The sequence below is a fragment of the Ovis canadensis genome, chromosome 4, assembly GCF_042477335.2.
Source record: "Ovis canadensis isolate MfBH-ARS-UI-01 breed Bighorn chromosome 4, ARS-UI_OviCan_v2, whole genome shotgun sequence".
Classification (NCBI taxonomy): domain Eukaryota; kingdom Metazoa; phylum Chordata; class Mammalia; order Artiodactyla; family Bovidae; genus Ovis; species Ovis canadensis.
In genome coordinates, this window is record NC_091248.1 from 64,809,496 (window position 1) to 64,953,674 (window position 144,179).

The 144,179-nt window shown below is 40.0% G+C and overlaps 1 protein-coding gene, 2 long non-coding RNA genes and 2 gene segments (V, D, J or C); 1 reads left to right on the forward strand and 4 right to left on the reverse strand.

Annotated features, from left to right (window-relative positions):
- Positions 1 to 6,424: 6,424 nt before the first annotated feature.
- Positions 6,425 to 29,338, reverse strand: LOC138439312 (uncharacterized). Its single transcript, XR_011256675.1, has 3 exons — positions 29,200 to 29,338; positions 25,671 to 25,802; positions 6,425 to 8,226 (listed from the first exon to the last, which is right to left on the reverse strand). It is a non-coding gene; the product is annotated as an uncharacterized lncRNA (long non-coding RNA).
- On the forward strand, positions 29,311 to 104,799 carry STARD3NL (STARD3 N-terminal like). 3 transcript variants are annotated; one of them, XM_069587934.1, is made up of 10 exons: positions 29,400 to 29,618; positions 34,710 to 34,771; positions 63,706 to 63,988; positions 70,815 to 70,892; positions 73,477 to 73,554; positions 75,468 to 75,521; positions 75,627 to 75,744; positions 78,304 to 78,399; positions 84,151 to 84,224; positions 85,403 to 85,891. In XM_069587934.1, exons 3-9 carry the CDS (start codon positions 63,764 to 63,766, stop codon positions 84,207 to 84,209), a joined length of 708 nt encoding a protein of 235 aa, XP_069444035.1. In that variant the 5' UTR covers positions 29,400 to 29,618; positions 34,710 to 34,771; positions 63,706 to 63,763; the 3' UTR covers positions 84,210 to 84,224; positions 85,403 to 85,891. The 3 variants fall into 3 exon arrangements, with proteins under 3 accessions (XP_069444034.1, XP_069444033.1, XP_069444035.1); XM_069587933.1 differs by lacking the exon at positions 34,710 to 34,771 and having other exon boundaries at positions 29,311 to 29,618; XM_069587932.1 differs by lacking the exons at positions 34,710 to 34,771; positions 85,403 to 85,891 and adding an exon at positions 102,245 to 104,799 and having other exon boundaries at positions 29,355 to 29,618.
- Positions 84,311 to 87,814, reverse strand: LOC138439313 (uncharacterized). The gene is made up of 2 exons (XR_011256676.1): positions 87,576 to 87,814; positions 84,311 to 84,796 (listed from the first exon to the last, which is right to left on the reverse strand). It is a non-coding gene; the product is annotated as an uncharacterized lncRNA (long non-coding RNA).
- Positions 93,614 to 119,577, reverse strand: LOC138439308 (T cell receptor gamma constant 2-like). The segment is given in 8 exon segments: positions 93,614 to 94,214; positions 97,214 to 97,255; positions 97,540 to 97,587; positions 98,113 to 98,172; positions 103,752 to 104,081; positions 108,699 to 108,747; positions 118,147 to 118,454; positions 118,541 to 119,577. Coding segments are annotated over 8 exon segments (1,056 nt in total).
- Positions 119,578 to 126,509: 6,932 nt separating this feature from the next.
- Positions 126,510 to 144,179, reverse strand: part of LOC138439309 (T cell receptor gamma constant 1-like) — a 22,260-nt gene continuing 4,590 nt past the window's right edge. Inside the window, 4 exon segments of the C gene segment in view lie at positions 126,510 to 126,962; positions 131,480 to 131,554; positions 135,566 to 135,895; positions 138,974 to 139,027. Coding sequence covers positions 126,820 to 126,962; positions 131,480 to 131,554; positions 135,566 to 135,895; positions 138,974 to 139,027 — 602 coding nt within the window.

The following is a 144,179-nucleotide window of genomic DNA, read 5'->3' on the forward strand; positions in this document are numbered from 1 at the left end:
CCTCAAGAATGTGTTTAGGCCTCAGAAACATAGATTCCAATATTCCAGACCCTCACCACCACCTCCTGACCTTCCACTTTTCCAAAGATCTCCTTGTCTTTACCCCCACAGACCTCCCTCCTTAGTTCCTCATCTCCCCTCTCTCAAGGGTATGTGCTCTCATACCAGCAACTTGACTACCTACTTCAAACTTCAGGCTTGGTCTGCTTTCTACCTTCTCATCAGCAACTCAGTTTACTTACACTCTATCCTGCTATACCCAGTATGCATGTTCCCTGACCTCTGGATAAAAGACAAGGAATAATCCACCTTTTCTCCTACTTGTTGCAGGGGCTGAGGCACACAAGTCTGCAAATTGTGGAAATCACACTTTGAGGCATGGTTTCGTAAGACCTGGGCACCTCCTATCTGCACTCATGTTAGCTAATGGAAGTTGGTGATGGACAGGGAGGCCTGGTGTGCTGCATGCAGTCCATGGGGTCAGAAAGAGTTTGACACAACTGAGTGACTGAACTCAACTCAACTGCAGTTCCTGGTTCACAGTAACCCAAACCCTTCGAATTTGCTTCCCAGGTGACTCAGTGGGTAAAGAATCTGCCTGCAGTACAGGAAATGCAAGAAACATGGGTTCGATCCTTGGGTCACAAAGATCCCTTGGAGGAGAAAGTGGCATCCCACTCCAGTATTTGTGCCTGGAGAATCCCATGGACAGAGGAGCCTGGCAGGCTACAGTTCATGGGGTCACAAAGAATTACTTACTTACTTTAGCTCCCTACTCCATCACTGTTTTATATCATACCTTTAACTTAATCATTAGTTATATCTCAAATGTTCTGGTTTCTGGAACCTTCTGCTTCATCTGCACTAAAACTTCCAGGCATCAGGGTGTCATCATAGCACTCTTGGAGATACAGAAAATGATTACATACATTCTCTGATGTGATTTTTGTCCATCTGAATTCATTCTCCACAAAGCTTGCAATCACTTTTGTTAGATTTAACACTGGTTACATCATGTTCATGTTTAATACCCACCAATTGTTATCTATAGAATAACGTCTGGGCAACTTATTATGTTACTCCTTCATGATCTAACGCTCACTACCCCTTCAGTTATAAATGTCATGATCCCCTGCCTTAAACTTGATATCACTACAGCAACATCAAACAGATGGTATTTCCCAGATTCTTGAAACTGTTTCTTCCCTTGTTGCTTTTGTTCATGTGATATCTTTTTCCTTTTTTGTTTTTGAAATGAAAGGTTTATAGGGGGAGTATCTGGTAGAAATTGTGATTGCGGAAGCTTTTAATAAATAGTAGGAATTAGAAGTTTATCTCCTCTGATAACTTTCTTCAATTTTGTCCTCTAGGATTCAATTATATACAATCTCTCTTTTACTCTGTTATTCTTTTTCTAGAAAATGAAGTTATTCAGCTGTTCTGAGATGTCTGGTAAAGTCCAGATCCTTTAGCATTTGTGGAAAGATGATAAAAATTACAAGGAGTAAAGAACTAAAGGAAACTATGGCAGATTTCCACGGACAAACATCCCTGCTGTAGTAGCATGTGCTACTAGTGACCCTCACATCACCCTCTGATGGTCTACTTTCCCACTGCCATGTTGTGAATTATTACAGTGTTGGGTGCATTGTGAACTTAGGAGCCAATGTAAAAAAGTGGCAATGGGAAGAGGGTTTGGGGTGATGTTTATACATCTTGATCTAAACATATTCTTTCAACCAAGTCTGAAGTGTTGTGAGGAGCTGGTGTCACCTGGGGCTCATTTTCAATCCTAAATATTCATCGGATGGACTGATGCTGAAGCTCCAATACTTTGGCCACCTGATGTGAAGAACTGACTCATTAGAAAAGACCCTGATGCTGGGAAAGAATGAAGGTGGGAAGAGAAGGGGACTACAGGGGATAAGATGGTTAAATGGCATCACTAACTTGATGGACATGAGTTTGAGCAAGCTCTGGGAGTTGTTGATGGACAGGGAAGCCTGGTGTGCTGCAGTCCATGGGGTTGTGAAGAGTCAGGCACGACTGAGTGACTAAGTGAACTGAACTGGGGTTCATTTGAATATGTCATTGTCCTTGTAGAACCAGATAACAGATAACTGCAAGTTGGATCTGTCTTTCCTTTTATGAAGTTTCTCTTATGTCTCATAGGGATCATGACTCTGGAAGGAGTCTGTCTAACATCTTTTGTCTGAAACTTCCTACCTCCTTTTCTGTATCACATACCGTTGGTACCTGTCTCAGGGAGGGATTGGGAGCAAGAAGAGAAGGGACAACAGAGGATGAGATGGCTGGATGGCATCACTGACTCGATGGACATGAGTTTGAGTGAACTCTGGGAGTTGGTGATGGACAGGGAGGCCTGCTGCTGTTAAGCTGCTTCAGTCGTGTCCAACTCTGTGCGACCCCATAGTCGGCAGCACACCAGGCTCCCCCATCCCTGGGATTCTTTAGGCAAGAATACTAGAGTGGGTTACCATTTCCTTTTCCAATGCATGAAAGTGAAAAGTCAAAATGAAGTCGCTCAGTCACGTCTGACTCTTAGTGACCCCATGGACTACAGCCTACCAGGCTTCTCTGTCCATGGGATTTTCCAGGCAAGAGTACTGGAGTGGAGTGCCAGCCTGGCATGCTGCAATTCACAGGGTCGCAAAGAGACATGACTGAGCGACTGAACTGAACTGAACAGACCGTCTCAGTCTTACTCTTGCTTCTGTGGCTGTGGCAAAAGTCTCTAAAGACTTTGTCTTGTGTCTTACTAACATAACTAACACTTCAGGTGCCTACATCTTCTGTCCAAGGCTTCTTGTTGCTATAGCACAGGACACAAATGACTCTGCATGCCTGCATTTGCAGCTTAGAAGCTCTGGCGCTTTAGTAAACAGTTGGGGAACTCTAAACTAATGAGGGTCAGGAATTGATGGATGATCACTTCTACTACTGCTCGTTGGAAAGATAATTCTGAGAGGCACCTATCTGCACTTCCTTAGGGGTCCAGCCCCAGTAACTCATGGAGATGGATCTACACCATTTGAGCAGGCAGCAGTAGTATCTGTGCCTAGCAAGAATGAGTGGTAAGAAACAATTAAAAAAAAGAATAAGTGGTGAGGATTTCTGCTAAGAATTAGGTTGGTGCCACACCCTGTTTAATGTTCTCCCCTTGAGTGTGGGCTGGGCCTAATGATTTGGATCTAATGAGTAAAATACTTCCATTGATTAGGTTATAAAATTGTGACTTCTGTATTGTTGCTAGACTCTATTGTGAGCCTAAACAACATGTCTGAGAGACCCACATGACAAGGAACTGAGTGTAACCTTTGGCCAACCACCAGAGGCTGGTGAGGAAGTGAGTTCTACTGGCAAGCACCAAACAAGCTTGGAGCAAATAAACCACTAAAGAATATTTAAGTCCATTTATACTATATTTTGACATAAAAAATTGAGAGTTTGTTTCCTACAGATTTTCCTACAGATTTTCCTACAGATTTGCTTTTTGTATTATTTTGTGGGAATGGTGTTGATTCATTATTTTTTTGCTATAGTTAAAACTTACTCATCACCCTTGTGGATGATGGAATTCAATCCACTGTCTGTTATTTCACCAATGTTCTATAAACAATACAACTGCCAATGCAAAAGCAATGTGCATTTTCTTGGAGTTAAAATAAGCACTTGTAAGCTTTTCCTTTCTTCTATGGGTTATGGCAGATTTATTTTTGAAATACAACATGAATTCTCAAACTTTTCATCTCTGCTTAGTTACTGATCTAGCTTTCCTAAAAAATTATCTGGATTGTTATACTGGCCCACCATATACTCTGTGGTCATGGGAAAGCCTCTCCACTTTTTTAAATCTACTTCTTCATAAGTAAAATAGAGACTGTGCTCAGATTTGAAAAGTTGTATGGCACAGTGGCATAAAATTCTTGATAAGTGCTCAAAATAATACCATTTCCTCCCTTCTATAAGAGGCAGATTAATTTTTCTTTTATTTCTATAGAACTGTTTTTTTAAAAACAAATAACATAATGTTTCGTAAGCAATTACTTAGAATTCTGATTTAGTTAAAAGATGCTGATTGGGGAATTCATTGTGATGATGTTATTATTATAGAAGATGAGGCAGAGGTGAAATCTCAGGGTTGTGAATCTGAAAAATCATCCTCCTCAAACTCTGAAAAGACTTGTGCTCTCACTTGGATATTCCTTGCTTAAAAACTGTGTTTAGTCAATGGGGTAGTTATTTCCAAATATATGTTATGATAGTTATCAGTACTCTATTATTTTCCTTCTCAGAAATATTTCCCCATATTTGCTAAATGGTTCCAAACTTGCCTGATCAAGAGGATTTTCTTAAGAATAGATGTTCAGAGCCCCTCCCCTGGAGAGGCTGATGCATAGGGGCTGGGGCAGAAATCTGGACATTCAACTATTGCCTCAGGTGGTTCTTATGATAAGACAAATATAGACAATGGTGCATCAGCTGATCTACCCACTTTGCTGATAGGGAAAAAGTATATACATGCAGGTCAACCACTAAAATTATATTTTTCCCTAAATCATAACCTGCTTAAATTCAATCATTTTTCTCTCAGAGTTAGCAGCTGGTTAGTAACCTGAAGGACTAAAAAGTTAATTACAGTCAAGGGTGAGAAGGTGATTTTGCTGAACAGCCTTTTTGAGCCAGGATTATATTTCAGTGGGCTTCCCTGGTGGCTCAGACAGTAAAGAATCTGCCTTCAATGCGGGAGACCCAGGTTCAGTCCCTGGGTTGGGAAGATCCCCTGGAGAAGGGAACAGCTACCCACTCCAATGTTCTGGCCTGGAGAATTCCATGGACAGAGGAGCCTGGCAGGCTACAGTCCATGGGGCCACAAAGAGTCAGATACGACTGAGTGACTTTCACTTTCACTTTATATTTCAGCATTAATCTGTGTGTTTTCCAAATAATTTCCTCCCCACCCCATTTTCTCTCTGGTACACTAAGGATCTCTGTTCTTCCTTGCCACCTTCCTTCTTTCTTTCCTTCTATCAAACACCAAAGCAGAAATGAAGACTGAAAGAAGCTGTCTTAGTCCACATGGACTGCTAAAACAAAAAACCATAGACTAGATGACTTATAAATGACAGAAATTTCTGTCTCTCAGTTCTGGACACTGGATGTCCAAGATCAAGGCACCAGCAGATTTGATATACGGTGACAGCCCCTTCCTCATAGATAGTCATCTTCTTACTATAACCTCACATAGCAGAAGGTACCAGGGAGGCTGATGGGATGTCATTTATAAGGACACTAATCACACTCAATGAGGGCTCCACTCTCATGATGAAAGCATCTCCCAAAGGTCTTACCTCCTAATACCATCATATTGGTCATTAGGTTTCAACATGAATTTTGGGGAGGACACAGGTATTTGGTCTACAGTAATGTCAGTAAGGTTGGAAGATGTGCTTGCAAAGATCAGATCAACATAAAAGGAAGTGAGGAAGGCAGAAACCAAAAGCAGATGGGGGAAAGGAGTGGTGGACTGAGGGACAGAAACATATATCCTCTTTGTCAAAATCAATTCATGTCTTCCCTCCATTTAATAACCCACTTTATGCATCAATTTCAACCTGATTGCCTCATATCAGTAACATATGTGTATACAGTTGACCTTTGAATAACATGGGCTTGAACTGTGCAGGTCCACTTATATATGGATTTTTTCCAATAAATACACACTACAATACTACATAATCCACTGTTTGTTGAATCCACAGATACGGAACCTCAGATATGGAGAGCAGACTGAATTTATACATGAATTTTTTACTGCACTGGGGTCAGTGCCACTGATCCCTACATTATTCAAGGGTTAACTGTAAATGCCATATGTGTATCTAGGCAAAATACTAGATAGCCCTAAAGGAGACACAGTATCTACCATCACTGTACCTGTCTAGCTACTTGGCAGAGGACCTGGTACATAAAAGATAATTTGAAAAACTTTAAAGGGCTATTCAAATTAATTCACAGGACAAAATGTGAAATACCAATGTTAATGATTATCTGTACTTATCTGACTTCCAATTTCCATAATCCCCCTCTCTATACCTGGCCCCAATATTATAGTTCAAGAAGAAATCTTAACCTTAGTCATAATTCCTTATCTCTTTTTGCTAATAGACTGCTTTGGCAGTAAGTTAGTTTCTTAGTTTCATTGATCTTAGTTACTTTCTGACCTTTGTTCTGATTCTCATAACTGAACTTCTGTCTTATTCTTTGATCTTTATAACATTTCTAGGTAATCTGACCACTACTATTCTAGTACCTCTACAACTGGGTTTAGTCAATGTTATTGACTGAATTGTGTTCCTTGCAGAAATACACTGAAGCCATAACCCCCCATACCTCAAATGTATCACTTCCAAATGTGATTTTATTTGGGAACAGAGTTGTTGCAGAGGTAATTAGATGAGTAGGATAGGCACTTAATCTGACTAGTGCCCTTATAACAAAAGGAAGACAACGAAGGACAGACACACACAGAGAACACCATGCGATGACAGAGGCCAAGGACGGAGTGATGCAGCTACAAGCCAAGAACTGGCAGGGATTGTGGCCACCATCAGAATCTATACAAAGGCAAAGAAAAACATCCACTAAAGCTTTCAGAGACAACATGGTCCTGCTGACACTCCTAACCTCAAGAAGTGAGAGACCATACGTTTCTGTTGTTTAAGTCACTTAGTTTGTGGTACATAGTTAAAGAAGCCCTAAAACTCCCTAAAACTAATGCAGTCTTGTTGTCACTTTCTTTCCAGAAATGTTATAGACAAATTGTTACAGACAATTTCTTAGTATTAGTAATGACTATGCTTACTTCCCATTACACACACTCAGAACACCCATTAACAAATGGAATTTGGGTTAAAAGCTCACATTTGTATATATACTAGACATATACTTGTTAAAATATTCTTTCTACAATTTCCACATGATTCTGTCCTCCAATTATCTGACAAATTCCACAGCAGAAAAATCAAATTCTAAGTTCTATAAAATATTACAACAGTAACTAACCATGTATCAACATATTTTTCTTTTACTTTGCTAATCAGACTAAATGCTCCAACCAAAATATACACTGACTGAATGGATACAGAAACAAGAGCTGCATATCTGCTGTCTAAAGAGTCATTTCAGATCTAGAGATATATACAGACTGAAAGTGATGAGATGGCAAAAGGTATTCCATGCAAATGGAAATCAAAAGGAAGCTGGAGTTGCAATACTTATATCAGACAAAATAAACTTTAAAATAAAGACTGCCAAAGAGACAAAGAAGGACACTACATAATGATCAAAGGATCAATCCAAGAGGAAGATATAAAATTGTAAATATATATTCACCCAACATAGGAGCACTCCAACATACAAGGCAAATGTTCAGTTCAGTTCAGTTCAGTTCAATCGCTCAGTTGTGTCCAGCTCTTTGTGAACCCATGAACCACAGCACACCAGGCCTCCCTGTCCATCACCAACTCCCAGAGTTTACTCAATCTCATGTCCATTGAGTCGGTGATGCCATTCAACCATCTCATCCTCTGTCGTCCCCTTCTCCTCCTGTCCTCAATCTTTCTCAGCATCAGGGTCTTTTCCAATGAGTCAGTTCTTCACATCAGGTGGCCAAAGTATTGGAGTTTCAGCTTCAACATCAGTCCTTCCAAGGAACACCCAGGACTGATCTCCTTTAGGATGGACTGGTTGGATCTCCTTGCAGTCCAAGGGACTCTCAAGAGTCTTCTCCAACACCACAGTTCAAAAGCATCATTCTTTGGCACTCAGCTTTCTTCACAGTCCAACTCTCACATCCATATATGACTACTGGAAAAACCATAGCCTTGGCTAGACGGACCTTTGTTGACAAAGTAATGTCTCTGCTTTTTAATGTCTAGGTTGGTCATAACTTTCCTTCCAAGGAGTAAGTGTCTTTTAATTTCATGGCTGCAGTCACCATCTGCAGTGATTCTGGAGCCCTCAAAAATAAAGTCAGCCACTGTTTCCACTGTTTCCCCATCTATCTGCCATGAAGTGATGGGACTGGATGCCATGATTTTTTCTGAATGTTGAGCTTTAATCTAACTTTTTCACTCTCCTCTTTCACTTTCATCAAGAGGCTCTTTAGTTCTTCTTTGCTTTCTGCCATAAGGGTGGTGTTGTCTGCAACAAGCATAAAACAAGAAACTGACAATAAAACAACAATAGTAGGGGAGTTTAACACTCCACTTACATTAACAGACAGATCATTCAGACAGCAACTCAAAAAGGAAACACAGGCCTTAAATGACACATTAGACCAGAAGAACTTAATTGATATTTATAGAGGATTCCATCTGAAAGCAGAATACACATTCTTTTCAAATGTACATGAAACACTCTCCAGGACAGATCACATGCTGAGCCATAAAGCAGGCATTGATAAATTTCAGAAAACTGAAATCATATCAAGCATATTTTCTGACCACAAAGCTATGAAACTAGAAATCAACTACAAGGAAAAAAAAGCAAAAACAAAAACAAAAACGTGGAGATTAAACAATTTGCTACAAAATGACCAATCACTGAAGAAATCAGAGGAAATAAAAAAATACCTACAGATAAATGAAAATGAAAACACAACAATCCAAAACCTATGTAAATCACCAAAACAGTTCTAAGAGGGAAGATTACAGCAAATCAAGCTTACTTCAGGAAACAAGAAAAATCTCAAATAAGCAACCTAAAGCAACCAGAGAGGGGACAAACAAAACATAGTTAGTAGAAGGAAAGAAATCATAAAATTCAGAGCTGAAATAAATGAAATAGACTAAAAACAATAGAAAAGTTTATGAAATTAAAAGCTGGTTCTTTGGAAAGATGAACAAAATTGATAAACCTTTAACCAGATTCCTTAAGGAAAAAAAAAGAGAAAGGGCCCAAATCAACAAAATCAGAAATGAAAAAGAAGTTACAACCAACCTCACAGAAATACAAAGGGTCATAAGAGACTACCACAAGCAAATATAGGCCAATAAAATGGACAACCTAGAAGAACAGTCAAATTATAAGAAAGGTACAATCTCTCAAGACTGAACCAGGAAGGCAGAAAATATGAACAGACTAATTAGTAGTACTGAAATTGAATGAGCAATTTAAAAACTCCTAATAAGCAAAAGTCCAGGACCAGATGGCTTCTCAGGTGAAGGGACACTTTTGAACTCATTCTACAAGGCCACCATCACTGAGATACCAAAACCAGACAAAAATATCACAAAGAAAGAAAATTACAGGCCAATAGCACTGATGAACATAGATGCAAAACTCCTTAACAAAACATTAGCAAACTGACTCAAAGAATACAGTAAAATGATCATGCATCATGATCAAGTGGGATTTATTCCAGGGATGCAAGGATTTTTCAATATCTGTAAATCAATCACTGTGATATACCACATTAACAAATTATAAAATAAAAAAACATATGATTATCTCAATAGATGAAGAAAAAATTTTACATAATATTTAACATCCATTCATGATTAAAACTCTTGAGAAAGTGAGCATAGGGGGAACATTATAAAAGCCATATATGACAAATCTAGCTAACAAAGCAAGCCAAGATCATACTCAAAGGGAAAGCACTATGTCTAAGATCAGGAACAAGATAAGCATGCCACTCTCACCATTTTTATTAAACACAGCTTTAGAATCTTAGCCACAGCAATTAGAGAAAAAAAAATCATTAAAAAAAAAGGTAAACCTGTCACTGTTTACAGATGACATGATGCTATATAGAAAATCCTAAAGATGCTACCAGAAAACTACTAGAGCTTATCAATGAACTTGGTAAAGTTGCTAGATACAAAATTAATATACAGAAATCTGTTGCATTTCTATACACTAATAAAAAATACTGGAAAAATAAATTCAGGAAATAAGAGATTATCATATTGAGTTAAATAAGTCAGATAGAAAAAGACAAACATCCTATGCTATCACTTATATGTGGAATCTAAAAAAAATGATACAAATGAACTTCTTTACAAAACAGAAATAGACTCACAGAAATAGAAAACAAATTCACAGTTACCAAAGGGGATTATAGGGGCAGAGGAGAGACATGTTAGGAGTTTGAGATTAGCATATATATATACTACTTTGTTTGAAATAGGTAAACAACAAGTACCTACTATATAGCATGGGGAACTATACTCAATATCTTATAATAATCTATAATGGAAAATAATCTGTAAAAGAATAAATAAATAAAACTTACTCACTTTGCTGTACACTTAAAACTAACACAACATAAATTGTATTTTGACAGAAAAGATGCTAGATAGTAACATAAAAATATACAAAAATATAAAACTCTCTGGAAAAGGTAAATATAGAGACAATTATAAAATACTCAAGTATTTATAATGTTAGCACATGAATCACTGTTAGTCCTGGAATAGAATTTAAGTAGCAAAAGAATTTTAAATAGCTATAAATCTATGTGACTAGATACACAATATAAAACATATAATTTGTGACATCAATAAAATAAAGTTGGGGGGTAGATAAGGGTAAAGAAGTAGCATTTTAACATGCAGTTGAAGTTGTTATCAGTCTAAAACAGATTGCTATAACTTTAAAATATCTTACGCAGTTTCAGTGGTAACCACAAATAAGACATATAGAAGATGTATAAAAGGAAATGAGAAAGGAGTCAAAGTTGAGTTCAGTCACTCAGTCGTGTCTGACTCTTTGCGACCCCATGAACCACAGCATGCCAGGCCTCCCTGTCCATCACCAACTCCCGGAGTTTACCCAATCTCATGTCCATTGAGTCGGTGATGCCATTGAACCATCTCATCTTCTGTCATCCCTTTCTCCTCCTGCCCTCAGTCTTTCCTAGCATCAGGGTCTTTTCCAATGAGTCAGTTCTTCGCATGAGGTGGCCAAAGTATTGGGGTTTCAGCTTCAACACCATTCCTTCCAATGAACACCCAAGACTGATCTACTTTAGGATGGATTGGGTGGATCTCCTTGCAGTCCAAGGGACTCTCAAGAGTCTTCTCCAACACCACAGTTCAAAAGCACCAATTCTTCAGCACTCAGCTTTCTTCACAGTCCAACTCTCACATCCATGTATGACTACTGGAAAAACCATAGCATTGATCAGACAGACCTTTGTTCACAAAGTAATGTCTCTGCTTTTTAATATGCTATCTAGGTTGGTCATAACTTTCCCTCTAAGGAGTAAGCGTCTTTTAATTTCATGGCTGCAATCATCATCTGCTGTGATTTTGGAGCCCCAAAAAATAAAGTCAGCCACCGTTTCCACTGTTTTCCCATCTATTTGCCATGAAGTGACGGGACTGGATGCCATGATCTTCGTTTTCTGAATGTTGAGCTTTAAGCCAACTTTTTCACTCTCCTCTTTCACTTTCATTAAGAGGCTCTTTAGTTCTTCATTTTCTGCCATAAGCATCAAAGTATATTACTATAAAAAAAATCAATGAAACACAAGGAAGGTAGCAAGAGAGAAAAAGAGACAGAATAGCTGCAAGACATATGGAAAACTATTAATAAATGGCAATGGTAGGTCCTCCCCATCAATAATTACTTTAAAATATAAATAGATTAAAGTTCCCAAAGATTTGTTAAATAGATTAGAGAAAAACCCAAAGAGATCCATCCACATGCTACCTGTAAGAGACTAAATTAAGAGCATATGTATGCTGAAAGTGAAAGAATGAAAAAAGACACACCATGCAAGTAGTAACTGAAATACAGCAGGTGTGGCCATAATTATAATAGACAAAACAGACTTTAAGTCAAAATCTGTCACAAGAGACAAAGAAGGATATTTTATAATGATAAAAGTGTCAATTAACCACAGAGATATAACAATTATAAATATATAGGCACCTAACATCAGAAATCCCAAATATATGAAGTAAATATTGACAGAATTACAGAACTGAAGACCAAAATATACAGCAACCCAACAAAAGTAAGACATTTCAATACTCCAGTTTTAATAATGGATAGAACAACTAGACAGAAGCTCAGTAAGGAAATAGACGAGTTGAACACAACGAACCAATTAGACCTAACAGACATAGAGAACATTCCACCCAACAGCAGCAGAATACACATTCTTCTTAACTGTACATGGAACATTTTTCAAGATAGACCACATGATAGACCACAAAATTAAGTTTCAACAAATTTAAGAAGATTGAAATCATACCAAGTATCTTTTCTGGCCATAGTGGGATGAAACTGGAAATCAATAGCAAAAGGAAAACTGGAATATTCACAAATATGTAGAATTTAAACACCACATTCTTAAAGAATAAATGAGTCAAAGAAGAAACAAACAATATTTTGAGGAAAATAAAGATTAAAAAAACCAACATATGAAAACTTATGTGATACAGTGAAAGCAGTACTAAGAGGAAGTTTATGGCAGTAAACACTTAAAAAACAAGAAAGTGTTCACATTAATAACCTAGCTTTACATCTCACTCATCTCACAGCTAATAAAGTAATGCTCAAAATTCTCCAAGCCAGGCTTCAGCAATACGTGAACTGTGAACTTCCTGATGTTCAAGCTGGTTTTAGAAAAGGCAGAGGAACCAGAGATCAAATTGCCAACATCCGCTGGATCATGGAAAAAGCAAGAGAGTTCCAGAAAAACATCTATTTCTGCTTTCTTGACTATGCCAAAGCCTTTGACTGTGTGGATCACAATAAACTGTGGAAAATTCTGAGAGAGATGGGAATACCAGACCACCTGACCTGCTTCTTGATAAATCTGTATGCAGGTCAGGAAGCAACAGTTAGAACTGGACACTGAAACAACAGCCTGGTTCCAAATAGGAAAGGGAGTACGTCAAGGCTGTCACCCTGCTTATTTAACTTCTATGCAGAGTACATCATGAGAAACTCTGGGCTGGAAGAAACACAAGGTGGAATCAAGATTGCCAGGAGAAATATCAATAACCTCAGATATGCAGATGACACCACCCTTATGGCAGAAAGTGAAGAGGAACTAAAAAGCCTCTGGATGAAAGTGAAAGAGGAGAGAGAAAAAGTTGGCTTAAAGCTCAACATTCAGAAAATGAAGATCATGGCATCCGGTCCCATCACTTCATGGGAAATAGATGGGAAAACAGTGGAAACAGTGTCAGACTTTATTTTTGGGGGGCTCCAAAATCACTGCAGATAGTAACTGCAGCCATGAAATTAAAAGACACTTACTCCTTGGAAGGAAAGTTATGACCAACCTAGACAGCATATTCAAAAGCAGAGACATTACTTTGCCGACTAAGGTCTGTCTAGTCAAGGCTATGGTTTTTCCTGTGGTCATGTATAGATGTGAGAGTTGGACTGTGAAGAAGGCTGAGTGAGTGCCGAAGAATTGATGCTTTTGAACTGTGGTGTTGGAGAAGACTCTTGAGAGTCCCTTGGACTGCAAGGAGATCCAACCAGTCCATTCTGAAGGAGATCAGCCCTGGGATTTCTTTGGAAGGAATGATGCTAAAGCTGAAGCTCCAGTACTTTGGCCACCTCATGAGAAGAGTTGACTCGTTGGAAAAGACTCTGATGCTGGGAGGGATTGGGGGCAGGAGGAGAAGGGGACGACAGAGGATGAGATGGCTGGATGGCAAAACTGACTCGATGGACGTGAGTCTGAGTGAACTCCGGGAGTTGGTGATGGACAGGGAGGCCTGGCGTGCTGAGATTCATGGGGTGGCAAAGAGTCGGACACAACTGAGCGACTGAACTGAACTGAATTATAACAGTGTGGTACTGCATAAAGATAGACATATAGATTAACTGAACAGAACAGAAATAAACACTCACACATATGGTTATATGATCTTGGACAAAGGTATTAAGCTCACAAAATGGGAAAAGGAGAGTATCTTCAACAAATGGAGATGGCAAAACTGGGTATTGACGTGCAAAAGAATGAAGTTGGATCTTTATCTGACAGCATATACAAAAAAAATAACACAAAATGGTAACAGTTAAAGGCCTACACATAAGATCTAAGAAAACAGGCAAAGAGCTTCGTGAAAATGGATTTGGCATTGATTTCTTAGATATTACATCAAACACACAGACAGAAAAAGGAAAAAGAGACAAACTTGAAAACCTCTGCACATCAAAGAAGATAATCAACAAGTGAAAAAGCAACCTACAGAATAGGAGAAAATATCTGCAAAATCATATATATGATAAAGGGTTAATGTCCAAAATAGTGAACTAAACTCAGCAACAATAAAAAACCAATTTTAAAATGTGCAAAGGACTTGAGTAGAAAATATACAAACAGCCATGAAGCATATGAAAAGATGGTTTATCATTACTAATCATTAGAAAAGTGTAATGAGATATCACACACACACATAGACACACACACAAATAGACACAGATAGACTTAGAAAATGGCAAGTTGGTGAGGATGTGAAGAAACTTGAGATTTGTACACTGTTGGTGAGAATGCAAAATGATGTATCACTATGGAAAACTATATAGAGGTTTCTCAAAACCATAAAAATAGAATTATTATATGATCCAGCAATCCCACTTTTGGGTATTCAACCAAAACAATTGAAAGCAGGATGGAAGATATTTTGCATAATCATATTTATTTTAGTATTATGCCTAATACCCAAGAGGTGGAAGCAACCTAAATGTCCATGGAAAAATGAATAGATAAAAGAAAATGTGGTAAATATGTACAATGGAATATTATTCATCCTTAAAAGAGAAGGAAATCCTGTCATATGCTTTAACATAGAAGAAACTTAAGGACATCATGTTAAGTGAAACTGGAAATAAGTTATTCGCAAAAAGACAAATAGTATATGAGTCCACTTACATGAGGTATCTAAAGTAGTAAAATGCATAGAAACAAATTAGAATAGTAGATGCCATGATTTGGAGCAAGGGGGAGATAGGGAGCTATTGTTCCATGGATACAGAGTTACAGTTCTGCATGATAAAAAAGCTCTAGAGAGCTGTACAACAGTGTGAATATAGTTAACACTACTGAATATAATTAACATTCATAGTAATGTGCATATAGTTACAACTACAATTAAAAATGGTTAAGAAAGTAAATTTTATCTTACGTGTTTTTAAAAAAGTTAAAATCATACAAAACTTCCAGGCCCAGAGATCACAGCACCATCTTACAAAATTACAATTAATGTAATATAATGTAAGTTACATTTCCTACCTGCCTCCCATCCCATCTCTCTTTCTTCTCCATTTTCTACCCCTTTCCTACCTGTCTCCCATCCCATCTCTCCTTCTTCCCCATTCCCGACCCCTTTAGCTCCAACTTCAGCAGGGTCAAAATCACTATTATAAATTTTAAACAAACTAATTTTCTAAACAGAAAAAATAACTCACTAACTCTATCAGTTCCTGGTAATAGTGAATGAGTTCACCAAGACTAAACACAGCGTTATAGTTCTGCGTGTATTCTTTTATTTAAAAAAAATTTTATGGATAGCATAGTTTTATAGAGAAATCTTAAATCAAGCACATAGTGCTTCCAAAAGTTAAGGATTACTAACAGTGCTTTTTACTTGAATTCCTTTTTTAACATAGAAAGAACATCAGACTACAGAGGCTTACAAAAAGACTAACAAAACCCCCAAAAGTCAAAAAAGAGATGTGGAAAACTTTCTTTGAAAATAACTAATGATAATGACAAACATTGTTTTCCTGGATATTCTGCCATTATTTTGGCCCTTCCTCACATGTTACCACTAGAATCTTATAGGAGCTGCCTCCTGCCAACATAAGCATTGTGTGAAACTTTAAAAACATAGCTGGGAAGAATAGACCAATGACCTCTGTGTGACTTCTTAGCAACTTTGCAATATGGAGGCCTAATTTGATATGTGGATTTGGTGGTTTGACCAGCCTTGGCTAACATCAGGTCCACATGCAAGGGAGGGTGCAGTGGTTCCCTACTCCAGAGCACCAACTCAGTCTCATGCTCTGTGAGTCACAGTGGCAGAAGAAAACCTCCTTCCTGGCTGTCTTGACTCACTCTGGAGCAGAAGAGGATGCTCATTGGGATTGTGGTCCTGTATTACGTGAGAGACCATGGTGAGCTAAACAGATTCACCAAAATGCAACCAAATCCCTCAAATTAGGAGAGAACAGGATGAGAATGACCAAATTCACTGATGTTTTGGGTTGGCAAACTTCTACGAAGTTCTAACATTACCTCTGGTCCCATAAGTCAAGTTTTACTTAGTCTTTTAGACTTCTAATACTTAAACTGCTACAACTGAAGTTGTATCTTCAATAAATTCTATAGGAATTTATATTCTATTTAAGAGTAAATTAGTATTTAAAGTCTATCTTGGATCAGACCCAAATATCCCAACTTGTCTCATAACTTATGTCTTTTTAGATGGTATAGATACTGCTGTTCCTAATAGGTATCCACTATTTCATTCTTCTCCAGGATTGGTGTGTTTTTCTTTTTTTTAAGTCAGAATCACCTATCCTAGGTTTTTCACTTATTTATATATTTAGTAGTAATATTTAGTGGGAACTAAACTGCAATGTACATCAGTGATTTTGAAACCAAGCAGAATCTTGCTGAGCTTTCTAGAGGACAGATCCCTACCTGTCCCCCACCTTCTGTCCCTAGAAAAGCTTTAGCCCCATCAAGTTCTAAAGGGCAAATTTAATCAGAGAGGTGACAAAATGCTGAAACAAACGAACAAACAAAGATAGTCAAGCAAGACAAAATAATTATAATTTACCCATAAAACAAGATCAAAGACCTTTCGTTCCTCCTCAAAGGCCATAGATAACCAGTTTTGTTAGGTTCAGTCACTCAGTTCAGTCCAATTCAGTTGCTCAGTCGTGTCCGACTCTTTGAGAACCCATGAACCACAGCACGCCAGGCCTCCCTGTCCATCACCAACTCTCAGAGTTCACTCAGACTCACGTCCATCGAGTCAGTTTTGCCATCCAGCCATCTCATCCTCTGTCGTCCCCTTCTCCTCCTGCCCCCAATCCCTCCCAGCATCAGAGTCTTTTCCAATGAATCAACTCTTCTCATGAGGTGGCCAAAGTACTAGAGTTTCAGCTTTAGCATCATTCCTTCCAAAGAAATCCCAGGGCTGATCTCCTTCAGAATGGACTGGTTGGATCTCCTTGCAGTCCAAGGGACTCTCAAGAGTCTTCTCCAACACCACGGTTCAAAAGCATCAATTCTTTGGCGCTCAGCCTTCTTCACAGTCCAACTATCACATCCATACATGACCACTGGAAAAACCATAGCCTTGACTAGACGGACCTTTGTTGGCAAAGTAATGTCTCTGCTTTTGAATATGCTATCTAGGTTGATCATAGCTTTCCTTCCAAGGAGTAAGTGTCTTTTAATTTCATGGCTGCAGTCACCATCTGCAGTGATTTTGGAGCCCAAAAAAATAAAGTCTGACACTTTCCACTGTTTCCCATCTATTTCCCATGAAGTGATGGGACCGGATGCCATGATGTTCGTTTTCTGAATGTTGAGCTTTAAGCCAACTTTTTCACTCTCCTCTTTCACTTTCATCCAGAGGCTTTTGAGTTCCTCTTCACTTACTGCCATAAGGGTGGTGTCATCTGCATATCTGAGGTTATTGATATTTCTCCTGGCAATCTTGATTTCAGTTTGCGTTTCTTCCAGTTCAGCGTTTCTCATGATGTACTCTGCATAGAAGTTAAATAAGCAGGGTGACAATATACAGCCTTGACGTACTCCCTTTCCTATTTGGAACCAGGCTGTTGTTTCAATGTCCAGTTCTAACTGTTGCTTCCTGACCTGCATACAAATTTATCAAGAGGCAGGTCAGGTGGTCTGGTATTCCCATCTCTCTCAGAATTTTCCACAGTTTATTGTGATCCACACAGTCAAAGGCTTTGGCATAGTCAATAGAGCAGAAAGTCGTGTCCAACTCTTTGCAACCCCATGAACTGCAGCACACCAGGCCTCCCTGTCCATCACCAACTCCCAGAGTCCACCCAAACCCATGTCCATCAAGTCGGTGATGCCATCCAACCATCTCATCCTCTGTTGTCCCCTTTTCCTCCTGCCCTCAATCTTTCCCAACATCAGGGTCTTTTCCAATGAGTCAGCTCTTCACATCAGGTGGCAAAAGTATTGGAGTTTCAGCTTCAACACCATTCCTTCCAATGAACCCCTAGGACTGATCTCCTTTAGGATTGACTGGATGGATCTCCTTGCAGTCCAAGGGACTCTCAAGAATCTTCTCCAACACCACAGTTCAAAAGCATCAGTTCTTTGGTGCTCAGCTTTCTTTATAGTCCAACTCTCACATTCATACATGACCGCTGGAAAAACCATAGCCTTGACTAAATAGACCTTTGTTGGCAAAGTAATGTCTCTGCTTTTCAATATGCTGTCTAGGTTGATAATAGATAGATAATATCCTGAGCCATATCCTTGAGTTGTTTTACAGATAATAAAATCTGCACCAGCCAGGAGAAGTTAACTGTGTGCTGACCAGCAACATGTCAAAACTAGACCAGCTGGAATCAGAGGTAGAGGATTTCAGTGCCCAGAAGTGTATTTTGTTATCTTATCATCAACCAATCAGAGAATTGTGCTCAAGTTGATCACACACTGCAACCCTTTCCCTCAGGCTATCTTTAAAAACCCTTCTCTGAAAGTCACTGGGGAGTTCCAATTTTTTAGCACAAGCTGCACATTTTCCTTGCAATAAATATTGCATTTTCCTTCACCACAACCTAGTGTCAAAGCATCAGCTTTGCTGTGCATTAGACAAAGAGATTCAAGTTTGGTTTGGTAACAATATGTCTAATTATTAAATTACTGACAGGACTGTCCCTTTTAGACAAACTTCTAAGATTATTTTAGTTGCAAACTAGTGATAAAGGGAATATTAATATAAGAAAAATGTTAGGAAAAATGTGTTAACCTCTTCTTTCATCATATGACCAATCACAGGTCCTCTCAGAATCTAAAATGATTTATCAATTAAGATAATTCAGGGGCCTATAGTTTGATGTATTCACCATTCAATCTACCTTCAATAACCTCGGCTACCCCCGAGGTTATTAAAACATTATTACCATTTATTTTCCTATAATTCTTGTCCTTCATCTTCCACTTACTTTCTTACTGCTTTATATCACTTACATCCTTAAAATTCCAAAGTACAATTTATCTTTTTAAGTAAATATTCTCGTATTTTTAAGATGGTTGCAGTATCTTGGAGGGGGCTGGTCATGGGCAAGTCAAAACACCCAAAATACTTCTACCATTATAAAGTTGCCTTGTCTTGATTCAGCACGTGCTTGGTTGTTTGAAACTTTATCTGTTTTCCTGACTTCCAGCAAACTTTATTCTGACTGTTTCTGCTTCATTTTTCAATTTTTCTGTAGGGGAATAGACTACTGAAGGTGCCTAGTCTGCTGTTTTCACCACTGACATTCCAAAACATTTTTCTTGTGCTGGACAGCACTATACTAGGCTAAGGGACACTAAAATATTAATGACACTAATCAACATGCTCAATTCTTTTTGAGCTATAATTGATTATATGGTATCAGACCAACTTCTCACCATGAACAACTTGAGGTATGAAAAGGAAACAGTTGCATTTGAGAGTATGGAAAGCAGTTAGGAAACCTAGCTTAAGTATCTCATCTTAGATAGCCTGGTAGTAAAATTTTGTCATCAGGAGATACGTTCTAAAACTTAATAAAGAAAGAAATGATTTCAAATTTAATCTCAGAAAAGCAAAAAGTAATCAAAAGCAAGGGCTTCCCAGGTGGTGCTAATGGTAAAAAACCTGCCTGCCAATGCAGAGGACCTAAGAGATATGGGTTCAATCCCTGGGTCAGGAAGATCCTCTGGAGGAGGGCATGGCAATCCACATTAGTATTCTTGCCTAGAGAATCCAATAGACAGAAGAGCCAAGAGAGCAACAGTCCATAGGGTCACAAAGAGTCAGACACAATTGAAGTGACTTAGCACACACACACAATGAAAGCAAAATAAGATACTATAGATCTAAACTAATATTGTCCATTTAAAATAAATAATATTTTGTGGGTTTTAAAATGATTAAATACAATTAAACTAAGCAACAACTGTATAAAAATCAGAAATTGAGTAAATGAAATTAAAGTGTTCAAAGTCCTTGCATTGTCCAGAAGCTAAATAAAAGTATTAATTTGCAGAAGATTCTAATAAGTCAAAGATTCATTTTGTAATGAAAAAGTCAAAGAATAAGAAAAAAAAAACCAATTACCTGACAAAGAATCATATCTAGAATATAGCAAACTAACCAAAAATCAGCAAGAAAAACACAGATAATCTAATTTTAAAAAGGGCAAAATACTTGAACAGGAATTTCACAATATTCAAATGATATACAAACATATGAAAAGATGCTAAAATTTTTTGTCATTCACAAAATGCATATTAAATCCATAATGTGATACCCTACAGATGCATCAGACTGTATAACATTACCAAAAATCCACCATGCTGTTTTCCATAATGGCTGCACCATTTTACATTCTGACCAATAGTGTTTAAGGGTTCCAATTTTTCCATATCCTTGCTAACACTTGTTATTTTGTTAATATCCTTCTTAACTGATGTGAAGTGATATCTCATGGTGGTTTGATTTGCATTTCTCTGATAATCAGTGACATAAAGCACTTTTTCATTCATCTGTTGGTCATCTGTATATCTTCTTTAGAGAATGTCTAAATCCTTCACCCATTGTTTGTTTTCTGCTTTTTTGCTAAAGAGTTGTAGGAGTTCCTTATATTTTTTAGGAAGTTATGTCTTGTTAAATTTACAGTTTGCAAATGCTTTCTTCTATTTTTAGGTTTCCTGTTCACTCTGTTGATTTTTTTCATTTACTGTGCAGAACCTTATGGTTTGATGTAGTCCTGCTTGTCTATTTTTTGCTTTTGCTGCCTATATTTTTGGTGTCAGATCCATGAAATCATTGCCAAGACTACTCTCATGAAGCTTTTCCCATTTTCTTCTTAGGGGGTTGGGTTTTATAGTTTCAGGTCTTAGGTTTAAATCTTTAATCCATTTTGAGTTGATTTTTGTGTATGTTCTAAGATAGGGGTTTATTTTCAATCCTTTACATGTGAATATTCAGTGATCCAAACACCATTTGCTGAAGAGATGATCCTTTCCCCACTGTGTATTCTTGGTACCCTTGTTGAAGATCAGCTGCCTATTATGTGTCGGGGTTTATTTCTGGGCTCTTTATTCTGTCCCATTGGTCTGTATGTCTATCTTTATTCCATTATCACACTGCCTTAACTATGGCAGCTTTGTAATATATTTGAAATCAGGAAACGTGATGTTCTCAGATTTGTTCTTCTTTCTTAAGGTCACTTTGGGTATTCTGGGGCTTTTAGTGTTCTATATGAATTTTAGAATTATTTTATATTTGTTTTCAAAATGCCAGTGGAATTTTAATGGAAATAGCAGTGAATATATAGTTTGAACATTTTAATAATATTAAGTCTTCCAATCCATGAACACAAGATGTCTTTCCATTTATTTGTGTTTTAATATTTTTCATCAGTGCACCGCAGTTTCACATCCATTGTTATACTTATCCTTAAACATTCTATTGATTTTGATGCTATTGAAAATGAGACTGTCTTACCATTTCTTTCCTTTGGTGGTTCATTATTAGCGTATGAGAATACAACTGAATTTTATATATTGATTTTGTATCCTGAAACTTTCCCGGATTTGTTTATTAGTTCCAATAGGACTGTTCCATGTCCAGTTCTAACTGTTGTTTCTTGGCCTGCACACAGATTTCTCAGGATGTAGGTAAGGTGATCTGGTATTCCCAATTCTTTAAGAGTTTTTCAGAGTTTGTTGTGCTCCACACACTAAAAGGCTTTGGCATAGTCAATAAAGCAAAAGTAGAAATTTTTCTGGAACTCTCTTGCTTTTTCAATGATCTGGCAGATGTTAGCAATTTGACCACTGGTTCCTCTGCCTTTTCTAAATCCAGCTTGAACATCTGGAATTTCACTGTTCATGTACTATAGAAGCCTGGCTTGGAGAATTTTGAGCATTACTTTGCTACCATTGTGAGATGAGTGCAATTTTGTGGTAGTTTGAGCATTCTTTGGCATTACCCTTCTTTGGGATTGGAAAACTGACCTTTTCTAGTCCTATGGCCACTGCTGAGTTTTCCAGATTTGCTGGCATAGTTAGAACTGGACATGGAACAACAGACTAGTTCCAAATCGGGAAAGGAGTACGTCAAGGCTATATATTGTCACCCTGCTTATTTAACTAATATGCAGAGTACATCATGTGAAAAGCTGGGCTGGATGAAGCATAAGCTGGAATCAAGATTGCCAGAAGAAATATCAATAACCCCAGATACGCAGATGACACCACCCTTATGGCAGAAAGTGAAGAGGAACTAAAGAGCCTCTTGATGAAAGTGAAAGAGGAGGGTGAAAAAGTTGGCTTAAAGCTCAACATTCAGATAACTAAGATCATGGCATCCAGTTCCATCTCTTCATGACAAATAGATGGGGAAACAATGGAAACAGTGACAAATTTTATTTTGGGGGGCTCAAAAACCACTGCAGATGGTGATTGCAGCCATGAAATTAAAAGACGCTTGCTCCTTGGAAGAAAAGCTATGACCAACCTAGACAGCATATTAAAAAGCAGAGATATTACTTTGTCAACAAAGGTCCATCTAGTCAAAGCTATGGTTTTTCCTGTAGTCATATATAGATGTGAGAGTTGGACTATAAAGAAAGCCGAGAGCTGAAGAATTGATGCTTTTGAACTGTGGTGTTGGAGAAGACTCTTGAGAGTCCCTTGGACTGCAAGGAGATCCAACCAGTCAATCCTAAAGAAAACCAGTCCTATTATATTCCTTGGGAGGCCTGATGCTGAAGCTGAAACTCCAATACTTTGGCCACCTGATGCAAAGAGCTGACTCATTGGAAAAGACCCTGATGCTGGGAAAGATTGAAGGCAGGAGAAGGGGACGACAGAGGATGAAATGGTTGGATGGCATCACTGATGTGATGTACATAAGTTTGAGGAGGTTCTGGGAGTTGGTGATGGACAGTAAAGCCTGGGATGCTACAGTCCATGGGGTCACAAAGAGTCGGACATGACTGAGTGACTGAACTAACTGGATAGGATTGTGAGTGTGTATAATTTTTAGAGTTGTCTATATATGAGATCGTGTCATCTACAAATAGGGCCAATTTTCTTTCCTTTTCAATATGGATACCTTAAAATTTTTTAAAGATTATTTAATATTTTTCTTTTTTTGGCCATGCTACATAACTTGTGGGATCTTAGTTCCCCAGCCAGGGACTGAACCTAGGCCCCAAGCAGTGAAGGCTTGGACTAACCACTGGACTGCCAGGGAATTCCCTGGATGGCTTTTCTTTCTTTTTCTTGACTAGCTGCTCTGTCTAGAACTGCCTATAAGTTGCACATAAATGGTAAGAGTGGGTACCCTTGCTTTGTTCCTGATCTTAGAAGGAAAGCTTTAAATTTTTCACCATTGAATATGTCAACTGTGGGCTTCTCATATCTGATCTTTATTGTGTTGAGGTGCCTTCGGTCTACACTTAATTTGCTAAGAGTTTTTATCAGGAAGGGAGGTTTAATATTGTCAAATATTTTCTCTGCATCTGTTGAGATGATCATATGATTTTCATCCTTCATTTGCTAATGTGGTGAATCACACTGATTTATTTGATTATGTTGAACCATCATGGCATTCCATAAATAAATTCCATTTGATCATGGCATAGACGTGTGTTCTCAGTCACTCAGTCATGTCTGACTCTTTGTGATCCTGTGGACTGTAGCTTCTGAGTCCAGAGGACTATCATGGCAAGGATACTGGAGTGGGCTGCCATTTCCTCCTCCAAGGGATCTTCCCGACACAGGGAACAAACCTGCATCTCCTCAGGCTCCTACATTGGCAGGTGGATCTTTACTACCGAGTCATCTGAGAAGTCCATATACTTTTGAATTCTGTTTGCTAGAATTTTTGTTATAAATTTTGGGGTATACATTCACCAGGGATATGGAGCTGCAATTTTCTTTTCTTGAAATGCCTTTTTATGGTTTTGTTATCAAGGCAATAGAGGCCTCATAAAATAGATTTGGAAATGCTGCCTCCTCTTTGAATTTTTGGAGAAGTCTGAGAAAGACTGGTGCTGATTCTTCCTTAAATGTTTAGTAGAATTCACCAGTGAAGCCATCTAGTCCTGGTTTTTCTTGTTTGAAGATTTTTGACTACTAATTCAATTTCCTAATTTGTTATTAGTCTGTTTATATTTTCTATAACTTTTACCATCTGATCCAGTAATTCTACTCCTGGATATATATTCAAAAGAAGTGAAATCAGGATCTTAAACATATATCTTCATTACCATGTTTGTGTGCATTCTCAGTTGCTTCAGTAGTGCCTGACTTTTTGCAACCCCATGGACAATAGCCTGCCAGGCTCCTCTCTCGATGGGGTTCTCCAGGCAAGAATACTGGAGTGGGTTGCCATGCCCTCCTCCAGGGGATCTTCCTGACCCAGGGATCAAACCCGTGTCTCCTGCATTGCAGGCGGATTCTTTACTCTCTGACCCATGGGGGAAGCCCATTTACCATGTTTATTGCAGCATAATTTACAACAGTCAAGATGTGGAAACAATCCACACTTCCAACAACAGATGAATAGATAAAGAAAATGTGGAATATGCAAACAATGGAATGTTATTCAGCATTTTTAAAAAAGGAAATCCTACCATTTGGGATACCGTGGATGGGCCCAGAAGTAAATATTATGTATACTTTTGTGTGTGCTAAGTTGCTTTAGCCATGTCCAACTCTTTGCGACCCCATGGACTGTAGACTGTCAGGCTCCTCTATCCTTGGGATTCTCCAGGCAAGAACACTGGAGTGGGTTGCCATGCCCTCCTCCAGGGGATCTTCCTGACCGCAGGACTGAACCACATCTTCTGTGGTTCCTGTATTGCAGGTGGATTCTTTACCACTGAGCCACCAGGAAGTCCATCTATATCTCTACATTTTTATCAAAAAATTCATTTTTCATTTAAAATGCTCTTTTATCTAAGTAACAACTGTTTGTTTTTTTTGACTGAAGCAAAAGCTAAAGTGCTACTCCATGTTTTTCTTGCCTTTCAAATTCAATTGGGTGACAAATAATTGCATCATCTAGTTCTAATTGCTTAAAAGGCATGTTATATAAATCAGCTGCACAACCGGAGACACCTTCTTACTCCGACATTGCTTCATTTGGTTCAATCATCACTTTTTCTTTATAGCATCTGTTTTTTCTAGTCAATTCTCAGAGACTTCTGGAATACAAAGTTCAGACCTAAAACCTTTCATGGGCTATTTCAGCAGTTGTGTGGTCCCAGAACTCAAACTTGGAAGGGGCAGAGAAGTTTTGGGGCTCAGGTACCTGGTCTGGAGGAGTGTGAGGTGAGGGCTAATTTGGACTGTACTTGGGGGAGGGGAGAGGGCAATCTACAGTTGTAGCAGCATTTCCTACCTGCATACATGTGTTCCTCTTATGGCACTGACCATCTGAAAGGTAGACATCAAAGTCCAGCTTAGCTCGCAGCTCATACGAAGTTCAGAGGGAAGAGCTGGAGATGCAGCACTGCCATGGAAATTATTATGTCTGGAAATAAGTCAGTCATAGAATTACAAATATTGCACGATTCCACTTAAATGAAGTATTTAGTTAAACTCACAGATGCTGACAGCAGAATGGTGGTCGCCAGAAGATGGGGGAGGAGAAAACTGGGGATTTTTCACTGGTTATAAAGTTACAGTTATACATAAGATTAATAAACTCTAGAGATTAGCTGTACAACATAGGGCACATAGTTAACATAGGTTGTTCACTTAAAGAAAGTAGTTCTCTTGCTACATGTTCTTATCATTAAAAAAAAGTGCAAGGGGACACAAGAAATCTTTTAGTGGTGATAAGTATTTTTTAAAATTTTACTTTATTTAAGTATAGTTGATTTTCAATGTTGTGTTGGTTTCTGGTATACAGAAAGTGATTTAGTTATATATATAAATTGTTTAATATTCTTTTTTATTATGGTTTATTATAGCATATTGAATATAGTTCCCTGTGCTATACAGTAGGGCCTTGTTGTTTATCCATTCCATATATAATAGTCTGCATCTGCTAATCCCAGACTCCCAATCCATCCTTCCCCTCTCCCCTGTGCCTTGGCAACTACAAATCTGTTCTTTACATCTGAGTAATTTCTGTTTCATAGATAAGTTGATTTCTAGCATATTTTACATTCCACATATAAGTGGTATTATATGCTATTCTGTCTTTCTCTTTGATCTACTTCACTTAGTATGATAATCTTGAGGTCCATCTCTGTTGCTGCAAATGGCATTATTTCTTTGTTTTTTACGGCTAAGTAGTATTCCATTGTATATATGTGCCACATCTTTGTCCTTCATCTGTCAATGGACTTCTGGGTAATTTTTGTATCTTGGCTATTGTAAATAGAGCTGCTAAGAACATACGAGCATATGGACAAACCTCAAATCAGAGGTTTGTCAATGGATATGTTTATTGCCTTGTTTGTGGTGATGGTATCACAGGGTCCAAAATCATTAAAATGTATATATTAAATACTTGCAACTTTTGTATATTGTCTCAGTAAAATTAAAAAAAATAAAAAAAGAAGATGAATACAAAACTGAGAATTTTAAGCGGTGGCAAATACATGAAGAAACTGGAATTTTCATTCACTGCTGCTGCCGCTGCTATGTCGCTTCAGTCGTGTCCTACTCTGTGCGACCCCATAGATGGCAGCCCACTAGGCTTCTCTGTCCCTAGGATTCTCCAGGCAAGAATACTGGAGTGGGTTGCCATTTCCTTCTCCAATGCATGAAAGTGAAAAGTGAAAGTGAAGTCGCTCAGTTGTGCTGGACTCTTAACGACCCCATGGACTGCTGCCTATCAGGCTCCTCCGTCCATGGGATTTTCCAGGCAAGGGTACTGGAGTGGGTTGCCATTGCCTAAATCATTAAGACCAGAAATCTATTTGGCAGTATCTACTAATACTGAATATATGTACATCCTGTGGCTACTAGTACTGAATATACATACATTTTCTGGTAATATTATACTAGGTATATATCAAAATCAAATGTATAACTATGTGCATCAACAGGTACAAAAATATTCTTAGCAGCATCATTTTTACTCACTCCAAACTTTAAACAACTCATTGCTAAGCAATATTAGACTAGACAAATAAATTTTAGAATTACATGAAAATGAATAAACTACTACTATATTCTTTAATATGTATCAATCTTACAAATTTTTATTGAGTGAAAAGAGCCACACAAGAGAATATACTATGTGTGGTCATTTATAACCATTCAAAAGCAGGCAAGGCTAATTCTGCTTATAAAATTCAAAATAGTGGCAATTTTTGTGTGGGTTGTGATGACTCAGATGGGGTATAAGATTTTTTATATTTATGGTAAACATCTAAAAATCTTGATGTAGGAGGTAGTAACACAAGTTCATTCATTTTGTTACCAAGATACACACTAAGAATGTACTTTTGTACATATGCCATCTCTTAACAATTTTTCACACACATCCATTAAGAAAATTTTTGAAATTGTATTTCATTAATTTTTGGCGAAGGTGTAGTACAAGGGGTACTCATATACTTAATGTACAAATGTCAGTTGTAGCAGCTACTTAAAGGAGTAAAGGGAAGGAATCTACTACTGAGATTTAAAATGTGCTCCATCCAGCACTTCCACGTTAGTTTCTTTCCCTAGAGAACACTTAGATATACGTGTAAAAAGGCACAAACACACGTTGAAGGTCGCAACATTTCTAACTAAAAAACTAAAAAAGAAACAAACATGTCCGAGGGAAAGGGAATCATAAATCTATTGGTTCTGAGAACTACCATGTAGTCTTTTAAAACAAAGAGGTAAATTTATATATATATATATATATATATATATGGAAAGATCTCAAGGATATAATGTTGACTGAGGGAAAAAACCAACATCTACTGGTATGTAAATGCAGAAAACTAAAGACACCATATGTGAAAGTCACTTAGTCGTGTCCCACTCTGCGACACCACGGATTATACAGGCCATTAAATTCTTCAGGCCAGAATACTGGAGTGCATATCCGTCCCCTTCCCCAGGGGATCTTCCCAACCCAGTGATCGAACCCTGGTCTCCCGCATTGCAGGCGGATTCTGTACTACCTAAGCCACAAGGGAAGCCCAGAAGTCACCATATAGGGACTGGTTTTTAATTACTCCCTGAAAACGATTAGCTAATGTGTGACGTTTAAATTTATGGTTATATGTAATTTAACATGAATAATAGCACTCATAATGTCTTTGGAAGGATACGCAAAAAATCTGCAACACTCAAGTTACTGACTTCAATAGGCGAACCAAGTGCCTCAGGACCTGGAAGCAGAATTCCCTCTATGTAACTCTCTAGTCCTTCATATACTTGAACGGTCTAACTGTAGTAGTTTCATTAAAATATAACCTTTAGTCAAACAATAAAGGAGGTCAATTTAGAGCGAAAACCTATACAAATATTAAAAAAAAATGTTGACTGCTATTAAAACTGATTGGGAAGATCTCCTGGAAAAGGAAACGGTAACCCACTTCCATCATTCTTGCCTGGAAAATCCTACGACAGAGGGGCCTGGCGGGCTACAGTCCATGGGGTCGCAAGAGTCGGACACGACTTAGCAACTAAACCACCACCACTATTAAAACTGAAGTGTTATGCGCTAGGAGGGCTGAGAGAGTATCCTAAACGGGGAGGAGGTGGGGCTGGAGCCGAGAATTCAAAGATGGGGTAACTCTTGAATAGGGAAATTGAATATCCTACTTTTTCACTTCTGGAGCGCCCAAAGGCCCTGAAATCCAGTCCCATGATTATTTTCCAGAGTTGGACCCTAAATTGCCACCAAGAGAATGGGGGAAGCCAGAAGAATCTATCAGGAGAGAGAAGGGACGCATCAGAAAACCGTGCGGTACCGGACTCGCGAAAATTCAGTCAGCCGGAGTTTCGTATTCCCACTCTCGCCTCAGGGCCGGCCGGACCGCCCCTCACGCCTTCTCGCGACGCTCACTGGACAGTATATGATTGATAGAGTCACTCACCAATCGCCGCTCTGCTATAGGGGCTCTCTGGCCCTTACCGGTCTTTGGTCCCTGGGGCGAGATGCGACCTCTGTGCGTCGACGTCAGCGTGCTGACGTCATAGGCCGGGTACTCTAGGAGGTCCTGAGGCGACAGTACGCGGGCGGTGGGCTGCGCGACTTCTGCAGGACTAGATTCCTGGTCCCACCCTGCCGAGCCCCGCCCCTCCGCCGGCGGACACTGCCGCGGGCGCAGCCACAGAGCCGCGGTCTCCCGGCCAGCCTGGGGCGGCCGGCCCGGAACCACCCGATGAGGTAGGCTGGGTTTCTAGTCACCCTATTTGACAGATTGGAAAACTGAGTCATCGGGATCAGATGATTTGCCCGGGGCTCACTGGAGACCCGCAAACGGAGGCCAGAACCGAGCATCCCGGCTTGTTTGTACGGCCCTCGCCGTCCTCTGGAGAGGAGGAGGGGCTTGGCGGTCTTGTTTATAATGGGTACAGAAGTGAAGTTGCAGATTGCGGCGCCCCTTTTCATCCAAGGTTTGGGTGGGCATTCAGGGCATGGATGCTAGTAGAGAGGTCTCCATTCCTTCATCCTGCGGAGCCCTCGGTGAAATCAAGCCCTCTACTGGCCCCTTGGGCCCTCCATAGTGACCAAGAATGGTGACTAGGTTGATGCGTCGGTTACTGACCTCTTTTTTTTTTTTTCATCGAGGAAAGCTGTGTTCCAAACAAAATTTAAAAATTAAAGCACAAATCACGAATGTTCTAGCTCTGGTTTCAGTTCACTGCTTTGCTCACTCGTGGGTATCTGGTCATATTTTGAAATCTCAGTAGCATGCTTATTTTTTGGTTTAGGATTAGAGAGGGATATTTCTTTCTTTCTTTCTTTTAGTTCAAACATAAGTTAACATTGTGGAACTTTTCTTATTCTCTTAAAGTGCCAATTGATCTTCATGTCATTTTTCTTGTTTCACAGATGGAATTACTGAATTCCTCACTTGACTCAGTAATAGTCATAAGCTTAGCTAGGTAACAACAGGTCAAACCTTTCCACACTAATACTGAAATTAGTTCAGTTTATCTCAGAATTCTTTGTGGAGAAGAGTTCTGAAAGATAATTCACATATGTATATTCCATCTACCCATACATCCTCATGAAACAAAACATTGTAGGATACCTAAGATGCTTTATTTATGGGTTCTAATAAGGTGGGGCATAATTCATGCTCATAAAGTAAAAATGTGTACTGTACAAAACATCCATATATGTTTTGTATTGTTTTAAAGAATTCATTCTTTTTAAATCTTTCTGTCTCAGACATTGACCTTTAAGACTGCATTATTGCATAAAACTGCATTAAAGAAATGAAATTAAAACCACTTCAGGGGACTTTTCCTTACTAAGGTTCACAGAAGGATGGTTTTTATCATCTAACTTTAGTCTTTGGACAAATTTATCTGATGATCGCCTCATCTCATGCTTTGTTTTAGATGTTGAGGATTGAATGTGGAAACATTTAAATAATAGTCTTGCCCTCAATACCTTCCATTTTGATGTAGATACTATACATATATAAACAAAAATGACAATTTTAGATAATGATAAATGCTAGAAAAGACATTACCAGGGGCTGGAGCACAACTGGGATGGGAGAAATTTAGATATGGGTGATCAGGAAAGATTTCCTTGAGCAAGTTTGGAGGAGATCTGGATGTTTAGAATGAGTCAGCCATGGGAAGATCTGCTGGAAGTTTCCAAGCAGAAGTAACAGTGCAAAGGAGCTAAAGGAAAAAGAAGCTTGATATGTTCCAGAGATAGAAGAGAAGCTGTGTGGCTGGAGTGGGGTCTACCTGGGGGAGAGTGAGGTGGGAGGACAGTAGTGGGGGAAGTGGCACTCAGAGGTGGGCAGTACTGCGATCATCTCAATCCCGCGTGTGAATTGCAGGCAAAGAATTGTCAAAGCCCTCTTCATTTTTCTTAGTGACATTCATATAGTGCTCACCTGGCTTTCTGCTTTATATTGGTCATGAAATCATTATAGTAAATCACTGTATATGTTTTTTCACCAGTGGTCCTCATTCTTAATGGAAAAATGTCTTCTTCCCTCAAGCACTGTGTCCCTTGTTGTTTCTTTCCTGTTCATTGTTACTATGTGCAGTACTCTGAGCCTTTGCTTATCTTCTCCTTCCTGCTTTGATCCTTCTTACTCCCAACTGTGAGTCCTCCCCAGTATTTATGTGCCAGGCATTCAGTCCCTGCTCTTCTCCAGGCTGAGTTCTAGGACACTGCTTTGTCAAGTGTATTCCTCTTCTCCATCAGAACTTATCTTACTGGCCAGAGACTTAATGTCTGCCTTTATTTAGTGCCTGCAGTATACCAGATGCATTATATACTTTCTGATTCTTCTTTCCTGTTGCAAAGGTAAATGTTATCCTTTCTTGATAGAAGAGGAAACTTCTGCATAAGGCTACCACCTGGTACTGAGGGAGCCCATGTTTGAACACACCAGATAGTCTGCCACTGAACCTTGATCCGTGATACACTACCTCCCTGAGTGTATTACAACAACTCTCTACTAAGAAATTAATATTTTATGAAATAGCACTTTAGACATCATGATTCAATCCTCGTAGTTTAAAGGTGAGACTGGAGAAGCCTGTTTAGTGCTTTTCGAGACAGAACTGGCATCAGATTCTCATCCTACTAATTTGCAGCCTAATGTTTTTTCTGCTATACTTAAACTTCATGGACGGTCCATCACAAGGGGTTTTGGTATATAGAGAAATATAATATTTCAACATTGTGAATTTATTGTCCATAAACTCATATAAGGCAGTTTTAAATAAACTTATACAAGGCATCTTTTAAAAAGATGAGACAGTGCTGCTCAGTTCAGTTCAGTTCAGTCGCTCAGTCGTGTCTGACTCTTTGCGACCCCATGAATCGCAGCATGCTAGGCCTCCCTGTCCATCACCATCTCCCGGAGTTCACTCAGACTCACGTCCATCGAGTCAGTGATGCTGCTTGGGCTAAAATATGGTGGTTTAGTCGCTAAGTCGTGTCCGACTCTTGAGACCCCATGGACTGTAGCCCACCAGGCTCCTCTGTCCATGGGATTCTCCAGGCAAGAATACTAGAGTGGGTTGCCATTTCCTTCTCCAGGGACCCAGGAATTGAAGGTGGATTCTTTACTGACTGAGCTATGAGGGAAGCCCCAAAACAGCCCCTTACTGTATTTTAATTCTCTTTTTCAGGAGTGAGCAGATGTAAGCTTTCTTTGTGAACCTTGGTTTTCTTAGTAGAAAGTGGCTTCAAAATGACTTTAAAATTTACATTTCAATTTCACAAATCTTTGTAGGGAGTTTACAATGTGTTGTTTTCCCAGCTTTAACCATTTGCTTACAAGTACGGGAACATCGCTGAGCATTTGCTGGTTCATAGTTTCTGTTGGCAAGTATGGTTTCTTCCTATAATTGAGGAAGCTGTTGAGCCAGCTCAGGGAGACAACTTCTCTTTTTTCAGTTCAATTCAGTTCAGTTCAGTCGCTCAGTCGTGTCCGACTCTTTGCGACTCCATGATTCGCAGCACGCCAGGCCTCCCTGTCCATCACCAACTCCTGGAGTTCACTCAAATTTACGTCCTTTGAGTCAGTGATACCATCCAGCCATCTCATCCTCTGTCATCCCCTTCTCCTCCTGCCCCCAATCCCTCCCAACATCAAAGTCTTTTCCAATGAGCCAACTCTTTGCATGAGGTGGCCAAAGTACTGGAGTTTCAGCTTTAGCATCATTCCTTCCAAAGAAATCCCAGGGCTGATCTCCTTCAGAATGGACTGGTTGGATCTCCTTGCAGTCCAAGGGACTCTCAAGAGTCTTCTCCAACACCACAGTTCAAAAGCATCAATTCTTTGGCGCTCAGCCTTCTTCGCAGTCCAACTCTCACATCCATACGTGACCACAGGAAAAACCATAGCCTTGACTAGATGGACCTTAGTCGGCAAAGTAATGTCTCTGTTTTTGACTATACTATCTAGGTTGATTATAAGTTTTCTTCCAAGGAGTAAGTGTCTTTTAATTTCATGGCTGCAATCACCATCTGCAGTGATTTTGGAGCCCCCAAAAATAAAGTCTGACACTGTTTCCACTGTTTTCCCATCTATTTCCCATGAAGTGATGGGACCGGATGCCATGATCTTTGTTTTCTGAATGAACTTTTTCACTCTCCTCTTTCACTTTCATCCAGAGGCTTTTGAGTTCCTCTTCACTTTCTGCCATAAGGGTGGTGTCATCTGCATATCTGAGGTTATTGATATTTCTCCCGGCAATCTTGATTCCAGCTTGTGTTTAGTAATGCATTATCATTTTTAAAAATGAGTCAAAATCCATTTCTAAATTATATTATTGAAAAGGGTCACTTTCTTTCTACAATTTAAAAATACCCATTCTTTATTTGTAACGTTTGCTTATTTTATTAATTATGATTGGGATATAACTGATGAATTATACTAAGTTAACAAATAGCTGAATTTACTTTCTGATAGCTTTTTGACTCTCCTGTAAGTGACTCAGATGGTAAAGAATCTGCCTGCAATGATGAAGACCTGGGTTCGATCCCTGAGTTGGGAAGACCCCCTGGAGGAGGGCATGGCAACCCACTCCAGTATTCTTGCCTGGATAATCCTATGGACAGAAGAGCCTGGTGGGCTGTAGTCCATGGGGTCGCAAAGAGTTGGACACGACTGAGTGACTAAGCGCAGCACAGTAACTTAATGGTGATCAACTTTTCTATTAATCAAATTGGAATAATGTTACTGGAATTAGTTTGTGCAACTGACTTACACCTTCTGAAGGTCCAAGCTGTCATGATTTGGCCTCAGATTACAGTGCTGTCCTTCCACCATGAACCCAGTGCCCCAAACTGGACTCCTGGCCATTCCAGCTTTAGTGCCATTGCTTGTGCTCCGCCTGCATCCTGAAATGGGTTCTACTTAAACAATTGCAGCCAAAGTTCTGCCTGTGCCACTGTGTCCATCTGTGCCCCTTTCTCAATGAGCTGTTTCCTTTGTCTCTTTAGTGGAACCCTTCTCTTTAGTGGAAGCCTTCTCTTTGACAGCACTTCTGGTAATCTTGCTCTGTGATGCAGTTTACCAATCTGGATATCTTTGGTAGCATACTGTATTGTACGTGGGTGTTCAAATATATGTTAACTTGAGCTTAAAAGAGATTTAGCAATTCGTTTTAGACTTGAAAAGTGGTTGTTGTTTTTTTTTTAATAAATGATAGAGCCCTTTAGTTTAGCCTTTTTAGATTTGTAGAACATTTATTACCTCACCTTTGCTAGAAGCATCTTTAATGCTTTTCTTGGCTTTGATTCAGCAGAACTTCTTTCCTGTTGCAGTTAAGGGTCTGACTGCTACAGTTACCAAGGGGTCCCTTGAGAGGAACTCAGATGTTTGTGCTGTAAGTATTGAAGGCACATTGTTGCAAATAAGAATCAGTGTTCTCTGTGTTTATGGTTTTGGGAAAAAAATAACAGCAGTTCCACTTTTTAATAGTGACTGAGAAAACTGAAGCCCAGAGGACAAGTCAGAGACTCCTGTAGTGCTGGGCTACGGAGCTTGATCAGCACTCCTGGTTCACGGCAACAGGGGCTGGCACTCGTTCTGATGTCCTGCTGCAGAATTCCTGGTAGCCTCTTAAGTGTATTTCAGCACGGCTGAGGCCTTTCCGGACTGCTTGGCTACTGAGCTGCCCTACATCTGGAAGACACCTCTTCTTGTGACTCCAGGTCAAAGCAGGAACTCTCCCCAAGGATCCCCAACTGAGCTGTTTAAGCCCATGGGATCTTCTTGGGCAAGCGGTGGCTGGTATCCGGGTGGTAGGCTCTTTAATTTAAAGCCTATTTCTTGGGGCTTTCCTGGTGATCCAGTGGTCAAGACTTGGAGCTTCGCTGGTAGGAGACATGGGTTCAATCCCTGGTTGGGAAACTAAGATCCCACATACTGCTCAGGGCAGCCAAAACAGGTAAAATAAAAATTAATTAATAAAATGAAAGAGCAAAACCTTTCTCTTCTACTTCCCCTCTCATCACAGTTTTCTAAAAACTATCTTGGGATTAATGGACATCCTCTGTATTAAACTAGGAGCTGGAGGAAATTCAGTCTGGTGCCTTCTAAGTTGCAGTAATCACCAGTTTCTGTGTCCCGTGTTTTCCAGGACAGTTTACTTTTCTGACACTGTGCATTGTTGCTCACTAGAGGATGTTCTTGTTTGCTTTTTGTTTTAGGAAAATATATTCTCATGGTTCTTTAATTGATTAATGACCTGCTGAATGAATGACATAGAACCAAGGAATTTCAAGTACATTTCTCTATTTGTTAAATTCCTCCAAGGTAGCAAAAGGAGCTCTTGAGAAATTAAGAGTTTTCTCCAGCTGAGGTGGGAGCCCCAGCTAGGGCTTGCTTCTGTTATTACTGATAATAACTGAGAGGGCTTCCTCTGTGTTAAGCATTCCTTTTAAATGCTTTATGTCAGGATTTGGTATCCTGAGCACTGTTGATATTTTAGGTTGGATAATTGTTTGTGGTGGGGGCTGTCCTTGAGTTGTAAGGGGTTTAGCAGCATACCTAGGCTCTGCTGCTGCTAAGTCGCTTCAGTCGTGTCCGATTCTGTGCGACCCCATAGACGGCAGCCCACCAGGCTCCCCTGTCCCTGGGGTTTTCCAGGCAAGAACACTGGAGTGGGTTGCCATTTCCTTCTCCAATGCATGAAAGTGGAAAGTGAAAGTGAAGATGCTCAGTCGTGTCTGACTCTTGGCGACCCCATGGACTGCAGCCCACCAGGCTCCTCCATCCATGGGATTTTCCAGGCAAGAGTACTGGAGTGGGGTGCCATTGCCTTCTCCAACCTAGGCTCTACCCACCTTGTATACCAGTCCCCCCTCCCCCCAGTTGTGACAACCAAAAATGTCTCCAGTCTTTGCCACATGTCCTGGAGTGAGTGAGCAGAGTCCTTCCCTCCACAGACACGTAAAGAACCACTGCTTTACTAAACTAATTTATTCCTCTCAACAACCCTCTCAGATCAGTCATATTATTGTCTTCATTTTGTGCAAGGAGAACCTGAGACCTGGAGAGGGTTAAGTGACTTGTCCGGGATTACACAAGTAGTAAGCAGTCATACTGGATGTGAAACTCGCCAGTGTTCTTTGTGAACTCTGGCCCTGCACAGCCAGCAGACTGGCTACAGACTGTTAGGGACCCAAAGACTATGTGAGTTCAGTTCAGTCGCTTAGTCGTGTCCAACTCTTTGGAACCCCATGGACTGTAGCACACCAGGCCTCCCTGTCCATCACCAACTCCCGGAGTTTACTCAGACTCATATCCATTGAGTCAATGATGCCATCCAACCATCTCATCCTCTGTCATCCACTTGTTCTTCCACCTTCAATCTTTCCCGGCATCAGGGTCTTTTCAGATGAGTCAGCTCTTCACATCAGGTGGCCAAAGTATTGGAGGTAAATCAGGGGACAAAACAAAAGCCAGCAGGACCAAACAGGGCTATAAGTGAGGTGGTTGAGTGAACTGGGGAGCATTGCGAGAATTGCCTCTTTTTCAAGAGAAGCTAGAGATCTGGATTTTAGTTGTGTGAAAAATGCTTTTCTTTAATTAATCTAGTGACTAAAAATACCATGCAAGCCAGTAGACAGACAAGCAGTATCACTTACGTATGGACAAGGTTTAGTCCCAGGCCATCAGCTTGTGGTCTTTTTTGTGGAGACTTTGCAACATTGTGATATCTTAGAGAATTGTATATTCATTTGATTAAAAGCACAGGTATAGATTCTGTGTGGAGGGCAAAAGTTTTCACTTCTTGGAAGTCTCTGGAAATAGATTGGTGGGGTGGTGCTTCTAGACTAGAGGTAGTTGTCTTTTTTTTTTAAAGCCAAAAAAAAAGTGTGAGAATTAGGCTGACCATCCATCACACTTTGGAATTTTAATGCTCTGCTGCTCAGCACGGACTCAGTTTGAAAGTTCTGTACTTTGTCCTTCAGCAGCGTCACCAATAACTATTTTTTTTTTTTTTTTATGACCTCTGCTTGTACCGGTACTAAAGGCAATATCATATAGGACAACCAGGAAACATAAATTCTGTAATATCCTGGAAAAGTGAACCACAGCCATACCTCAGTCTTTTGACAGCCAGTAACCAATGGAGTCCAGTTTAACCCTGTAGGAAAAGACCAGGCTCTCTGTCTGTTTCGGTAACAGGTGGACTTCTCCAGGTTTTGTAGCCTTTTCCGTGAGCCTGTGTGCCTTCGTACCCCTGCTCTAGGCGTGAGAGCGGCTTCCCGCTCTCACACGGTCTGTGCGTGGCCTTGGGATCTGCCCTGTGCCTCCTCACGTGGGCCCTCTGAGGCTGTGGGCAGCCCAGTCTCCTGGACGTGCTCCTGCTTCTCCTCTGTTTTTAATTTAGTCTGCCTCTTCCTTGCTGGATGTTACCTTTTCGTTTCTTTCGAAGCCATACGTTTTCTTTTAGGCCAGCTTTTTTTTTAATCAAGCTTTTTTTCTGGCTATAAGAACCTAAAGTTCTGTCCTTTAGTGTTGCAATCATCTTAGACTTTGATTTCTAATTATTTGTATAACTACTTTACCTTCTCCATAAAGTTATATTTTACTTGAGGATGGGGAACAGTCTTTCCCATCTCACTTTTCCCCACAGCATCTAGCAGAGTGTTTTCTGTGGGGTAGATGCTTCATACATTTCAGTTTATTCAGGGGGTCCTGGTAGGTTCCCAGTCATATAGTGATTTCTTTCTTTTTTCCCAGTATGTTTGTATCAGTTTATCTAGTGTGTTGTTAGAGTGACTTCACTAAATAGAATTCAAAATAGGAAGGAAGAAGTGATAACCAAATTAATTTGGGAAGGTTGGACCATTTTTATTAATTTCATTGTCAATGCTAGTAATCAGAGATGAAATATTCTTCATTTATTGATGCTGGAACTCTAGACATCTGTGTAAACTTGGCTAAGTTTAGGCAGCAAGTACCTAGACTCCAAACTTTTATACAGCAATATTTATTATTTATTTATAATTATATAAATAAATTATAAATAATATATTATTAAATATAATAATATTTATTATTAAACAAATTTATAATAACAAACAAATGCCTAACAAACACATGGCCAGGTATTTCCCTAGGTGCTAAGGATACAGAAGTGTCTTCTGGGACCTTTGGTATAATACTGAGAATAAGACATGTAAACAATATGTAAAATTGTATGAAAGATTAGAAGTACTGGTAAAGACAGATAATCTCTCATGGGATCAGAGAAGATTTCATTGAGGAAGTGGTACTCAAGCTTCCTTGAACAATGAATAGGCTTTCATTGCTGTTAATTGTTTGGCAGTTGCAGGAAAAGTCACTCCAGGCTGGAGTATTAGGACAAAGACAGTGATAGTGCGAACCACCTCGTGTACAGGGAAACCAACCATAAATTAGTCCATCTAGAGCTCTGGGTGTGAGGAAATGGAGTTCTGAGCAGAGGGAGGAAGTGGTTCCTTCAGGCTTTCATTTTAGAAAAACTAGCATGATTCCAGTATGGAGAATGTTTTGGAGACAAGTAGACTGAATTACTGGAGTAACGTAGATAAACGCTGACTGGGAAAACCATGGAAAAAACTGATGAGAGCTATTGGGAGGAATGACATGGTCATCAGTTAAGAATGTAATATTTGAAAGATGGAGCCAGCAGAAGAATCAAGTTTAACACCTTCTCTTAATTATGAAAGCTTAAGTATGAGATCTTACTGATTATTACTGGCTAATTTTTCTTACCTTAAGCATTTTTTATGTATTTACAGGTGTGTGTGTATATATATATATATATACAAAGGTCAAGGATTCTTAGGGGCCAAGAATCCTGGCAAGAATATTGGAATGACTTTTTTCTGGGCCACTTGATAGCAGCTTCTGAAAAAAAATGAGAGAAAAATAAAATAATATTCTTGTCTGTCTCTCTCTCTTGACCTTTGAAAAGTGATGAGATATAGCTATAACATTCCAGCCATCTGACTCAGCCAGTGTTGGTGATGTGACTGACTACTGAGTTGTTGAGCCCTGCAGGCTGGTGAGCCGACAACATAGGCCACCCAACGTGATTTTGATTACTGTGTGGAATAGTGCAACTTTGTCAACCTGTGATCCTTAGTGGAACAGATATACATTGTCAAAGACCTTCCTCTGTCCAGCTGACTCATCCTCCCATGGACCAAGCAACATCCTAGTGACATGTTTATTATCAAGAGTATATACTTGATTTCTTTCCCTTCTCTTCGATCACCGCCTTGTAATATTTACATATCTGCCTCTTTGACTGGGGCTTCCCAGGTGGCTCAATGGGTAAAGACTCCGCCTGCAATGCAGGAGACATAAGAGATGCAGGTTCAATCCCTGACTCAGGAAGATCCCCTGGAGGAGGACATGGCAACCCACTCCATTATTCTTGCCTAGAGAATCCCACAGACAAGAGCCTGGTGGGCTTTAGTCCATAGGGGAGCAAAGAGTCAGACACGACTGAAGTGACAGCACACACACCTGCACTCTGTGACTATTTGGAAGTTTTTCTGAGAACAGAGAAAAATTGCATTACCTTTTGGGAGTTTTACATTTTGTAGGTGTTCGATGATTATAATTTAAGAAAATGAGAACTCTTAGAGGATTTAAATGAGGATTTAAATGAGGATTTAAATAGAGGATGAGATGGTTGGATGACTTCACCAACTTGATGGACATGAGTCTGAGCAAGCTCTGGGAGTTGGTGATGGACAGGGAGGCCTGGCGTGCTACAGTTCATGGGATTGCAAAGAGTCAGACATGACTGAGTGACTGAACTGAACTAGAGGATTTACATAGGGCCCACCTCATAATTCGGAGAAGGCAATGGCACCCCACTGCAGTATTCTTGCCTGGAAAGTCCCATGGGCGGAGGAGCCTGGTAGGCTATAGTCCATGGGGTCGCAAAGAGTCAGACACAACTGAGCGACTTCACTTTCATTTTCACTTTCATGCACTGAAAAAGGAAATGGAACCCACTCCAGTGTTCTTGCCTGGAGAATCCCAGGGATGAGGGAGCCTGATGGGCTGCCGTCTGTGGGGTCGCACAGAGTCAGACACGACTGAAATGACTTAGCAGCACCTCATAATTATTTTCTGTTCTACAAATAGATGCACTTTCTTTGTTTTTTATACCTCCCCCTCTTCTTTTATGGAGAGAAGGGAGACTATTCTAATTTCTGTTACATCTCATGGCTGTTAACCTCCATCTACGTGCTGTTGACTCCCAAATTTCTATTTCTAACTCAGACCTCTCCCCTGAACTCCTGACTCATACCCTACTGCTTGCTTTTATTTTCACTTAGATATGAATAAGTATCTTATACTCGTCATGTCCACGCTGCACTGATATTCTCCCTATGAGTCACCCTTCCGCCAGTTTCTCCCTTGCAGTAAATAGCGAGTCCCTCCCTCCATCTTCTTAGGCTGTAAGTCTGGCAGCTGACTTCTAGTCCTCTCTTTGTCCTGTATCCCATGCCCAATCCATCCTTTTACTAATTTGGCTCTGTATTTGGAATCAACCACCATCACCACACTTGTTTACTAAGGCACTACGTCTTCTGTCTCCTGAATTACAGCCACCATAGTCCCCTAAATAGGCTCCCTGCTTCTTTGCCTCTCTCAGCCAGAGAGTCTCCTAAAGCTTAAGTTGCATCAGGCTTCTCTTCTTCTGAAGAGCTTCTGGTGTTTTCCCACCTCATTCACCATCCTTACTGTGGCCTGTGAGGTCCTCCAAGGCTCCCCCAGGTTGTTAACTTCTCAGCACCTCCTGCTGTCTCCTGTCTGTCAGTTCTTGCAAAGCTGGGAGCTGATGGATGACCTGGCTGAACGCCTGCCTGGCCAGCTCTGCCCCTCCTCAGGGCCTCACCATCCTCTTCCCTCCAGTAGCTCTGCTCTGTTTCCTGATACCTATGTGGCATCTCTTCCTTATCTCCTACTAGTCTCTGCTCCACCTTTGTTCACCTGTAATGACTTCAGTGACATCATCCTGACCAAGCAAGCTGTTTACAGTTAGGGTTCCGGTTAGTGCTTCTTTATCCTCTGTCCCTGCCCTCTAGACAGTAAACTGTTAGAGGAGAGCATTCTTTCAGTTTTATTCATTGCCGCATCCGCAGTGCTCAGAGGAGGACTTGACATATTCTTGGTATTAAAAGTGTATTTGTGGAGTAAATGAAGTAGATGCGGTATATTGTTGGCAGACGCTGAATTTTCAAAAATTATCAGGTACAACTCTTAAATCTTGTAGTATATATCCAGATTCAGTTTCTTAATAAATGCTTTAGATTTGCCTCATAAATTATGAAAACAATATATGTTTGCCCAGCTATCTTTAAATCTTAATGTTTCTTTCTGTGTTATATGTCAAATAAAAGTGCACTGATATTTTTAATATTGGTATGGAAGTAGTTGCCATAAGAACAGGTTTATTCTTGGGAGAGATCAGTTGGTATCAGTGAGAGGAGTGACTTAAAAACTTCATAATATACTTGTTTTCTGCTTTACTTTTTCCAAGTCATTGGTGTTAAATTCTAAATAAATTCGAGAATCTTGAAACAGATTGTCAAAAAGTTAAATTCTCGTTATACATACACAATCTGTTGATATTAAGAGAAATTATTAAATGAGATGAGACTGCACGAAATGGCACAGAATTTAAATGGAGAGCCTTGAATGTGTGGAAGGGGGAAGAGAGCAGAACACATAGCAGCAAATGGTGAGCAGACATATCAGGATGGAATAAAAGCTTTTCTTACTTCTCAGTGTTAACAACTCTAGAAAATAAGACATCTGGAGCATAAGTACAGTATTCAGAATACAACCATGGAGTGAGTATATAGGGATATTACTATGGAGTTGGACTTCTAATTCTTGAAAAAAAGTAAGAAAAAGAAGGAAGTGCAGTTGAAATGTAGGTCCCAGTAGAATAAGTCAGCTGCATGAGTAAAACAACACGTGGTACATGATGCTGTGTGGTAGACCTGTCTCTCCCCACTGTCTGGGAAGAGTATGAGTACTAACGGATGGAACAAATGAAGGGTAAATTTGACTTTTTAAAAGCTTACGATAAAGTAATGGCTTGTGTACATTTTCACTAAAGATCAGATCAGACTTTAGACCCCAAACCACTGCGTGATGTGCACTTTATTGTTTCATTTAATAAAGCCTTGTTGATGACAATAATAAAAAACCAAACAAACAATTATTAGATATTCGGTATTGGCTCAAAAATCCAGACAGGATGACTCCTATCTTCAGTCACATGCATTTTAGAAGTCTTCAGCCATCTCCATTTGTGTCTTGGAAATTCAGTATTTTTATTAGGGGCAGAATGATTTGGATGCCCAGAAATCTTACGTAGGTTTTCCTTCGAGTCTGTTAATGTGTCTCCGTTGTCATATGTGTGTGTGCTCAGTAGCTTCAGTTCTGTCCAACTCTTAGCCACCCTGTGGTACAAAGATGTGTTTACAAAATCTCCATGTGTGTGTTCTCTTTTATAAAACAATTTAAGAAGTTTTCTAGGATCATTCCAGTTCCTTAATTCTGCTCTCAGAGGTAGCTCGTACTTAAAGTTAACTTAATGATTTTTCACAGTGAGAATTTACTTTTATTCACATATAAACACACACATATGCATATATATACAATATACATATTGTATTTAAATATATATATGTTTATATTACATATATATTTTTGTATATACTAGATGGATTGATAGAGCAACCCCATCCCAAAACATCCTTCTGTCCTTGTTTTTCTGAACTATTCAGAGGTTAAGAATTTCATAACCAGAATATGAAACTATAATCAGTTTTTCAGTTGTTTGTTGTAGCTTTATCGTTTGGGTTTTTAGTTTTTGTTTTATTCAGGATTCAGTCTAGGCTTGTGCGTTACTTTTGATGGTTGTGGCTCTTTTTACTTTTTAAGTTTGAAGAGTGTCCACACCGCTTTCTTAACCTTTTGTTTTTGTTTTGTTTTTCATCATGTTGACTTTGCTCAAGATTCAGGATAACTGTTCTGTAGAATATCCCACATACTGTGTTTGATTGTATCCTTATGGAATTTAGGTTAAACTTTTTTTGCACAGGAACGTTATAATTGATGTTACAGACTTCTGATTGTATCACTTTAAAAGGCACATAGTGTCAACTTGCTCTAGTATTGGTAATACTGTTTGATTAGTTGGTACAGGTGGAGACTGCCAGATCTCTCTACTATAAAGGTACATTATTCCTAATGAAATAATTATATAATCTAAGAGTTGATACTTTGAGACTTCGAATCTCTATTCAACAATGTTTTAATAATTTTAGGCATCTAGTAAGGATCCTTGTCTGAATTAGTTACTCCAGCTGGGGGTTACAAACGGTTGATATTTCTTATTTTATCGTTTCTTCTACATTTTAATCTAACATTTGTTTCTTGTAAAAGAGAACTACCCTCTCCCTCTTTTGCAGTATTACTGTAGACTCATGGAACTTCTTAATTTTTCCAACATAAATTCCAACATTACAGTCATTATTCATTTTTATAATCAAGTCACTGCATCTGGCCAATGGAAACACCTCATGAAAGCCTACACATTAAAAAAAAAAAGATTTTGGCTTTTTGCCTCTTCTCTTAAGAAAACTTGCCTATAAAGAGTTTTTAAAAATATTCTCTGCAAATTTTTATAACAGCTTTATCTTTTTAGTTTTTATGTTTAGACCTATGATCCATCTGGAATTATTTTTTGCATGGTGTTTGTTAGGGTTTGAAGTTCATTGTTTTTTCTTGTTTTTTTTTTTTAAGTTTTGATATCTGGTTGTCTCGGCATCATACATTCTTATTCCAGTTGGATTGCTTTGACATCTTTGTCAGAAGTAAAATGATCATATAAGTACAGATCTCTTTCTAGACTCTCCCTTATGTTCCATTGGTCTGTCTGTTGATCTTTATGCTAGTGCCACACTGTTTTCATTACTGAAGTGTTGCAGAAGGTCTTTAAGTAGTGTGTTTTCCAGTTTTGTTCTTTTTCAAGATTGCTTTGGATATTCTCATTTCTTTGCATTTCTACATACATTTTAAAGTTAGCTTGTCAGTTTCTACCAAAAAAGCATGATGAGATTATGGTTGAGATTGATTTGAATCTCTAGATCAATTTGGGAAGAACAGAAATATTAACCATGATTCCTTCCAATCCTTAAACCTGGTCACCTGCCTGTCTATTTTCATCTTCTTTGATTTTTTTTCGACAGTGTTTTACAGTTTTCACTGTTGGGACATTGCATATATTTTAAGCTTTTTGCTTAGTGTTTTATGTTTTTGATGCTATTTTAACTGCACTCTAGCCCTTACTTATTTATTCCTACTCCTAACTGCCCAGAATGGAGGGATTGATAAACAGGTGAATCACAACATCCTGAATAAGCTAATCTCTTTTATTTGTTTGTCTTGTCTAAAGTCAGTTTTCATTCCAATCCCAAAGAAAGGCATGCCAAAGGATGCTCAAACTACTGCACAATTGCACTCACCTCACATGCTAGTAAAGTAATGCTCAAAATTCTCCAAGCCAGCCTTCAGCAATAGGTGAACCGTGAACTTCCAGATGTTCAAGCTGGTTTTCGAAAAGGCAAAGGAACCAGAGATCAAATTGCCAACATTCGTTGGATCATTGAAAAAGCAAGAGAGTTCCAGAAAAATATCAATTTTCTGCTTTATTGACTATGCCAAAGCCTTTGACTGTGTGGATCACAATAAACTGTGGAAAATTCTGAAAGAGATGAGAATACCAGACCACCTGACCTGCCTCTTGAGAAATCTGTATGCAGGCCAGGAAGCAACACTTAGAACTGGACATGGTACAACAGACTGGTTCCAAATGGGAAAAGGAGTACGTCAAGGCTGTATATTGTCACCCTGCTTATTTAACTTATATGCAGAGTACATCATGAGAAACGCTGGACTGGAAGAAACACAAGCTGGAATCAAGATTGCCAGGAGAAATATCAATAACCTCAGATATGCAGATGACACCACCCTTATGGCAGTAAGTGAAGAGGAACTCAAAAGCCTCTGGATGAAAGTGAAAGAGGAGAGTGAAAAAGTTGGCTTAAAGCTCAACATTCAGAAAACGAAGATCATGGCATCCGGTCCCATCACTTCATGGCAAATAGATGGGGAAACAGTGGAAACAGTGTCAGACTTTATTTTTGGGGGGCTCCAAAATCACTGCAGATGGTGACTGCAGCCATGAAATTAAAAGATGCTTACTCCTTAGAAGAAAAGCTATGACCAACCTAGATAGTATATTCAAAAGCAGAGACATTACTTTGCCAACTAAGGTCCGTCTAGTCAAGGCTGTGGTTTTTCCTGTGGTCATGTATGGATGTGAGAGTTGGACTGTGAAGAAGGCTGAGCGCCGAAGAATTGATGCTTTTGAACTGTGGTGTTGGAGAAGACTCTTGAGAGTCTCTTGGACTGCAAGGAGATCCAACCAGTCCATTCTGAAGGAGATCAGTCCTGGGATTTCTTTGGAAGGAATGATGCCAAAGCTGAAACTCCAGTACTTTGGCCACCTCATGCGAAGAGTTGACTCATTGGAAAAGACTTTGATGCTGGGAGGGATTGGGGGCAGGAGGAGAAGGGGATGACAGAGGATGAGATGGCTGGATGGTATCACTGACTCGATGGAGGCGAGTCTTAGTGAATTCCGGGAGTTGGTGATGGACAGGGAGGCCTGGCGTGCTGCGATTCATGGGGTCGCAGAGTCAGACACAACTGAGCAACTGAACTGAACTAAAAGTAGATCAAAAATAATCTTAAGCAGGATGATAGATATCTATGTACATTATTCTCTGATAGGAGCAGACAGGTGTAGAAAAATGGGAGGAAGCAAAAGCTTCCCTGAGAAAGTGAGTTAAGGCTTATTAGAATGAGTAAGAGTCATACCTATTTGAATGCAGAGTTCCAGAGAATAGCAAGGAGAGATAAGAAAGCCTTCCTCAATGATCAGTGCAAAGAAATAGAAAAAAACAATAGAATGGGAAAGCCTACAGATCTCTTCAAGAAAATTAGAGATACCAAGGGAACGTTTCCTGCAAAGATGGGCTCAATAAAGGAAAGAAATGTTATGGACGTAACAGAATCAGAAGATATTAAGAAGAGGTTGCAGGAATACACAGAAGAACTATACAAAAAAGATCTTCACAACCAGGATAATCACGATGGTGTGATCACTCACCTAGAGCCAGACACCCTGGAATGTGAAGTCAAGAGGGCCTTAGGAAGCATCACTAAGAACAAAGCTAATGGAGATGATGGAATTCCAACGAAACTATTTCAAATCCTAAAAGACGATACTGTGAAAGTGCTACAGTCCATATGCCAGCAAATTTGGAAAACTCAGCAGTGGCCACAAGACTGGGAAAGGTCAGTTTTCATTCCAATCCCAAAGAAAGGTAATGCAAAAGAATGCTCAAACTACCGCACAATTGTACTCATTTCACACTCTAGTAAAGTAATGCTCAAAATTCTCCAAGTCAGGCTTCAACAGTACGGAAACAACTTCCAGATGTTCAAGCTGGTTTTAGAAAAAGCAGAGAAACCAGAGATCAAATTGTCAAGATCCATTGGCTCATCAAAAAAGCAAGAGAGTTCCAGAAAAACATCTACTTCTGCTTTATTGACAATGTCAAAGCCTTTGAGTGTGTGGATCACAACAAACTGTGAAAAACTCTTAAAGAGATGGGGATACCAGACTGCCTTACCAGCCTCCTGTGAAATCTGTGTGCAGGTCAAGAAGCAACAGTTAAATCTGGACATGGAACAACAGACTTGTTCCCAATTGGGAAAGGAGTATGTCAAGGCTGTATATTGTCACCCTGCTTGTTTAACTTATATGCAGAATACATCGTGAGAAATGCTGGGCTGGAAGAAGCACAAGCTGGAATCAAGATTGCCGGGAGAAATATCAATAACCTCAGATATGTAGATGACACCACCCTTATGGCAGAAATCAAAGAACTAAAGAGCCCCTTGATGAAAGTGAAGGAGGAGAGTGAAAAAGTTGGCTTCAAGCCCAACATTCAGAAAACTAAGATCATGGCATCTGGTCCCATCGCTTCATGGCAAAGAGATGGGCAAACAGTGGAAACAGTGACAGACTTTATTTTTTGGAGATCAAAAATCACTGCAGATGGTGACTACAACCTTGAAATTAAAAGACGCTCACTCCTTGGAAGAAAAGCTAGATAGCATATTAAAACCTAGATAGCATATTAAAATGCAGAGACATTACTTTGCCAACAAAGTTCCTTCTAGTCAAGGCTGTGGTTTTTCCAGTGGTCATGTATGGATGTGACAGTTGGATTGAAAAGAAAGCTGAGTGCCGAAGAGTTGATGCTTTTGAACTGTGGTGTTGGAGAAGACTCTTGAGAGTCCCTTGGACTGCAAGGAGATCCAACCAGTCCATCCTAAAGGAAATCAGTCCTGAATATTCATTGGAAGGACTGATGCTGAAGCTGAAACTCCAATACTTTAGCCACCTGATGGGAAGAGCTGATTCATTTGATAAGACCCTGATACTGGGAAAGATTGAAGGCAGGTGGAGACTGGGATGACAGAGGATGAGATGGTTGGATGGCATCACCGATTCAATGGACATGAGTTTGGATAAACTCCAGGAGTTGGTGATGGACAGGGATGCCTGGCGTGCTGCAGTTCATGGGATCACAAAGAGTGGACACAATTGTGCAACTGAACTGAACTGAAGACTCATAGAGATAAAGGAAAGTTGCTCTCAGGGTAGGGAGGAAAGTACAAGCTGAGGTTGGTGAGAATGTGATTCCTGTTAAGTTCAGATGACTACTGGACTACCTGACTACTGGAAAATCTGTAGCTTTGACTAGGTGGACCTTTGTTGGCAAAGTAATGTCTCTGCTTTTTAATATTCTGTCTAGTTTAGTCATAGCTTTTCTTCCAAGGAGCAAGCATCTTTTAATTTCATGGCTGCAGTTACCATCTGCAGGGATTTTGAAGACCCCAAAGTCAAGTCTCTCACTGTTTCCATTGTTTCCCCATCTATTTGTCGTGAAGTGATGGGACTGGATGCCATGATCGTAGTTTTCTGAATGTTGAGTTTTAAGCCAGCTTTTTCACTCTCCTCTTTCACATTCATCAAGAGGCTTTTTAGTTCTTTGCTTTCTGCCCTAAGGGTGGTGCCATCTGTGTATCTGAGGTGATTGATATTTCTCCCGGCAATCTTGATTCCAGCTGTGCTTCATCCAGCACAGCATGTCCCATGATGTACTCTGCATATTAGTTAAATAAGCAGGGTGACAGTACACCACTTTGACGTACTCCTTTCCCTATTTGGAACCAGTCTGTTGTTCCATGTCCAGTTTTAATGATTGCTTCCTCACCTGCACACAGATTTCTCAGGAGGCAGGTAAGGCAGTCTGGTATCCCCATCTCTTTAAGAGTTTTTCACAGTTTGTTGTGATCCACACACTCAAAGGCTTTGGCATAGTCAATAAAGCAGAAGTAGATGTTTTTCTGGAACTCTCTTGCTTTTTTGATGATCTCTGGTTCCTCTGCCTTTTGTTAATCCAGCTCAAACATCCGGTACTTCATGGTTTCCCTACTGTTGAAGCCTGGCTTGGTGAATTTTGAGCATTACTTTACTAGAGTGTGAAATGAGTACAGTTGTGCAATAGTTTGAGCAATCTTTTGCATTGCCTTTCTTTGGGATTGGAATGAAAACTGGCCTTTTCCAGTCCTTTGGCCACTGCTGAGTTTTCCAAATTTGCTGGCATAGGCAATGGCAACCCACTCCAGTGCTCTTGCCTGGAGAATCTCATGGGCGAAGGAGCCTGGTAGGCTGCAGTCCATGGGGTTGCAAAGAGTCAGGCACAACTGAGCGACTTCACTTTCCCTTTTCACTTTCATGCATTGGAGAAGGAAATGGCAACCCACTCCAGTATTCTTGCTTAGAGAATCCCAGGGATGGGGGAGCCTGGTGAGCTGCCGTCTGTGTGGTCACACAGAGTCGGACACGACTGAAGTGACCTAGCAGCAGCAGCAGCAGCTGGCATAGGGACTGTAGCACTCTCACAGCCTCATCTTTAGGATTTGAAATAGTTCTGCTGGAATTCTATCATCTCCACTAGCTTTATTCTTAGTGATGCTTCCTAAGGCCCTCTTGGCTTTGCATTCCAGGATATCTGGCTCTAGGTGAGGGATCACACCATCGTGGTTATGTGAATCATGAAGATCTTTTTTGCATAGTTCTTCTGTGTATTCTGCCACCTCTTCTTAATATCTTATGCTTCTGTTAGGTCCATACCATTTCTTTCCTTTATTGAGCTCATCTTTGCATGAAATGTTCCCTTGGTATCTCCAATTTTCTTGAAGAGATCTGTAGGCTTTCCCATTCTATTGTTTCTCTCTATTTCTTTGAATTGATCATTGAGGAAGTCTTTCTTATCTCTCCTTGCTGTTCTCTGGAACTCTGCATTCAGATGAGTAAATCTTTCCTTTCTCCTTTGCCTTTAGCTTCTCTTCTTTTCTCAGCTATTTGTAAGGCCTCCTCAGATAACCATTTTGCCTTTTTGCATTTCTTTTTCTTGGCGATGATTGATCACTGCCTCCTATACCATGTCATGTACCTCTGTGCATAGTTATTCATGTACTGTGTCTATCAGATCTAATCCCTTGAATCTATTTCTCACTTCCACTGTATAATCATAATGGATTTAATTTAGGTCATACCTGAATGGTCTAATGGTTTTCCCTAATTTCTTCAATTTAAATCTTAATTTTACAATAAGAAGTTCATGATCTGAGCCACAGTCAGCTCCTAGTCTTGTTTTTGGTAACTGTATAGCGCTTCTCCATCTTTGGCTGCAAAGAATATAATCAATCTGATTTCGATATTGACCATCTGCTGATGTCCACGTGTAGAGTCTTCTTTTATGTTGTTCAAAGAGGGTGTTTGCTATGACCAGTGCATCTCTTGGCAAAACTTTTGTACTCCAAGGCCAAATTTGCCTGTTATTCCAGCTATCTCTTGACTTCCTACTTTTGCATTCCAGTCCCCTATAATGAAAAGGACATCTTTTTTGGGTGTTAGTTCTAGAAGGCCTTATAGATCTTCACAGAACCATTCAACTTCAGCTTCTTCAGCATTACTGCTTGGGGCATAGACTTGGATTACTGTGATACTGAACGATTTACCTTGGTAACCAGCAGAGATCATTCTGTCATTTTTGAGATTGCACCCAAGTACTGCATTTCAGACTCTTGTTGACTATGAGGTCTACTCCATTTCTTCTAAGAGATTCTTGCCCACAGTCGTAGATATAATGGTCATCTGAATTTAATTCGCCCATTCCAGTCCATTTTAGTTCACTGATTCTCAAAGTGTCAGTGTTCACTCTTGCCATCTCCTGTTTGACCAGTTCCAATTTACCTTGATTCTAACAATGGACCTAACGTTCCAGGTTCCTATGCAATATTGTTGTTTACGGCATTGGACTTAACTTCTATCACCAGTCACATCCACAACTGAGTGTTATTTTCGCTTTGGCTGTGTCTCTTCATTCTTTCAGGAGCTATTTCTCCACTCTTCTCCAGTAGCATATTGGGCACCTACCGACCTGGGGAGTTCATCTTTCAGTGTCATATCTTTTTGACTTTTCTTACTGTTCGTGGGGTTCTCACGGCAAGAATACTGGTGTGGTTTGCCATTCCCTTCTCTAGTGGACCACGTTTTGTCAGAACTTTCCAGCATGACCTGTCCGTTTTGGGTGGCCCTTCACAGCATGTCTCATAGTTCAGTTGAGTTAGACAAGGCTGTGGTCCATGTGATTAGCTTGATTAGTTTTCTGTGGTTCTAGTTTTCATTCTGTCTGCTCTCTGAAGGATAAGGATAAGAGGCTTATGGAAACTTCCTGAGGGGAGAGACTGCCTGTGGGGCAAACTAGGTCTTGTTCTGGTGGGTGAGGCCATGCTCAGTTAAATCTTTAACCCAATTTTCTGTTGATGGGCGGGACTGTGTCCCCTCCCTGTTGTCTGATCTGAGAACAAACCTTGGTGGAGGTAGTGAAGATAATGGTGACCCCTTCAAAAGGTCCCATGCTTGCACTGCTGGACTCAGTGCCCCAGAACCTGCTGCAGGCCACTGCTGACCCACGCCTCTGCTGGAGACTCCTGGACCCTCACAGGCAAGTCTGGGTCAGTCTCTTGTGGGGTCACTGCTCCTTCCTCCTGAGTCCTGGTGTGCACAATGTTTTGTTTGTGCCCTTTAAGAGTGTTTCCCCAGTCCTGTGTAAATTCTGTAATCAAATCCCCCTGGCCTCCAAAGACAAATTCCCTGGGGGTTCTCAGTCCCTTTGCCAGATCCCCAGGTTGGAAAATCTGTTGTGGGTCCTAGAACTCTCCTAACAGTGCGAGAATTTCTTTAGTATAATTGTTCTTCAGTTTGTGGGTATCTGCTTGGCGGCTCTGTGGTGGGGTTAATGGTGACCTCCTCCAAGAAGGCTTATGCCACAGGCTGTGTAACCCAGGTAATTCTTCTAGGGAACACAAGCTTGTGATTTGTGGTGTGCTGAAGTGGTTCTGGAGAGGTTGGAGGAAGTAAGCCATGTATTAGGTTAGGCAAGATTAAGAAATTTGACCTCTACCTGAAGGTCCCAGAAAAGTATTTAATAAATAATCTTGTGAATTTAATTTGCTTCTCTAAAAAATGAATAGGTATTGGGTGAGATTTACATTAGTTTATTAACAAATTTAGTTTTCTTTTGTGCTTTGATGTGCTTTGCCCATTTTCAAGCTGAATTTTAAGATTTTAACGACCTGTCTTTCAATATTCTTGTTTAGCGTCTAATGTTTTTGAATAAAAACTTGATTTTTATGTATTCAGTTCTGTTTCCCATTGTAGATTTTCTAAGAAGGAATTCCTCATCCCCAAATCATGTCATTTACCACAGTTTCTTCTGCTGCATAAACCATAGTAATGATTTTGCTCTGTTAACTTTTTAGTAAAGTCTTCAATATATTTTGATGCATAGATTTCTGTCTCCATGTACTTGAACAACTGATTAATAGCTTTCTTTTGCAACTAAATTTTGATGGTATCTTTATCATCTGTAGATATTTTTTGGTTTACGCAAGTTTTTCCTTGCAGAGAAGCTTAGGGAAGTACAGGCCACACAGTGGCTTGTCTGTCATGAGTTTTCCTTGACCATCAGTATGCTTATTATTGATTTAATTGAACTAATGCTTAATATTTAAGAAATTTGGTGTTAGAGTCCATGTTTCTGGCTTCTCCTGATGAATAATCTTGTGACCTCTATTTCCACACGTTTGACCCTGGGAGACTGGGCACACATCTTTCTCATTTACAAGTTTTTCCTTGTCTCCTGACACTGATTGTCAGTTGCTTACACTGATTTTCCTTCAGCTTACAGTGATTTTCCTTCAGCTTTTCTCATTATCACATATGTTTCAAAACCTGGGGAATAAGAGACTTGAGAGAGCCATAGTTTAAAAAAAGTGAAAGATGGTGGGTATCTTTGTGGAAAGGTAGGGTTCCCCGCTCCAAGATTTGAAACCAGTCAAAACACATATAATTTCAAACTTCTTCCGCCCACATAAGTTTAAATTGTATGCATGCATGCTTTCAAAATGCAGTGAAACATTTTAATGTGTAAACAGAAATATGTGCCTTCCAGTTAGGTTTAGTTTTTTTCTTTCATATGAATTTTGACTTATTTTTGTGATGTTTCAGGAATACATTCTAATACGTGTGACCTACTTGTGGGAGCTATTGTGAGACTTAAATGGCATAATGTGTTTTAAGTACTCAGAATTGTGCCTGACTGAGGGAAGGATTTTATTATGTTAATATAAGGCATCCACTCTTACATAATATAATGATAGTTAATAGGTGGGATAGGTTTATACTTGTGTTCTTTTGTTCTTGTGTGTTGTTGGTCAGATTATGTTAGGATTATGCTAACTTTGTTTAATGATGGGACAGCTTTTCTTTCTTTTTAATGTTTGTTTATCTTTATTTCAAATTTGAAACTTCTGGCATACTCTGACTCTAGGTGATTCTGTGTCAATTTTTTCATGAAGATTCATTCTGTCCAAGCCATCTATGTCTTCTTGGTGCATCATATATATTTCTTTTGTATTGACTTATTTATGATATTTAAATGTGATGCATATAAAGTATCACTTACACTTTGAAAAATAGCCTCTCCTATTTATATTATGATCCGTGTATTCCTTTCTTAATCACCTCTCCCCAAACTAGGTTTTGATTGGGGGGGGGTGATTATGTATGTAATTTAAATTTGTGGAAATATTCATTCATGTACAAAAGTAGGGGGTTTAATATAATGAATTACATTGTAGCAATCACTCAGATTGAAACAATTATCATCATTCTTGGTTTGAATTTATTTATTAATTATATCATTGTTTTTCATTTTTTAATTTTTTCCCCATGGGATACTTAGAGCTTTTATAACTTTATTGTTTAAATGCCTAATTCTTTAATCTTATGCTATATTGAAAAAGTAATTAGAGTACTTAGAGTTCAGTTCAGTCGTTCAGTCGTGTCTGACTTTGCGACCCCATGAATCGCAGCACACCAGGCCTCCCTGTCCATCACCAACTCCCAGAGTTTACCCAAACTCATGTGCATCGAGTTGGTAATGCCATCCAGCCATCTCATTCTCTGTTGTCCCCTTCTCCTCCTGCCCCTTGTCCCTCCCAGCATCAGGGTCTTTTCCAAGCAGTCAACTCTTTGCATGAGGTGGCCAAAGTATTGGAGTTTCAGCTTCAGCATCAGTCCTTCCAGTGAACACCCAGGACAGATCTCCTTCAGAATGGACTGGTTGGATCTCCTTGCAGTCCAAGGGACTCTCAAGAGTCTTCTGCAACACCACAGTTCAAAAGCATCAATTCTTCGGCACTCAGCTTTCTTCACAGTCCAACTCTCACATCCATACATGACCACTGGAAAAACCATAGCCTTGACTTGACGGACCTTTGTTGACAAAGTAATGTCTCTGCTTTTTAATATGCTATCTCAGTTGGTCATAACTTCCCTTCCAAGGAGTGTCTTTTAATTTCATGTGCACTTTAAAGAAGTGAATTTGATAATAAGCCTGATTTTGACAACATTCCATTGTATTTTCTAAGTAGTCTTTTAATTTTTAACTTTTTATCTCAGTAGTTAATTTAGAAAACTTATTTATTTATTTATTATTTATTCTGTATTTTGCACCTAATTGAAAGGCTTGCCAAATTATATATTTTTAATAGTCTAGCTTTATGATCAATATTTTGAACATGGCATATTATATCCTTAAAATAGCATATATGTATGTAGGGTTGTAGGGTTTAAAAAATACAGTGTTTAATAAACTTACAGTATTAAAACTTGCAGTGTTTGAATAATCTATATCCATTTGTGTCTTTAACACACTAAATAGATAAAAAAGTAAAGCTTCCCATTATGATTATAATCTATCACTAAGTAAGCTTTTGCATTTTATTAGTTTTTAAAGATGTGTTTTGTATTTCTGTTCTTTCTCATAAGGAGTACATGGATACTGATTGGTAAATCTTAAACCTGATTTCAATTATATTGTGTATGTGAGCATGTGTGCTAACGCTTCAGTCATGTCTGGCTCTTTGCGACTCTAAGGACCATAGCCCATCAGACTCCTCTGTCCATGGAATTCTCCAGGCAAGAATACTGGAGTAGGTTGCCATGCCCTCCTCCAGGGGATCTTCCTGACCCAAGGATCAAACCCGTGTCTCCTGCATTGGCAGGTAGATACTTTACCACTGGCACCATCTGGGAAGCCCTTCAGATATATTAGACTACTACCAGATTGTAGCTATAGTTGCTTAGGTTGCTGCTGCTAAGTCACTTCAGTCGTGTCCGACTGTGTGTGACCCCATAGATGGCAGCCCACCAGGCTCTGCAGTCCCTAGGATTCTCCAGGCAAGAACACTGGAGTGGGTTGCCATTTCCTTCTCCAGTGCATGAAAGTGAAAAGTGAAAGTGAAGTCGCTCAGTCGTGTCCAACTCTGTGCAACCCCATGGACTGTAAGCCTACCAGGCTCCTCCGTCCATGGGATTTTTCAGGCAAGAGTACTGGAGTGGGGTGCCATTGCCTTCTCCAGTTGCTTAGGTTAAGAGTATGTAACTTCAGAGTATCTTCAGAACTTTATGCATCTTGAGCTTTTAAGTTTTTGTGTACTTATTAAAAATCTCTAACTGAACTCTGTACCTTCCCTGGCTTTTTATTGAGTATGAATTTGTAATCATACCTAAATGCTTGCAAGTCAGATTGAGAATAAGCAAATATTGTATCACCATCACATAGTCAAGTTCAGTTCTTACAGCTTTGGGTTGAGCTTGGTAACTGTCATTCAGTTAATAAGTCTACTTAAGAAAAATGATTATCACATGTAAGCTTATGAAGAGATATTAGAAGAATACTGGTGTGATGATACAACCTTTCTATAATTCTCTTTTGCAGTATTCCCACTTGCATACTGTATATAGGATATGCTAATTGTTATGGTGGCTAACCATCACTAAGATGGTCTCTGGGTGATATCTCTAGGAGCCACTAGAGCAATTTTGCATGATAATACCACTGAGGGTCATCAGGAGACATCTCAACATTCACCTCCCCAAAAAAGCTTTTCAGTGGTATCACATTCATGACTTTGTTGGCTTTGAGTCCAGCCATCTTTCTTGTTTACTGAAAAACTTGATTTTGTCAGCCTCTGTGTCCGGAGCCCTATGAGAAGGGGCACTTCCTCACACAGGTAAACTCACATCTCAGAATCTGCAGTTAACAATGTAGCTGCCGTGTAGGCTGTTTAATCTCAGACTAACTGGTGTGCTGTTTCCCTGTTGCATCTTAATAAGAAGCACAGAATTATGACAGGTTGTAGGAGGCATGTCGGGAATTATTAAATTGTTCAGTAATGAAAAGACACTGATGATGCCCTGATGTCATCATAGTAATCGTAGGAATCATCTAGCCAGTGTGTTGAAGACTTAAAATCCAATAGACAAGGTGCCCCTATTTGAACAGTGCCAGGCTGGGCACAGCTGCCATTTTTTCATGACCCTGTTTTCCCTGTGTTTTGCAGACTGACCACCCCTCTTTCTGGTGGGCATGTTCCCACCTTTGAACATATGTCCAGTCACCTTGCTCTTGTTTCTTGGCCTGTGAGCCATTTTGTGTCTTTAAGGATGGAGTACATCTACTCTGATTCACTGTGTGTTGATTTTATGGTTTAACTTTCAGAGGACAGTATTATCTTAATTTCCTGTTATAGTCCTGGTGATATAGGCAAATCTATAAAATGCCCAGTAGAGTTTTATACATACACATAGATTTTTTTCTTCTTCTTCTAAGTATTTCACTCATTTTCAGTTGGAAAATTAATAGGAATCTGCTGGAAAAATTTGACTCCTTGATTCAGGAAAGATTTTAAAATTTATATCGAACAGTTGGTGAGTGATTTTATTTAGATGCTTAAATTTTTTTCTTTACTTATTAACTTAAAAATAACTTTATTTTCCAGACTTCTCTATATAGTAATTTCCTATTGCTACAGCTGCTAATTTGGAAGTGATGTGAAGGTGTTTTAAATTTCAATCCTATTGTCTAGATTTTAGAACTGCTTTTCTGGACATTGTATTTAACTTGGACTATATAAGACATAAAGTAAGCCAGGGCTGTTTTGAAATGTGAGCATAATGGTAGTGGACATTTGCCAAAAACAGGTTTGTTTGATCTTGATTTTGTTAAACTTCCTGTAGTTCTTCATTGTGATAATCCTCTAGCCCAGGAAGCTGGAGTGTAACACAAATTCATTAGCTTCCTAACCTGGGCCACTGCCAGACTTTCTACTAAAGCCACTGTCATCAGAGTTCTACCAGGTCTTTCTTTACCTTCCAAGGTAGGGTGGACACACTAGAGCATTAGAATCAGGAAGCCCAGGACAATAAATCATTTGTTGTTGCTGCTGCTTAGAATATCTTTACTGCAAAGCAACTTTGAGATATTCTAAAAATATAAGCAGCTCATCTAAACAGATACTAAATAGAAGTTTTTATTTTTTGAAAGTTTGAATAGTTAGTTGAATTCTGACATGTAGAATCCCCAGGTCTTCTTAGGCATGCAGAACTTTTCCTCCTCTCACAGTGATACCTTTAGAATAGGAAGGTTGTCTATTATGTTTTTCTGATACTCTGGATTAGCTTCCTTTCTACAGCACTGTCTTCTCTGTGCATGCTTACTCTGAAAGCATCTGTGTTTTTTTAGCTATCATGCCTTTTTCTCATACTGGCACATTATGCTTGTAAATGTCAGGTTACTCCCATGTTATTCCCGTTCTCCACTTCTAGCTGTTTTCATTTTGGAAACTGTCAGCTCTAAACAGGACTTTAAAAAAATCATCATGTACCAGGTCTCATAACAGGTGCTGGGCCTTGCAAGAGGAGAGCCAACTCAAGGTGCTTCCTGCCCCCCTGAGAAACCCAGTCCTGGGACAGAGTGGGCACCCCTGAGGCAGCTCTGGTCTTTAGGGACAAGCCCAGTCACTGTATCCCAAGGGCCGTTTGAACACCTTCTTATGCTCCTCCTGTTTCCTTCCAGGAATCCAACAGAGAGGGAGGAAGTGGAAGACCCAAGTCTTAATCCTCAAATATGTCTTGAAATATTTTTTGGATGGGTGAATCCTCAATCCACGTAGGCCTCAGCTGCTACTTTTTTTGTTTTCTCCATCTGTAAGCAAACCTTTCTAGGCAAGAATAATTTCAATAACAAGCATGAGGAAAGCTGTGAAATAGCACCTTGAGACACAATCTTCAGTTGTAGGACTCTCTGCCTGTCAAGCAAGGGAGGGGGAGTAGATCAGAGTGGTGGACTTGGATGCCCCCAGGCAAGGTCGAGGCTGAGGCCAAGTGGAGAGTGTGGGCTCCATCTGAAGAGCTCAGCAGTTTCTTGGCTTTGTTCTCATGGTAAGGGAATGCAGGCCTGGCATTCTGTGTCTTTTAACTTTTCCAGAGAAGCTAGACATCTGGAATTTTACTTGAAAGATCATTATTTAAAATGTTAGCAATTAGTTCAAAATCTTTAGAATTCCTGTACAAGACCAAGCAAAACATTTCTGTAAGCCAAATCTGCTCCCCAGGCCTCTGGATAAGTTGATGACTAAGGTCTTGCTGAGTTAAGTGTTTTTAGTGTCTGTTATTCTCACATTCTCTCTCGGGGTAGAACATACGGTGTCTTGCTGTGGCCGGAAGTAATTCAGAGAAGAAGGCTGGGAGCCTGGGTTGAGAGATTTGATTTGACTGCCACCAGTAGGATTTCCTGGAGAAGGAAATGGCAATCCACTCCAGTACTATTGCCTGGAAAATCCCATGGACAGAGGAGCCTGCTATAGTCCATGGGGTCGCAAAGAGTCGGACACGACTAAGAGACTTCACTTCACTTCTTCACTTCAGTAGGTGCCCAGAGGCCCTTTCCTCTTCTCCCAGGAGACTGTTGGACATGTGTAAAATGCTTGCTGTGGTGGCTACTGCCCCAGAGCAGCTGCTGTTTACCATCTGGGTAGTATATCAATTCTGAGTCGAAGCAGATGGAGCTGAAGTTTTGGCCAACCAGCTTTACAGCCAGCCTGGAGACACCTCAAAGATACAGCCGCTCGAAGATGTAAGCTCTTGTTTCTGGAAGCAAAAGGATCTCGGGTTTTTGTTTTTCTCCAGGTGTGAAGGGTATTATCGTTTAGGAAGCCACCATTATAGATGGGACAGCGTTTTTCTCCAGCTCTAGTGGTGTGGGATTAAGGGAATAGAATAAGGCAGAGACCCGTGTATTGGGCTAAAAGTACTGCTAAAGTGGCCCTCAGGTAAGCCAGCATGAGATACGACCACCTGTGCCTGAGCTGTGCTGTGTCATGAGGGCCACCTGTGGAAAAATAAAGAGGAGAAGGAATTATAAGTTTTTCCTCATTGAAGAATCAGAGCATGCATTGGAAAAACTAATATTCATCAATTAGCCTACTTTTTGCTGATTACAACACAGTAACTCTAAATTTCAGCTAGCTCCTCTCTGAGAAGGTGATGGAAGCAGCAGTCCTGCTTTTTAGAAAATTACAAATAATGAAGTATTTTAGGCTTTGTGAACCATATAATCTCGGTTGTGACTATTCCCTTCCGCTCTCTTCCTGTGAAAGTATCCATAGCAATTGATACCAACCACAGGAATGGGTGTGGTGGTATTCTAATAAAACCTCTGCATTCAGAAACAAGTAGCCTGCCGCATTTGACCTACAGGCTACAGTTTGTTGACTCCTAGTTTAGAACATTGACAGCTGTGATAGATTGGAATATTTGTCAGCAAATACTCACTTAACCTTCTTCTCCTCTTTGGATGGAGTGTATACATCTCAGCTTCATGCCCTTTGGGCTTTAACCAATACAATATGAGCAAACATAATGTGTACCGAGATTCCACTGTGCTTAGATGGTTGAGCTTGTCTCCTGTGCTCTTGCCATTTGCCATGAAGAGAACATGCCCCAGGTCATCTTGGACCAAGGGGAAAGACAGGACAGTCTAAGACAGACTTAGACCCAACACACAGTTTGAAGCCAAGCTCTTTGACACATCGCCTGAAGCAGAATCGCCAGCTGGCTCAGACTAGATCAGCTGAACTGAACTAGACCCATGAACCTGGGAATAAATTGTAGATTGTTTTAAGCCTCAGAATTTGGGAGTGGTTTGTGAACACAGCTTGACTGTCAAAATAGCCAACACAGAGGAGGAGCCTTACCTATCCAGATAAAACAATTAAGATATGAATCTCCTTTTCAAAAACCAGAACAACAAAAGAGGATTCTCATCTCCTCACACAAATTCTAGAGAAAAATAAGATGATGTTTTTCTTTATTATATAACCCTCCACTCAACTCTTCCTCACTTGCCCCGTTTCCCATGCTCCTTCCATCATTGGAATAAACCCTGCTTTGTAGATTCAGGCCCCCATATGTACAGCTGATCAGTACTTAACACCTCTTTAGAGAGGCATAGCTTTCCTCAAGCCAACTCCAGAGAGGACTCAGTACAAGAACTGGGTGTTTAATACTTTCTGCATTATATCTGGGAAAATATCCAAACTCTTCCTCAAAAATGAGAAATAGAGGTTTCCGAGAGCCTACTCTGCATTATTGTGTGGGCTAGATGCTAGGCAGGATTTATCTAGTCAATATCTGTTTTGTTTCTGCTGCATATGTGCTGAGGTGGTCCCTAAGGACACAAGGGTGTGCAAATCAAATTGGAGGGCTTTAAGGAACACTTCAGCTAGTAGGAGAGATGGGCGAGTTAGTTCAGTTCAGTTCAGTCACTCACTCGTGTCCGACTCTTTGCAACCCCATGAATCGCAGCACACCAGGCCTCCCTGTCCATCACCAACTCCTGGAGTTCACTCAGACTCACGTCCATCAAGTCAGTGATGCCATCCAGCCATCTCATCCTTTGTCGTCCCCTTCTCCTCCTACCCCCAATCCCTCCCAGCATCAGAGTCTTTTCCAATGAGTCAACTCTTTGCATGAGGTGGCCAAAGTACTGGAGTTTCAGCTTTAGCATCATTCCTTCCAAAGAAATCCCAGGGCTGATCTCCTTCAGAATGGACTGGTTGGATCTCCTTGCAGTCCAAGGGACTCTCAAGAGTCTTCTCCAACACCACAGTTCAAAAGCATCAATTCTTCGGTGCTCAGCCTTCTTCGCAGTCCAACTCTCACATCCATACATGACCACAGGAAATACCATAGCCTTAACTAGACGGACCTTTGTCGGCAAAGTAATGTCTCTGCTTTTGAATATACTATCTAGGTTTCTCATAACTCTTCTTCCAAGGAGTAGGCGTCTTTTAATTTCATGGCTGCAATCACCATCTGCAGTGATTCTGGAGCCCAAAAAAATAAAGTCTGACACCGTTTCCACTGTTTCCCCATCTATTTGCCATGAAGTGATGGGACCGGATGCCATGATCTTCGTTTTCTGAATGTTGAGCTTTAAGCCAACTTTTATCTTAAGTGGCATATCCAGAAGCTTGTGGGAGCTTGGAAGAGATGTACTTGGCCTTGCCTGGGGATAGGAATGTGGGGAGTATTTCAGGGACGTCTTCCTGAAGGAATTGACACTTGAACTGAGTAGTTCTGAAGGACATGGTTAAGGTGAAGTCCTGTAGTCGTAGAGCAGAAAAGGAGATAGGAATGTGGGGAGTATTTCCAGGAAGTCTTCCTGAAGGAATTGACACTTGAACCGAATCTTTCTGAAGGACATGGTTAAGGTGAAGTCCTGCAGTTGTAGAGCAGAAAAGAGGCTTTAGAAGTATCTTCCACTTTACTCATTAAAAGGAAGCTTTCACTCCCTTTTAAAATTTCAGTCTGTCCCAAACAGAGGTCCATCTGATAAGAGTCAAGCTTCTCAGAGCAGTCTGTGCCATGGGTAACTTTACTATTAAAGCCATTGCAAATAGCATCTAAACATTCTAGCTAATTAGCAGTTATATAAACACACGTATGAAAAATAAGGTAATGATTCTCATTTCCCAAGTCAGGTGTACAACGCTGCATGATGTCAGTTTTCAGTTGGAAATAGCTTCAGATTTCTCGGCTATTGGTGTTTGCTGTCCTTTTTCATTGATGAGGGGAAAGGAGAATGAGTAAGACTAAGAAAATGATCTAATTACCTTGCAAATGGTTTTCTTCCAAAAAACAGTCCTCTGTTTGATTTGTGACTTCTTTAGATTTTCTGTACAGTTTAGTGGATTTGAGCCATTGATATGACAATAAATTATTTAAAAAACCAGTACAGCCCTATTAGCACGACTCAGGCCAAGACCGCGATTGTGCCCGCTAGTCACTTTTTCCTTCCTTTTGCTTGGGAGTAATCACTGACCCAGCCTCTAATGACACAGATCAACTTTTGCCTTGAAGGTCTACAGTTAAGTTCCTTTAGATTACCAGAAGTAGGGTTACAGGATCAAGAAATACAAATATTTTAAAGTATCATAGGTCATATAACCAAATTGCTTTCAAAAGTGTTATGTCATTAAATCACTACACTGTATGAACATGTGGGAAGCACTTTTGTTCCTGAGTGTGGGGATGGAGAGAAATGAGTGTGGGGAAGGAGAGAAATGAAAAGCCAGGCGTAAAGATAGAGAGACTTTAGGGAAATTCCGGCAATGTTTTGAAGTGGTATTTTGCCCACCTGAAAAGTGTTCTTTCTCTGGACTTTGCCACTCACCCCATTGTGGCAGAAAGGAGAGCATGGTAGCCTTGTGCTGGTTAAGCTCTGGACGTAAGTGACACACATTACACTGGCCAAAGGAAGGCACCAGGTTCAGCAGAACCGGGGGTGTATAATCCTCCCTCAGGGAGAGCTAATGTAGGAAAGGAAACCAGAATAGTTAGCAAAGAAAAATACCATCCACCGTAATACTCCCTATTTGCTGACTTTGCCCCATCCTTGGGGAGATCAGATCATTCAGATTTCCAATCTTTTACTTAGTTTAGAAGCACATGCTGGCCTTGAGGGGAGGGATCCTGTGTCTCGCAGTTATCAGTGGGGTGTTTGCATATGGTAAACTTCTTAGGGTGGGCATAGTTCTTTTCTAAGGAGAGATATGGAAACGTACTTATTAACAGGTAACAGAAATGCAAATTTGGTTTATTAGATACCTGTGGTGGAAAGCAGTTCCTCTATAGGAAGTACATTTTTTCATAGCTGATTTACGTGTTTTTGTTACACGCTCTCAGTGAAGCTGTTCGGTAAATGTTTCCTGGTCCACAGGGAGTGACACTGACAGAATTGTAGCAGTTTTCTGCCTAGTGCAGCAAGGGAGCTGCCTTGGCTTGTTCACCCAGAGGCATTCTCCAGGTTCCAGGCACACATTTTTGTTGTGGTTAACAACCTGTCTTTACCGTTTACTGTAAATTGGTTTTCTTCTTTATTGACAGTCTTTTCCATAACAGTTTTTTTTGGAGTAGTATCGATGGATAACATCAAGAATTGCTTCTCATTTCACTTTCTGTGTCTTCATCAGGAAAGAAATGCATGACAGTTCAGACACCCTGATGCTCAGAGAGATGGACTGTTGCACAGGGATGGGGGTCACACTGCAGTATCAGGTGGGCTCTGATTTAACGTGGTGTCTCTCTTCTGTTCCCCAAAGATCTCTTCCCTCGAGGGATGGTGAAGTTGGAGAGAGGCTCCTTTAACCCTCCTGCAGGATGAACTCCCTGCCAGAAGACATGGAGAATACTCTCACGGGGAGTCAGAGCTCACACGCTTCTGTGCGCGACGTCCACTCCATCAACCCTACGCAGCTCATGGCCAGGATCGAGTCCTATGAAGGAAGGGAGAAGAAGGGCATATCTGATGTCAGGAGGACTTTCTGTTTGTTTGTCACCTTTGACCTCTTATTTGTAACATTACTGTGGATAATAGAGTTAAATGTAAGTGGGTTTTGTTTTTGTTTTCTGTGACATTATATGAATTGTTTCCAGAGACAAAGTTGTTTCTTACTTTTCTCATCATTTCTGTCTCACTTTCATGAATTCCGTCTTTCTTTGAAATGAGGCATTCTTGATCTTCTCCAGTTGATTTGAACTTTCCTTGTTTTTTACTGTTATTGTTTAAAACAAACCTAGTTAGTTTAAAGTGTATTTTGTTGTTATGAAAGTTGAATTCATGGCGTTTTATTTTATAACAGGAGTTGGCAAACTGCAGTCTGAGAACCGAATTCAGGTGGCCTGGTTTTATAAATAAAGTTTTATTGCAACATAGCCCTGCCCATCTGTTTACATATTGTCTGTGGCTGACTTTCGTACTGAGTGGTTGAGTTGAGTAGTTTCGACAAAGTCCATTTGGCCACAATGGGAAAATTTTTTATCCCCTGGCCTTCTAAAGAAAAAAAAAAAGTGCTGGTCCTTGCTTCAAAAAAGTGTAGCATGCTTCTAGAATATGTTTTAATGTTACATCTACTTTGTAGTTCCTACATTTAAGATTTTTGCATGCGCTTATTTTTTAATCTTTTTTCAAAGAGACTATTTATTCATATTTTATCCAGAAGAAATCCTAGAGACATGTGGAGGTTTGTTTTGTCAGCTTTCTGTGGTTATATTGCCAAATAATTGTCTAGACCAGTACTGTCCTTGTTCATGCGCTCAGTCGTGTCTGACTCTTTGTGACCCCGTGAACTGTAGCACACCAGGCTTCCCTGTCTCTCACTATCTCCTTGAGTTTGTTCAGACTCACGTGCACTGTGGGTGATGCCATCCAACCATCTCATCCTCTGTCGCCCCCTTCTCCTCTTGCCCTCAATCTTAACCAGCATCAGGGTCTTTTCCAATGTCCTAGTGAAATACAATGCAAGCCTTGTATGTAATTTTAAGTTCTCTAGTTGTTATACTTCATAAAAGTAAATATAAACAGGTGATACTCACTTTAGTAATATATTTTATTTACCCAATATATCTGTTTTCTTGAAAACCGTGCCTTTGTTTATATTTCTTATAAGCACAGGAGGGAACTCTTTCAGAATGCTTTCCTCTCAGGCAAAAATTGTCTGTTTCCTTTACTTTCAGCAATTCATTTATTTCAAAGAAATATTTGCTAAAGCCTGGGTAGCAATAGTTATTAGCCATTGTTTATTATTAAGAGGTTGCTCTTTGCAGGCATGGTGCTAGGTGCTTTACAAGAAATTTATTAAAATATAGAAAATATGAAAGGATGCTGAGATTCCTGTTAAAAAATTATTTTTAATTTTGCCTCATAATAGAGTGAGTGTCTAAATCTAAAGCGATTAGCATTCTGATTCATACCAAGAATTTCTGTTTTAGATTTTAGACTCTTAATGATTAGCATCATTGGAGTCATTTAATTTCATCATAAATTCTAATAGAGGAATAAAGCTCTTTTTGAAAACAGATATATACTTATATTAGAAAATAAAAAGCTTTTTTTTTTTAAGAAGAGAAGATTGGCTCTAGAATCAAGGTCATGTGCAATATGAATCTGCTGTTAGGTTTCTGTTCACAGATTGTCCTTCTTTTAATCTAACTCTGTGGGTGTGCCCTATTATTATTTAAAGCCAGAGAAGCCGGCGATACAACAGTAATTTCAAGTGTCTCTTTTTACTATGTGTTGCATCAAAGAACATATTTCATTTGATATATTTTCAAAACAATCAGCTGTGGAATGAGAGATGAAAAAGAAATACACCTTTTAATAGGAAAGCTTAACAGTTTTAAGGAAGCACACTTAACATTATTATAGTGATAGCACAAAATCAAGGCGTTTGTTGGTTTGCCACTGATATGATCATACTGAGTGCGTTTTAAGTAAGAGAAGCTGTGGTTTGGGGCTGTGGTGGGTCATGGGGTTACACTTCTCCCTTCCTTCCTTCCTTCCTTCCTTCCTTACTGCTTTGAGGAAATTAGAATGGAAGTGAAGTAAGTGGAATGCTCCCTGTTTCATTCATCATAAGGGACCAGTTTCCATCTGCATGCAACTTGTTATAAATGAAAAATCACCAGGCCTAGCAATTGAGAAATGTGTTTTTATCCTCACTTTTCCTCTGACTGCCAGTTTCCCGATTTGTAAAAAGATCAAAAAAGAGTATATGATCTTTAAGATAGTATATCTTGACTTTCTTAGAGAGGCTATTTTTTTCCTCTAAAGGCACATTTAATTTTCTAGTTCTATTTGTTTAGAATCGTCAGTCCTGACCATCCCTTTTCTTTTGTTGTCTGTTTCTGTAAACCTCTCTAATCACTCAGGTCCCTTGTTATTTTTACATGCTTATACATTTACTGAGTGCCAAGACACAGGATTCTGACTGAGGTGTTGCAGGCTTCACAAAAAGCTACAGATTTAAAGTTTAGCTGAAGAGATATAACAGGTATCTTATATTGCCTCCTGGTGTTAATCTTTAGAAGAGGAAAGCAACAGCATAAAGGGAACTTAGGCCTTCAAAGGAATATGAGGGCCCAGATGTTCTAAGCAATCATAGCAATAACCAAAATACTTTGCCTTCACATACAATTTCCAAGTTGGCCACTTTCCTCCTGGCTCCAGGGAGCTGACTGGCACCAACCCAGCCTGGAACACACGGCCTGGGCAAGCTGGAGCGGCCTAAGAGCACCGTGGTTAATTTTCCTGCTCAAAGACCTTGGGGTGGCTGATTTCTTTGGGTCTGGTTGAAGGGATGGTTCTGGTTCTGTGTCAGACCTTTTGGTACATGCCTGAGTAGACTGATTTCTCAAATTAGATCTAGAATTCACCGTTGACTTGGTGTGCCTGAAGATTCTATTTCTCTTTTCCCCTAGACTCTTAGACTGACAGGCATGGGGATCAAAACGGCAGCAGAAGAGAAATCATTTTTCTTTCACAGCTTTTGATACCTGGGTTAAGATTATAGATCAAGAAAGGCCATTATCAGTGCTTATTGCCTGTCTTACTATATTTTCCAACTGATGTATTTGAAAGGGCCAGGATGCTTCTGGTTTGCCTTGGAGCCATCATGACCAGCTGTGTGGCCTCAGGCAAGCCATTTAAGTTCTCGGAACCTTGGTTTCTCAGTCAGGTAACTGAGCTGATACCTGTCTTGCCTTCCTTGTGACTTCTTGTGAGGATCAAATAATAAGATATATACCACAGCCCCTTGGCAGTTATGAAGCTCTGTATAACTATAGATTGTGTAAAGCCCTATAGATTATGTAAAGCCCTAAAGTAAATTTTAGGGCTTCCCGGGTTGTGCAGTGGTGAAGAATCTGCCTGCCAGTGCAGGAGATGCAAGAGACATGGGTTTTTGATCCTCCAGTCAGGAAGAGCCCCTGTGGTAGTAAATGACTATCCACTCCAGTACTCTTGCCTGGAAAATTTCATGAACAGAGGATCCTATCAGGCCATAGGGTCCATAGGGTCGCAGACAGCCACACACACTAAAAGTAAGTTGTACCCAGAAACAGAAATAAACAAGTTGCTTATTATTCTCTCATTACTGTTACACTTACGTTTCAGGTGTTTATTATCCTACTGATTCTGATTTTTATTATTTCACTGTCACTATGTTCTGTGGTTAAACTGTGATCACCAGTGATAACAGAAATTCACTGGAAGAGTTCAGTGGATTGGAATTATCTGAGGAGTGAGTGGAGGAGATGAACTGAATTGTGTATGGAAGGAATTGTGTGTGGGTAGAAGGAATTGGGGATAGAAGGATGATGTAAGATCAGATGGTGGGACCAGTGGAGAGACAATTTGGTGAAGGAGGTGAACAAAAGCACTGAGGCAAGAGTGTGCTTGTGTGTGTGTGTGTGTGTGTGTGTGTATGGTTTGCGGAGGGGACAGGGGCAGACACAGAGAAAATATTAGCCTGTCTAGAAATAAGGTTCCCATAGGAAACAAAATTGCCTAGGTAAGTTGGTTCCAGACTATTGAAAATATTAAAACAGCTACAGAGAAGTGTTGGACTTACTGTAGTTGTGAGCTGAGATAGATTCTAGAGCAGATTGGAAAACACAGTTTTGAGATCTTCCAGAAGTTAATGACTCATACTCCACGTCGCATCATGACCTACCTGCTGGATCTGTTTGGATGCTTACCGTGATGTGCTCCCCAGTGACACACACATCCCTGCTTTCCTTCGCTTTGTTCTTTAACAGGAAATGATACCCAGATGCTCAGGCCAATGGTTAAGACTCATCCTTGATTGATTTGCTTGGTTTATTTTGTCATTCTCATGCCTCCTATCCTTAAAAGTAAGGCCTGTCAAATCCGCCTGCAAAACACACTCACAATGTAACCTCTTCTTTCCATTTCTACCATTACTCACCCTTGACCAAGCAACTCATCCAAACTACAGTGCCCTGTCTGAGCCTGACCAGTTTACCTGCTTCCATGCTTGTGTGTGTGTGTGTTAGTGGCTTAGTCATGTCCAACTCTTTGTGACCCCATGGACTGTAGCTCACCAAGCTCCTCTGTCCATAGGATTCTCCAGTCAAGAATACCGGAGTGGATAGCTATTCCCTTACCCAGGGGATCTTCCCAACCCAGGGATCGAACCCAGGTCTCCTGCTTTGCAAGCAAATTCTTTACCATTTGAGCCACCAGGGAAGTCCTGGATTCCACTCTTGCCCTCCCCAAATCCATTCTGATAGAAGCCAGAGTGACTTTTAAAAGTAGAATAAGTAGAAATATAAATCAGATAACATTTTCTGTTTAAAACTTTTCACTGACCTATCAGAGCACTTAAAATCCAAAGCCCCCAAGAAGCCAACCCCAATTTCCTTTCCCACCCTTGGTTCCTGGCCCACCTAGATCAGCCAGACTTCTATTCACAGAATGGAACAAAGCTCTCTTCTGTCTTAGACCCATTCTTCTATATGAATTGGTTCATTTCCTTCATCTTGATGTAGATTTTGTCTTACTATACTAGTATCAGTCATTTCAACTGATTTAATTCATTTAAAATCAGTCACCAAGGGAAGATTTCCATGACCACCCATCACAAAGGAGTCAACAGTTATTCCGCCACACTGTCCTGCTTCTGTCCTTTTAGCACTGATTTTCTTTTTTCCTTTTTTTCTGATTTTCTTATGTGTTATCTGTCTGCACTTGCTAGAATGTTAGTTCCACAAAGACAGATATTCATTTGTTTACTGAAGTATTTCCTATGTGTAGAATAGTCCTTGGCACTCACTAGGACTAGTTCCTCCATATCCATGATTCCCCCGCACCCGTGGATTCAATCAACTGTGGACTATGTAGGACTATAATATTTAAAGTTGAAAAATAGCCACCTGTAAGTGGACCCATGCAGTTCAAATCCCTGTTGCTCAAGGGTCAACTGTGCTTGAAAAGGTATCTAAGCCAAAAGGATTCTTCTTCGTGTCAACTTTTACTCTAATACGACCGATCAGTAAATCGTAGTAAATCGCTGGTAGCTCAGCTGGTAAAGAAATCATCTGCAGTGCAGGAGACCCCGGTTCATTTCCTGGGTTGAGAAGATCTGCTGGAGAAGGGATAGGCTACCACTCCAGTATTCTTGGGCTTCACTGGTGGCTCAGATGGTAAAGAATCTGCCTGCAATGCAGGAGACCTGGGTTTGATCCTTGGGTTGGGAAGATCCCCTGGAGGAGAGCATGGCAACCCACTCCAGCATTCTTGCCTGGAGAATCCCTATGGACAGAGGAGCCTGGTGGGCTATAATCCATGGGGTTGCAAAGAATCAGACACGACTGAGCAACTTCCACACACACACACACACACACACACACACACACAAGTAAATCGTACAAAGGTATTCCTTATTGACTTTTCCCCCTTTTTTCTTTTACCCAGATCTATGGTTAATTTTCCTCTAATTTGTCCTCAGACAACTGCACTGGTTTGTCAAGACCGGCAGTGTCTGTACTACAGATTGGAAACTTGAATTTGCTATTGTACATCATGTTCCCTATTATCAGCTAATTCACGGGTCCTCACAGTTACAGAGGGTCTCCTTGGGCCCTTTCTTAGCTGTCAGAGATATGTTCCTTTCTGATTTTTTTTTTTTTAAAGAATACTACTTTTAAAAAAGTAGTATTCTTTGTAGTTTGATATGCAGAATTTTAAACTTGATCATTTAAAATTCATCTTGACAGAATTGGGAGAGGACAGAAAATTTATCATAATAGGTTTACTTTACATCATCTACTATAACTTTGTCACATATGATTGTAGGTCTAGCTTAGCCTTCGTTCTTTTATCTATTCAAGAGTGCAGAATTTTGAAATGCTAGGAGCAAATAGGAACAACCAGGGAGATTTTTTACATTTCTCTTCTGTGTCATGATAACTGTTGTCATGGATGTTTGCTAAGCGATTAGGGGACAACTTGGCCTTCCAAGACTTAAAATAGTGAAGAGTGATCAGAAAGTGAGGGAAACCCTGGATAAATGTTAAATTGTCTTCCATCAAAATACATGTTTGTATGATTGAAGATGTTCTCTTATAAAAGAAAAAAATCATGTTTAACATTTTAGTGTGCCAAAATATAAGCTATAGCAGGGCATTGTTTGCCATTATCTATTTGTTGAATTCAGAATTGAAGTGGGAAATGCCCTTCACCATTTTTCTGTTCGAAATATCAGGGTTCTGACATGTTTTAAAATTTCTGGTTGTTGTTCTCTGTCTTCTGAAGAAGATAGAGAAGTGTTTGTAAAACCTTACTTGTATGTTCTCCTGTTTTATTTTCGCACATAACACTCTCATTTTCATTTCTTCCTGTCCTTCCCAGGTGAATGGAGGTATTGAGAACACGTTAGAGAAAGAGGTGGTGCAGTATGACTATTACTCTTCTTATTTTGATATATTTGTAAGTATTCTCTGTTGTATATTTCGGACATGATGAGACTAAGCAAAAGGCAGATTTCCTCTCAGTAGACCTTTCTATGCAATTCTTTTTTCCTCTTTTAAGCATTATCTTTCCCCTGAACCATTCATTGCTCTCTCTGGTCATTTCAAGGAAAGAAAAGATTAATGAGAAATAAGGGAGCACAGCAGAAGAAGCCATTCAGATTTTCCTTTATTCTTTCAAAAGTAGCTGAGATAGAAGCCATCAGCAGATGCTGAAAAGGAAAATTTACTTGTTTATGTAATAGCACAGTGAAAATGCCATTCCTTTTCTGTCTTGTGGTAGATTTCTGAGTGTATTTTTAATAATAATTCTGTTTCATTTTTCCATAATAGGAGTTTTTGAGAAAACTTATATATTGACAATCTTGGGCAACATTAGTCAATTGTAGAATTGTATAGATGCAGTTATCTGTAGTTGAGGTGTTCATTTTAGTCAAAGGAATATTTGTAGTATCTTTCTAGGATGCACTGTGACTTTGAATGGGTTTGATAGATCTCCATGGTATCTTTTTACAGGTGATAGTGTGAATAAGTCAGGTCTCAGCATTGTGTTACACAGTATAGGCAATTAAAATTCATTAAAAATTCCCCCCAATTCACTTTAACTACTTTATTCACTATCCTGAGAAGCTGTGTGCACAATGATTAAGACCCTTACAGTCAGCAAAACCTGGGTTTTATTCACAACACAGTCACTAATTGTATATATTTGCATATATTAAGTCTAAACTTCAGTTTGCTCCTATTTGAAATGAAATCATCATAGTTCTGAAAATAAAATAATACCCAGAAAACACTTAGCCCAGTGAAAGGTATGTTTCAGAAGCTCAGAGATTTACCTCTAATCATTGTTACCATCATCATTAGTTTTGATTGAGAATATTAATGGTTATATTTTCTAGTGGCTTTTGAAATGCTCTAAAAAGTCTGGCTTTGTTTTGTTTTTGTGACTTACCCTGCTGAAGTGTGTAGCAGGAAAGAGATGGGATTCCCAGTAAATAGAAATCCAGGTTCCTTATCATCACCCCCTTGCAATCTGAGTAGATTCCATTTTCATCTGTACAGTATGTTAGTGTTCCAGTAAGATTGTTTTGAAAAAGTGTTTGGCTGCCACAGAGTATTTGGAAAACCACTGATATAATTTAATCTGCTTTTCTAGAGGAAGACATTTAGTCTCATGGGTCAGTGTCTTGACCTACCCCACATCACTGAATTTGTGGCAGAGCATGTTAGATCCTAAATCTCTTGATAATTTTTTTCTGTAAATCTATTGACATGTAATAACAAAATTGACTTCTCTCTTTCCTTTTATTTCCTCTGATGAATTTGTCTTCAGTAGTCTGAGCCAGGAATTCTTAGGAAGCCAAGTTAATCCTCTGGCCAGATCTCTGGCCAAGGGTTGTCTGAACTCTGCTTCGAGAGTTAATGATATTGGACAATTAGGTGGGACCTATTAGCTCAGCTTGGAAAGACTGTCACGCCTGGCCTTGGAAATGGACACAGCCTCCAGGAAACCCTGGGATCTGGGAGACTTTGAGATAAAGGAATAAAGATTTATGCTTTTGCCAAGTCCAAAATGCAGAGATAGGAGTAGGATAAATAAAGAAACTAAATGGTGAGCACATTACTGGTAAACCCATTTTTAATGAAAGCTGCAAATTGAAACAAATATAGCTGCAAACTTCATTTACATGAAAGGGTCTTGAGTGAGGTCATACAGTCAATGATAGCAATGAAGTTGTCAGCTTCCAGCCCTTCAGCAGTTTTGATTAGTAAGGAACAGTTGGCAGACCCCACCCTGAGGCATTATTCAAGAGCCACCTGACTTCTTATTACTCAGAATAAGCATATTTTTCAAGTAAAATTTTATTCTATGTTTATTCCTTAGTAAATGAGAATTACTAAGACAATTAGACTAGTGGCTAAGAGCCTGATCTTTGAAATCAGGCTACCTGGGTTCAATCTTGGCTTCGTCCTAAGATTGTGTGGCCTTGGACAGTTTCTGTATCCATCATAATAGTTGCTGACTCATGGAATTGCTGGGGTGGGGGATTATGTGGGACAGTGATGCACATAAAACCTTTTACAAAAGTCCCTAAACCATGGTGAACAATCAGAGGGTAGCTCCTGGGGTTGCAGAACTCTAGCAACACCCCAGTAACTCAAAGCTTTCCAGCGGACTTCACTAACAATCCGGTATCAAAAGTGAGTGGAAAGGTGCTTGGAGTAGAAAGTTGACTTTGAAAACATTCTCTCCAACCTTAAAAGGATATCAGAATCTATGTGGACTCAAATAGAAAGGTAAAAGAAACACCTCACTATATATTCTTTTGATAATGGGAAGTTAATTTGAGTCCCTGTCTACACGATATTCCACAAATTCTAGAGCAGAGATCCCAAACTGGTCTATAGACCAGTACCCGTCTGTGACAGTTTTCAACTAAATCAGAATAAGGAAAACACTTTGGTGGGTTCTTCATAAAACTTAATGTATACCTTTGTGTATATTCCTGAAAACTTGTCTTTTTTTTTTTTTAATATAGCTTTTGGCAGTTTTTCGATTTAAAGTGTTAATACTTGCATATGCGGTGTGCAGACTGCGCCATTGGTGGGCCATAGCGGTGAGTATGCCTGGTGAGTGGTTCCCCCCTCCAGTGCTGGTGGCCAAGGCCTGCTCACAAGTGGGCTGAGCTGGGGGCATGTGTGGTTTCCATCTGAGTTGAATCCCCCTGGCTTCTCCTGAATCCCTGTCCTTCACACCTCAGTAGGTTTTGTTCTCCAGGGCTTCTCTCCAGAGGTGATGAGTAGCTATCTTTATTGCTATGGAAACTGAGACAAATGAAGAATCCAGGGGGGCCTAGCAGTGATTGTGGTCCAAGCACCAGCCCACCGTCTACCTCATTTTGCAAATGAGAGATAAGTTCGGTCCCTCTGTCTCAAAGCAGTTTGGACCATTTCCTCTTGAAAACTTCTTAGTGATTTTTCGCCATTTGGTCTCTGCTGATTTTGATCCCTGCCTTCCTCCCTGTGATACCCGCCTCCCTCCAGTCTTAGAGGTAAAAGTTCCCTTTTATTGCTGCCTTCAGATTTCTAGAAGGCAGTGGCATTTTTTACTCACCTCCATTTCCTGGCATCCAGCCCAGAGCTTTGGCACAACCTCTTCTCAATAAATATTCATTGGTTGAAAGAAGAATTATAAGCAATTCTGCCTGAATTATTTTTGCCATTTCCATGGACCTCTGAACAGTCACCTTGTTGAGAGCTCTAAACAAAGCAGGTATATGGGGGAAGCTCCCCAGACTGGAAGACTTGGGCAGGACTAAACTGTGTGAGACCTTGGTCTGTGTGGGCCTGGCACAGGCTTGTCCAGCTGGGCATGGAGTTGTGCGCTGTCCTAAGAGGGCATCCACCATGTGCCTTGTCTGCCTGGACCATCTCTTCTGAGCATCCACAGAACCCTGGGCTGCTATCAAACCATCCATTGAACCCCAAGCTCACATTTCATGGATGAGGCCATCAGTTTCAGTCAGACTCAGCTCCCTTTCCTGAATGTACGCTATTGCTGATCCCAAACAGCTGTGATGGTTGTCACTTGCCCATTTTCTCCAGCCATCCCAATTTGGGACATTCTGTTCAGTTTCCATGATGTGTACTGGTATCTTTCAGAAAATCTGTCTCAATGTTTGTTTTAGAAAGTGGTTGACTGTGCAGTGAGTTTTAAGAAACCTTCTTCAATCTCTAGCTTGAAATTATCAAAGGGTCACTTTAAGCACATCCATTTTATTGTTTCTGATTCTTTTTTCTAAAAACATTTACAGAGAGGGGGCCAGGCAGCTGGAAGGAGTCAGCTGGTTCCTGAAAAGTACTTGGTGTCAGCCAGAAAAATTAATTAGTATCAGAATGTAAGATGCCTCCTCTCCCAATGCTGGGGTATCTGTGTGTGTATGTATTAACATGTATATGTGCATGTGTGTGTGTGTGCCTGTGTGTGTTGTGTTTTGCTAACAAAACTGACTCTGCAACTTTATTAATAGTGACCAAGTATGACACCTGGTATTTCTTGACCTCCATTTTGTCAGTCAAGACTCCTGTTGGCATTCACTTTGGTTAGGTTTCTTATTGCTGCATATATTAGTTAGAGGATGAAGACACAAGGCCCAGGTCCTGTGGGAATAATCTCTGGGCTTCCTGAGCCCTGGGGGAGCCCTGCCTCACTTTCACTGGTCCCTTCTACGCAGAGAGCATCTTTACATGTTGTACCCTCCAGTGGACAGAATTGAGTTTCCCAACATAGCAGCCTGTGGGTAAAGGGAAACCTCAAGCTGCCACGCAGGGCATCCGTGCCATGAGGAAGCCCTCTTTGCCTCCATCTGGTTTAGGGGACAAAGGAAGAGTGACATGGGAGGAAGCCAGGTGCGCCAGGGCCTTTTCAAGTATTACCTGATCCTGGCTCAGATGGTTCTCCTGCATGAGAGAGATGCCTTTACAGTGCCACATATCTGATTTGAATGTTGCTGGATTATGTGTCTTTCAGTTGACAACAGCAGTGACCAGTGCCTTTTTATTAGCAAAAGTGATCCTCTCAAAGGTATGGCTTTCCACTTTTTTGTGCCGTGACTGTCTGTGCTGATGTCTTGTTCTCTAGAATAAGCTCATGGTAACTGTCTCTCTCTCCTGGTCATGTCTGTTCCAGCTTTTCTCACAAGGGGCTTTTGGCTATGTGCTGCCTATCATTTCCTTCATCCTTGCCTGGATCGAGACGTGGTTCCTGGACTTCAAAGTGTTACCTCAAGAGGCAGAAGAAGAAAACAGTAAGTTTCTCTCCGAGTTTACCTCCTGAGACTAGCCAGGTTGGGGGAGGGGCTGCAGAGTTCTGGCTTTGTTTTTTTTAGTTTTTTAATTTTTATTTTATATTGGCATATAGTTGATTTACAGTGTTTATTAGTGTCACATGTATAACAAAGTGATTTAGTTGTTCATATACATATATTTATTTCTTTCCAGATTCTTTTCCCATACAGGATATTACAGAGTATTGAATAGCGTTCCCTATGCTATACAGTAGGTCCTTGTTGATGATGTATCTTATATATATTAGTGTATATATGTAATTGGGATTACCTCCTAGTTCATCCCTTCCTCTCCCACCTTTCCCTTTTGGTAACCATAAATTTGTTTTCTAAGCCTATGAGTCCATTTCTGTTTTGTTAATGAGTTCATTTGTATCGATTTTTAGATTCCATGTGTAAGTAATTATCATATTTATCTTGGTCTGACCTGTTTCACTTAGTATGATGATCCCTAGGTCCAGCCACGTTGCAGCAAATGGCATTATTTCATACTTCTTTAAAGGCTGAGTAATATTTCATTGTATACATGTACCATTCTTCTTTATCCATTTATCTGTCAGTGGACATCTAGGTTGCTTCTGTGTCCTGGCTATTGTAAATAGTGCTGCAGTGAACATCAGGGTGCATGTATCTTTTTGAACTATGGTGTACTCCAGATATATGCCCAGGAGTGGGATTGCTGGATCACATGGTAGCTTTATTTTTAGTTTTTTATACTCCATACTGTTCGTCATCGTGGCTGGGACAATTTACATTCCCACCAAAAGTGCAGGAGGGTTCTGAGATCTGGCTTTGCATGGAGCTGTGGGTGGAGTTAGGCAGATCTGGAGTCTCTGCTCTGCAGGCTGCAGGAGACATTGCTGGAAGAGTTGGATGAAGGGACAGGGGCAGGATGTGGCCCCTTGCTCCAGCTGTTAGGGCAGACTTCCCTGGAAGGAAGTGTGAATACTGGTGAAAAAGACATTCCAGCAGCAACAACAGTAGCCAACGCCTCCTTCTCCTCAGACAGGTTGACCTTTTCTCCCTGTTGAGAAGAGGAGCATTTGGTGCCAAGGTAGCAGTTCTACATAGAAGTTTTTGATTCTCCAGAGTCTCCTATCACTGTCCATCCCACAGGTGGTGCCTTTGGGCTGCCATGTGAATAACTGAGTGCCTTCAGGGGGACTGTTGATGGGTTGCTGATGGAGATGGAAAGGAGAGGAGGAAGTTAGCCAGCCAGAGAGATGTTCACCCGTCTCAGGCTTTCCATCCTCCTCTGAGTAGCTGGCATTGTGTGGTCATGAATCCTGTTAAAGTTGTTATCATCTCCTTGTGTGGCTTTGAGCATCACAGCATGTTCACTGGAAATCCAAATGATTGAACTTTAGACTGGAATTCTTCTCTGCATAATGGCCTTAGTGGAAGCACACACATTCCACCTGTCCCCTTAGACACATATAATCAAAGTTCAAAGCAGAGACTCAGACAGTTGTAAAACTTGCTGTTTTTATGTTCTCTGTCATCTGGCTGGATTTGCCCCACCTAATAGGCAAAAAAAAATTTTCTTATGTCTTATGGAAAGTTAAACATGATTATAACCTCAAGATATAGTAGAAGGAAAAATAACCTTGTAAGTGGTTTTATTTTTCAGAAGTTCATATACAAAGATGAAATCGATGAGAAAGGAATTATCATTCAAGAAGAGATTTTAAAACACATTAATCAGACTAAGATCCATCTTCTATCCTGTGCCCTCTCTTCTTTAATGAAACTGTATTATGGAAAAGGGACAAGTAAAGCTAAATGAAGCCACTTGTTAAAAAGAGGAATTCCATGGTAATTCAGTGGTTAGGACTCTGGGCTTCCACTACAGGGGGTGTGGGTTCAGACCCTGCTTAGGGAACTAAGATCCCTCGTGCTTCCAGGCCTGGCCAAAAGTAAAAAAATAAAAATTGTTTAAGTTGTATATAAACATCAAACTGAACTTTAGTGAAAGTATGTCAACTGTTCGTGTGACTGAGGCTTGCATGCCTATGTGATTAAACTAAAGTCACTAATAAAGCAAAACACATAATTAGTGAAAACATTGAAAATAGCATTTATTTTCACTGTAACCAATATTACATGCACATCTAGCACCTGCTGTTTGGCCTGGTGCTTCCTCCAGCTTTATCTCGGTGTAACTCAGCTGTAGGCAGAAGAATGCATTGTTGACAGCCTCTCTGCTAGTGTTTTTTTTGCTTTTATGCTGGCATTTCTCTAACCAGATGTAGACTGGAGGCCATTTGTACAAGCTCATGAGTTCTTTTTTCTGTTTGGCTTTGTGCTTTGGTTTTGATGTTGATTTCTATAGGGAAGTAGGTATTTCCAGATGGGAAGATTCTATTAACACTTAGTTTTTGGTTGAAAGATTTTTCAAAGTATCCTATCCTACTAAGAGTTTTAAAAATGTAATAATAACACTTTTATTTTGTTTAACCTGGCCACAAAGCTACCAGAACAGTGGCATCATTCCCAGCATCTGAATTTCTTCTCTTCCAGGACTCTTGATAGTTCAAGATGCCTCAGAGAGGGCGGCGCTGATTCCTGGGGGTCTTTCTGATGGTCAGTTTTATTCTCCTCCTGAATCTGAAGCAGGTAGAAAATTTGATTTATCATTTATGTTTTTGTCTATCATTCAAAAGCTTTCCCCCCTCACCTAACCCCCTGTACGTCTCAATACACTTAGCAAACATTTAACATACCAGACATTTAGGATGTGAATATAAATAAGATGTGGTCTTGATGTGCAACTCATGATGAGATACAGAGATGCAAAAATAAACATAATAGAGGGCCTTACACACTGATACATGAACAGGGGAGAGTCTTGATGCTCTGTTATCTGTCACCCCCTGATTGACCTTCCTCCAGAATCCCCCATGTCTGAGAGCACCACCCACCCCTTTGCCCATGTCAGAAACCAGAGCCTCACTGGGGACTCCGCCCCTTTCCTATGGCCCATAGTTCACCATGCCATTTTGAACCACTTTGTTGCTACCTCCTTGATTTCATTTAAATTGTCATCACTTCTGTTTCTGCAACAGCCTCCTCCTCAGTTGCCTTCTCCCAAACAGCCACCATAATACCATGTTAGATAGAATGACTGCATTGTTCTAAGGGTTCCTCATAACCTCTCTAAGGAGGTTAAACTCTCATTATCCCTGTTTTAGAGATCAGCAAGTTGAGGCCCAGAGAGGTGAGATAGTTCATCCAATATTACACAGAGAGTAAGAGGGTGGAGCTTGGACTTGAACCCCAGCTCCAGGGCTAGCATCTATGATCACAGCTAATATATGCAAATTTTATATATTTTTAAATATTAGCAAAATTGACCATGTTATTATTCCCTTGCCTAAAAGCCTTCAGTGACACAAAAGATTAAGAAAGTGATTGGATCCTAAGCCTGGCAGGAAGCACCTGTATGTCCACCTACCATGGTCCAAACTCTCCTCTCATGATGCTCCTGTGTGCCATTCTTAGATTTCTGAAAGTATACCAGAGCCCCCAAGCCATTGTGCATCTTGCTTGTTCTACCCTTGACATACCTCTGTGGTCCCAGTGTCCACTCAGATGTTGAGAAGCCTTCCTCATCCCACCCTACCATTCCCCCTGACTCCCATAAGTCGTGGGTAGGGCATCTTTTTGCCTCATGTTCGTAAGATCCCTTCCACAGCACTGTCATCCTGTGTTGACTGCACTGACTTTGGCAGTGACTTGGCCTATTTCTGTTATTAGGATATAAACTTGAGTTAGAGACTACATTATTTTATTCTCACACTACACATAGTAAATATTTTAAACACACACACACACACAATAGAGTAAAACAAACTCCAGGCAAAAAGAGCCATGTGAAGATCAAAGATATCCCATTGTGACATAGGGAGTCAGGGGAACTTGAAGTAACTTGATATTCTGGACTATTGGTGTTGAATTTAAAAGCAATATAAAAGAAAATCATAGGGCTTCCCTTGTGGTGCAGTGATTAAGAATCTGCCTTTCAATGCAACGGACACTGGTTTGGTCCCTGGTCCAGGAAGATCCAACATGCCACAGAGCAACTAAGCCCCATGTGCCACAACTGCTGAGCCTGAGCTCTAAAGCCCGGGAGCTGCAACTACTGAGCCCATGCATTGCAACTACTGAAGCCCGTGACCTAGAGCCTGTGCTCTGCATCAAGAGAAGCCGCTGCAATGAGACGCCTGTGCTCCGCAACAAACAGTAAAGCCTGCAGGTAGCAACAAAGACCCAGCCCAGCTAAAAAATAAAATAAATAAGTAAATCTTAAAAAACAACAACAACAAAATTTTAGAGTCAGATGAAATAAAGATATGATTGAGCAGAAAAGCTATTTCTCAGTCAACAGACGCTAGGATGAGTATTAAACTTTTCATTACCTCATTATAAGGATGATTTCCTTGAGATTTTTGTATGTCAGAGGACTCATTTTTTTTTTTTGAAGTTTAGATTATAGTTCATGATTTTGTGTACCTTTTTTCCTGAGACTAATAGAATTTCTCAGCACCTATGTATACTTTTTTTTTTAAAATCAGAAGTTCAGAACAGCAGGATAATAATGTGAGGAATACCTCCTCAGGCATTTTCCATCAAGCAAGCCATGGGCTTCCTCCTTTGACTTTTACCACCCCCTAGTGGCAGTTGAAAGCATTACCAACGTCATAGAATTACGAAGCTAAACAAGCAACACTGTAAGCATTCCACTGGGTGGCTGCATTGTTTAAGACAAAGACCAGATAGTAGTGGGCAGAGGAGTGTTCAAGGTGACTTACTTTACTGTATATTTTCATTGTCTGTGTTCAATTTAGGAAAGAATTAAGATTAAAAACTATTCTTGGAATTAATGTGCCCAGAAAAGATTTTACTCTAAAACTTTCTTGTTAGGTCAGTGGACAAATATTAAATGGTTTTCAGCAGCAGAAGTTATAAGCTTTTTATCCTAATACCCTGCTGATTGGCCCCTAGTCGTTAAGAGGACAGCTGGGGCCTGCCTTGCCTGTTGTCTGTCTTTCTCTAGTACCAAGTTGAGTACCTGGTACATAGTAAACTTAGAACTTTTGAAGGAATGAATAAAGAGAGGAAGAAAGAAATTGGAAACACCAGAAATTTAAATGTTAGCATTTTTGCTTGTAAAGGAATGGCTTGAATTTTAGAGTCCCAGAGCCTTGGAAAATTAGCGCATTTTAGTGGATGTATTTTAAAGGATATAAGGTGGTTTGTTTGCAGATTTCCTTGCTGCTTTAGCCGTATCCTGTTTGCCTGTGTGTTAAGTGGAAAGAATGAGGAAGCCCACTTCTCTCTCAGATGGTCGGGTTGAAGTTCTTATGTGCTCAGATAATTTAAATGAACCAGTTGGATAAAAGGTAATTTATCACATCCTGAATCACTGAACGGTTGACTTAAAGAATAACTCAGTTGCATCCTGTCATCTGTGCTAAACAAGTCTAGATGGAGGCACTGAAAATTTAATTTGATACCATCCACGCTGGTGTGGGCTGCCTGTGAAATTATGTCCCCTGTGGTGTGGCTGCAGATGTGTCTTCTCAGTTGTTGTTAATTCTTTCATTTTTAAGCCTGAGTTCTTAGGAGTTATCCTTGTGTCCATAGAGTGTAGTGCTAACCAGTGATTGGACAGGTTTTGTGATCTCTCACCTTGGTTAAGACTTGTATCCTCGGCCAGATGGCCATTTGTATGTATTGGATAGCGCATTTGAATTTCAGGTCTTTTCGAGTCTTCTTCCGCTTGTGCTTTTTGCTGAATATTTTTGCATCTCTTCTACACATGTTTACAGCCTCAAAGTCGCCTGGTCTAGCATGGATTCTCTTGGGTTTCCGTTGAGTTTGCACACAGCTTCAGGCAAGCATATGCTCGCTGCAGCCTTGACCATCACCTCAAACCAGCAGAGACCCTGGGCTTTATGTTCACACACCAGTTGCACCATTGCATTACTCCTCACCTCAAATGAAAGGAGCTCCTTCAACTGTGTAAATCTGCTGCCAGTCCTCACAGCCTGCCATACTCGGAAGAACCTTCTTCATACCGTGAAGCTGAGTGATGGAAGGTGGAGGAACAATATTGTTCTCTCACTTCTGCAGTTTTTCAAGCACTTCTCACAAAGTTTCAAGCTTTAGGTTGCCTCCCTAGCACTGAATTTGCTGTTTGGTTCATTAGTTTCTATAGTCACTTTTCGGAAAAGACTGGTTGAACTTGTTCTTTGACAATAGCCAGAACACCATAGTAGCTTTCACTTTGGGATTAGGGCAAGCATATGTATTATTGTGTTTTAAAAATTTGACTTTATTTAGGACTTCCCAGTAGTTCAAAAGCATGTCAGTTTTTTGTGGCTTGAATGCCGTTACCCTCACAGGTGGAAAGTGAGCCTGATAACAGGAAGGCTCCATGTGACCACCTTCCTTAGACTCCTTGCAAGTGAGATGGCAGTTAAACTACCCTGGAGTCTCTAAGATTTCCGGCAGTGTAATAAGCTGGGAAGTGAAGCCTTCCTGCCGCTGTATCTTTATGTATTTGCTTTACCACAAACCTAATCTGAACGACATGACATTTGTGAGGTTTAGGTGTGGGACACAGACTTTTCTTAAGCTTCTTCGGGGGTTCATTCTTCTGTGCCAGATTTGTTCTTGGCCATAATCCAGGCAGACGTTCTCCCAAAAGTGCCCCTTTTTAAAAAGAAATAAAATTATTGGAATATAGTTGATTTACAGTGTGGTGTTAGTTTCAGTTGTATAGCAAAATGCATCAATTATACACATATGTAATATCTACTCTTTTAAAGATTGTTTTCCTTTATAGGTCATTATAGAGTATTGAGTAGAGTTCTGTGTGCTATACAATAGGTCCTTATAAGGTATCTATTTTGTATATAGTATTGCGTCTGTGTCAGTCCCACTCTCCCCATTTATCCTGCCCCCCAATTTCCCTCCTGGTGAAAGTGTCCTTTTTGAACTGTATTATGCGATAAGAGTAAAGTGGCAGTGAAGCAGGCTGCTCTTGTAGGTGAGTAGGTAACATCCTAACCTGTCCCCTTGGTCTCCTCACCACCGTCTTTAGTTCCCTTCCCTAAGTATGAGAGGAATGTGTAATTGCTATAAAAATGTGAAAAGAACAAAAGTAGAAGATAACTGTCCTTCAAACTATTGAGCAACATTAGTGTTGACAGTTTGTTTCTTTCTACTTTTGTGTTTGTAATTTACATAATGTGTGTTGGCTATACTGTCTATTATTTATACCCTTTTAAAAAAGTTGTAAAGTCACTTTAAGTTTATTGTAGAAATTTTGGAATATCCAAAATGTACATAAGTCACCTGGTCTTATATAAAGGGATGGTCTTTTTTTTTCCTAGTCTTACTGATTCATGCTAGTATATAAAGTTATAAGTTTTTATCAAATATGATCTTATACTATATTTCTTGTTATATATTTGCTTTTACTTTTATTGCATATACATTTCCTGTGTTATGTACTATAGAATTATATTTCCATGAAATATAATAATATAATAATTTTCTATACTCAGACATTAGATTTTTCTTCTTATTTTTAGAGGGAAAATCTCATAATGGAAAAAAGTGTTATTTCCTCAAGAATATATCCTAAGGATATCATCCCAGAAAAATGACTGGGTCAAATTCAAGAATAGTAGAAGGTAGAGGCTTGCCTGGTGATCCAGCGGTAAAGACTCCATGCTTCCAATGTAGAGGGCATGGATTCGGTCCCTGGTCAGGGAACTAAGATCCCACATCCTGCATGTTGTGGCCAAAAAATGAATAAAAATAAGAATTGAAAAATAAAGTATGTTCTTAAAAGAACAGAATAATAGAAGGCTCATGCAACATTGACTCAGAATGGTTGTAACTACGGTTGCTGAAACAGCACACAGTGGTGACTATCAGCTTCCCCCATACTTTAGACTCCCTCTCTCACTCACTGAATACAGCCATTTTTCAAATACGTATGTTAAATTATTTATACCAAAGAGATTTTTCACTTGAAAACCAGGTAAGCTTTTCAGCAAAGAAGCAGACGAGGAGGATCAGTGGATAATATAGTTCTTGGTCTATATGAATATTTTTAGAAGAACATACATGAAATCCATTGGACAGATTAGTGTGAATGATATTTAAAGGTTTTCCTTCTATAAGATATAATGTACAACTATTTTACAGTTTCATTAACTTAAATCTCTTGTGGATTAAACACATGTAGCCCTCATTTAAAATTTTATGCACGTATATTATAATGTTAAAGAAATCATTTGTTACTGTAATTGAATGTGGTACTTTTTCTCCTTCCCCTTCTCTACCATCTAGGATCTGAAAATGAAGCTGAAGAAAAGCAGGACAGTGAAAAACCACTTTTAGAACTATGAGTAAGACTTGTTAAAGTAAGTCTTTGAAAATGAAACTGTAATAGTGATGTAGTTAAATATGGAGCCTTCCTTCAAGTAGATTCAAAGTTAAATTCAGAAAATATGAGAGTAATTATAGTTATATTTCTCCTAATTATGTGAATTTGTCAGGCACATTTCATTATGTAAAATCTCTTAACATTTTTTAGGTATAAATTGGTGGAGGATGAAAACTACGTCAGAGTCCCACATTTCTGAATAAGGGTTACTTAGTTCATTTTTGTGTCTTGGAGCCAGAATGTCTCCATGTCAGGCATGATTTAATGACAAACCCTGACTTCTGAGGGCAGCGAGGGCAGCAGTCGCGGGAGGTGGTACTGTTCTTGTCTCCACTGGCAGGGAAGACTGAGGGGGAGTGACTGGTCCAGGGTCCCACAGCTGGCAGGGGCAGAGCCAGGACTCAGGCGCCCCGTCTGTACCAGCACCCACTCTGGTCCTCACAGGCGGGTCGTCTCTGGAGTGTGTTGGAGCTTCTGAGATGACAGGTGTGGTCCAGTCACGGCAGTCGGGCTCCCTGTGCCTCCAGGTCAGGGCACAGTGTTCAGTCCCTTCAAATCATCAAAGGAAGCATTTCAGCCTCACAGATATGAGCAAACAAACAGTCAATTGCAAAAGCCGTAACTCTGCTTAATTATTTAACCACAGAAGGGAAAGAGTAGATCTTAAAACTTCATCGGATAAGAAAAAATAATCTGTAACTATGTATAGTGAAGGATGTTAACTTATGTAGACTTATTGTGGTGACCATTTCAAAATATATACAAATATAGAGTCATTATGTGATATAACTTAAACTAATAAAGTGTTATTTATCAATTATATCTCAATGAAAAATAATGAAATAAAATTTTAAAGCAGGAAAAAGTAGTGCACTGATTCATAGAAGGTGGGCAGTTGGCACAGAGTCAGATAGGCCAGCAGAGGCAGCTGGAGTCCTGGTATTGGAGGCCCTGCATCAGTGGTATCCACCGTGCTTCGGGCCCTTTTCCTACAACAGTGTTCAGACATAAGGCAAAATCGTGGGCGTGTGAATAGTAGATGCTTTTCTAAAAGGCTTTAAGTTCTTGTGTTGCCCCACCCATGGTTTTGCAAGTGTAGCCTTTTGCCTTTTTACATTGCATCTCAAACATTGTTGTGTTTTCTCTTCTTCTAAGTGTGAAAAACCTTCATTGAAAGTCACCAGAAAGAAAAAGAAACTGGAGATGGGGTCTCCCTATTGAAGGTTGAAATGGTGACATCCACTGCTGACATTATTGAGCGGCTAATAAAGAATTTATTTATTGTAATACCTCACAGACATGGTACCACACCCATGCCCATTTCTGTCACCTGCCTGTGGCTGGAAAGATAATGCCATGGTCCACCCTATATTCAGTGAGACTGGATCTGACCTGTCAGTGAATAGTTGCAGAAAGTCTTGTGCTGTGTTCCTAATCAAAGAGACTTCTTAATATATTGGAATAACACTTTTTTAGTATGCAAAATATCTTTTTATTTTGATTTGCAGAATGGAATTTTTTTCTCATGTTTTGAATTTCTTTTGTATTTTTTTTTAACTCCCTACATTTCCCTTATGTTTTTTAACTCATGCACATGCGCTATTTGTACAATTTTAAAAGGTAATAAACTCCAACATATCAAAATGGTTAGTTTTATTTTTCCTGTTTGCATTATGTATTTGGCCTAAAGTGTTAAAATTACAAAAGGGGAACCTGAGGGATTGTGAATGCATATAGAAGGTCACCAGAGATAGACTCTTTCTCTTAGAAGTATGATCTAAAATAGTCTGAATACCCTTCTTTAAACCCTTTCTATGAAATTATTTCCCCTTGTGTTTCGTTAGCTGGAATCAAAATGAACTCAATTCTGTTGTGAGCGGTTTTTGTTAAAAAGAAATATTCACCTCAGTGCTTCATGGGAAGCAGCATGTCTGTCAGTTCCCTGTCATTATTCATTATGTCATTTAAGAACAGAAGTGCAGCTGGAGCTCCCTGGGAGCCTGGGGCCTCACCAGAAGGAGCACCTTATGTGGAGAAAGGCGGAGCTCCAGGGTCAGGCTGTGGACTAAAACCTCCAGACTTCAATGGTGTCATCACAGTGAGAACGCCCTGTCCCAGGAGTGGACTCGCGTCTATACCACGACCACACAGGGCCTGAGCCGGACATCGGTGTGTGACTTTAACCTAGGAAGGAGCTCTCCCCCTACACTCAGGCTGGACTAGTAGGACGTGGCCAGTCCTCCTGGGAGGGCAGGGACCCCAGATGTTGGCTCTCAGAGAAAAGACAAGAGGAAGGAAGGATGTGACTTGATTGTGCTGCAAGTTCAGACTGTGACAGTTGAAGCCTTGACCTCAGCCATAGAGCCCTGCTTCTCTCTGGGGCTGGATGGACGGAGTGCAGGGCCTGGACCCCTGCTCTGGACCTGCTGGTTGGGGAAGGGGGGCACCTGCTCTTCATGCTCATGTTGCTGAGCAGCCCTCTGCTATTCACCTTTCACACTGTCATCTGATTTACCATCTGGAAAGCCTTGCTCAGATCGACTCTGAAGTCATTTTGTCCCTTTAGGGGGCTTGGGTGACTAGTATATATGATACTCAATTGCACAGCTAGGTGACCCCAGGGCCTTCTGTATCTTGTTTCTCAAGAGGGAGAAAGCACATCCCTGTTGCACACATCTGCAGTCTTTCTATGTCATTGGGTTCGGGGATCGGGTCTCATGTTACCTGGTCTACACTGAGAAAACAAAACCAAGACATAGCAGCCTCACAGATCATGGAAGAGCACAGGTGGTTGGGGGAAGGAGTCCTGTGTTCCAAGGAGTCCTGTCTGCCCTTTCCTTCAGGGTCTTGAGGTGCAGCATTTGGACATCTGAGCATAAGGTTCCCAACTCACAGAGGAGCTCATTGGATGAACTCTGTCTATAAAAGTGGGGAACCTGAACCCCCAGCCCAGAGTATGTGTGATAACAACTGCAAGACTGTGCAGAAGGACCTTTTATTCCATTAGCTATGACCCTTTGAAAGTGAGCAAAGTTGGTTGTGGTTTAACTGTTCTCAATTTTTTGTGACACCCCAGCTACACTTTGCAGAGATCCAGCCAGTCAAGACCAGTTTAACTTTGAGCTTTTTCCACGAATCAACCACACTTGACAGAGCAGGTGAACAAAACTGAAACCTGAGAGGGTGAAACCCCACCAACCACACCAGCACCCTTCTGCTGCCACTCAGGCGGTCTCCCCACCCCCACTGCCCTCCCTTCTCTGCACCTCCCAGGCCAGGGCTGCCCAGGGTGAGAGAGGCAGGAAGTTGCTGAGAAGTTGGAAATTACCTAGCGTTGTCCTCGGCCCCGGCAAGGAAATCAGCTGCACAAAACTTTCGGTGATTTGCTGTTTTTCCATCTTGCCTTCTATGCTCTCCCAATGCAGAAATAGTTTCAGATTGCTAAGAGGAGGGCCAGATATTTGGGCTAAAGATGCCTGATCACATTCTTCAGAACCAAGAAGACTAAATTAGATTTCTTCTTTCTTGTATCTGGTTGCTCTTCTTTTGTTTCCAGATCTGAACTGCTATTTGGTTTTCAAAAGAACTGGTTTCACGTAAGCTGAAGCAAATTGTAAGCAAACAAACAAAAAAACACCTTCTCAATTTTAAAGGAGACAATGTTTTTTCTGATACACAAAAAGGATTTCGAATCACTTATTTTTTTCACCCACGCACCATGCAGTGAACTTTTTGTTTTGTCTGTACCTATAAAAATAGACACTTGTATAAATGAGCACTGTTATAATATGTGTTACTATTATTACTCCGTAGAAAAAGTGATCAAAGGACATGAATAAATACTGCAGAGGAAAGGAAATCTGAATTGACTTTAAATATATGAAGAGATGCTTACCCTCACTCACAAAAAGAGAAAAGCAAATTAAAACCACAATGAGATAAATGAGATACTATTTTTCACCTGACAAATCAGCAAAATCCTGTCCTATGACATCACTCTTCTGGCATTAACCTACACTGTGGTATAGGTGCAGGTTGGTGCTATGTCCATCACAGGCAATCCTAAAGGAAATCAACCCTGAATATTCATTGGAAGAACTGATGTTGATGCTGAAACTCCAATACTTTGGCCACCTGATGCAAAGAACTGACCCAGTGGAAAAAACTCTGATGCTGGGGAAGATTAAGGGCAAGAGGTGAAGGGGGCGACAGAGGATGAGATGGTTGGATGGCATCACTGACTCAATGGACATGAGTTTGAGCAAGCTCAGGGATATAGTGATGGGCAGAGAAGCCTGGGGTGCTGCAGTTCATGGGGTCGCAGAGTTGGACACAACTGAGCAACCATCATGGGCAAGTTGGCCATTGCTGTCAAAATGACCCAATACACATAGTCAGAGTAACACAAAACACTTAGAATTTCAACATTTTTTGTAATAGCGAAAGAGTGGGAAAAAGCCAATAATATATCATGGGGGAATTTTGTAAAGTATTGTGTATTCACCAGTGAAATATCACACAGCTTTCTATGTATCCCTAGAGACTGATGAAAGAACCCTATGCTGTGTAAGCGCAAAGAAGTGCAGAATAATGTAAATTGTTTACTACCTTTGTGTATGAAGCAGGAAATTAGAGTATGTATTCATGCATATACATTTGTGTTTTATTTATTTACTATTTGTATGTTCATTTGAATTTGCTAAATAAATAAAAGCTAGAATGATGCAGAGGAAGTGGAAGTGTAACCTGTAAGAGGTAGGGAGGTACATAACAGTGGTTGAAGCAAGATATCTTAATGCAGTTTTTAGTGTTTGTTGATTTTGATTCATGTGATGCTATAATCTAATGGTTTAACTGGGGTTTCCCAGGCATAATAGTTTTCAAGTACACTTCTTAATTTTCCTTTTCGTTAAATAACTTACATTTTGGGGGAAGATACATAGTAGTCTATCATATGACATCCTTTATTTTTTAGTTTCTAATTGGGCTTTTGGATTACTTTGGATTTCTGTAAATGGTGCTATAGTGAACCAACATCTTGGCACCTAGATCTTAGTACTTATATTTTATTTCCTTAGGAAATTGATGTGTCAGTGGTCAGAACATGTTCCAGGGAAGCAAGTTCTATACTATAATGAGCCCTGTGATGGTTCCTTGCTGCCTGAGATCTGAGCTGGCAACGTTGGAACTGTTTTGACCACTTGCTGCCTCAACCAGTTGCACATTCAAATTACTGAAAGAAAATTTTTTAAAGTCTGATGCCTGGCCTATGATGAAGTCTGGATCTCAGTGAATCTTCCTTCTCTTCCTTCCTTTTCCCTGTCTTTTATTTTGAGTTAGAATTCACATACCATAGGTTCCCCAAAAGATACCAGCTATTATAATGGATAAAGCAGCAGGACTTAGGTCAGGCAGACACGGCCCATGTGGACTCTGGCACAGCTCCATGTTAACTTGGAGTACATTTCTTAGCTTCTCTGGAACCTGGTGTTCTCATCAGTGAAATGAGTCATACCTGATCTGTATTTTAGTGAAAACATCAGACATGAAGCAAGCAAACTGCCCAGCAGAACTGATGCTCACTAAGTGGTGGGTACTTCCTGTAATTCAAAGAAAAGGAAAGAAAGCAAACATACAGGAAGTAGCCTAAGAGCGCACTACAGGGACCATGCGTTTACCCAGATTCGTTCTCATGACTAATAGAAACACTGAATTTCTAGCTTGTCCGCCGAGTTTTACCAGCTTGGTGCAGTATCTCTAGTTATCTCTTTACTCAATTTCTAATTGACTATTATATAAGACTTTGTGGGAAATCCTGTGTTACTTAATTGTGACCCACTTGATTGACAACGAGCTTTCAAAAAATGAAGTCTATGAGGGAAAGCATTCCAAAATAGTAGAGACAATTCATAGTGGGAAAGACTTTGAGAATTGTTACCTTGGAGTTTCCCTTTTTCATTCTTGAGAAGTGTATGAAGTGCTCCAATTCTGTAAAGACTATTGAGACGTGAGGGTTTTCATGTGGAACTATACTCATTCTTGCCTCACTTTTCCATTGCACACCTGCAGATGCAGACTGCTCTTGAGATATTTATTTTATCCAACCAAGTGTCATGGACTTTAGTCACAGAGGTCCTATTACCAGATGGAAAGTCAGTGTATAAAAGCCTTTCCAGCATGAAAAATTTGGGGATGGGTTGACCTATGACCCTCTAATTGCACACCCAGCCTAGGTGTAAGGAGAGAAAACAGATAAAAGGCAATTCTCTTCACCTGCTCTTAGCCTAATGAGGATAGAAATTTTCCTTTTTTTTTTTTGATAAGTGGATTTATTATCTTTCTAGTTTTTATTGGAATATTGTTGCTTTACAATGTTGTGTTAGTTTCTGTCGTACAGCGAAGTGAGTAAGCTTTATGTATACATATATCCCTTCTTTTTGAATTTCCTTCCCATTTAGGTCACCACAGAGCATTGAGTAGAGTCCCCAGAGCCATATAGTAAGTTTTCATTAGTCATCTATCTTATACATAGTATCAATAGTACATGTCTGTCAATTGCAGTCTCCTGATTCATCCCACCTTCCTTTCCTCCTTAGTATCCATATGTTTGTTCTCTACTTCTGTGTCTCTGTTTCTGTCCTGCAAATATGAACCTCCAATTGAAAGTAAAAGTAAACATCTATTTTAGCAGCAACTAATGTAGAAGTTAGGAGCAGAGTTCTGGTAACCAGGCTGCTTGGGTTCAAATCCTAGGTCTCTTTCTTATTAGCTGTTTAACTCTGGTGTGTGTGTGTGTGCATGTGTGTGTGTGTGCATGCGCGCTAAGTCACTTCAGTCATGTCTGACTCTTTGTTTCCTTATTAGCTGTTTAACTCTGGTGTGTGTGTGTGCATGCGCGCTAAGTCACTTCAGTCATGTCTGACTCTGTTTCCTTATTAGCCGTTTAACTCTGGTGTGTGTGTGTGTGTGTGTGTGTGTGTGTGTGCATGCGCGCTAAGTCACTTCAGTCATGTCTGACTCTGTTTCCTTATTAGCCGTTTAACTCTGGTGTGTGTGTGTGTGTGTGTGTGTGTGTGTGTGTGTGTATGCGCGCTAAGTCACTTCAGTCATGTCTGACTCTTTGTTTCCTTATTAGCTGTTTAACTCTGGTGTGTGTGTGTGTGCGTGTGTGTGTGTGTGTGTGCGTGCACGCTAAGTCACTTCAGTCATGTCTGACTCTGTTTCCTTATTAGCAGTTTAACTCTGGTGTGTGTGTGTGTGTGTGTGTGTGTGTGTGTATGCGCGCTAAGTCACTTCAGTCATGTCTGACTCTTTGTTTCCTTATTAGCTGTTTAACTCTGGTGTGTGTGTGTGTGTGTGTGTGTGTGTGTGTGTGTGCATGCACGCTAAGTCACTTCAGTCATGTCTGACTCTGTTTCCTTATTAGCCGTTTAACTCTGGTGTGTGTGTGTGTGTGTGTGTGTGTGTGTGTGTGTGTGTGTGTATGCGCGCTAAGTCACTTCAGTCATGTCTGACTCTTCGCAACTCCCGTTGCAAAGACTGTAGCCCGTCAGGCTCCTCTGTTCAGGGCTCCTCTGTCCAGGGGATTCTCCAGACTCTGTTCTATAGATGAAGAAGCTGAGGCAGAGAGGAGACAAGGAGGGTCTAACTCTGGGAACCCTCCTTATCTCCTCTCTGCCTCAGTTTCCTCATCTATAGAACAGAGATCATTGCATATGTCTTGTGAGAGTTCAATAAGTTAACAGATGCTAAGACTAGAGCCAGAAAGCCTTTGCTGTTATTACTTCATTGGGTTATTAATCACTGAATTTGTAACTTGCCATAGAAATCTGAAATGACTTAATTTGAACACCTGATTCTAAATATAGGTAAACTTAGACAACGTGATGTGGTCAAGGAGACACGATACAGCTGGTTAAAACAGACCAGGAAGTGAAGGTTCTAACTCTTGAGGAGTGTGGTGGACCTCTGGTCCAGTGTTCCTCCCCCTATACCACATGGTAGCTGTGCTATAGTTGGAAAGGACTGGACCAAACTGATGTCTGCCTTCCTCCCACCTCAGAAATGCACCTGGGCACCTAAAAGGCTTCCACGTGGATTCTGAGTACCCTGGGGTCTGCTGATTCTAGGGCAGGAGCTGGGGTGTCAGGATGCTCAGAGCACCATCCACCGTCTTGCTCGGTCTGAGACTCTCAGTCCAGTTCATTATACTCCCGAAAGAACAGTTACTAACCTAGACACTCGCAGAGTCAGGCAGAGTTTCCATAGTGTTGATAACAGAGGGAGAAGCTATGGTGATTCCAGAGAATATACGTAAGGAGAAGGCAGACGCACCTGCAAGTCCTTAAGAAAATTCTCATGGACTCTTTGGAGGAGGCCTTTAGCAAAGAAGCAATGCATGTTCTGTTTTGTTGGGGTTTGTTTTGTTTTTCCCAATAGCAAATGAGTCAAGGGAAAGCCACAAGATCCTAGGAAACAAAATATGGGCTCTGAGATCTTCGAGACCTGGCTCTAAATGACTATTACTTGCAAAAGAGTGACCGCGAGCAGAATACTCAATCTCTCCAATCTGTAAACTATCGACTTTAACTGTACCTTCCTCCAAGGGCTCTTATACAATTAATGGGATTCCTGGTGAATTGTTAAAACTGAGTCCCTCAAGATGAGTCCAACTTGTCCGCAGGGGCATGAGATTACAGGTGATTCTTGGCAGTTCCGTGTATGTGTAGCATCTACCGACTTGCAGTAGAGCTACAGACCGTAGATGCTAACATTGCTGAGGGCGTGCATGGTCCAAGCATCACTAACATATCTGCTCCTCATGTTCCAGGAGACAGAGCTGTAACTCTGTTACACAGATGTGGAAATGATGGTACTGAGAGTTCACATGGCTACCTGAGGTCACACAGATACCAATACAGACCCAGGGTTCAAATCCAGGCCCTCGGGGGTCAGAGTCTTCATGCTGTACCCTCCACCCAGTGCCCCTCTGGTGTTGGTGCAGTTCTCATGGGGTTAATGTGAGGAGCAGGAGGCAGTGCTTATGAGGCACTACTACGGACCTGAACACACACAAGTGCAAGTCATGCTGGTGTCAGTCACACTGTTGCCATAGGAACATCTCAAACCAATGAGTCTGAATCTGGTGACTTTGAAAGAGAAGGAACCGGGCACCTTCTTTTGGCTGTGGGTCCCCTTGGAGCCAGTGCCCCAAAGAGAGCACCATGACCACAGTCACAGGGAAAGACCTAGAAATGTGGTGTTGGCCATTATTATAAGCAGAACTGAATTTGATATCACTGTTGTCCTGCTGTTTCTCACCTTGATTAGATTTCGTGAAATTAAAGTACACAGACAAAAAGGGACTTTTGATTTCTTTTTAAAAATTTATTGTGCTTATTGTGAAAATCAAAGTACAGGATTCAAGTAGCAAAGCCAGCATCTCCAGGGTGTGTGACAGGGAAGATCAGAGCCGTGGTCTCGGTGGAGGTGCTCAAGGAGGAAACAGGGAACTGCCCGCTGTGTGTGCTCAGAGGGGCATGAGGACTTGGGGGTGCAGAGGAGCTGATGAGGTTGTGGGGAAAGTGGTGGGGGAGGCTCCCCTGGACTAGCCCTGGGCCGTGCCTTTGAGTAATGGCAGAATTCCTTGTTACAGAGGAAAACCGTCTGCCCAGTGGTTTGAAAAACCCTTACACAATGATAGAAATTACACACAACATCTGAAATAACCCAAACCCAGAAAGCAAGCCTGGCTAGGTCTGCAGTAGAGAGTTTCTGGGACAATAGGTGAAGAAGGGAAATTGGTCCCTTTGCTGTCCCCTGTGTCACGAGCTCTTCCCATCATGGCAGACACCTGTTCTCCTAAAAACACAGCAGGAGGTGGTGACAAAGTAGATGGCACTCTTGAGGAGGAGGAGGAAGTAAGTGTAGTAAGCAGAGTTGTACGTCAACTGCAGCTCCACGGTATCTAGGAGGAGTCATGTGATTATTACCCATTCTTTCAAAAGGATAGGGCACACTTCCTAACACTGTGTGTGTGTGTTAGTCACTCAGTCGTGTCCGACTCTTCGCACCCCCATGGACTGTAGTCTACCAGGCTCCTCTGTCCATGGGGATTCTCCAGGCAAGAGTACTGGAGTGGGTTGCCATGCCCTCCTCCAGGGGATCTTCCCAACCCAGGGATCAAACCCAGGTCTCCCGCATTGCAGGGAGATTTTTCACCATCTGAGTCACAAGGGAAGCCCAATAAGAGGTGTGGTCACAATTATTTACTTATGATCGTCTACATTAGCATGACACCCCTGTAACACCAAACCCTAAGGTAAACATTTATCATCACAACCACCACCACCAGGACAGCTCAGAATTCAGCTCACAGTTCAAGTCAACAACCTCAGCTAAATTCACTAGAACCTTCCAAAATATTAAAAAGTAAGGTTATATTTTTAATGGAGTCCAGTAGGGAAAGTCATTTGTGATAAATTGCTTTCAGCATTTTCTTCACCCTTGCCATATGTCTAAAAAATAACGAGTAATATTCATTAACCACTAGCCAAATGCTAAACACTTTTCTGAGAGCTTTGCATGCAAATTTTTAATCTTGTTTAATTTTTACGATAACCTGTAAGATCATTATTTTCAACCCCCATTTTACAAATAAACTGAGGACAGAGAGGAGTAATTTGCCTGACGTCACACATTTAGAAAGTACCAGGAACCACATTTCAATCCCAGCGGCACGATTTCAATGAGCACATTCTTAGCTGTCATGTAGTTCTGCATCTCCACATTCAGTGCATACCCCAGACCTTTGATATTTGGCATAAATATCAAGTTGAATCACGGGTTTGGAAGGATCTGATGGATTACACCTTGTGCATCAGTGAGATTACGATCAGGTATGATCTGTGAAATTTGGTGGCATCTACAGTGGGTGGGGCAGGGTGTAGTAAAGTGAACATTGTGCAAAATGGAAGAGAGGGGTTAGCCCAATTCTCAGAAAGTTTAGGCGCTCATGCCTCAGTCACCTGTCTGTCCTATCTCTCATCATGGCTGTGATGCTATAGGCTAATTGCATTTACTCTCCTTTGAAGTTTTACAAGAAATATATGATGTCAAGGAATAATTAACAACAGTGATGATGGATCTGACTTGGCTAAACGAACCACAAGGCTGAAGTCTGTTCCTGTGGAAATTTCTCTCTTTATAGAGTCAGAACTCCAAAATCACTAGTATATGGTGTGTGTCAGGTCAGGTGTTAGCTGAGTTTCAGGCCTCCTGACACATTGGGAATGAAGAAGGGATCAGCAGGACCGGAGCCAGTGCTTCTAAATTCACTAAGAACCTTCATGCAGGGAGAAGGGGCCACCAACTAGTACTGATCCTGTGCCAGCTAAATGGATGCCCTATGGAGACATTCCACATAGGTGACCTTGTCTCTGTAATAACTGAAAGTGAAAGTGTTAGTTGCTCAATCATGTCTGACTCTTTGCGACCCCATGGACTGTAGCCCACCAGGCTCCTCTGTCCATGGAGTTTCCCAGGCAAGAGTACTGGAGTGGGGTGCCATGCCCTTCTCTAGTTGATCTTCCCAACCCAGAGATCAAACCCGGGTCTCCCACACTGCAGTCAGATTCTTTACTGTCTGTGCCACCAGGGAAGCACTCCCCTTCGATTACTGAGTTAGGTGTAATTGTTCCCTGTTGGCAGGTGAGGATTCTGTTGTTTAGCGATATAAGTAATACACCCACATTAATGCAACCAAAGAACTCTAATCTGTGATAGTTGGAAGCCCAGGCACTTATACCCCTGGCCAGATGTCCACTGTGTCAAGGCCTTGGTTTTTGGATTTCTTACTCTATATCAGGGTCTTAGAGGAGGGATTCAAATGTCCTAGGTTGAAATTCCAGATCTAGCTGTGAGACTTGGTACAAGGGACTTAATTAATTTTAGCTCATTGCCCTCATCTGTAAAATGGGGGGAAATTAATATGTTTTTTCCAGTGGTCATGTATGGATGTGAGAGTTGGACTATAAAGAAAGCTGAGCACAGAAGAATTGATGCTTTTGAACTGTGGTATTGGAGAAGACTCTTGAGAGTCCCTTGGACTGCAAGGAGATCCAACCAGTCCATCCTAAAGGAGATCAGTCCTGAATGTTCATTAGAAGGACTGATGTTGAAACTGAAACTCCAATACTTTGGCCACCTGATGCGAAGAGCTGACTCATTGGAAAAGACCCTGATGCTGGGAAAGATTGAAGACAGGAGGAGAAGGGGATAACAGAGGATGAGATGGTTGGATGGCATCACCAACTCAATGGACATGGGTTTGGGTGGACTCTGGGAGTTGGTGATGGACAGGGAGGCCTGCCATGTTGTGGTTCATGCGGTCACAAAGAGTCAAACATGACTAAGTGACTGAACTGAACTGAACTGAATATATGCCCTCTTAGGAGCTTTATAAAAATCATACTTAAAATACATGAGAGACATAGTATAAGGCTGTCTGTAAGAATATGAAACTCTCTATAAGCATCAGTTTATGTTATTAGGTACTAGCAACAACCAAAGACTCAACACACATAAAAGCAACTTGGTATCGTTTTTGCATAGTCACTATAATCTAAAGCTACACAATTGAGTGAAGCCCATTGTTGAATAATTCAGAGCCTATCACTGCATCCTCTGATTGAGAGTCATCTCACACCAAAGCCAGTGTTTATTGTGTTAAGATGACTCTTACAGAATGTTGGATTTACTTAAAATATGTGTAGCCTAAAATATATAGACAGTGTAACAGAATATATAATAGACTTACTTAAGATTTCCTTATAGACCATGTAGCAGTCTATTTTGCAATATCCAGACTTTCTGATTTTCTACCTTAAACCATGTTCAAAAGTTTAATTTATCTAGAGGAAAAAAGTGCTATAACATGACATAAAGGCAAATACAGACAAAACTTACTGTTTTCATCTTTCAGACATGCTTTTGTAGAATCGGTGACTTCTAGAAGAGAAAATAGTAGTCAATTGTTCATACGTACTATTTGATACATGATATATATGTATATGTATGTTTGTGCATATGTATATATGTACACAATACACACACACATATATAAAATCTGCCAATAGAGACAGGAGAGATACTGATCAAATGTATGAATCTTAAAGTTTCAGAAATAATTGGTCTTTCCTAGCATAAACCAGGAAAGTTCAAAAGGTAATTTCATCAGGAGGAAAGGAAAATGCTATAGGATGACATGAAGGCAAATATATACAAAAACTTACCACTTTCACCTCTTGAACAAACTTTTGTAAAATCAGTATCAGTGACTTCTAGAAGACATGAGAGCAAATATTAATCAATTGTTCATGCCCATTATGACAGTGTGTGTATGTATGTATATATAAGTGTGATATATATATATATTTTTATATATATATATATAAAATGTGCTGAGAGACAAGTCAGTCGGTTCTTAAAACTATGAAAACTTTTAGCATCACCATTCCAGATATTTGTTCTTTTCTACTTTTAGCCAGAGAAATTCAAAAGAAGTTAATTAATCAGAAGGGAAAAAAATACTAAAGCTTAACATAAAGGTGTAGGCAAGCCTGCTAAGACGCTCCAGTCATGTCCGACTCTTTGAGACCCTATGGACTGTAGCCCTCCAGGCTTTTCTATCCATGGGATTCTCCAGGAAAAACTACTGGAGTGGATTGCCATGCCCTCCTCCAGGGGATCTTCCTGACCCAGGGGTCAAACCCATGTCTCCTGTGGCTCCTGCATCACAGGCAGATTCTTTACCACTGAGCCACCAGGGAAGCCCAACATAAAAGCAAACATACACAAATACTTACCACTTTCATCTTGCAAACAATCATCCGGAGGCTCAGTAGTAGCGACAACTGGGCTGAAAACTACAATAAATGAGAGAAAGTATTGTCAGTTATTCATGTTCATTATTTGACAGTGTGCATGTGTGTTTATATGTGTATGTGTAACATATATATGTATGTATGCGTGTAGCATATATATATATTATATATATAATCTCCTGACAGATTAAAATACGAGCTCTACAAATCCAGAAATAGTTCATCTGACACTATGTAATTCAGTAGGTCTAATTCATATATTGTTTCCTACACATGACAATGTCTGTCCAAAATACAATTTCAAGAAATATTTGCAGAAAGGCAAACAGAAAAAGTGGCTGCTCTACATCTTCAGCGTCCACTGCTGACATGAAAGGGTGTTCCCAAGATGAACACATCCAATCCTAGAATCTGCAACAGAATCCCACGTTCAAGGGAGTCTGGCTCAGGTAAATTTCCCTTCTAAGCAAAGGAAAGCAGTCACACCTTTTCATATCACACATGTTCTCAGTATCCCTGACTCACCCACGTGATTTCTGCATTTGTGGTGTTTGTGAGCATAATGAAAACAATATTAATAAGGCTAATAGCTAGTGAGCAACTATAACTAGCTTAACTACTTAACATGTGTTACCTTCTTTAATCTTCCAATGACACTGGAGTGAAGTATATTTTGGAGGATTCCATGTTACAAAAGAAGAAATAAGGATCAGAGGGAAAGTGACTGACGGAGAGTTGTACCAATGGTACCAGTGATGGCAGAGCCAGCTTTCAAAGGATCATTGTGAGAGATTAAATGAGACAGGGCCTGTGTAAAGTACTTTGTAAATAAGCCACAGAAAGAAAGTAACCAATGAACAACAGAATTCTACTACTGTAGACACTAAAAGCATCTTCTTTTCCAGATATCTTAATTATTCTTATCAGTGACCTCATTTATTATAGGAGGTCAACATTTCAGTGCAATTCCAGGGATAGAAAATTCCAGATACAAAAAAAATCAGCCAAATTGCATTTATAGTTTTCTGACTCGATAAAACTTGAAGTAAAAGCTGTACTTATCTACAATGTTAAAAGGCGAACATACAAAGATAAATATTTTTAAAAAGAAAATGGGTCCAGGAAAACAGAGTCACAGTGGTTGTTTGGCTTATTCCTTATCTTCTGGATATGTTCTTATCCATATATATTTGGTTCTGGTATGCCATTTTATGCCCTCATCGAGATCAGTTTTCACTATAAAAAATGAATGTGAGGTGTAAAGGCTTTGCAGTAAATGCCAAGAGTGAAAACATTAATATAATCATCCTCAAGAACTGACCTTAATGTGTCTTAAAACTCTCTGGGACTTCCTTGATGGTACAGTGGATGGGAATCCATCTGCCAATCCAGGGAAATGGTTTCAGTCTCTGGTCTGAAAGATTCCACATGCCACAGGGCAACTAAGCCCACACCCCACAACTACTTAGCCCGTGCTCCACAGCACAAGAAGCATTGCAATGAGAAATCCAAGTACCTCAAAGAGTAGTCCCCACTGACCGCAACCAGAGAAAGCCTGCACATAGCAACAAAGACCAGGACAACCAAAAAAATTTTTAACTTTACTTCTTTTGCTTGCAGTGACTATATTCATTAAAGATGAACAATCCTCTTATTACTATGAATTGATTGAGATGAAAAAGTGAAAAATTTCAGCATAAACTGCAGTGTATACTAAGACCTGTTTCTCAGTCAAGATTGGTCAAAAACTTGGACCTGATAGTTTTCTATCTCTTCAAATTCACTTCATGATTTGTGCTTCCAAGTGGGTATGATAGAATTCCAGCTGAGCCATTTCAAATTCTAAAAGATGATGCTGTGAAAGTGCTGCATCCAATATGTTAGAAAATTTGGAAAACTCAGCAGTGGACACAGAACTGGAAAAGATCAGTTTTCACTCCAGTCCCAAAGAAGGGCAATGCCAAAGAATGTTCAAACTACCGCACAATTGCAATAATTTCACGTGCTGGAAGGGTCATGCTCAAAATCCTCGAAGCTAGGCTTCAACAGCACGTGAACCAAGAAATTCCAGATGTTCAAACTGGATTTAGAAAAAGCATAGGAACCAGAGATCAAATTGCCAACATACGTTGGATCATAGGAAAAGCTAGAGAATTTCAGAAAAACATCTACTTCTATGCTAAAACCTTTGTGTGGATCATAAACAAACTGTGGAAATTTCTTAAAGAGATGGGAATAGCAGACCACCTTACCTGCTTCCTGAGAAACCTGTATGCAGATCAAGAAGCAACAGTTAGAACTGAATATGAAACAATAGATTGATTCCAAATTGGGAAAGGAGTACATCAAGGCTATATATTGTCACCCTGCTTATTTAACTTAGAGCTGCTTATTTAACTTAGAGGTGGAGTATGAAATGTGGCACGTGAAATGCCAGATTAGATGAACCACAAGCTGGAATCAAGATAGTCAGGAGAAATATCAATAACCTCAGATATGCAGATGACACCACCCTAAAGGCAAAAAGTGAGGAAGAACTAAAGAACTTCCTGATGAAGTTAAAAGAGGAGAGTGAAAAAGTTGGCTTAAAACTTAAAATTAAAAAAAAGAAGATCACGGTATCTGGTCCCATCACTTCATGGTATATAGATGGGGAAACAATGGAAACAGTGAAAGACTTCATTTTCTTGGGCTCCAAAATTACTGTGGATGGTGACTTCAGCCATGAAATTAAAAGACGCTTGTTCCTTGGAAGAAAAGCTATGACAAAACTAGATAGTGTATTAAAAAACAGAGATATTACTTTGCCAACGAAGGTCCATATAGTCAAACCTAGGTTTTTCCTGTAGTCATGTATGGATGTGAGAGTTGGGCTAAAAGGAAGGCTGAGCACCAAAGAATTGATGCTTTCAAACTGTGGTGTTGGAGAAGACTCATGAGAGTCCCTTGGACTGCAAGGAGATCAAACCAGTCAATCCTAAAGGAAATCAACCCTGAATATTCATTGGAAGGACTGATGCTGAAGCTGAAGCTCCAGTACTTTGGCCACCTGATGGGAAGAGCCGTGTCATTGGAAAAGACCCTGATTCTGGATAGAAGGCAGGACAGAAAGGGGACAAGAGGATGAGATGGTTGGATGGCATCACCAACTCAATAAACATGAGTTTGAGCAAGCTCTGGGAGATGGTGATGGACAGGGAGACTAGCATGCTGCAGTCCATGGGGGTCGCGAAGAGTCAGACACAAGTGAGAAACTGAACAACAACACACTATTCTTGAAAGTGAAAGTGTTAGTCTCTCAGTTGAGTCCGACTTTCTGCATCCCCATAGACTAGCCCACCAGGCTCCTCTGTCCATGGGATTCTCCAGGCAAGAATATTGGAGTGGGTTGTCATTCTTTTCTCCAAAGTATCTTCCCAACCCAGGAATAGAATCCAATTCTCCTGCATTGCAGGGAGATTCTTTACCGTCTGAACCACCAAGGAAGCCCATATAATATTCTTAACTTTTATCAAAAACAAGAAACTTCCCCAAAATAGCATTAGAAATGTATTTAAGAGTGGTTCCATCCCTGAGTCAGGAAGATCCCCTGGAGAAGGAAATGGCAACCCATGCCAGTATTCTTGCCTGGAGAATCCCATGTGTGGAAGAGCCTGGTGGGCTACAGTCCATAGGGTCGCAAAGAGTCAAAGAGTGACATTTACAGAAATGTCCTCTTTAGCTATATGGGCATGAAATCCATGGAAAACATTTATTTCAGAAATTAAGTGCCAAGTATCACACATGATAAAAGGGAACTTGTCTCCTTTTTGATAATTATCACCATGAGACTTACTACCCTTTTTATTTTTCCTTAATCCCAGAAAAGTTAAAACCTAATAGGACAGTTAGAACCATGATTATATTAAACTGCACTTAGCAAATTTGTTTATCATGTATTTCTTAGAGTAGAATGAATGGAAATAGAGATTTAGGGCAGTTTCTATAATCTTAGTTTTGATTAGCTTAATGAAAGAATATAAATAATAACAGTAGATGCATGAATAAATACACCCATTTATGTTTTAGAATGCAATTTTTTTGCTGACTTTATTTCATTTGCTCTTCATTGCAGTCCCAGGACAAAGCCAAGGCAAATGTTCCAGCTTGATTTGATCATTGGACAAACAAAGAATCAGAGAAGATAAAGACTTACTTCAGAAATTCAAACTGGTGCACAGCAAACATCTGTGCACATTTTATGTGCTTGGTTCCCACTGCGTAAAAAGGCTTCCTAACCACAGAGGAAAGCACAAAATGATTCCTCTGATGTGCACTCTGTGGCCTTTGGTCTGTTAGGTGAATTACTCAGAACGTTAAGTCCCGAGTCCAGTGAGTTAGAGGACCACTGTCTAGGTCAAGATAGACCCAGCACTTTGCCCCCACTGTGTGGACATGTCTAACATCTGCTCACAGGGGCTGCTTTTGGGACATCATGCCTGGATCACGAGTGACCCTGAGACATCCAGAAAAGTGTATATTCTCTTGAGTGCAGGGCATCCTCCCTAGGACAATAATTCACCCAAGTGTGTCCATCCACACATCCCTCCAGACCTAGCATGTGCTAGGGCTACAGTAAAAGTATCTTGAAAGACCTTTTCTAATGGCAAGAAATACATTCATTATGTACAGTGGGAATAAGTTTGCACACTTTAGTCTCACCCATCTTTAATTACAAATTTTAACTTCAAGGTAGTAAATAAAGTACAAATTTTAACTAAGACCATAATAAAACTGCAGCAGTAAATTATTCTCTTCAGTTAGTCAAAAAGTTCTTTCAAGTTTTTTCATAACATCTTATGAAAAACCCAAATAAACTTTTTAGCCAACTCAATACTTTTTGTTGAGCTACAATCTGGTTTCCTCATAACAACATCATTGTGTCATTTAATAAACCACTGTTTCTGACTTATACTTTGAGTAAAAGCAGGATTAAGGTGAGAATGACTTTGCTTGGTGAGTAGAGCATTCCTGAAAGATATGTAAATGTTCTTATTTCCTGATCAACCAAGACAATCAAAAGTGGTATTTCTTTTTGCAAATTTGTTGTGCACTAAGTTGCTAGACACTTTCATATATTTTCTTTCATTTAATCCACACAAAGACCCTAAAATCATCATTGTGACTGTAACATTTTGGAAGATGAAACTGAGGCTAAGAAAGCTTAAAAATATTTTTTCTTTTTTGTTTTAATGTTCCCATGACTCTGCTATTTTAATTCTAGTGGAAATTTCAGGACATTTATGCTACCATTAAACACAACAACATCTTAGAAAGATGTGTTTATTTGACTTGACAGAAAAGTTGGGGTATTGTCTTTGAAACACTGTGTTCTGAGAGGTTATTATTGTTTAGTTGCTAAGTTGTGTCTGACTCTTCTTTTGTGACCTTTTTTTGTGACCTCTGTCTGGAATTTCCAAGGCAAAAATACTGGAGTGGGTTTGTGTTTCCTAATCCAGGGGATCTTGCCAACCCAGGGCTCAAACCCATGTCTCCTGCATTGGCAGATGGATTCTTTACCACTGAGCCCCTAGGGAAGCCCAAGGGAGGTTATATTTATATTTATGTTTATATTCACATACCTTCATTCACTGCAGGAAAAAGAATCTCTTGATCTTTTCCTCCTGCATTTTTCTCAAGTCTGACGATACACATGTGCTCTTTCTTCATGGAGTTTTCTGTCACTGTCAGCCAGCTGAACTTCATGTATGTGTTATTGGTTTTCATGGTATTTCCCTGCTGGGATGGCAGAACTCTGTTGCCATTCTTCTCTTTCCAAGAAACCTTTATAACGTCAGGGAAAAAATTTTCCAGGAGACAAAGATATGTTGCAGTCTGTTGATGGTTGACCTCATTAATTGAAGGAAGAAAAATTGTGGGTTTGGGGACGATATCTGTAGGAAGGTTTTTATCTGCAGAGGGAGATAGAAAAGAATTTAAAATAGTTATTAGAGAAACACGGAGAACCATGGAATAAACTAGCATGTAATAAAAGGAAGAAAACATGTCACTGAACTAGTGCTTACCATGGTTTCCATTCACAGTAGATTGTGAGGGACTTACTATCCTTATTTTCAATAGGAAGAGACGTTCAAGAGGTTATGTAACTTGACCAAAGTCACAGCTAGCGTAGTAGAACCTGGATCACACGTTGGCCTTTGTTCTTTTTCCATATGGTAAGATGAGGTATGAGTTTTATCTCCTTCCAAAATTCATGAACACATTTATTTTTTAACATCTCTTTTGTTCTATCATAGTGGAGCCTGTTTAAAGTGGATGGATGGGCTTCCCTAATGGCTCAGTGCTTAAGAATCCTCCTGCCAGCGTAGGAGACACACATTTGATCCCTGATCCGGAAGATCCCACAGGCCTCAAGCACCTAAGCCCCTGCACCACAACTACTGAGCCTGTGCTCTAGACCCCTGAAGACATGACTGCTCAGCCCTTGCGCGGCAACTCTGAAGCCCTGTGCCCTAGAGCCCAAGCTTCAAACAAGCGAAGCCACTGCAATGAGAAGCCCGCACTTCAGTGAAGAGTAGCCCCACTCTGAAAAGACAAAAGCCCATGTTACAGCAAAGAAGATGCAGCAAGGGCAAAAATTAAAAAAATAAAATTATGCTTAAAAATGAAGCGTTTGGGTGTGTGGTGGGAATGAGAATGGGGGAGAAGTCCGGGTAACTCTGATACTTTCTCTAGAGGTGAGAATCTTTGACTTTTTTCTTTTTGCAAACTTTTTATTTTATATTTGAGTATAGCTAATTAACAATGCTGTGTTAGTTTCAAATGTACAACAAAGTGATTCAGTTATACGTATACATGTATCTCTTCTTTTTCAAATTCTTTCCCCAATCAGATTGCTACAGAATATTGAGCAAAGTTCCCTTCTCTGTGCTATATACAGTAGGTCCTTGTTGGTTATCCATTTTAAATATAGCAGTGTGTATATGTTAGTCTCAAAGTCCCTAAATGTCCCTCCCTCCACACTTCGCCCCTGTAACCACAAGTTTGTTCTGTAAGTCTGAGAGTTGGTTTCTGTTTTGTAAATAATTTCAGTTGTATCATTTCTTTTTAGATTCTACATATAAGAGATATCATATGATATTTATCTCTTTCTCTGTCTGAATTACTTCATTCAGTACGACAATCTCTAGGTCCATCCATGTTGCTGCAAATGGCATTGTTTCATCCTTTCTAATGGCTAAGCAATATTCCATACACACACACACACACGCACACACACACACACACACCGTTTCTTCTTTATCCATTCTTCTGTCATCGGACACTTAAGTTACTTTCAGTTCTTGGATATTGTGAATAGTGCTGCTATGAACATAGAAGTGCTTGTATCTTTCCAGACCATGTTTTTCTCTGGGAATATGCCCAGGAGTGGGATTGCAGGATCATATGGTAGCTCTATTTTTCGTCTCTTAAGGAACATCCCTACTGTTGTGCCTAGTCACTGCACCGATTTGCATTCCCACCAACAGTATAGGAAAGTTCTCTTCTCTCCACTGCTTTCCCTTCTATCCTGTTTTGTAACTTGTGCTCTCTTTGGCCACATAACTCATCCTCATGTTTTGCAACTCTGTGGAACTCCATTCAACTACCCTGGAATGAACCATATTTATCTTACTCTGTCAACAAAGGTCCATCTAGTCAAGGCTATGGTTTTTCCAGTAGTCATGTATGGATGTGAGAGTTGGACTATAAAGAAAGCTGAGCGCCAAAGAATTGATACTTTTAAACTGTGGTGTTGGGCAAGACTCTTGAGAGTCCCTTGGACTGCAAGGAAATCCAACCAGTCCATCCTAAAGGAGATCAGCCCTGGGTGTTCATTGGAAGGACTGATGTTGAAGCTGAAACTCCAATATTTTGGCTACCTGATGCGAAGAGCTGACTCATTTGAATAGATCCTGATGTTGGGAAAGATTGAAGGCAGGAGGAGAAGGGGACAACATAAGATGAGATAGATGGTTGGATGGTATCACCAACTCAATTGACATGAGTTTGGGTAAACTCCGGGAGTTGGTGATGGACAAGGACAGGGAGGCCTGGTGTACTGCGGTTCATGGGTTCGCAAAGAGTCAGACATGACTGAGCGACTGAACTGAACTGAATTGATCTTACTTCTCATATAAATAAATGTCAGTAGGAAATTTATTTGTATTTTTAAACAATATACAGTCATTTTTTATAATGGGAATTAGTGTCCCTGTGTACTTGACAATCTGTGATGTTGAACTTACAGCTTCAAATGTGGATCACCTGCCTGTTTCTGAAGTGATGGGATTCTTCTGGTGGGTTTCTAATTTTATATAACATCTGACCTTCAGATCTGAAAACTTGCAGATTTTTGAGCGGAGGAGTTGATTGTAGGGGACTTGAATTTGGAAACAAAACAGCAATATTTCCAAAACTTCTATTAAAAATGTATAGTTTTCTGGCATGTTTTATATAAACCTTATCAAGTAATGCATTTATCAGAATTTTGATTCACTTTAGAGAATGTTTACCAAAGCACAATTCTTTACCAATTTCTTTTGAAATTTCAAGTTTAAGCATGATTAAGAATGCACAGTATTTTGACTCTGTATCTCCCCCAGTGTTAAATCTACCCTATAAGTTTGATGAACTTCTTTAGAGTTCCATGGTTTACTGTGTTTTCACCTGCTAAATAAAGTATGCTACTGCTAAGTTGCCTCAGTGGTGTCCGACTCTTAGCAACCCCATGGACTGCAGCCCACCAGGCTCCTCCGCCCATGGGATTTTCCAGGCAAGAACACTGGAGTGGGTTGGCATGTCCTTCTCCAATGCGTGAAAGTGAAAAGTGAGTGAAATTGCCCAGTCATGTCCAACTCTTAGCAACCCCATGGACTGCAGCCTACCAGGCTCCTCTGCCCATGGAATTTTCCAGGCAAGAGTACTGGAGTGGGGTGCCACTGCCTTCTCCAAAATAAAGTATACATATAATTAAAAATTAAATGTATGCTTCCTGAATTTCTTATAGACATGATGTCAACATATATAACAAAAACATAGTTTATAAATGATCCCACTTAAATGCTGGAATGTTTCTTGATTATATATTTATGGTTAAAGTAATGGTTGGAATTATAAATGTTAAAACTCTTTCCAATTTATTTCCAAATGAAACACAAATACTTTACTCATATTCTCTTTGAGCTAGTTTAGAGTTGGTTTAATCATTCTGAGGGCAGTTTCTGAAGAACAGAAAAATTAAACTTATCATTTGAAAAGAAAAAGAAAAAAATTTTTGAGAAGTTTTTACTCTGTAGCAAAATTCCTGAGTTTTCTACTAAAGAAGTAAGCAAACAGAGGTCATTTTAAAACTTACATTGTAAATACAATTAGGTCTTAATGTGTTTAATTTTATATACCTTACTCATGGTGTAAATAGTATCTTATTGATTATAATAGTAAGATACTGTATATTTCTCCTATCACATACTTTGTTTTTATTGCTTAAGAGTACTATTTTTCCTTATATTCTATAAATTAATTACAACTATTTCACATTTAAATAAGCAAATTACATTATGACCTTTGCATCTGTATTTAATTGACTTCACATCATGATCATTTAATTTATGAATTAAAATTTTTCTGATAAATATGATCATGAAGCCCAAGTTTATTGGTTAAGGGCCAATAAATGTTTGTGTTAGAGATGATATCAATTAAGTGAAAGGATTCAGATGTAAAACATATAGAACAACAAATATAAAAACAAATACATTTTAACTTCATTTTTCTTGACAAATAGAAAGCAGTCTGTTAAAGAGAGACAAATACCTCCCAATTCAATTTTGTGTGTGTGAGTGGACAGTAAGATAACTTTTTGTTCAAGGAGTTAGAAGTACAACTGCATCCTCTGAAGAATTTCTCTTCTGTCAATATTTTGGCTGCAAACAACTCTCCTTCCTGAGTGCAGTTTTCCCTTTGCATTTGAATAGAGTGTGGATACACCTATCCAGCCCCAACGATGTGTTACACAGTGTGTCAGGGACACTACTGACAGTTTCACTGAATTCTCATACGATACCTGCTGGATGCATACAGCTATTCCATTTTGTGGATTCAGAAACTGAGGGCAAAGATAACTGACCAAGTGCTCATAAACAGGAAATGGTAGACCCAGACATCCTGATCTGATGACTCCAAAGCCAGGTTCTTTGAAAACACCCCTTTGCCATCAGGAAAGGAAATGTGTCAGCTCACAAAACTTACCTGTAATAACCAACTTTGGCCTTAAACCAAACACTTTCATGATGATCACATATATCCCTCTATATAAGTCCACATGTTCAGAAAGCCAAATCCGACTATGTTTGTACACAGTTGTCTATGGTATGCTCTAAGGATTTGTTTTAATATCTTTCCTAAACTCCTACGTCTAATCACCATTCGCATTCCCATTTTCCCAAACATTTTAAACTATTATTCCAATTTGTTTCTTACCTTCCCTTCACTATCTTGACAAAAAATGCCCTTCTTCAGGTACTTACCTTGGACGAAAACTTTTGTTCCTCCACCAAAGATCATGTAGTTTAAATTCCACAGTGATTCAACCTGTGGCAAAAACTTTAGACTAATTTAGCTTGTCTGAGTTCTTTAAATCCTAGTGGAATCATGACAGCCTGGGATACAAGAGACCAAGTTTCTGGTCCTGATTCACTTTGCTCATAACAGGTTCCATGGCTGAGCTAATCAGGTAAATTAAAGCTTTCGGTGTCTGTTTATTTGAAAACATAGTGTAAAAAGCGTGAATCAGTTCGACATCCCTTTTAATGCTGAAGTGAGACCAACATGAAACAAGATTTGAAAAAGTGATTGTATTAAAAATGCTATGGAAAAGAAAGACCATAATAATTATTATTATCATTATTATGAGTGATTTCTTATTACTAGCTGATTGTGTGCTCCAACATAATATTCTAATATCATGGGACCAGGGCTTGCCCTTACTGATGGGAATTCAGTGTTTTGGGGTTGCAGCTGAGTCTATGGCAATTAACTGAAGATTCGTTCCTTTGTTTGCTTTCTGCTATGTTCCACATGTCAGGAATTCTTAACGCCATTGTCATAGGGCACGTGCTTTTCATACACACACCTTAAAGGCAATTGTTTGTCTAGTCTTACCTGCTGTATTTCCAGGGTTAAGCAACTCAAAGGGAACATTGAACGAGTGAAGTCACTCAGTCGTATCTGACTCTTTGCCACCCCGTGGACTGTAGCCCACCAGGCTCCTCCGTCCATGGCATTCTCCAGGCAAGAATACTAGAGTGGGTTGCCATTTCCTTCTCCAGGGGATCTTCCTGACCCAGGGATTGAAACCAGGTCTCCTGCTTTGCGGGCAGACGCTTTAACCTCTGAGTCACCAGGGAAGCAATAAGGGAACATTGTCTAAAGCCTAATATGTATAGTCAGTATATGGAATTACTTCACTTTAGTTGTCCAAAACAAATGGTTTCCCCCTCCTGCCCAATCAACAGCACAATTAATGTTTTTCCAAGCTTTTACTAGAAATTTCAGCCTCAGACTGACTTCTCTCCAGCTCATGTGTAGAATTGAGCTTGCAACTCTTGGTCTTCAAGGCAAGATGATAAGAGAAATGGTAGGATGCCTGGTTCTCAAATCCTATTATTTTCATGTTGGGTTGTGAAAACCTTACCTGCCTGACCCTATCTGCTGAGGGTCACCATCTGTGAAAGACATTAAATGTTATGGTATCCATAGCATTGATGAACTGGTAGTATAAATGGGTTTGATTAAAGACCATTTCTTCCATTTTATAAAGTGGATGTTGAAGACTATATCCCATCTTTATTTCACTTTTCTCTTAACTTCTTGTATTTAAGTCCTTTTCTAATTTTATGTTGTAAAAACAAATCATATTAAAAATTTTGGTGTGCTTATTTTATCAGCTAATAAAAAGTATGTATTCCACCACCTTTTCATTTTTTTCTTTTTTATATTCACTTTTTTAATTGAGCTAGAGCAGACACATAACTCTCCTACCCTTGAGCATTAAAATCTTAACCTGTGCTTTCTGCTAGAAGTCCTTTTCCCTCCTGCTTCCCTGAATGCCTTTGATCTTATTTCATGCCCTTCCTGTACATGGCATTTTCTATCTTAGGTCTTCACAAACAAATTTTGGAAACACACAATTTAAATACACAGAAGCACTGTCTTCACACACGAGCAATAATACAAATTATAACCTATTACAAATTAAGAAGTCAATTAAATAATCCATTTAAAAGATCAAGCTACAGAGGAGTAAATGTTCAGAATATAAAAACTTAGACTTCATTTTTCTCACCTTATGTAATGGTCCAGACTCTGTCCTTTGGAATAAACAAGTCTCTACTGAATTACAATATTTGCCACAGTAACTTGTTATGTGACTTTAGGCAAGCACCTGAACTTCTCTAAACCTCAGTTATCTTATCTGTGGAATGGGAAGACGAGGATTCCTTTTGAGGAAAAGATAAGGCACTGAAACTACGTATCATGATGTCTGCTAAGTCACTTCAGTCGTGTCCGACTCTGTGCGACCCCATAGATGGCAGCCCACCAGGCTCTGCCATCCCTGGGATTCTCCAGGCAAGAACACTGGAGTGGGTTGCCATTTCCTTCTCCAATGCATGAAATCATGACGTCTAGCCCTCAGTAAATAGTAGCTGATATTATTATTATTCTCTTTAATGGGATGATTTGGGGTCATTTTATCAAATTCTTTGGACAGATAAAATATATGAATTTTATAAGCAATACTTACTGTGGCAAATATTACATCATTTGAGAAAGAAACAAGTTCATCAATCCAAGATCTGTTGTTTCTCTGGTAGCCACAAGCCATTGAATATGAGCCCAATCAAGCCAGCATCTAGAATGCTTTTCCACTAGGCTATAAGCTGTTTGAGTGTTGGGATTTGTTCTGTCTGTGTCTTGTTCACACTTCTGTCTCCAGCATCCACATAGAAACTGTCCTCAAAAAATGTTTGCTGAGAGAATGAGCAAGTGAGGATGTTCAACCATGCAGACTCTTTTCATGGACTTTGGAGCTGAGATGGCTTGAGCTCACAAATTCCATTACACTGGTCCATTTCCAAGCAATGCAGCAAGAATTGTCATGACATAAATTCTGACTGCTCTCAGCTTCCCTCGATGAAACTAGAGTATTAAGAAGTGGGATTTGCAAATGTTATATAGTCACTTATTATAAGAAATTGTGTTTGCACTGCTGTTAGGTCTTAGGTGAAAATCAGTAATACAGGTTTTAAGGTTATTGGGGAAAAACTATAGAGAATAGAAAATTTAAAATGTTTCTCACTTAATAAACCATTTATGAGAAAAGGATTTTTTTTTGTAAATTCCTTTACAAAAAAAACTTTACTGACATAAACTTTGCCAACAACTTTACTGACATAATGACATATGGTAACGGTGTAAGTATATTGAAACATAAATGAAACAATGAAACAGATATGGTCCTTAAAATATTTTAATATCTAGCCTGAGTCTATTGTGCATGTGTGTGTGTTTGTGTGTGTGTATTCTAAAAGATGAATTTCAGTGGCTTACAACAGGAAGTAGCTTTGTTTCCATGCACATCCATATACAGTGACCACTAGCTGCAAAATTGCTCTTTGCATGCTGAGGGCAAGTATGTGGCAGTCAGATAAGGGGGGTTGTAAGTTTTATTTTTATTCTTTCTGAAAAGCAGCTATCAGTCTTTCATGATAAGGTAAAAATAGAAAAAAGTTACTTACCACGGGGAGCTACTATGAGCTTAGTTCCTTCTCCAAACATCTTCTTCCAACCTGAGCTGTCACACTGGTTCAGGCTCCTACAGTGAGCTCAGCCTTCTCCTACCTTCATGAAGTGACTAGCAGTTTAACAACTTTGGGCTGGCAATTTGACCTTCTGAGTTCTTTTGGAAGTCCTTGATAATGGGTTTTGTGGCATCTGATATTTTATCAGTTTTCCTCAGATCAATGGGCCCAAATATCTGTTTTCCATGGTGGACTACGGAGAAGGCAATGGCACCCCACTCCAGTACTCTTGCTTGGAAAATTCCATGGACAGAGGAGCCTGGTGGGCTGCAGTCCATGGGGTCGCTAGGAGTCGGACACGACTGATCAACTTCGCTTTCACTTTTCACTTTCATGCATTGGAGAAGGAAATGGCAACCCACTCCAGTGTTCTTGCCTGGAGAATCCCAAGGACGGTGGAGCCTGGTAGGCTGCTGTCTATGGGGTAGCACAGAGTCGGACACGACTGAAGCGACTTAGCAGCAGCAGCAGCATGGTGGACTAATCATTGACAATACTGATTAACAATGAAAAGGATAAAAGCAGGAAAAGAAGAGTTTGACGCTAGTAGGTTAACCACTTGTTCTGCTTTCCCATATTTCCAGGAAGAGTATTCAAAGAATTAAGAATTTTTAAAACAATTTCCAGGTGTTCATCTGTGTTGAAACTGCTTGGAGTTCACATCAAAGGAAAAGCTCTTCCGTTCTCACAAACACCAGGGCTGCTCAGTTAGTGATTTGGGGATATATTTCTGAAAGGAGGAAACTCTTCAATAATTAAAAATGCAGATTTGCCAATTCAAGTGTACTTGAGCAATGTGGACAAAGTTCTCCATTCATTGAGTAACATAATTCTGTTTTGGGGGAGGGAGAGTATTGTTGACTTACAATGCTGTTAGTTTCTAAAATGAAAACCAATAATACATATTTTGCAAATTATTGGAGAAAGGAGAAGGATATTTTTTTTATCTTAAACAATAGAGAAAAGAAAATTCAGGAAAGTGTTTGGCCCTTAATAGACCATTTACAACAAAGTGATTCAGTTATACATATATACTGCAAGGAGATCCAACCAGTCCATTCTAAAGGAGATCAGTTCTGGGTGTTCTTTGGAAGGACTGATGCTAAAGCTGAAACTCCAGTACTTTGGCCACCTCATGCGAAGAGTTGACTCATTTGAAAAGACTCTGATGCTGGGAGGGATTGGGGGGCAGGAGGAGAAGGGGATGACAGAGGATGAGATGGCTGGATGGCATCACCTACTCGATGGACATGAGTTTGGGTGAACTCCAGGAGTTGGTGATAGACAGGGAGGCCTGGCATGCTGCAATTCGTGGGGTCGCAAAGAGTCGGTCACGACTGAGCGATTGAACTGAACTGACTGATGTATATACATATACATATTCTTTTCCAATATGTTTATTACAGGATATTAAATATAGTTCCGTGTGTTATACAGTAGGACCTTGTTGTTTATATATTTTATATATAATAGTTTGTATCTGCTTATCCCAAACTCCTAATCTATCCCATTCCCACCCTTTTCCCTTTTGGTAGCTATAAGCTTGTTTTCTGTGAGTCTGTTTCTGTTTTGTAAATAAGTTCATCTGTGTCATATTTTAGATTCCACATGTAAGTGACATCACACGGTGTCTCTGTTACTCTGTCTGACTTCATTTAGCATATCATATCTAGGCCCATCCATGTCACTGCGAATGGTGTTATTTAATTCTTTTTTTAGCGCTGAGTAGTATTCCACTGTGTATATATACCACCTCTTCTTTATCCATTCTTCTGTCAGTGGACATTAGGTAGGTTCCATGTCTTGGCTATTGTAAATAATTGGTGCTATGAAATTTGAGTGCATACATCTTTTTGAATTATAGTTTTGTCCAGATATATGCCTAGGAATGAGATTGCTGGATCATATGGCAACTCTATTTTTAGTTTTTTAAAGAACCTCCATAATGTTCTCCACAGTGGCTGCAGCCACTTACATTCCCATCAACAGTGTAAGAGGGTTCCTTTTCTGCACCATCTCTGCAGCATTTATTTGTAGACTTTTTAATGATACATTCTGACCAGTGTGAGGTGAATCTTCATTGTTTTAATTTGCATTTCTATAATAATTAGTGACAGGCAACATGATTCTTTACCACAATAATTAGAAATGAGAACACAAGTTCTGTGATGACTTATTATCTTTCATAGGATAAAAGAACAAATTTGTAGAATACTATTTTCCTTGAAATTATAGATTCTTTATTTAAACCAAAATTTGAGAGCTAAGGCCAGTTCTCTTATGATGAAAGAAGAAATGTCTTCCAGGCTGTTCTGTAATCTTAAGCCACTCAATTGGATAAAGAGAAAAATAAGTTGTCAGAAGCAACTGAATGCTCCTCTGAGCACAGATAAGCTGTCCATTTGCCAGGAGAGAGACATGACCGACCCTGATTTCCCCACGTCCGCTCCAGACCCACCCTGTCGTTGTTAAATCCCTTATGTATCAAGCATAGTGCCTTCCCTATGGAGATAAATCTATATGATCGATATTATTGGTACAAAAGAAAAATGTTAAAATAAACTGTAATTCTTTAATATAGTGTTTACACTATATTTTCAAAACCAGTTATACTCACTAGCTCCTTTTATGTAAATGATGGTATTTTGAACCAAGAAACAAGTCTCCACAGATATGACGATGTAACATAAGGATGGATGATCAGGTAGAGAATGATAGAGCTGGAATGCAAACATTTCTGTAATACCAAGTGCCCACAGTGTGCTACAAAGGGAATAGGGAATCATTCAATACTGCTTTCCATTCTTTTTAAAACAATTTTTAGTTCCTTTTGGAATATAGTTGATTAACAATGTTCGGTCAGTTTCAAGTGTACAACAAAGTGATTTTAATTCTAATTTTGCCTATTACCTGCTTGATTTATTTGCTATCTAACACTCCGTGTTCTAACTCTGAAAATGTAGTAAGAACACCTATGTCTCACATCATTATAAGGAAGACGCGTAGCACAATCCAGACATAGCACAGGAGTTCAGTGGATCCATGACCTGGATCTCTTTCTTCTCTGCTCCTTCTCTTTTTGGAAAGAGGCAGTCACAGAGATACCACTGAGGGGACCTGATGTGGACTGGGGTACACCCTTTGCATCCCCTTAATTCCTTGACTTGAATAATATCATTGGTATCTCCTGACAGAAGAATTCTGTCATAGGGTGCTAGAGATTTCAGCCTTGCCTCCCAGTATGCACTCTGTGATGGAGCTTCATGGTCAAGGCTGTGGGGCAGCCACATCCGTCTAATGCGAGCAAGGAAGGAGCTGACTGTAAATGTCCTATTTTTTCTGTGCCAAAGAGGTATGGAAAATTAATGTCAGAAAAGTTCAATTCAAAAGTTAATAACTATATACCAATAAAGATTTTAAAAATTAGTAAAAATCTATTACTCTTCTACTCTATCACACTGCCCTCAATGAACATGACCTGGGGCATCAGCACAATACACAGCCATGCCTTTGCCATCCTACATCCCCCACTTTGAGAGAGACCGACTAGCTGAAATGCAGACGACTAGCTGAAATGCAGACGACTAGCTGAAATGCAGACGACTAGCTGAAATGCTTCCCAAAGTAAGTGACAGTCTTGGGGCCATTTCTTTCATCCTGGCAGTGATTACCCTGAAAATGAGATGACCCAAGAAAGATATACGCTAGGTTTCTAAATTTGTCTCAGTAGGATTTTCATGCAGAAAAGAGCTCTATCACTGTGGAGGTTGCAACTGACATTAAGTGGTATAATTCCAAGAGAGAGACATTTTGGAACGGTTATATTCTGTTTTAGACCTGAGAAAACTGGTGCCTAAAAGCGTGAAGATCTTGCTCAAGGTCACAGAGCTCATAAGGGAAAAGCTGGAGTCAGTGAGGGGTGAGAATAGGGTTCACGCCATAGTCGAGGTTCACAGCAGAGGCACTGGGCTGTCTCTTCCCAGGGACTGTGGACCATGTACTAATAGCTCTGTAAGGACACAGGTGACGAGCTGGTTCTTCTTGTCGGCCACATTGTCACCAGTTCAAAAAATTCACTCTCTGTGGAGTCAGGCATTGGTGTGGCTGCAAGAATAGGAAAGAGTTGTATTAGCAAGATGGGGAAGATGAAGCAAACGAACATGAAACAGAGCTAGAGTAAGTTTCTGTCCCCTTTACCTCCACCTTTTCTAACACATACCGGGGGATCTTAGCTTTGAATTAGGCCTTCAGTGAAGGGTTGGGCTCTTTCAGAAGGAAAGCATATATGAATTATACATTTCTTACCGCAAAATCAGAGCTCAGGGAGGTAGACAATGAGTTTAGGAATCTTTTATTAATTGTTTTACCATTGCTATTAGGCTGTACATAAACTTTGAATTTCCACTTGAAAAGGGTCTAAATTCAGCTTAAACTTCAAAAACATTTTCTTTCTCTCCCTCATACAGCATCAAGGGCTTTCCTGTTTGGGGGTTGAAGAATCAGTGACAACAGGCTTTCTGTTTTTCTCCTTCTTGTTTTCATAAGAAGTTAGTGAATATAGTGATAAGTGATTTGTGTGATTTTGCTATAAATGCAGAGATCAGAGGCATATACTTTTAGCTGTTCAGCCTCCTCATTTTATAGAAGAGAGCAGAGTAGCCAGAGATTCACTCAAAATTCCATCTGTGGTGACATTCAAGGAGACATGTATAACAGGATATTGAATATAGCTCCCTGTGCTATGCAATAGGATGTTTTTGCCAATCCATTCTGTATACAATAGTTTGCATCTGCTAATCCCAAGCTCCAGTCCTTCCCTCCCCCACCCTCCTTCCCCTTGGCAACCACACGTCTGTTCTCTCTGCCCCTGAGTCTGTTTCTGTTTCATAGATGGGTTCATTTGTGCCATATTTCAGATTCCACATATGTGTGATATAAAAGGGTGTCTCTCTTTCTATTTTTAACTTACTTCACTTAGTATGATAATCTCTGGTTGTATCATGTTGCTGCAAATGGCATTATTTTATTCCTTTTTATGACTGAGTAGTATTCCATTGTGTATATGCACCACATCTTCTTTATTCATTTATTCGCTGATGGAAGTTTAGGTTGTTTGCATGTTTGGGCTATTGTGAACTATACGTCAATGAAAATAAATTAAATTAAAAAAAAACAACAACAAAGAGAAGTGTAAAGCAGAGAACCTGATGTCTCATCCAGGGTTAACTTCATCACCATGAGGATTTTTATCAACTCAAACCCATGAGTGCCAGGCGTGCCGATAGATGAGGACACTGAGACATTGCCAATATTGTTTCCTGGGCTACTAACTGCTGTCTCTTCCCCCACAAAATGGTAACAATGGGTGAACAACTTAGAGACTGGAATCAGGCATACACTTCCAGGCTCAGCTTTCAAATATTTTGTGGCAGATCTAGACAGTCCTTCCCCCATTGAAACCATATGCGACATTTTATCTGTGCATCCTTCATGGGAAATGGTTGGATTTTTATATTTTCAGTCAATACCAGAGCTGTCTGTTAGAAATAAATGTGAGTCACCAATTCAAGCCATAGATGAAAATGTTTTGGCTTCTGCATTAAAAAAAGGACACTTAAAATGAATGTTAGGACTATTTTTACTTAGTCCAAGATATCCAAAATATTTCAACAGTAAGTCAGTATAAAAATAATTAAGGAGATATTCCACTTTTTTTTTCTGTGACTATCTTCAATGTATAGCTTGTGTTGTAGACATACAGCCCATCTCAGCTTGGACTCTTGAACTAAATACACTTCAAGGGCTCAATAGCTGGATGTGTTTAGTAGCTGGTGGATTGAGCAGCCCAAATTTTCCTCCAAATGCTCCAAACAAGCTGAACTGGATGATCTTTGGAAAAGTCCCTGCCACCTGCACAGCTTTTTACCCGGGTCAGCTTCAGCTCCCATCAGATTTTATCTGCAGAAGCCCTAGAGTAGGGGGAGTCATCAGGATACTGAGAGATCACCCCGAGGCAACCTAAGGGACCCGGAGGCGGTGGCAGTTGCCAGGTCTGGGCGAGCAGTGGGTCTCAGCGCTTTTTGTGCAGATCCCGGGGCTGCGCACACTGCTGTGCCGATCCCCAGGCAGCACAGTAGTACAGTCCCTCGTCGCTCTTCGCCAGCTTCCTCAAGGACATGGTGCAGCTCTTGCCATCCCCGCCGCGGGCTGCGCTGACTTTATCACCTCCTAGGACCGAATCCCACTGCACATCCCGCTTGGACAAGGCTAGATAGAGAAGCCTCTCAGGGGCCTGGCCCTCCAGCTGGCGGAACCAGTGGACGTAATCCACAGACCTACTGACATGGCAAGGCATAGTCATAGCTCCACCCGCGGACCCCACCATCACGGACCGCTGTGACAGCCTGATCTCCTGCTGGATACCTGCAAGGGAGGAGATGAGGGCAGGTTGAGTCCGCAGCCTCCGGGTGCATCCCGCTCGGCCCACCGGGGAAGCCGCGGGGACTCACCTGGAACCACGAGGGCCCAGAGGAGGGCCAGGCGGCCCAGCACGGCTCTGCCCTCTGCCCCGAGGGAAGAGCCCATGGTGGTGGGGCTCAAGTTGCCCTGAGGCTCCACACCTGGGCGTGTGATGGAGGTCAGGTCAGGGTCTGAGTGGTGCTTCTCCCAGGCTCCCCGGGGGAACCGGTGAGAGAAATAAGGGAGGGGTGGAGGAGGGAGGAGCCAGAGGGAGGAGACAAGAGTCTGACCACAGGGTGAGGGGAGGAATGATAAACGAGAAAGTTCTGAGAAACACTAACGAATATTGGTGGAATAATGAAATAGGAATACAGAGATCGGTGACTGGGCATCAAATATATTTTGGCAGTGTGCTAACTGATTTATGTTCATTGTTTTATTAAATTCTGAAACCTTGTGGGATAAATAATATCTTCGGTTTAGAAATGGGGAAAGCTGGGGCTATTTTATTTCATATTGTTTTAACTTATTTTATAGTATAGTCGATTTAAAATGTTGTGTTAGTTTCAGCTGTACAGCAAAGTGACATATATATATGTATATATATATTCTTTTTCAGATTCTTTTCCCATATAGTTTATTACAGAATATTGAGTAGAGTTCACTGTGATATACAGTAGGTCCTTGTTTATTTTATAGGTGGGGTGGTTTAGTCTCAAAGTTGTGTCCTTTGCTTTGCGACCCCATGGACTGTAGCCTACAAGGCTCCTCTGTCCATGGGGATTCTCCTGGCAAGAATACTGGAGTGGGTTGTCATGCCCTACTCCAGGGGATCTTCCCAACCCAGGATCGAACCTGGTCTCTTGCATTGCAGGCATACTTTTTACCAACTGAGTCACCAGGGAAGCCCACTTTAAATATAGTAGTGTGTATATATTAATCTCAAATTCCTAATTTATCCCTTCCCCAAAGGAGATGGTTTTTAAGTCACTGCATGCCCAAGAAGAATTAGGTTGGAATTTGAAGCTAGGTCTGGCTGGAGACAAATCTCAAGCTCTCTTTGGCCACTTCATACCCACAGAACAATGAGTGCCCTGCTAATTTGGGAGGAGAAGACAAACCCAGAACAACCATCCTTGCTGAAAAGTCCTGCTACTATCTGAGACAGCATTGGGCTGTATCCTCCAAGGATCCCATCAGAGGAGGACTAAATTTTCCTAATAATATGAAAGCTGTGTAGTTTTGGGCAAGGGGTTTCACCTGCTTTTTTCCGTCTGTGAAAAGGGAAGTCATGGGTTTGCTTGGAGAGTAAACAGGATCATGTGAGCAGTGTGTAGTCCAGTCCCAGAGGCAGAGGAAGAAGTCAGGAAATGGTAGGGCTTATTGTTTACCTTGAACCCAGACGTGCGTGCATGCTCAGTCATTCTGTTGTGTCCAACTGTCTGTGACCCCAGGGACTGTAGCTCACAAGGCTCCTCTATCCATGGGATTCTCTAGGCAAGAATACTGGAGTGGGCTGCCATGCCCTCCTCCAGGGGATCTTTCTGAGCCAGGGGTCGAACCCAAATCTCCTGTGTCTCCTGCATTTCAGGTAGATTCTTTACCTTCTGAGCCACTAGGGAAGACTGAACCTGGACAGTTTCTAGTAAATGATGTCTGGGGTCCACTTAACATGGAAATTATAGGGAAGATTGCAATTTTGGAGAATCAGGTATGTGTGTGTGTGTTCAAACGAGGACTCCTTTGAACCAGGGATCATTGAGGACCAGAGGACAGGGCCAGGTCCTCCTATCTCCGTATCATATCCTCAGAAATTTTAAAGATAAGGCACTGGGAGGGATAAGCTGAAGGATCCTCCTGAAATGAAGCTTCAAGACTAAAGATAGCAATCACTTCCAACTGAAATACAAGTTCCTTTCCAGTTATATTAATTGTACCCAAGGCCTCTTTAGTATTTTTTTTTAATCACACAGTTGTGTGTATAGCTATGCTAATTTTCAGGCTAATTATGCCTTGAAGCCCAGGAGAAGGGGTGGTGAAGGTATGGTGAGGAAAAGGGACTTGGGTTGGGCAGGGAAGCTGAGTCCCTCAGCATGCACACCAGGCCTAGTTGCTGAGCTTCTCTTCTGCAGCACAAATTCAGACATGCTCAGCTGCAACCTAGATGCAAGACTCAGTGTCCTGAAATGAAGGCTTTGGCGAGGTGTGGGCCAAATAAAAAGCTAATGGAATACTTGCTGAAAGAGTATTCCAGGACTATCATTTATACCATCCTGAGATGTATAGCCCAGCTGTGGTAAGATGTTGAGTCGAAAATAAAATGACAATTGAGGTGACATCTACATAGAAAAGCAACAGTGGAAAGAAAGACAAGCAGTGGCAGCTGGAAGCCTTGTACTGCATCAGGGGTACTCAACATACTCCAACCTGTCTTTCTTCAATAGTGTTCAGACAGAAAACAAAAATGTGGGCATGTAAATAGTAGATCCCTTTCTAAAATTTATTCTAAAAATAAATCCTTTGATAGCCTTCCATATGGTTCTTTAAGTGTCTAAAACACAGTTCATGTTCAGTATATAAACTTCTTAATGAAAACATAGGGCAAAATGTACCATTTTGCCTTTTTACACCACATCTCAAATATTTTTATTTTCTCTGTAACTGTGAAAAAAACCTCACTGCTGCTGCCAAGTCACTTCAGTCGTGTCCGACTCTGTGTGACCCCATAGACGGCAGCCCACCAGGCTCCCCGTCCCTGGGATTCTCTAGGCAAGAACACTGGAGTGGGTTGCCATTTCCTTCTCCAATGCATGAAAGTGAAAAGTGAAAGTGAAGTCACTCAGTCATGGCCAACCCCATGGACTGCAGCCCACCAGGCTCCTCTGTCCATGAGATTTTCCAGGCAAGAGTACTGGAGTGGGCTGCTATCACCTTCTCCGAAGAACCTCACTGAAAGTCACCAAAAAAGAAAAACACCAGAGATGAGATCTTCCTTTTGAAGGCTGAAAAGGTGCCATTCACTGCTGATGTTATTGAACAGCTAATAAAGAATTTATTGATTGTAATATCTCACGACATAGTGCCATATCCATATACATTTAGTCACCTGCCTGAGGATGGTAAGACAATATCATGGTCCACCCTGTATTCAGAGGAGACTGAATCTGATCTCTTAATGAAAAGTTGCCAGTAGTATTTCATCATAAGCAAAATATCTTTTTATTTTGACTTGTAGAATGGAATTTCTTGTTTCATGTCTGAGATTTCTTTTCTATTTCTTCTTAGTGTATGTGCTCAGTTGTATCTAACTCTTTGGGACCCCATGGATGTAGCCCACTGGATTCCTCTGTCCATGTAATTTTCCAGGCAAGAATACTGGAGAGGTTGCCATTCCTACTAAAATACTTCTTAAGACCCTACATTTGTCTTGCCTTTAAAAAAAACCAACTCATGCATATGCCCTTTTTGTACAGTTTTAAAAAGTAATAAGTTCTTACATATCAAAATAATTAATTTTATTTTTCCTGTTTTGCATCATGCATTTGGCCTAACGTGTTGGAATAAGGGGGACACAAGGGATTATGAATACATACCAAAGTTCTCCAGAAACAGTCTCTTTATCTTAAGAGAATGATCTAAATTAGTCTGGATACTCTTCTTTGAAACTACGCCATGAAATTATTGCCATCATATTCCCTTGTATTTAGTTAGTTTGAATAAAAATAAACTCAATTATATTGTGAGATAGTCTTTTTCAACAAGAATGTTCAACATACTGCTTCATAGGAAGGTGGCATGTCTATTCATTTTTGGATTTTTTTTTTAATATATTCATTGTGTTAGTCAGGAAACACTTAGCTGTATATAAATAAAATGGCACTGGTTTGGGTGGAAATGGTCATTTGTGTGGATATATTTGACTCCACCCATGCTCAGTCTAAGAATGGGCCACAGGACAGAAATGCAGCTGGAGGCTCCCTGGGGATCTGGGGCCTCACCAGGAGGAGCTTCTTACATGGAGAGAGGGTAGCGGGGAGCTCCAGGGTCTGGCCTTGGACTAAAACCTCAGTGATGTTATTAGATGAGAGCATCCTGTCCCAGGAGTGAACCCGTGTCTACACCATGATCATAGCTGGGGCCTGAGCCAGACATCAGTGTGTGATTTTAACCTGAGAAATGCTCTGCCCCCAAGTCTTGGGCTGGACCAGTATGACTCGGCTAGTCTCCCTAGGAGGGCATGTCCCCCTAGATGTTGGCTTTCAGAGCAGAAACAAGAGGAATGAGGATGCGCCTTGAATGTGCCCTGTGGTCGGACTGTGAGAGATGAAGCCTTGACCTCAGCCGTGAAGCCCTGCCTCCCTCTGGGACTGGATGGATGGAGTGCAAGGTCTGGACCTACTGGGTGTGTGTAGGGGGAGACACCTGCTCTTCATGCTCACATTGCTGAACAACCCTCTGCTATTCACCTGTCATACTGTCATCTGATTTACTATCCCCTAGTAAGCCTTGCTCAGGTTGACTCTAAAATCATTTAGTCCCTTTACAGAGTCTTGGGTGACTCAGTATATGACACTCAATTGCACAGGTCAACCTTGGTCTTCTGTGTCTATTTTCTTGTGAGGAAAAAGCATCTCACATCTGTCCATGCAGCTTGGTTCAGGGATTGGGTCTTGTGTCCTCCCATCTACACTGAGAAAATGAAACCAAGAAGTACCACCCTCAGTAAGTCACAGATTAAGGAAGAGCACTAGTGGCTGGAGGAATGTCAAGGATGATCTTAGTGCTGCAAGGAGTCCTGTCTGCTCTTTCCTTCAGGGTCAAGGGCGTGGTTGAAGGTACAGCATCTGAACATTCTGGGCATAAGTTTCCCAACTCACTTAGGAGCTAATTGGAGGAACTGTATATTTAAATGGGCTTCCCTGGTGGCTCAGCGGTAAAGAATCTGCCTGCAATGCAGGAGACAAAGGAGACTTGGGTTCGATCCCTGGGTCAGGAAGATCCCCTGGAGGAGGGCATGGCAACCCACTCCAGTATTCTTGCCTGGAGAGTCCCCATGGAGAGAGGAGCCTGGCAGGCTGCAGTCCATAGGGTCGCAGAGTCAGACACGCCTGAAGCAACTGAGTATGCACTTGTGTATACTTCCGTAATGGGGAACCATGACCCACAGCCTAGTGTGTGTGATAACAATTACATGCCTGTGTAGAGAGAACTTTTCTTCCATTAGCTGCAACCTTTTGAAAGTGAGTAAAGTTGGTTGTGGTTTAACTGTGCTTATATTTTTTTGACACCTCAGCTACCCCTTGTACAGTCTCAACCAGTAGGGCCTGTTTGACTTTACACAGTTTCCACAAATCAACCAAAATGTGGTTTTGAGCATGTGAACAAAACGGAAGCCTGAGAGAATGAACCCCCATCAGCCACACCAGCGCCCTCCTGCTGCCACTCAGGCTGCCGCCCCAGCCCCACTGCCCTCCCCTCTCCACCCAGCCCAGGCCAGCGCAGCCCAGGGCGAGAGGAGCAGGAAGTTGGAGACCACAGGAGACACTGTCCAGTATGGTCCTGGCTGGGAAATCAGCTGCACAAAACTTTTCAGAGATTTGCAAATTTCCCCTTGTTAAAATTTTTATTGCTTCCTTTTTAAAATTTAATCTTTATTTTATAGTAGCGTATAGTTGATTTATAATGCTGTGTTAGTTTCAGGTGTACAGCAAAGTGATCCAGTTATGCATATACAATATCCATTCTTCCTCAGATTCTTTTCTCATATAAGTTATCACAGAATATTGAGCAGAGTTCTTGGTGCTATGCCGTAGGTCCTTGTTGATCATCTGTTTTATATTTAGCAGTGTGTATATGTTAATCCTCAACTCCTAATATATCCCTCCCCCAACTTTTCCCCTTTGGTAACCGTAAAACTGTTTTCTAAGTCTGTGAATCCAGTATTTTTTTAATATAAGTTTATTTGTATAATTTTTTTTACATTCCATATATAAGTGTTGTCATACGATATTTGTCTTTCTCTGGCTGATTTACCTCTCTTGGTATGATAATCTCCAGATCCATCCATGTTGCAATAAAACTACCATATAATCCAGCAATCCCACTCATGGGTGTATATCTGGAGAAAACCATAATTTGAAAAGAAACTTGCATCCTAAAGAGGCAGGTTTCCCCTCTTGGCTTCTATACTTACTACATTATTTCTTCCCATTGAATAAATATTTCCAAATCTCTAAGATGAGGGCAATGTATTTTACCTAAAGAGGACTGGTCAAATTAATGGGAACGTGGGCTCAATCTAAGGGTTTCCCTCATAGCTCAGTCAGTAAAGAATCTGCCTGCAATGCAGGAGACCCAGGTTCGATTCCTGGGCTGGGAAGATTCCCTGGAGAAGGAAATAGCAACCCACTCCAGTATTCTTGCCTGGAGAATCCCACGGATTCTTTTTGTTTTCAAATGGGAACCTTTGTTTAATTTCCTAAGAACTTGTTTCATACACACTGAAGCTGATTATACACAAAGAAACAAACAAAAACTTTTCCAATTTTGAATAAGACAGTGTTTCAGTTCTAATACATAAAAAATTTCCTTTAAAAGGATTCATTAGAGAAAATAGAAAATGTACACTAACTTATTTTTCCTTCCTTCTACCATGAATTTAACTTTTTGTTTTATGTCTGTACTTACAGAAATACACAGAAACACATAAAGTGAGTGTCCTGTTTATTAATATTATTACTCAATAGGAAAAATGGTTGAAAGACATGAACAAACATTTCAGCAGAAAAGAAAAAGAAGTGGTAAAACCACACACATAGACTAAGGCAGGATTTCCACCATGTTGACATCCAAGGAAGTAGATATGTTGAGACCAGAGTAGGAAGCTTGTATACACCCGTGGTGGATTCATGTCAATGTATGGCAAAACCAATACAGTATTGTAAAGTAAAATAAAGTAAAAATTAAAAAAAAAAAGGAAAAACAGATGCAACCACAAACTCTTAAGAAAATTCTCTCTGAATCCTTGGAGGAAGCCTTTAGGAAAGAGCAGTGTGTGTTTTGTCCTGTTGTAGTTTGTTTTTTCCCAGCAGAAAGTGAATCAAGGGAAAGCCATGTGATACTAGATTACAAAATGTGAGCTCCAGGTTCAGAAAAACCTGAAGGACTCTTATTTACAAAACAGCGATCAGGAACAGACAACTTAACCTCTCCAGCCTATAAACTGAGAACTTTAACTGTTGCTTCTTCCAGGGGTTCTTTAATGATTAATGGGATTACCTGATGAACAGTAGAAACAGAGACTCTGTTCCATCTACATCTAATTTCTTTGTGGGGAAGTAAGCTTAGCAATGAATCTCAGTGCATTTGTGTACGTGTGGAATCTGTTCTGACAGTAGATACTAATGTTGTTGAGAACTTGCCTGGACCAGGCCTCATGGACTCATCTAATCCTCACACTCCAGGAGACAGGGCTCTGTAACTGCATTACCCTAATGAGGAAATGATGACACGGAGAGCTGAAAGAGCTGTCTGAGATCACACAAGTGCTAACACAGACCCAGGGTTCAAACCCAGGCCCTTGGGGGTCAGAGTCTGCATGCTTTGTCCTCCGCCCGAGGCTCCCCTGGTGTTGGTGCGGGTCTCATCAGGGGTTAACACGAGGACCTGGAGTCAGGCCTGTGAGACCCTAGCACAGATGTGAGCACACACAGTGCAAGGCATGCTGGGTATTATATTGTCACTATCCGAAAGCCCCAAACCAACGATTCTGCATCTGGTGACTCTGAAAGAGAAGGAACACGGGCACCTTTGTTTGGCTCCTCTTGGACCGGCTCCACCGGTCGTCTTGGAGCCGGTGCCCCGGAGAAAGCACCATAACTACCACCATGTCAGTGAAAGACCTGGAAACGCGGTGTTGACCACTATTACAATCAGCGCTGAGTTTGGTAGCTTGATTGTCATGCTGTTTCTCACCTTGGTTAGATTTCATGAAGTTAAAGTACACAGACAAAAGGGGGCTTGTGATTCTTTCGTATTTATTGTGCATGTTATGAAAATCTAAGTACAGAATTCGAGCAGCAAAGCTGACTTCTCCAGGGTGTGTGACAGGGAGGGTCAGGGTTGTGGTCTGGGTGGAGGTGCTGAGGGATGAGACAGGGAGCTGCCCACAGTGTGCGCTCAGGAGTTGAAAGGACTTGGGGGTGGGACAACTATGACATCAGAGATAAATACACATCTGAATTGAGATAACCCAAACCAAAAGGCAAGCAGAGGATTTCTGGGACTCTAGATGGCGAAGGAAAGTTGACCTCTCGGTAGCCACCCCCCGTCATGAGATCTTCCAGTCACACCAGACGCCTGTTCTCCTAAACACACAGGAAATGATGACAACAAAGTAGACTGTGCTCAGGAGGAGGAGTAAGAGGTAGGTGTAATAGGCAGAGGTGGTCGTGAGCTGCAGCTGCAGGGCACCTAGGAGAAGTCATTCTGGTTAGTTTCAAGGGTCCTTTTGAGAGGAGAGGACATATTCACGGAAGTGGCCACAATGATTTATTGCTGGTGATCTGCAAAGAAGTGGCACCAAACCCAAAGAAAATGGGTGCAACCACCGTGAGCACCACCCCCACCAGAAAAGCTCAGCATCTAGCTGACAGTTCAAGTCGATCAACAGCTTCAACTAAATTCAACAGAACCTTCCAAAATATTAAAAAGCAAGGTTGTGTTTTGAAAGAATAAGTACAAATGGGAAAAATATTTGTGATAAATAGCATTTTGCATTTTTTCCCCCATCACATCTCTGAGTAATAATAACAGGGGTTGTTTGTTAACCCCTAGCCACATGTCAAACACTTATTCTGAGAGCTTTGCATGCAAAATTCTAACCTTATTTAAGTTTTCAGATAACCTATGAGATTATCACTTTCAACTCACTTTTACCAGTAAACTGAGGACAGAGAGAAATAATTTGCTTGGTGTCACACATTTAGAAAGCACCAGAAATCACATTTCAGTCCCGGCAACCTGAGTCTGAAGAAGGCGTCCTTAGCTGCTCTGGAGTCCTGCATTTCCATGTGCAGGAAATGCCCCAGACATCAAAGTTAAGCATAAACAGCAAGCTGAATGGCTGATGTGGAAGCATCTGAGCCATTACATGTTGTGCCCCAGTGAGATTCCTATGAAGGGGTCAACCAGGGAGATCTGGCTGTGGCCCCGTGAGGCGGGTGGAAGGTTTCAGTAAGGAGAACTTTGTACAAACTGGAAGAGAGTGGTTAGTCCCAAACCCCGAAAGCTTAGGGGCTCACGCCTCCGTCACCTGTCTCTCTTAGATATCTAACCTCGTGCCCTTGATGTTATAGCATAATTGCACTTACTCCCCTTCGCAGTTTTGCAAGAAAAATATGATGTCAAGAAGCAATTAACAAGGATACCGCCTGACTTGCTGCTCAGTGGACTACAAGGCTGAGTTTCTTCCTGTACAAGTTCCCCTTCTCTATGCTTTACCTTCATGGAGTCAGAACTCGAGAATCACTAGTATGTGGTGTGGAAAGGATCTCAGGAGGGGACAGACGTGCTCATAACTCATGGCCCTGAGTCAGGTCAGATGTTAGCTGAGTTCCAGGCCCCCTGACACTGGGAACGGAGGAGGGATCAGCAGCACCATCGCCAGTGCTTCTAAATTCACTGAGAACCTTCATGGAGGGCGAAGGGGCCCCAACTGGTACTGATCCTGTGCCAGCTAAATGGATACCCTATGGGAAACATTCCACACAGGTGACCTTGCTGCTGCTAAGTCTTCAGTCATGTCCCACTCTGTGCAACCCCGTGGACGGCAGAACACCAGGCTCCGCCATCCCCGGGATTCTCCAGGCAAGAACACTGGAGTGGGTTGCCATTTCCTTCTCCAATGCATGAAAGGGAAAAGTGAAAGTGAAGCCCCTGAGTCATGTCCAACTCTCAGTGACCCCATGGACTGCAGCCTACCAGGCTCCTCCATCCATGGGAGTTTCCAGGCAAGAGTACTGGAGTGGGGTGCCACCTTATCTCTGTAATAACTGAGTTGGGTGCAATTGTTCCCTATTGGCAGAAGAGGGCACTATTGCCCAGAAATAGAAGTCATGTACCCAGGTTTGTGCAACTAATAATAAAAGAACTGGTGTTAAATTCCTGTCTGTGATAGTCGGAAATTCACGCACTTATACCCTGCGCATGGGTCCACCCTGTCTCAGGGCGTTGGTTTTAGGATTCTTGCTCTATATCTTAGAGATGGAATAAAGAACTGAGTGAGTGTCCTAACCATGGATTCAGATGGCCTTTGTTGAATCCTCATATCTAGCTGTGTAGCTTGGTACAAGGGATTTAAGTAATTTTGGCTCATGGCCCTCATTGAAAACGTATGGGAAAATGTTGCACCACCTCACAGGAGTGTTATGATGAATAAACAAAATATGCACATAAGATACAGCACAGCACCTTATGTACATCCAGCTCTCAGCAAGTGTCAGTTCACGTATTAGTTATCAGCAAGCGCTAAAACTTTAAAAAAATCTAGAAGCCACTTGATATCAAGTTTCTCCAATTATTACAAACAAAATCTACACAACTGGGTGAAGCCCACTATGGAAATAATTTAGAGCCTATCAGTGCATCCTCTCATTTAGAGCCATCTTACACCAAAACCAGCATTTAATGAGTTAAGATGACTCTTCAGGAATGATGGATTTACTTAAAATATGCAGTCTATTCTGCAATATCCAGACATTTTGTTTTTTCTACCTTAAATCAAGGAAGTTCAAAAGTTAAATTTATCCAGAGGGAAAAAAGTGCTATAACATGACACAAAGGCAAACAAAGACAAAACTTACTGTTTTCACCTTCCTGACATGCCTTTGTAGAATTAGTATCACCAGTGACTTCTAGAAGAAAGGAGAGCAGGTATTAATCAATTGTCTTGTCAATCATTCATATATATTATTAGACAGTGGCACATATGTGACTAACTCTGTGTGTGTTAATATGCATGTGTATATAACAGAAGATCTGCTAACAATACTCTGATTAAATGTAGGAACACCACAGTTTCAGGAATAATTCACTTTTTCTTGACATTAGCCAAGGAAGTTCAAGAGATAGTTGACCAGGTAAAAATTCATGCTTTCTAAAATATATATATTATACATATTATTTATATATAAGTATACAGTAACTTTTCTACTATGCTTGATAAAGGCTTGATAATGAACGTCAAAAAAAAGAAAAGAAGAGGTGGAGAAATTGGAAAAAGTAAACTAAATGAAGTGGGAGCACTGATATGAAATAGAAGAAGTAAAACAAACTAGATAAAAGTAAAAGATCCTCATACAGTCCAGCTGTTTTTAAACACGGTTTCTTATTAGAAACATATCTGGAGCCCTGGCAAAAAATAAGCAATACCTGGGCATTTGTATTTTTCAAAAAATTCCAAGTTAATTCTAATACACATCTGGATTTTTAAAAGTGTTTACAGGTTTTTCTATGAAATGGTAGTTTTGGTGATATAGAATTCTATTATTTTTCTGTTGACCAGTCATGATGCAACGGTATTAAGTGAGTAATAGTTAATGTTAGTGTTAGTCACTCAGTCGTGTCTGACTCTTTGTGACCCCATGGACTATATAGCCTGCCAGGTTCCTCCGTCCTTAGGGTTTTCCAGGCAAGAACACTGGAGTGGGTTGCCATTTCATAGCCACAATAGTGAAAGATGCGTATCAGTTTTCACAATCAATAGCCAAACAAAAAATAAAAGATAATTACAATTGCAAGCCATAATGGGAACATGATTAACCTAACAATATAAAACAATTACATACAGCCTGGGGGGTCAAGTGGAGTGACATGGTAAATGGGAGTGCCTACATGCATATGTTGCATTTGCCCAGCCAATCTGAACTATGACGTTTTGATTTCATTTGTTTGACTTAGTTTGAATAAGATGCTAGATTTCTAATTAAAAAAAATAGATATGCAACAAGAAACAAATGTTTACTATTTAGCACAAGGAACTATAGTCACTATCTTGTAATAACCTATAACAGAAAATAATTTCAAAAGTAATATGTGTGTATAAGTGATTGACAAAAAAATTCTACTTTTAGAAATTTGGTAATGTATATCTTTTTGTCAGTTTTTCTAAATTGCCTATGGATATCTAATAACAATATATGAGATACAAAATGTTAAATATATTGGTATAGGATATAAGATTAATGTAAATTAATATAAATAGACATCTACTATATTTAAATTATCAATGACATCATTCAAGATGCTCCCATTTTTATTTTTTCTGTGCTTGATAAAATATTCTCAGAGAAATGTTAATATGTCTCATTATGATTATATTTTTTTTTCTTTTCCCTTATATTTCTTCTGATTTTTGCTTTAGGTATCTTTGTTTCTTTGTTGTTAGGTGTCTAACTGTTTATGGTGTCTATTACTTTGTGAATTGTACCCTTTTTTTGGTATCATTTTTTTTTGAATTGTAATTGTTTAAATTGCATCATTCAAAATATTCATCTTTGTTACATTTAAAAATACATAAATAACATTTTTAGAAAGGTAATTGGTCAGGAGGGGAAAAAGTGCTATAGGATGTCTTAAAGGCAAACATAAGCAAAACTTACCACGTTCGTCTTTCAGACAAGCTGTTTTAGAACCAGTACCTGTAACTTCTAAAAGCAAAGGAAGCAAGTATTAATCAGTTGTCCACACCCACTATTTTACAGTGCGTGCATATGTATGTATAATCTGGTGTCTGTGTATATATACATACATATATGTATATAGTCTATTGACAGGTAACAATGGAGATGATCAGTATAACTATGATGAGCCCCACAGTTTCAGATAATTGGTCTTTTCCACTTTAAAACAGAGAAGTTCAAAAGATAAATAGATCAGGCAGAAAGAAAGACAAAAGCATGACATAAAGACAAATCTGTACAAAAACTTACTGCTTTCATCAGTCAAACAATCATTTGGAGGCTCAGTAGTTGGAGGCTCAGTAGTAGTGACAGCTGAGGTGACAACTACGAGAAATGAGAAAAAGTATTAATGAATTATCTGTGCCCATTATTTGATACTGCGAGTATGTTTCAGCAGTGAAGAATCCTCCTGCAGTGCAGGAGTCACAGGAGACAGAGTTTTGGTGCCTGGCTGGGGAAGATCCCCTGGAGGAGGGCACAGCAACCCACTCTGATAGTCTTGCCTGGAGAATCCCATGGACAGGGAAGCCATGTGAGCTACAGTCCATGGGGTTGCAAAGATTTGGACATGACTGAAGCAACTTCGCACACATGCACATATGTTTATACATGTGTGTATATTGCAATATATATGTGTGTGTAATATATATATATATACACATATAAAACCTGCTGACAGAGAGACAGTAATTAAAAACATGAGCCCTACAATTACAAAAATAGTTGGTGTGATTCTACGTAATCCATAGTTTTAATTCATATATGATTTTCTACACGTGAAAATGTTGAAGTTCATGAGGGTTACATTTTACTTATTACTGTAACTGGAGGCTAATACCCGAGGGCATCTTATCTTCCTTCTGTATTCATAGCTCCTAGCACTGTGTCTGCTACAAAGTAGGTGTTTGAGAAATACTTGTTGCAAAGACAAATCATCAGAAAAAGTGGCTACTCTGCATGGTCAGCACCCACTGCCGGGATGAGGAGTTGCTGCTGCTGCTACTGCTAAGTCACTTCAGTCGTGTCGGACTCTGCGACCCCATAGACGGCAGCCCATCAGGCACCCCCGTCCCTGGGATTCTCCAGGCAAGAACACTGGCGTGAGTTGCCATTGCCTTCTCCAATGCATGAAAGTGAAAAGTGAAAGTGAAGTCGATCAGTCGTGTCCGACTCTTGCGACCCCATGGACTGCAGCCTTCCAGGCTCCTCCATCCATGGGATTTTCCAGGCAGGAGTACTGGAGTGGGGTGCCATTGCCTTCTCTGGAAGAGTTGCTACCCAGTCTTATTCATCCAATCCAAGAGTGCACCAAGGGAATCCCACGTTTGAAAGAGTCTGGCTCAGGCAAACTTCCTGTCTAAGCAGAGGAAAGCAGCCACACCTTTCCAAATCAAGCACATCCCCTGATTTTCTGCATTTGTGGTGTTTGTGGGCATAATGAAAACAGTATTAATCAGGCTGATAGCCAGAGAGTGACTGTAGCTTGCTTAAGTACTTCACGTGTATTATCTTCTTTCATCCTCCAGTGACACTGAGTGGGGTGTATTTTGGAGGATTCCATGTTACAAAGAGGAAATGAGGATCAGACGGAAAGTGACTGGCAGAGAGTTGTACCAGTGGTACCAGTGATGGCAGAGCCAGCATTCAGAGGATCATCGTGGGAGATTAAATGAGACAGGGCCTGTGGGAAGTAGTTTGTAAAATAAGCCCCAGAAATAAAGAGAAATTAACCTATAAACAATATAATTCCACTACTGTAGACACTAAAAGCATCTTCTTTTCCAGATACCTTCATTATTCTTATCAATGACCTTTTTTTTTTATTATTATAAGAGCTCAACATTTCAGTGCAATTCCAGATATAGAAAGATCCAGATATAGAAAAACAGGCCAAACCACAGTTGTAGTTCTGTGACTCGATAGAAACTGAGATAAATAATGTAAAAAAAAAATAAAAAGACAGTCATAAAAGTAGAAAATTTTTTTAAAAGACAATGGGCTATTGGATGGAGGAAAACAATGGTTGTTGTATTTATCCTTTTTCTCCTGGATATGTTCTTGTTCATACAGATTTGGTTCTGATATGCCATTTTATGCCCTCAATGAGGTCTTTGTTCAGTAAGCTCTGAAAAATTGATTTGAGGTTTAAAGACTTTAGAGTAAATCCCAAGAGTGAAAATATTAGTAGTCACGTTTAGATGTTAGTGTTAGTCACTCAGTCGTGCCTGACTATTCACAACCCCATGAACTACAGCCCACCAGGTTCCTCTCTGTCCATGGGATTTTCCAGGTAAGGACACTGGAGTAGGTAGCCATTTCCTTCTCCAGGGGATCTTCCCAACCCAGGAATTGAACCTGGGTCTCCTACACTGCAGGCAGATTCTTTACCAACTGAGCTACCAGGGAGCCCATGTTAAAATATCCTCAGAAACTGACTTTAATGTGCTTGAAAGCCTCCTTCTTTCCCTTACAATGACTTTATTCACTAAAAGATAAACAAACCTCTTATTAACATGCATTGGTTGAGGCAGAAACAATCAAGTAACAAAGTTTCATAATAAACTCTATGTGTTTATTATAAGTTCTCTTTCTCAGTGAAGGTTGGTTGAAAACTAGGACCAGATTAGATTTATTTCTCTGTAAAGTCATTTCATTGATATGCACTTCATGTTATATTCTTAGCTTTTATCAAAAACAAAACAATTTTAAGAAATAGCAATGGAAATTTGCTATAGAATAACATTAACCGAAATGCCATCATTAGCTTTACAGCCATGAGAAACCCTTGGAATGCATTTGTTTCAGAATTGTGTTCAGGTAAAACACATTATGAACTGGAATGTCTCTCTAATATGGTAACCAGCACAATGAAACTTATATACTTATTTTTTTCTCATCACGAGAAAATTTAAAACCTAGTGCTTTTAGTGTCCTCAAGTAGGACACTTAAAACCATGATTATATTAAACTGCAAATTTGCTTCTTTTCTATTAGAATAAAAATAAAAATTTAGAGCTATATTGGTAATTTTATTTTTAATTAGTTTTAGGACAGGATATAAATGGATATGATGAATATATAAATAAGTACAGCCATGTCATATTTTGGAAAACAAGGGTTTCCTCCGATGTTATTTCATTTGTTCTTCATTGCAGCCCCAGGACAAAACCAAGACAAGTGTTCACACCTGATTTGATCACTGGATAGACTAAGAATCAGAGAAGATAAAGACTTACTTCAGAAATTCGGACTGATGCACAGCAAACATCTATGCACATCTTATGTGCTTGGTTCCCACTGCTTTAAAAAGGTTTCCTAACCACAGGGAAAAGCACAGAAGGATTCCTTCTGAGGGGCGCTTTGGGGCCTTTGGTCTGTTAGCTGAACATGCAGGACATTCAATCGTGAGTCCAGTTAGTTACAGGACCACTGCCAGGGCCAAGGCCCCTCCCAGCTCTCTGTCCACACTGCATGGACATGTCCAGCATCTGCTCACAGGGGCCGCTTTGAGAAGTCATGCCTGGATCACAAGTGACCCTAAGTCATCAAGGAAAGTGTATGTTCTCTTGACTGTAATGCATCCTCCATGGACAGTAATTCACCCCCGAGTGTCCATCCGTACATCCCTCCAGACCTGGCATGTGCTAGGGCTGCAATAAAAATATCTTGAAAGACCTTTTCTAACAGCAAGAAATGCATTCATTATGTAGAATGGGAGTAAGTTTGTACACTTTAGCATCACCCAATCTTTAAATTTGATTACGAATTTTATCTTATAGTGGTATGTAAAATACAAATTTCAAAACCCTAAGACCTTAAAAAACCACAGTGGTCAAATTATTCTCTTTGCTGAGCTGCAATTTGGCTCCCTTATACAAACACCATTTTGTCATGTAATAACTCATTGCTTTGGAATTGTAAAGGAGAACTGAATTGAGAATGACTTTGCCTGCTGAAGGACATTCCTGAAAGATGTATAAATGTGGTTATTTCCTGACCAGCCAAGATCACCAACAGTGAAGATCTGTTGTGTGCTAAGTTGCTCGATGCTTTCACATATGTTGTTTCACTTAATCCATACAACAACTCTAACACTTAAACTTCATATGATCTTAATATTTTGGAAGAGGAAACTGAGGGTGAGAGAAGTAAAATTTTTTTTTCTATGTTCCAAAGCCTATCCTATTTTAATCCTATGGGGAGATAGCTACCATTAAATGAAACATCATTTTATCAAAACATATTTGTTTTTCATGAACACTTGGCCGGAAAGGTGGGTATTGCCTTTGAAAAACAGTATTTTGGGAGGTTACATTTACATTTATATTCACTTACCTTCTTTTATTGAAGGAAAAATAATCTCTTGATCAATTCCTCCTATATTTTTCTGGTGTTTGACAACACACACATGTTGTTTATCCATAGAGTTTTCGGTCACGGTCAGCCAGCTGAGCTTCATGTATGTGTCCTTGGTCTTCATGGTGTTTCCCTGCTGGGATGGCAGAGCTCTTTTGTCATTTTTTACTCTCCAAGACACTGTAATAACATCAGGGAAAAATTTCTCCAGGAGACAAAGATATGTTCCAGCATTATCATGGTTGATTTCGGCAATTGAAGGAAGAAAAACAGTGGGCTTGGGGGAAGTGTCTGCAGCAAGGTTTCTCTCTGTAGGGGAATATGGAATAGTAATTAAAAAGAATGGTTAAAGAAACACCAACATGTTGTGGCTTGGAAAAACCTAGTGAGTAGTGAAAAAACAAAAGGCTACTGCTCACTATGGCCTTTCATCCGCAGTACGTGGTTAGGTGCTTAGTACTGTTTTATTTTTAATGGCAAGAGAAGTTCAAGACTTCATGGAACTTGCCCAAAGTCACCGCTGTTAAGTAGCAGAGCTGGATTATAAGTTGACCTTCCGTTTCTCTCCATATACAGAGATGGGGTGCATCTTGTGTGCATGCCAAGTCGCTTCAGTCGTGTCTGACTCTTGTGACCTAATGGCTATAGCCTGCCAGTCTCCTCTGTCCGTTGGGATTATGACTTTTAAATATCCCATATAAATACCCCGTATCAAGACTTCCAGAATTCATGAGCATGTTTATTGACTGAATCCATGCTTCCTAGAGTGGGAATGTGGAGTCCCAATCGCTGGACTGCCAGGGAAGTCCCCAATTAATCGTTTTAAAAATCTCTTTTGTTCTATAATACTGGAGCCTGTTTTGAAGTGGATGGGCAGGTGGTGGGAATAGGGATGGTGGGGGCAATTGGGTAACTGACGGTTCCTGTATTGGTGAAAATCTTTGCTAGCTTCTAAACTACTTCCCTTTCCTGTCCTGTGCTTTGCAGTTTATGCTCTCTTGTCCAAATAACACATTCTCAGATTCTGCAACTCTGTGGAATCTCACTCTTCATTTAACTGATTCTGGAATGAACCATAAAAATAAATACCCAGAGAAAATTTATTGGTTTTACAAAACAATACATCTGCTTTTGAGAATGGGAATCAACACCCACGTGTGCTTGACATGTGTACCATGACGTTGAACTTTGAGCTCCAGATGTGGATCCCATGCCCAATTCTGAAGTGATGAAATTCTCTTTATTTCTAATTTTATATGACCTCTCAATTTTATACCTGAACCACTCCAGATTTTGGAGTAGAGCAGCATGTTATTTATAGTGCCTTGATTGTATAACAGTATCTCCAAAACTTCTATTGAAAATGTATTATTAATCCCAAACTCCTAATTTGGGATTAGCAGATACACACTACTGCATATAAAATAGATAAACAATAAGAACCTACTATGTAGAACAGAGAAGTATGTTAAATATCTTGTAATAACCTTTAATGGAAAAGAATCTGAAAAATAATACACACACACAAAAAAACCTGAATCACTTTGCTGTTCACCTGAAAATAACCCAACATTGTGAATTAACTATACTTTCGTGTAAAAAACAATGTATTTTCAGAAAGGCTCTTATACTAAACTTATCAAGTAATCTACTTAGAATTTTTCCAAATTCAGAAAATGTTCCCCCAAAGCACATTTTATTTTGGAATTTCATCTGAAGTTTTAGCTTGAGGAATAATACACAATATTCTGGCTCTTGGTGTTTTCCCTATAATTTGAATTTGCCCCCTAAGGCTGCTGAACTGCTTTACTGCCACTATTTTCTTTTTTTTCACCAGCTGCATAAAGCATGTATCCTGACAAGGGTTCGAACCTGTGCACCTGCATTGGAAGGTGGAGTCTTAACCGCTGGACCACTGGGAAAGTCCTTCACGGGGAAATCTCTTAAGAAGGGAGAAACTGGACTTCTCATCTGAGAAGAAAAGAAAACTCTTGGGAACTTCTGCCTGTGCAGCAAAGTTCCTGGTTCTTCTTCTAAATCAGTAAGCAGACAGGGTTGATTTTTTCACTCATATTGTAAATACCGTTGGGTTGTGATGTGCTATTTTAATTTTATACATCTTGCTTTTAGTACAGGTAGTATTTTACACATTATAAAAGGGAGACACTGTGTATTTCTGCAACCATATACTTTGTTGATAGTGATTTAGGTCTTCCCTCTTTTTTCCCCTCTCATTTTTCTTTTGTAAACTAAATAATTGAAGCTCTTTCATACTTAAATAAGAATTTTTAATTCATGAGATTTCTATCTATATTTAATTGACTTCACTTCTTGATCATTTTCTTTATAAATTAAAGCTTTTTTCTGATACGTATGAGCATGAAGCCCAAGCTTCCTGGTAATATATTTTAGAGCCAGTAAATGTTGTTGTTAGAAATGATATCAATTAAATTAAAGGATTAAGATTTAAAGCACATAGAACAACAGACATATAAAAAATAAACATATTTTAATCTCCTTTTTTCTTGCCATGTAAACCAAAGTCTGCTAAAGAGAGACAGAGAGCTTCCAATTCAATTTTATGTGTGTGAGGGAACCATAAGATAACTTTCCATTTGTTAATTGTACAGATGCATCCTCTGAAGAATTTCAATTCATCAATAGTTTGGCCACCAACACTCTCCCTCTTGGATGCAATTTTCCCTTTACATTTGAATAGAGTAAACACCTATCCAACACATATGATGTGTTAGCCAACAAAACATACAGTGCTCAGTCGTGTCCAACTCTTTGCAACCCCATGGACTGTAGCCCGCCTGGCTCCTCTGTCCACGGGCTTATCCAGACAGGAATACTGATGCATTAGACAATGTGCTAAATACTTCATCACACTGTCTCATTTAATTCTCGTACAACCCCTGCTGGATAATACTGTTATGCTATTTTACAGATTAGGGGACTGAGTCCAGAGAAGAACTTCCATGTTCACATGTGTAGTTAGTGGTGGATCGAAGTTCTCGGTCAGCCTGACTCCAAAGCCCACTTTCTTTGGAAATACCCCTTCAGCATCAGGAAGGGAGACATGTTAACTCATAAAGCTTACCTGTAATGACAAACTTCAACCCTGGGCCAAATACTTTCATGATGATTATGTACATTATAGATGAGCCCTTTCTAGAAGTCCACACAGACATGAAGCCAAATTCTTTTATAATATTTGTACAGTGTTGTCTATGCTCTTCTTTACTTTGTGAGTTTGTTGTAAAATCTCTCCCAAATCTCTACATCTAATTCCCATCCATATTCCCATTTTTGGTAAATAACATTCTTATTTAATTATTTCTTACCTTCTATTTCCCTGAAAAAAAAAATTCTTCTGATACCTACCTGTGACAATGAGTTTTGCCCCAACATTGAAGTTTTTTATGTAATCATTCCACAGTGATTCAAGTTGTATCAAAAACTTTAGACTAATTAGCTTCTCTGATTTCTCCAAATTCTAGTAGAACTATAATGACTTCTAATTCAAGACAATAGGCTTCTGGTCCTGGTTCATTTTGCTCCTAACAAGCTCTGTGGTTGAGCAAATCAAATAAACTAACACCCTGGGTACCTTATTTATTTGAAAATGAGAGTGCTACTGTTAAGTCAAGTGAACATCCTTATTAGTGTTTTGGTGAGCTCAAAATGAAACAAGATCTGAAAAGTCATTTGAATAAAAATTATATAGAGGTAAGAGATTGTAAATATTACTATATGATCATTGATATTATGATTAGTATTTTTATTTGTGATAATTGTGTGGTCCAACATGACATTTTAATATCATGGGAGCAAATCTTGCCTATCTGATGGGAATTCAGGATCTGGGGTTTACAAGTAGATCCATAGCAACTGATGACTTGTTTGCATTCCTCTGTGTTTTGATAGGTCTGGGATTCTCCAAGCCTGTATCACAGCTTTTCACACACCCAGTTAATAGGCAGTCATTTGTTCTGTCCTACTTGCTGCATTTCCAGGGTGAACAAAATCAAAGGGAACATTGGCTAAAGCCTAATGTATGCAGCCAGTATACGGAACTTCACTTCTGCTGTCCACACAAATGGCCTTTTCCCCAACAGCACAATCTATGGGTATCTCAAGATTTTACCAGAAATTTCAGCTTCAAGAAATCTATCCAGTTCATGCCCAAAGTTCAGCTTGCAGCTCCAGTTATGGGCCTTATGACAAATGACCACAAAATGGCGGGATGCCTGGTACTCAAATTCTCCTTTGTTAAGTTGGATCGCTTCATTGCCTGCCTCATCTTCTCAGCTGAGGCTCACCATTCATGAATGACATTACATTTTGGTGTCCATTGCATTGATGCATTGGGAGTATAAACATATTTGTTTGAAGAGCATTTCTTCCATTTTATAAACTGGATTTTGAAGGCAATGTCCCCTTTTTACTTCATTTTCCTACTAAAGACTTCCACATTGAAGTTCTTTTTTCTAATTTTGTGGCGGGAAAACATATTTGAAACTTTGGTGTGCCTCTTTTAGCCAGTTAATATAGGGTATCTATTCCACTACATTTTTTTTTCTTGCTTTGTTATTTCTTGTTTTTAATTCACTTCTTTTGGATTGAGATAGAACCGACACATATTCTGAATGTTTAATAAATGCACATTCATGTGACTTACATGATCTTTGTGAGGGAAAGAGACGTCATTTCAGCGCTATGATTGAAAGCAAGAGCATTGTTTTCACATGTGAGTGGCAATACAAAGTATGAGCTATTACTAGTAGTTAAAGAATCCCGGTCAGGCTACAGAAGGGTACATATTCAGGATGTAAAGACATGACTTAATGTTTCAAATATCACGTAATGATCCAGTCCTCTAAGTTTGACAAGTCTCTACTGGATCCCAAACTTTGCCACAGTGCTAGTCATGTGACTTTAGGCAAGTAACTAAACTTCTCTAAACCTCAGTTTCTTTATCTCTAAAATGGGAATGAAAGGATTACTGGTGAGGAAAGTATAAGACATTGAAACTACGTATCATGGTATCTATCCTTTAGTAAATATTGACTAATATTAAAATTCTCTGTAATGGCTTGGTTTGAGGCCATTTCATCAAAATCTTCCATCAAACAAAAGATATGTTTTTTATAAGCAATAACTATTACACCAAGCTCAACAATCCAAGACGCCCTTGTTCTGCAGCCATGGACCATAGAAGACAGGTCTCAATTAAGCCAGAATCTAGAATGCCTTTCCACTAGAACAGAAGCTGCTTGGCATTGAGACTGGCTCTGTGTCTTGTTCACCCGTCATCTGTCTGCAGCTTCCAGCACAGAAACGGTCCTCGATAAATATTTGCTGAGAGAATGAAAGAGCAAAGGAGAATGCCCAGCCATGAAGACACTTTCGTGAACTTTGGAGCTGAAATGGCTCATTGAGCTCACAAACTGGTCCATGTCCAGATAATTTCACAAGAGATGAGATAGTTTAAGTTTCAAATAATCTCAGCCTCCTTCTAAGAAGCTAGAGTAATAGGAAGTGAGGTTTATCAATCTTGTATAATCATTTACTGTAAGAATTTTCTTCCACTGCTCTCAGGGATGAGATGAAAATCAGTAATATTGGTTTTGCAGGAGATTCAGGAGCACAGTATTTTATCTCAAAATATAGAGAAGAGATAGTAAGAGAAGAGTTTCTCACTTAATAGACTGCCTACAAGAAAAGGAACGTGAACTAATAACTCATACCAATATGATGATATAATATGCTATTTATGTTAGAATATAGAAAGATAAACGAAGCAATAAGACAGACATGGTTTTCAGAATACTTCACTATCAAGCCTGAGTCTATTTTGTGTGTGTTTTCTAGAACACAAATTTCAACTGCTTACAAGTAGGGACAAGAATAAACCATTTACAAGGTGATTTAGTTTCCATATACAGTGACCAATTGCTGTAAAACTACGGTTTAGATGCTGAGACCAAGAACGTGGCAGCCAGATCAGGGAGATCCCAAGTTGTTTCTACAAAGCATCTATCAGTATTTTATGACTACAGTAAGAACAGAAATATGATACTTACCGGGAGGAGTTATTATGATGTTAGCTCCTTCTCCAAATATCTTCTTCCAGCCTGAGCTGTCACAATGATAAAAGCTCCTACAATAATCCAGCCTTTTCCTACCTTTATAAAGTGACTAGAAGTCTAAAAACTTCATACTGGCAGTTTGATCTGAGTTCTTTTGGAAGTCCTTGGATATAGGTTTCACAGCAGCCAATGTTTTATAAGATTTCCCTCAGATTTATTGTTATTATTCAGTCACTTGGATGTGTCCAACTCCTTTGCAACTCCTTGGAATGTAGCCTGCCATGGGATTTCCCAGGGAAGAATACTGGAGTGGGTTGCCATTTCCTTCTCCAGGGAATCTTCCTGACTCAGGCGTCCACTGGGGAAGCCACTTTCCTCAGATAAATGGACCCAAATATCTGCTTTCCAAGAAGTAGTAATCACTGAAAACATTGATGAAAGATGAAAAGTATAAAAACAGGAAAAGAAGACATCACTGACACCAAGTGGTTAACCACCTGGTTTTCTAAATTTCCAGGAATGGTATTCAAAGAATCAAGACTTTTTTTTTATTTGCAGGTGTTCAGTTCTCTTGAAACTGCTCAGAGTTTGCATCAGTTGAAAGGCAATTCTCTTTTCACAAACACCAGGGCTGTTTAGTGACTTGGGAATGTATTGCTAAAAGGAGGAAAACCTTCAGTAACTGAAAATGCAAATACCCCATCAGCCATCACACGTGTACTTGAGAAATGTGAACAAAGCTCTCCATTCATTGGGCAGCACAATTCTTTACCAAGGGAAAGGGAAATGAGAAAATAAGTGCTATGATGACTTATTTAATATTATTTTTCCTAAGATAAAGGAAGAAATTTGCAGAATTCTCTCTCCATTGAAATAATACTGTCTTTAAACGAAAACTTGAAACAATATCCATTTCTCTGATAGTCAAAAGAAGTCTCTTCGTGGCTATTCTGTAATTTCAAGCCACTCATCTTGAGGCAAGGGGAAAGACATTGCCAGGAGCAGCTGAGTACTCCTCTGAGCACGGATGAGCTGTCCATCTGCCAGGACCAGACAGGACAGCCTCTTATTGTCTCCATGTCTACTCCAGAGTCACTTGTTCATGGTCTCAGTCCCGTGGGCAATCAGTTCCTCTGCCCCAGGGATGAAAGTAAGAGGGTCATGTTGGGCAACTGTCCATTCACAGGAGCTCAGCTCGCAGTCCCAACACAATGGGAGGGGATGAGAGATTCAGATGCCAATTACATTTAGACAGATTTTTTTTTAAAATTGAGAGTTCATGGGAATTTCCTGGCAGTACAGTGGTTAGGACTCTGCACTTTTACTGCTTTCACTGGGCTCAATCTCTGGTTGGGGAAATAAGATCTCACGATCCACAGAATGTGCACCAAAAAAATTGAGAATTCTAAGTTGTTAGTACTTGGGGCTGTCGTGTACCCTTTGCATCGATTGTAGTCATGAATGATGTCCCCTCAGCTCCTTTCTGAAAACTTGTCCTGTGATTTTCCTTATTCCAAGACCATGAGCAGAATTATTGGGAGCTTTAGGAATTGCTTGTTTTTCAAAATGCATGAAAGATTTAAGCAATAAAATGCAAAAGAATAACTAAAGAGTTATATAATTAATGCTTTATTAAATATAAGAACAGTGAGAAGAAAGAGTAAAAGGTTTTATTAAAGGGCATAAAATTAAACCTGCATAAATGGAGAGACATATCATATTCATGAAGGAAAAGCTCAATGTCATAAACATGCAAATTCTTCTTAAAATCATGTGTATAAATAGACTAATTCCAATGAGACTTGAGGTAAGATTTTATTTTTTTGTTCCCTGTTGTAAAGATTGGGGCTGAGCTAGTTATATTTGTTTTAAATTGATATAAAAATGAAATATGAAATAACTTAAATTTTTTAATTAAAATAATGATTTTAAATAACTAATCTGGCATAGCAGCTCTTAACCCTTATTGCAAAGTTACTGACATAACACAATAATGGTGTAAGAATACTGTGACATGAATAAAATGCAAATCCTCCAAGCATATGTTAATATAAAAATATAATTAAGGCATTTTTAATTATAAGGAAATTATAGATTGTCATAAAATTATTTATGAACTATTAATTATATGTTGGAAGAAAAAATAACTCTATCAAATACCATAAACGTTAAGTTTGTATTAAAGGCATCTGAAAGTGTGAGTTACAAAGGACAATGAATGAAGGTCACTCAGTCGGGTCCGACTCTTGCGACCCCGTGGACTGTAGCACACGAGGCTCCTCTGTCCATACGATTCTCCAGGCAAGAATACTGGAGCAGGTTGCCATTTCCTTCTCCAGGGGATCTTCCCGACCTAGGAAGCAAACCCGAGTCTCCTGCATTGCAGGCAGATTCTTTACCAACTGAGCTATGAGCAGGGGACTAACTGAGTCCTGCGGCAGAAAATCTTGGAATGTGAAGTGGACAGGAGACACCTTTACTTAATGTTTAATTTTTAA

What these genes read in the sequence shown, in the direction of transcription:
- STARD3NL (XM_069587933.1), top strand. Translation starts at nt 63,764, where the DNA reads ATGAACTCCCTGCCAGAAGACATGGAGAATACTCTCACGGGGAGTCAG. An exon ending in GCCATTGGTGGGCCATAGCG is followed by an intron (nt 73,555 to 75,467) that starts GTGAGTATGCCT and finishes TGTGTCTTTCAG; the next exon opens with TTGACAACAGCAGTGACCAG. An exon ending in AGAGGCAGAAGAAGAAAACA is followed by an intron (nt 75,745 to 78,303) that starts GTAAGTTTCTCT and finishes CTTCTCTTCCAG; the next exon opens with GACTCTTGATAGTTCAAGAT.